The 121896-nt window shown below is 42.9% G+C and overlaps 1 protein-coding gene across 5 annotated transcripts; it reads left to right on the top strand.

Annotated features, from left to right (window-relative positions):
- Positions 1 to 5085: 5085 nt before the first annotated feature.
- LOC144600137 (SH3 domain and tetratricopeptide repeat-containing protein 2-like) lies at positions 5086 to 96364 on the top strand. 5 transcript variants are annotated; one of them, XM_078411582.1, is made up of 20 exons: positions 5086 to 5162; positions 5818 to 5882; positions 8352 to 8447; positions 9548 to 10227; positions 40597 to 40707; positions 42621 to 42719; positions 46147 to 46274; positions 47203 to 47308; positions 51212 to 51355; positions 65944 to 66136; positions 67054 to 67130; positions 68357 to 68552; positions 75180 to 75313; positions 80264 to 81940; positions 83228 to 83408; positions 84885 to 85035; positions 85792 to 85914; positions 90888 to 91038; positions 93592 to 93788; positions 96158 to 96364. In XM_078411582.1, the coding sequence occupies exons 4-20, from the start codon at positions 9921 to 9923 to the stop codon at positions 96359 to 96361; spliced, it is 4179 nt and encodes a 1392-aa protein (XP_078267708.1). In that variant the 5' UTR covers positions 5086 to 5162; positions 5818 to 5882; positions 8352 to 8447; positions 9548 to 9920; the 3' UTR covers positions 96362 to 96364. The 5 variants fall into 5 exon arrangements, with proteins under 5 accessions (XP_078267708.1, XP_078267711.1, XP_078267707.1 ...); XM_078411585.1 differs by lacking the exon at positions 8352 to 8447 and having other exon boundaries at positions 9908 to 10227; XM_078411581.1 differs by lacking the exon at positions 5086 to 5162 and having other exon boundaries at positions 5788 to 5882.
- Positions 96365 to 121896: the final 25532 nt, after the last annotated feature.

The following is a 121896-nucleotide window of genomic DNA, read 5'->3' as shown; positions in this document are numbered from 1 at the left end:
AGCACTACTAAAAATGCATGACAACAAGTTGTGGGATTTTCACAATATTCTTTGTACAACGATGCGCAGTTGTGCTCACCCCATTTCAGGAAAGATGTGGAGGTTTTGGAGACGGCACAGAATTTTTTTTCCCGAAATCCTGCCTGGATTAGAGAATATTAGGTGCTTGGAGAGGTTGGATAAATTTGAATTGTTTTTCAAGCATCAGAGGTTGAGGGTAGACCTGATAGAAGTATCTATCTATTTACTAAAACTCTCGTTTGTTTGTTTGTTTGTTCCTGAACTACAGCCAAAACGGTACACGGTAGCGCAACAATTTTGGGCCCACCTTACTTACCGTCATCCCTTTGGTGCTAATGGAAGAAGTTTCATTGAAATTAGCGTTATATTTTTAAATTTATTCACATTTTAAAGTTTAAAACTATTTCCTAAGGAGGGAGGGTGGGAAGGAGGGAGGGAGGGAGGGGGGAGGTGGGGGAGGGAGGAGGGAGGGGGGGATAAGGGGGGGATGAGAGGGATGGAGTGGGGGGGGGGGAGGGAGGGAGGGAGGAGGAGGGGAGATAAGGGGAGTTGAGGGGGATGGAGGGGGAGGAGGAGGGGAAGGGGAGAGGGGGAGGGGGGAGGGGAGGGGGTGGAGGGGGAGGGGATAGGGGAGGGGGAAGGGGAGAGGGAGGAGGAGGGTTGGGGGAGGGGGAGGGAGTGGAGGGAGGGAGGGGGGGGAAGGAGAGGGTGCTGCACCAATGCAGGAGAGGTTTGGGCCCAATGGGTCCACTTGGTCTAGTATCAAATAATGAGTGGCATAGAAAGGGTAAGACAGTCAGATCTTTTCTCCTTAAGCATAGAACATAGAACAGTTTAGCACAGTTTTGGCCCACAATGTTTGTACTCAACATGACTGAAGAAGGGTCTCAATCCCAAACGTCACCCATTCCTTCTATCCAGAGATGCTGCCTGTCCTGCTGAGTTACCTCAGCATTTTGTGTCTATCTATGATGTCATTTAAACTGATTTCATTTGCCTGTACATGATCCATATCCCTCTATTCCGTGCTCTTCCATGTATCTATGCAAAAGCCTCTTAAACACTACTATCATATCTGCTTCCACCACCACCCCTCGCGATGTGTTCCATCCCCCCACCACTCTGTGCAAAAAAAACTTGGCCTGCAGTTAAACATTCCCACTCTTACCTTATAGCTATGGAGTCTAGTGTTGGATATTTTCACCCTGGAAAAATGGTTCCGACTGTTTACCTTATCCATGTCTCTCATAATTTTAAACATTTCTATTAAGTCTCCCCATCAACCTCTGACATTCTTGAGAAAACAATCCAAGTTTATCTAACCTCTCTTTGCAGATGAAACCTTCTAATCCAGGCACCTTTTTGGTAAACCTTCTCTGCACCCGCTCCAAAGCCTTCACATCCTTCCACCAGGTGGCGCCAGCAAGTGGCTGCCTCGCCAACAGTCTGTCTGAACTTTCTTCTGCTTTTGTTATTTTAAATACGTGTTAAATAGTATGTTTTAGTGTTCCTTGGTTTGTTTTATGTGGGGGGAGGGGGGGGAGGGTCTGGGGGATTTTTTTTTTTTCAATCTCTTACCACGACGGAGATGCAATTTTTTTCCATATCGTATCTCCGTCCTCACTGTCCGTATCTCCGTCCTAACAGCGTGGAGAGGCGCGGCCTTTCGTGGAGCTAGCGATCCCTTTGCCGGGGATCGACTGTGGAGAGCTCCAACTGCGGGCCTGAGGACTTTAACATTGTGGAGCCCATGGTCCCTGGTTAGAGACCGATTCAGGAGCTCCAAGCTGCGGGAAGTTTCAACCGTCCCAAAGAGGGAGTTTCGATCACCCCCAACACGAGGGCATCAGATCACCAGCTGCGAGAGCTTTGATGGTCCCGACTGAGGACAACCCCAACCGCAAGAGAATAAAGAGGGAAAAGATTGGACTTTATTACCTTCCATCACAGTGAGGAATGTGGGGAGCCGCTGTGGTGGATGTTTATATTAACTTTTATTTTATGTGGCTGTATCTTGGTGCTTTTCTCTTAGTGTGGCTGTTTGGTAACTCAAATTTCACTGTACCTTAATTGGTACACGTGACAATAAACTGACCTTGAAATCTTGACCTTGAAACCCTAATGGGGCAACCAGAACCGCATGCAATACTCCAAATGCAACCCCAGCAATGAATGCAAGCATACCATACGCCTTCTTTACCGCCCGATCTATTTGTGCCGCCACCTTATGTGAGCTATGAACTTGAACTCCAGGATCCCTCTGCACATCATTGCTGTTAAGAGTCCTGCCATTAACAGTATACTCTTCCCTGACGTACAACCTCCCAAGATGCAACACCTCACATTTGCTCGGAATAAACATCACGGCCATTTCTCCACCCATTTCTGCAGCTGATCTATATCCCAGTTTCTTCTGATAGCCTTCCTCACTGTCTGCAATTTCCACCAGTTTTGGTGTTATCAGCAAAGTTACTCACCAACCCATCTACATCCATGCGGATGACACAAAGCTGGGTGGCAGTGTGAACTGTGAGGAGGATGCTATGAGGATGCAGGATGACTTGGACAGGTTGTGTGAATGGGCAGATGCATGGCAGATGCAGTTTAATGTGGATAAATGTGAGGTTATCCACTTTGTTGGAAAGAACAGGAAGGCAGATTATTATCTGAATAGGGAAGTACAACGAGATCTGGGTGTCTTTATTCATCAGTCACTTAAAGTTAGCAAGTAGGTACAGCAGGCAGTGAAGAAAGCTAATGGCATGTTGGCCTTTATGACAAGAGGAGTTGAGTATAGGAGCAAAGAGGTCATATCATATCATATCATATCATATATATACAGCCGGAAACAGGCCTTTTCGGCCCACCAAGTCCGTGCCGCCCAGCGATCCCCGTACATTAACACTATCCTACACCCACTAGGGACAATTTTTTTTTTTTAACATTTACCCAGCCAATTAACCTACATACCTGTACGTCTTTGGAGTGTGGGAGGAAACCGAAGATCTCGGAGAAAACCCACGCAGGTCACGGTCCTTCTGCATTTGTACAGGGCCCTAGTGAGACTGCACCTGGAGTACTGTGTGCAGTTGTGGTCTCCAAATTTCAGGAAGGATATTCTTGCAATTGAGGGTGTGCAGCGTAGGTTCACTAGGTTAATTCCCGGAATGGCGGGACTGTCGTATGTTGAAAGACTGGAACGACTAGGCTTGTATACACTGGAATTTAGAAGGAAGAGAGGGGATCTTATTGAAACATATAAGATTATTAAGGGATTGGACACGTTAGAGGCAGGAAACATGTTCCCAATGTTGGGGGAGTCCAGAACCAGGGGCCACAGTTTAAGAGTAAGGGGTAGGCCATTTAGAACGGAGATGAGGAAAAACTTTTTCAGTCAGAGAGTTTAAATCTGTGGAATTCTCTGCCTCAGAAGGCAGTGGAGGCCAATGTTCTGGATGCTTTCAAGAGAGAGCTAGATAGAGCTCTTAAAGATAGTGGAGTCAGGGGGCTATGGGGAGAGGGCAGGAACGGGGTACTGATTGTGAATGATCAGCCATGATCACATTGAGTGGCGGTGCTGGCTCGAAGGGCCGAATGGCCTCCTCCTGCACCTATTGTCTATTTATGTCCAAGTCATTTACATCAGTCAGGAGAGGGTGCAGAGGAGGCTTGCGGTTTACATTGGAGGGTTTCAGCTACAAGGAGAGGTTGGGTAAACTTGGATCGTTTTCTCTGGAACCCCAGAGCTTGTGTGGAGACTTGATAGAAGTATATAAAATGATAACAGGTGCGAGGGGAAGAATGTGAAGATGTGCCAGACAAGCTTTTTGAAAACAGAGAATGGTGGCCGCCTGGAATATGTTGCAAGGAGAGGTGGTGGATGCAGATATCATCGAGGCTTTAAAGAGACTTTTAGATGGCCGCTGGATATGCAAGGAATGGAGGGATAGGGACGTGCCTGATGAGGGGTCTCGACCCGAAACGTCACCTATTCCTTTACTCCAGAGATGCTGCCTGGTCCACTGAGTTACTCCAGCATTTTCTGTCTATCTTCGAAGGGTTTAGTTGAACCTGGCATCATGTTCTGCCGGGACATTGTGGGCCGAAGGGCCAGTTGCTGTGGCTGCATTGTTCTATGTTAACAAACCTAAAACGGCCAGAATTACTGCTGAGGGCACGACTAAAAACGCACGTCAACAAGTCGTGGGATTTTTCAGTGCCAAGGCCAGGGTGTGTTGAAACCTCAGTTATTCGTTCGATTACCTCCAAGTATCCGTGTGGCGACGTTGTGTTTTGCTGCCATTGCCATTGATTTCACAAAACCTGAGCCATTGCAAGCGACCAAATATTTGCCAAAGATATTGGTGTTGAACGGCCACTGGGATCAATCCCGGAGACAAGGCAGAGCAGGAGGCGACACTGCGCTACTGACCAGTGGAGCCACAGCTATCAGTAGTATAAGAAAATAACTGCAGATGCTGGTACAAATCGATTTATTCACAAAATGCTGGAGTAACTCAGCAGGTCAGGCAGCATCTCAGGAGAGAAGGAATGGGTGACGTTTCGGGTCGAGACCCTTCTTCAGTCTGAAGAAGGGTCTCAACCTCAAACGTCACCCATTCCTTCTCTCCTGAGATGCTGCCCGACCTGCTGAGTTACTCCAGCATTTTGTGAATAAATCGAGCCACAGCTGTCAGGCGGTTGTGGTTTCCAGCGGTTCCGTGTGGCCAGTCACATTAAAACATTATCCAGGATAAGAAACGCAGGAAGCGAAACCTACCACTCCTAATCAACGCTTCAAACGTGCTCAATACAGACAGCACCACATGCCCCAAATCCAGCCGTCTTTTAAGTAATGCCAGAGGGCAGGATGCGGAGGCTAGTGAAAGGGAGCATTTAAACTCAACTTTATTACAGAGAGAATTATTCACAAAGTGCTGGAGTAACTCAGCAGGTCGGGCAGCGTCTCGGGAGAGAAGGAATGGGTGACGTTTCGGGTCGAGACCCTTCTTCAGACTGAGAGAGGATTACAGAGAGGATACGCATGTTTCCTTTCACTGACAACTGTGCTGTGAAGTCTGTTCCTATTGCACTATCCGGCTGCACTACCAAGGCACAAGCCGGGGCAGTCCTAATCCAAGGTGAGATGACACGACTGCAGAGAGAGAGAGAGAGAGAGAGAGAGTGTCATTACGGCTCCTCGATGTGAACGAGGAAGAAGCTCAAATTGATGCATGTTTTGAGGACAGACTATAAAAGCTGTCCTGGAGTGCGTGCCTGTGCACTTGTCTTGCGGCGTGCTGGGGCATTGGAGGTTGGTGGTCGCCTTCCCCCAACCCCCCCCCCCCCCCCCACTGTTGTGGGCGAGATAGCGAAGGTCGTTGAGTGAAAGTTCCTCCGTCCATTGCAACCGGGATCTCCGAGTCTGCGGATCTGATTAAACAGGAAGTTTGCTCGGATCACTGAAGGCGAGTTTTACTCGTTTACCTGTCGCCTGGAACGGTTCCAGCATCGCCCCACGCTCGGTGTATCTGCGGCTTTCTTCCAGCCGTGAGACCAGGCGAATCTCGCTGCCTGCCGCAGCGCTCCCCAATTGTGTTCAGAAGGTCAGGCAGGCAGCGACGGGCTGTAGTGAGGACATTACTCATCGCTCTCACCAAACAAGCCTTGCAGTGATCAACTTCCAAGTAGACCATTGTTTTGCTTTACAACCGACTGACTTCAAATTGTTTGGCTATTGCTGCATTCACACAGACCACTGCAATATTAAAAACCCATTGTAAATCTTTTGAACAGGGACTGCCTTGCCCTTGGATCGGTTGACAGCTCATCTGACTGACTACGAGACCAAACTCCAACAGGTCGGTCCTCATTTTATTGCGAGATTTTATTCATTTAAAAAAATATATAAATCCGAGTAACGATGGACTCTTTCACAGATGAATTAATCCCAGGAATGTTACTGTCCCCGGGGAAGCGCTGGCTATATGGTGTCTTGCTCTGTTAACCAGTTCTCAGGTCTAGGGTGATTTCGGGTTTGGGGGTAATCACGAGGAGGGAAGCATCGTATCCCCCAGCCCAATTTTGTCTTCACCAAGTTGTACACAGTCACTGGATACAGGGCCGTTTTTACAGCATTATGGGCCCCCGGGCAAAGCAGTGTACTGGGGCCCCTACCGTTACTGTCCCCCACCCCCCCTTTCCCTACCAGCCCCCCCCCCCCCTGTCGTGCCGGCGAAAAGCACTTACCGAAAAGCACTTAGCGATGGACTTAGGGTGCTACATTGTTGCGAAAAGCACTTACAGATCGCTGTGAGAAGCACTTAGGGATGGAAAAGCAAAGCACTTAGGGAGCTAATTGTTGCGAAACAGATCGCTGTGAGAAGCACTTAGGGACCGAAAATGTTGCGAAAAAAGCACTTATTGAACCTACATTTTTAAAGTAGTATTTATTTATTGCAAGTCACTTAACATACACAGATCAGCATGGGGCCCCTATGCTCGTGGGGCCCCGGGCAAGTACCGATCAGGCCCATGCGTTAAGACGGCCCTGACTGGATAGCCACCAATAATGTTGTCCTCTCCCCCCCCCACACAGTGTTATTTTATGTGGGGGGGGGGTGTGGAGGAGGGGTGAAACAAAGAGGTTTTGTTTCTTCTGATTTATTGATATCTCATCTAGAACACGAGAGCAGAAAAAAGCTGCCAGGTGCCACCAACCTGCCCCACCATTCAGTATCATTATAAGTTATCTGTGTTGGCCCTTCTGTGGGCAGTTATACATATCCCTCAATTCCTTTATCTCTGAAATATTTATCAATCTCTACATTAAATATATTTGATGTTCTGGCCTCCACTGCCCTCTGGGGCAGAGATTTCCAGCCAGCCACTACATTTTCAAAGAAGACATTTTTCTGCACGTATGGTTTTCAATTGCACTCAACCTGCCTGACTCTATTATCATTCCCCATATCCGGCACGGCCCCCGATTGAGACCCTGATTCTACATTTGACTGCTGTCATTGTCTTCTACACTGCTCTTCATATCTTCACTGTCATCAGATTTCTGAAGGTGCCATCTTCAACAGATACTTTTAATAATGTATTTTTCCCTCATTTATTGTTTTACCTCCATTATAGTTAACAGGGAGCATGAAAATAAAATAAAAAACTCTGGAGATGTTGCAAATCTAATACTCAAACTGTTCAACATAATCTGTGAGAAGAGAAACAGAGTCAACACGTTAGGTCAAAGACCTTTTGTCAAAACTGGGGTCAGTTTGTCTGCTCCATTTCCTCCCCCTGCCTTCTCTCCTAGCCATAAGATATGAATGCATGATAATTTCCACCTCTCCTACCTCATCTCTCAACTTAAATGGCTTTTGAAACATCTTTTGAAATGTGAAAATCACTTATGAATTCAATGTTTAATATCTAGAACAGTAAATGCTGCTTATCAATATTACTGTCTATGCACATTCTCTTGCAAATCTAGTCTGTTGTGTACATAGTATGGTGGGACTGCAGTAAAACCTGAATATATTTCTGCATTCCCCATTTCTTTGATTTGTAGCATATTATCAATTGATTTACACTGTTCAAAAATGCAGAATTTGTGAATTTGCCAATTTATTTGAAATTTTGGGCTGTAGTATTTATTTTTAGACTGAGATAAAGCCTTATTCTGTGCTACAGATGATAATGGAATCTTTGTGTGTTCAGTTGAATTTCAGTTCTGTGGATGATTTGAAATTGGAAAGCCTTGATGTACACATGACTTAGAAACGTTCCAAAACCAATTTTATTTTAGCAGTTTCTATATTGGTCTGATGTCCTCAAATATGTGAACCTGAAACATTTGCAAGTTTTGTTTTCGTCTGTGTAATTTTGCTATGGGATTTCAAACAGCGGAATGCTTTCTAAAACACACTGATGGTGTATGTGTACAATCTAAATCAAGTTGGTTTTCCACTTCAATTTCAGTTGTAGTTTCTAATAATGTTAGTTATTTGTGCTAAAAGTGAACATTACGAATAAAATAGAAGTAATAACATTTGATATACTTTATAACTGAGTTAACTATTAATTTGCTATCAAGCTGAGTAACAGGGACATTTTCATTGATTTGAAGTGCCCTTGAGGAAAGTTTTGTTCAACTTCACCATCAACAATATTCATGCCATTTCTTCAATTCATCATTGGAAATGTTCTTATCGTTGAGCCATTTCAGTAAGTGAATTACAGTACTCCAAAGACAAACTACAGGTTTTCTTCCCATGTTCTACTACACTGCACAAATATAGAACTATAATCCTTGTGTTGCAATACAGGCACTGTTGAAAACCAAAACACGTCTTACTATAAGGCACATCAGCTGGAAAAGTTGCATTGAATAATGGGTGGATTTCTCCATTTCATTTACTGAGGTAAGCCACTTTGAATCTCAACAAAATCTTTTTCCTGGCGAGACATATTTTTAAAATAAATGTCGCTAGTTTTGAGTAAAACTACCTGTTGTGAGCAGATGTAATCTTACCACGTGGAAATGTTCTGCTCTTTCTCCACCCTTTCTACAAATAAACTAGAAATGAAACAAATCTGCATTGATGTACATGGAATTTTGACTTGACCTGTTTTTAATCGTGAAGTACAGTTTTTAAGCTGTGTGCGCCAGGGAGAGGAAAAGGGAGAAAAATAGCAACTTGGGATAAATTTGTCATTTCACTGGTGCCAACTGCAAATGCTACTTGGCAGTGTACAAGTGGAGTTTATGCCCAAGGGACGAAGGGAAACTTTTGACCACAATGAATAAACATATGAACTCGAGGTTTCTTATGAGTGGTCATATGATTCAATGCCTATAAGCATTCAAAGAAAAATAAAGTTATATTAGTTCGTAGCTTTATTTGGTTATTGGTTGTACTTCTGGGGGAAAATGCAAAACCTCAAATTGCAAAATACAGCACATATTTTGCAAGTAAAGTAGGTTTTGCACACTTGGATAAGGGTGCTTTATCAGGGAAACACTTTTGCATAACACATAAGAAAAAATAACTCTTCTCAATAAGCATTCAAGTAAATATTCTAAAGTGTGGAGCTTTTGGAACAAGAACGGTAAATCTGTGTTTGTTGTGAATGATTCCTTCCTTGCTTCCACACCCTCTGAACAAGAGATTTCTGTGGTAGGCGTCAGCTTTATTTTGTTTCCACAACTTCTCTGGGTATGGATCTGTCTTGAGGCGATTCATAATTTTGTTTGCCTTGTTTCTCCTACAAACTAGAGATAATGCTGAAGATATTCTTCCACCTTATCTCTGCAGCTATTTGCCTACTGGTGAAATATTTTAACCTTTGAACACAAAATAGCTACGAGGAAATAACTTTAAAATAAGACAGATTGCTATCTGTTTCTGAAGCAGAAAAATGAGAGTGAACCTGATATTTGGAGCTACCTACCCAGATCTGCCGCAAATAGTAAAGAGAAGCCCTCATGGTTGTTCTAATGTCATCTGTTTTTGTTTTGCAGAATTTCATTTTGTGATTGATTAACACTGGTTTCTGATGCAAATTGATGGAAAAGGATGCTTTTGACATGAAGTTAGAAGAACAAAGACTATTTTTGTACATATTGTACAGGATTCTAACAAAGTGACTGAGAACGGAAGTTTGAAGACTAACACATCAGGCTAAGAAATAACATTTGGAAAAGTTGACTTTCTCCTTTAAATATATCAAGAATCTAGCTGCCAGCTTCTGGCACAGGGACAAAGTTTCACTGAACATACAGATGACCTGTAATAAAATCCTCTTAAATCTTTATGGTCAAATAGCCGTATAAACACAGCATAGGGAGTAAACTAAGTTGTGTTTTTCTTTTGGTCTATAGTCACGATTTATAAATGGAGAAAATAGAAAGCCTGACACCTCATGGACTTGAAACTGCTGGTACTGCAATTATAAAACTGTGCAGTTTCCATGTTGTGGATTCAGCTGAAGAGGAAAAGGGAACAAAAGGCTGCAACAATAGTTTGGAACTGCGACCAGGAACTGCAAGATACACAGATCCGCTCAGTGACGGAATGCTAAACTGCAGCACACGACTGAACAGCTCCAAAGCAGAGGAGGAGAGCGAGTGTGAAGTTGGTAGCAGCAGACTTGCCAGGCATGAGGAAAGCAGCACCAGTCCAGCCACTGCTGTAAATATGGGTACGTGACCAAGTTTAATTCCATGAATCATTGCAAATAATAGCTAGAAATAATATTGCCTTGAAGGAAAAGTCAGTGATCAGGTAATGGTAAAATTGTTTTGACTCAACGTTTATTAATAAAATGTTGGCCTTCATAACGAGGGGATTTGAGTAAAGGGGTCCTTCTGCAGTTGTGCAGGGCCCTGGTGAGACCACGTCTGGAGTATTGTGTGCAGTTTTGGTCTCCTAATTTGAGGAAGGACATCCTTGCTATTGAGGCAGTGCAGCGTAGGTTCACGAGGTTAATCCCCGGGATAGCGGAACTGTCATATCAGGAAAGACTGGGCTTGTATTCACTGGAATTTAGAAGGATGAGAGGGGATCTTATAGAAATGTATAAAATTATAAAAGGACTGGACAAGCGAGATGCAGGAAAAATGTTCCCAATGTTGGGGGTGTCCAGAACCAAGGGCCACAGTCTAAGAATAATGGGGAGGCTATTTAAAACTGAGATGAGAAAAAACATTTTAACCTAGAGAGTTGTGAATTTGTGGAATTCTCTGCCACAGAAAGCAGTAGAGGCCAATTCACTGGATGAATTTAAAAGAGTTAGATAGAGCTCTAGGGGCTAGTGGAATCAAGGGATATGGGGAAAAGGCAGGAACAGGTTACTGAATGTGGATGATCAGTCATGATCACAATGAATGGCGGTGCTGGCTCGAAGGGCCAAATGGCCTCATTCTGCACCTATTTTCTATGTTGAAATGTAATGAGAGTACAGTGCAATGAGATTGATGTTAAGTATTGAGCATGAAAAGAAAATTGTATTTGTATAATAAGCATAAAAATGACTGTTGTTTTACCTAAACTACTAATATGTTGGGTTTATTTTTCCATTTTAATTAAATTTGGCAATATTTCTAATATTTTCTATTGTATTAGTGCGTTGGTTTCTAAATCACCTTTTCTTAAATTTTATTTTGAAAACAAAGACCATTTCATCTTTAAGTGTATTGTTGGTTATTAAAATATTGATTTAATATTAGAATTGAGTTTCTGAATTAGATAAATATGTTGTCAATGTGGTTATTTTTGTCTATAGCAGATCTTTTGCAGGGTGAATTCGGGAACGTGTTTTAAATCAGGAGCCTTGCTCAGAGAATGTAGGTCAGATAATCGCTGCTGAATGTGTCACTAATCTTGGCAGAATGAATGTAAGAGCATGGTAGACAGCCCTGTATTGCACCATGCAGGACATGTATAAGACTGCAAGATTTTAAACTCGTCCGGAGGCCAAGGAATTTGAGTGTTATAGGGTGCAAATGTAATAATAATAATAACAATAAATTTTATTTGTCATATGTAGGTTGGCACAGGGTCAACGGTACAATGAAATGTATTTGACAAGACAACGGGTCACCTCAGCAGTAATATTCCAAGGATAAATAAGATTTTAAAAAATGACATTAGTAAGGTAAAAAGACAATATTAAAAATAGGTAAAAAGACAATATTAAAAATAATCAAACATATATGATTTGAAATGTGTTTATGAGTTCAGAAGCCTGATGGTAGAAACTGTTCTTAAGTCTGGTGCTACACGCAGCCATACTCCTGTATCGTCTGCCTGACGGTAACAAGGAGAACAGCCTGCGTGCTGGGTGGCTGTGGTCCTTGATGATGCTGCGTGCCTTCCGCAGGCACTGCCGGTAGAAAATGTCCTGAATGGCCGGGAGACAGTTGCCAGTGATGTGCTGTGCTGCCTTCACCACTCTCTGCAGTGATTTGTGGCTGTGGGCTGAACAGTTCCCGTACCAGACTGTAATGCAGCCCGTCAGCAGGCTCTCGATGGTGCATCTGTAGAAGTTTGTGAGGATGCTGGCGATCATGCCAAACTTCCTCAGTCTTCTCAGGAAAAAGAGCCGCTGGTGGGCCTTCTTTGTTATTGTGTCCGTGTGCAGTGTCCAGGATAGGTCCTCAGTGATGTGCACACCGAGGAACTTAAAGCTGCTGACCCTTTCAACCTCAGCATCACCGATGTGGATGGGGAGGTGTCCACTCCCCCACTGTCTCCTGTAGTCCACGATCATCTCTTTAATTTTGCTGACATTGAGAGAGAGGTTATTTTCCTGGCACCAGCTGTTTAGTGCCTTTACCTCCTCTCTGTAGGCCGTCTCATTGTTGTCTGTGATGAGGCCCAAGATAGTCGTGTCGTCAGCAAACTTTAGGATGCTATTTGAGCTATGCTTAGCAGTACAGTCATGCGTGAACAGGGAGTACAGGAGAGGACTGAGCACACAGCCCTGTGGTGTGCCTGTGTTGAGGATCAGTGAGGAAGAGGTGTGGCTGCCAATTCTCACCTGGGGCCTGCCCATCAGGAAATTGAATATTCATCCGCAGATGGAGGTCTCCAGACCAAGATCAAGGAGCTTGGGGACGAGTTTTGAGGGAATAATAGTGTTGAATGCCGAGCTGTAGTCAATAAAGTGCATTCTCACATATGTATTTCCATTGTCCAGGTAGGTGAGCGCAGTATGTATGTGCGTATCCATAATCTCAGATTCACTTTTCAGAGGATCATTCCGGGAGCATGTGTCCTTGATTGCCTCTAAGCCTGATCCCAACTTGCACATGTCACTGCAACAAGACATTCAGTTTAGTTTAGTATAGAGATACAGTGCAGAAACAGGCTCCACTCTGCGGCGACTACACTATCCCCATACACTAGCACTATTCGACACATTAGGGACAATTTCCAAATTAACCTACAAACTTGTACGCCTTTGGGGTGCGGGAGGAAACCGGAGCACCCTGGGGAAAACCCATGGTGTCATGGCGAGAAAGTACAAACCAAACAAGCGCCCGTAGTCAGGATCAAACGCGGGTCCCTAGCACTGTAAGGCATCAACTCTACCATTGTGCCGCCCCAATTAAGAATATGATTGTTGGAGGATATTCTTCAATGCTCCATTATTTTCTGCACTCGCGTAGCAATCTCTCTATCAAATGTTGTGCAATTAGAATTGGAGATGCCAGGGGAAACACTTGATCCTCTGGAAGTGCTTTTATGTTGACTTCAATGCTCTTGTTGAGATTGAATCACATTGATTAGAAGATGGAAAACAATTTAGCCGTTGCTTAATTATTGATTAACAAAAAGGTAGAAACTCTGGGTTTTATTATTTGTATCATAACTCTTCCGACTATTGGAACTTGATATACCCCCGGTAAAATATTGCTATGGAACACAAGTTCCAAGAAACAAAGGGGCTGGATAAGTTCGAAACATCAACTACGGAAGTCGGTAGATGGGTAGCCATGCTAGTATGGCTAGCACTAACTGCACTAACATTAGATGTAGTTTTTTCCTTCTTTGTGCACAATACTAATTTCTTAATCTATTCTCTTTTTTTTTCTATTACAAACTATCATTATTATTTTCAGTTTGAACGGAGTTATAAATTGGAGCAAAGGAGATATATATGTGAGAGGCATTTAAGAGTCTTAAAATTCATCTATTCAGTGTTCGGGTGCGGGGTCGGGTCTGTTGAACTGAACCATGGGCTCTATTATAGACCCCCATAGACAAAAAAATGCAAGATTTAAAAATGAATACGGGGAACGAAGGAATAACGTTTTGCAGTTGGAACGTTAAAGGTATTAATGAACCAATTAAGAGAGGTAAAGTATTAGCACATTTAAAAGCAATTAAAGCTGACGTGATTTTCATCCAAGAAACACATTTAAAAAAAGATGCTGAGCATAGGCTGAAAGCTAAATGGATAGATAAAACATATCATTCTTCTTTTACACATAAATCAAGAGGCGTAGCAATATTATTTCGGAAAGGTACTTTATTCAAACATACATCAACTATAACCGATAAGGATGGCAGATACATTATTGTAATAGGAGAATTAAATGCACAAAAAATGATTTTTGTTAATGTATATGGACCAAACTTTGATAGTCCACTGTTCTTTAAGAAAATATTTAACTGCATTCCGGAAATGGCACAACATAATTTAGTAATTGGAGGAGATTTAAATTGTACTTTAGATTCCTATTTAGACAGATCAACAAGACAAAGGAAAACCAAATCACATTCCAGTGACTTATTAAATGCATATATGGACACTAGTAATATTAAAGATGTTTGGAGAGTGGAAAACCCAACTGGACGAGAATACTCATTTTATTCACCTGTACATAAAACCTATTCAAGAATAGATTATTTTTTGGTCGACGCTAAACTTATCTCACTTACTTATAATTCAAAATACCATAATATTATAATCTCAGATCATGCACCTTTAACATTCATGATTAAATTAAATGGAATGTCCGAGAAACAAGCATATTGGAGATTTAACCCACAAATTGTGAACGAAAAGTCATGCCAGGAATATATTATTAAACAGATTCAAATATTTTTTGAGGCAAATGACAACCCTGACACACCTATTTCTCTTATGTGGGAAACGTTTAAAGCGTATGTTCGAGGTACATTAATTTCTGCTCAAGCTTTTTACAATAAAGAGAACAGGATTAAGCAACAAACATTGGAAAGTGAAATCAAACAACTAGATATAGAAAATGCGAGAATGCCATCTACTCTAAAATATAATAAAATTGCGGTATTGAAATATAAATTAAATAAAATGTATTCAGAACAAGTAATAAAACTCTATCAAAAAACAAAACAATTACATTTTGAATTTGGAGACAAACCACAAAAACTATTAGCACGTCAGTTACGAAAAATGGAAGGGGAAAAAATAATTCATAAAATTAGAACAGAGACAGGAGAATTATTAAAAATGCCCAAGGACATAAATGATAGATTTCTCCAATATTATCAGAGCCTTTATTCAACTAAAACCGTAGCACAATCAGAAGGAATAGCAGACTTTAAAAAAAAATGTAATTTAAAAGGTTTAGATTCAAACGATAGAGAAGTATTAGAAAGGGAGATTACGACAAAGGATATTGAGGAGTCTATTGGTTCTTTAAAAAATGGTAAAGCAGTAGGACCAGATGGTTTAGGCTCCGAATTTTATAAAAAATTTTATGATTTGCTTAGCCCACGTTTACATAGACTGTATGAGTATATATATACTCAACAGAAACTTCCAGACACTCTAAATGAATCTATAATAACACTCATTCCTAAAGCTGATAAAGATCCGGAAGATCCGGGATCATACAGAGCAATTGCACTTTTAAATACAGATCAAAAAATTTTAACTAAAATACTAGCGTATAGATTAAGTACAGTGATGAATAAATTAATACACCCTGACCAAACAGGCTTCATTCAGAAACGATACTCATACTATAATCTAAGAAGATTATTTAATATTATATATTCCAAGAGAATTATTAATGAAGATCTAGCAATAATCTCACTTGATGCTGAAAAAGCATTTGATCAGGTTGAATGGTCTTATTTATTTTCGGTGATGGAAAATATGCAACTAGGGGAGAAATTCTGTACATGGATAAAACTGTTATATACAAATCCCACGGCCAGAATATTTACAAACCAAAGGTTGTCATCGAAATTTAGCCTATCTAGAGGTTGTAGACAAGGATGCCCGTTATCCCCATTATTATTTGCGCTTGCTATTGAGCCACTGGCAGAAAGAGTTAGGGGGCATCCGGAAATACATGGATATAACACAAAGGACACAGTGAATAAAATTTCTCTATACGCAGATGACGTATTAATTTACATCACAAAACCAGAAATTAGTATTCCAAACCTATTAAAGCTAATAACCCAATTTGGTTCATTTTCAGGATACAGAATAAATTGGAATAAAAGCGAAATTATGCCAATAAGGGAACATAATAAGCAGATAATACAACAATTTCCATTTAAAATAGTAAATGAAAAATTTAAATATTTAGGTATCTATGTAACTAAGATATATACATCATTATTTAAAGCAAATTTCCCCCCATTACTGAACAAACTACATAAGAATATTCAATATTGGAAAACACTCCCTATCTCAATGGTTGGCAAAATTAATGCCATAAAAATGATTTTTTTACCGCAAATATTATACCTTTTTCAGACAATTCCGATATATCTGACAAAAAACTTTTTTTAAAAATTGGACTCTATTGTTAATGATTTTATCTGGGATTATAAGAATCATAGGATAAACAAAAGACACTTGTGTAAATCAAAAATAAATGGAGGCCTGGCTTTACCCAATTTTTTGTTTTATTTCTGGGCAGTTAATATTAAAAATATGAATTTCTGGTTGGAAGAAATAGATCATCAACCAGACTGGTTAAAAATGGAAAAGGAAGATTGTTTACCTTTTGATATTGGTTCGATATTATTTGCTACGTCTAAATTAAACAAAAAAATTTATAGGGAAAACCCTATAATATTTAGTGCTACACGAATTTGGAAACAATTAAAAAAGACATTAAAATTAGATAATTTATCACTTTTTCTTCCAATTGTGAATAATCCTTTGTTTAAGCCTTCATGGGTAGACGGGGGTTTTACACAATGGAAGGATTATGGAATTAAAAATATGGGACAACTTTATAAGGAAGGCACCTTTCTGACATTTCAGGAGTTGCAACAGACTTATGGTCTTCGTGGAAATGATTATTTCAGATATCTTCAACTTAGAGATTATGTAAAATCGAACTCCCAAAATTTTCGAATTAGAAATTCAGAAATTCTTGATGAATGTTGGAACAAACATCCTAATACAGAAAAATTAATATCTTATATATATAATATCTTATTAGACAGTGACATTCCCTCCACGGACTTATACAGACAAAAATGGGAAAAAGAATTAAACCAAGTAATTACGAAAGATACTTGGGAAGAAAGTTTGCAACATATACATCAGTGTTCACTAAACGCCAGACATTCTCTAATACAATTTAAAGTAATACATAGGTTACACTATTCAAAAACAAAACTACATAAAATTTTCCAACATATCTCACCTAAATGTGATAAATGTCAACATTTAGAAGCTACATTATTTCATATGTTCGCAAACTGTATAAAAATTAAAAAATTCTGGGTAAATATTTTTAGCATAATATCTAAAGTAACCAGCACACAATTGGACCCAGATCCAAAATTAATTATACTCGGAATATTAGAATTAAATCAAACATTTAGAACAATACAAAGAAACTTTATGGATTATAGTTTAATAACGGGAAAAAAATTAATTCTAAAATTTTGGAAAGGCCCTACGGTCCCCACAATCAAAATGTGGATTATAGAAATGACGGAGACCTTAAACGTGGAAAGAATCAGATTTTCCCTGTTGGACAAACAGGAATTATTCATTGGAATATGGTCTCCTTTTATTGATTACTTAAAGGGTCAGAATGGTTCAGCACAGGAACCTGACTAGCACTCGGACTAAAGAATGGATGAAATGCTATACTTTGAAATGTATGTATATATCTCGAATGAAGTTTTTGTTATTTTAATAAACTTTTCCATTCTTCTTTAACTAACTTTTTCCTTATCTTTATAATTTGTTTTTGTTTTTGTTTTTATTTTGCTTCTCTCTCTTTTCTTTCTTTACTTCATCTATTTCTTTAGTTCTATCTAGTTTTAAAAAAAAGGGGGCAAAATGTATTGGAGACAATATAATAATAATTGACAATATTATCAATTTAAAAATGTATGACTGTAAAGATGTACCTATCTCCAATAAAAAATTTATCTCAAGAGAAAAAAAATAGGTTAATCAGAAGTTAACCATTCTTGCATCTGTTCTAATCCTTTAGATTGTTTTAGATCTCCTCTAACCTCCTCAATTGCATCTCGTGTTCCTGATGTGATCTCTTTTGCATCAGTGAGACCAAGTGTAGACTCGGTGATTATTTCGCCAAACACTTGAGTTTGATTCTCCAAGGCCTATTGGATATCTTGGTTGTGAACCATTTTAACTCCTCTTACCATTTGCATACAGACCTCTCTGTCATGGGTCTTCTGCATTGCCAGAATGAGGCCACACACAGGAACAGTACCACGTATTCTGCTTGGGTGGCTTTATAACCCAACAATATGAACATTTCATTCTCCAATTTGGACTTCTCTAAGTCAACTTGGACTCGCACCCATTTCTCTCCCCTCCATCCCCCGCCCTTCTCCTTCCACCTACATTCCTTCCTCTAACTTCACGATTCACAACACTTCTATCCTTATCTCACACCTTTTGCCTTTTCGTCTCGAGCTTTTGCCCAGCCATCTGCCTATCAAAATCCTCACTTACCTGTACCCATCTATCATTTGCCAGGTTTTATCCTGGTCCTTCTCTCTTCCAGCTTTCTTCCCCCATTCCCACTGCATTCAGTCTGAAGATCAGTTTTGACCCAAAATATCACCTATCGATTTTCACCGGAGATGCTGCTTGATCCGTTGAGTTACTCCAGCACTGTCTTTTTTTTAATTAATCCTTTACCCACTTAATATTATTACTTTTATTTTTTATTTTATATTGCCTCAAAAGTTGATGGGCTCAGTTTAGGATTTGGCACTGTAAGGTGGAGTGGTCATTTAGAGGCCTGGATCAACAACCCAGAGGTCTGTGTTCAGACTCCACCATGGGAGCATCTAAATTTAGTTAATGGCCTGGAATCCATACTTTAAAAATAATGCTAGATCCTTAGTAATGACCACTGAGTTTTATTTCTAAAAAAACCTCTCTGCCAAGTCCTTAAAAATTATTTCCATGTACAAGACCTTCCTCATATTTATAGGCTTTCTCTACTGTTGATCCAGGCAATGCCAATTTGTTTTGTGCGAAACACATCCATACTTTCTGGCCACTAGATTGAAACTATCCTGGGTTTACTCCCAAGGATCTGGGCTTAGACGTGAACTATTAATTAGAGTCATAGTATGGAAACAGGCCCTTCGTCCCAACTTGCCCACGCCAGCTAATATGTCCCAGCTACACTAGTCCCACCTGCCCACATTTGGTCCATATCCCTCCAAACCTGTCCTACCCATGTACCTGTCTAACTGTTTCTTAAACGTTGGGATAGTCCCTGCCTCAACTACCTCCTTTGGCAGCTTGTTCCATAAATCTACCACCCTGTGTGTGAAAAAATGACCACTCAGATTCCTATTAAATTTTTTCCTGGATATGGCCTGGAGAGAAGCCCAGACCCGTGGTGGCTCAATGATTCATGTTGCCATTCTGAGAGAAGTTAGCATCAGTCTCCCTCATGCTTTCCTGTGTCTGAGTTTGTTTCTAAACTGCCTCAGGTGTCAATGATATCGGATTAGGTATCAGGTACGGGAAGGCCCAGAGGCCTGTGTTCAAATCCCACCATTTAGGCATTTAAATTTAGTTCATTTAAAAAAAATGCTAGTTGGTAATCATGACCACAAGGGTTTGTTTAAAAAAAAACACTGGTCCATCCATTACATTCAGAAGAGGAAATATGATCGGTCTGACTCTAGTCCAGTGTGGTCAACTGTGAAATGGACTAGCAAGCTACTTAATTCAACAGTAACTGGGGATGGCCAATAATTGATGGCTTTCCCCCTGGCAAACATCCCCCCAACCCCCCCCACTCCCCATAAGGAATACAGCAAAGCCTTGTTATTACCGATCTCTATATAATGGATTTTGTTTTTTCTCTAGTTTAGTTTTGAGATACAGCGCGGAAACAGGCCCTTCAGTCCACCGAGTCCGCACCGACCAGCGATCCCCACACATTAACACAATCCTACTTACTAGGGACAATTTGCACTTATACCAAAGCAATTAACCTACAAACCTGTACGTCTTTGGAGTGTGGGAGGAAACCGAAGATCTCGGAGAAAACTCCACATGGTCACGGGGAGAATGTATACACTCTGTACAGAAAGCACCTGTAGTTGGGATTGAACTGCAAGCACTGTAAGACAGCAACTCTACCTCTGCATCACTTTTTATAGCAGATTGACCTACTGACTTTCACTGCCAGGTCAGGCTGCAGACCCTGGCCTACACTTCCTCTCTATCTGCTTCCAGGCCTGGCTGCCATGCTGGCCTGCACTGTCTCCCTGGCTGCTTCCAGGCCAGACCTCCTGCCACCAAACGCTGGCCCACGCAGCTCACTTGGACACTTTCAGGCAACGCCTACTGCTGCCACCGCTACCGCCGTCCCTTACCTGCACTCCTGTGGCTCGGGCTGTGACCAATGCTCTGCTGATCCTGGCCTCTCCTCCAACTGCTAGCAGGGCAAGGCCATCAACTTTCTAATTGAGAAAGATCTCGACTATAAATGCCACCAATTCATGTTCTATGTTCTCCAGAGATGCTGCCTGACCTAAGTTACTCCAGTACTGTCGTTTTGTGTGTCATTCTGCATCTGCAGATCCTTGTTTTTTACTATTGATATGATGATAATCCCGTACTCGATTATAGATGAGAACCGGCAATAACAGACACCACCCCACCCCACCCCACCCCCCCCCCTCACTCCCCTCCTCCGCATAACAAGGGTTATAAAACAAGGGTTTACAAGGCAAACCTGTGAAATGGTGATAAGTGCTTTATTTTAATTGTAAAGAAGCATGAGTCCTTCGGATAACCATTGAAATATTTCTCCCACAAAATATTGAAAGGAAAGAAGACAGCAAATAATGCAGCTTTGAATACTTGAGTTGTTGAAATACTTCAATGTTATGTAATGTTGCTATTTGCTGGCATTGATGATTGATCAGCTTGGGGGTGGAGTGTCATCATCTGCCAAGGCCTTTCAAGGCTGCCGTGGGTAGTTATAGTGCTCTGCAAGGCCTCCGCTATCTGCTGGGAACTGCCAAGGGACTGCTGGAAATGTACTGCTGGAAAGTGTATATTCTGGCATCATATTAATGAGCCAAGGTCCTCCCATTGCTCATTGTTGCTGTGTTGATATTGCCTCTAAATTGAACTCGTATCTCAGCATACCAAAAAAACGATTTTCCTTTTAACAGTGCCGATACTGATAACAAACAAAAGGTTATTAATCTGGCCTCCATTGCATTCTTTCCAGCTCTTCCGAAGGCAAGTGTGTATTTGCATTTTGGGGAAGGCACCAATATTTGCAAGGCATTCCATGCATTCCGAAGATAGATACAAAAAGCTGGAGTAACTCAGGCAGCATCTCTGGAGAGAAGGAATGGGTGACGTTTCGAGTCGAGACCCTTCTTCAGACATGCTTTTCTACTGCTATCGGTGGGGCAAATGGGGGGTTGAGGTAGAAGTAGGGGAAGGCTATGATTGTTAAGTGTGCATTTTCATAAATGCATTTGGGAGCAAAGAACTGGAAATTCAATCACATTGATAAAGCCATGTGCTGTTCAGGACCTTATGATTGCAACCTGGAAAGGGCCATGTGAGTAAAAATTGTTTTTTTTCTCTCTGGAGTCGAAAGTGATCGCAATTATTTCCAGATCCAGGAGGTTGGGATCACAGTTGATGTTGGATAGGAACAAATCAATGAGCTGATAATGTAAGCTGGGAAACAAAAGCTGCAAACAAATGTGAATGTCAAAGAGTACCATTTCAAAACATAACAAATCCATAATTAGTTTATACAACATGAGCATTAAATCTGTTTCCTAGTCTTCAGTTTTGATCTCGGAAAAAAAAGCTTTGTAAGCAGTATAAATACAAACATGAGACGGAGACGGAGTTTCTTCCCACAGGCCATCAGGACTGTCAACTTTTATAACCCCAGAGACTAAATTTTTGTCTACACTATAGTAACTTATTAACTTTATTTATATGCTGTAACTGTAATTCTTTTTTGTGCACAATCCGCAGGCATTGCCACTTTCATTTCACTGCACATCGTGTATGTGTATGTGACAAATAAATTTGACTTGACTTGACTTGACTTGAACATTAAATCATGAGGTATTAATTATTCCACGGGTAGAAATGTGGCATAAAGATTTTGATGTAAGTATATGTGACGTTCATAATTGTGCTTTCTCTAGGGGTGAAATGTTAAGACCATTGAAAATCCAAAGTGAAGTTCATGTATGTCAGTAAAACATTATGAATGGGTACAGAAAATAATCCAGCAGTCTAAAAGAAAGAAAGCCTTTCTATCCAGGGTAGTAGTTATGCAAAGTCCTGGTTAGACTTTATTGTATGGTTTTCAGTTCTGCTTACCAAGAAGTGACAAGGATATACAGTATTGACCTTGGAACAAGAGTAAGATACATCAGTCAGAATGATAACAGCACTCGAAGAGTCAAATTACAAAAAATAATAATCACACGTACTATATTTGTATATTTTGAATTTATGCTGTGTTGAAATGACTGAGATTTGAAAGAAATTAAAGGCAACTGAAAACTATTCATGTGGGTGAAAACTATTTTCACTGTTTGAGCAGTCCTAAATGAAAGGTCATACTCTAAAATTAGAGGTGAAGTTAGAAAAGACTTCCACAAGCAAAGCCTACTGGTAATTTGGAACACCATTTCAGAAATGGCAGTCAATGCTGGTTAATTGTTAGTTTTGAACCCAAGATTAACTGAGTTCTGTTAACTCAGGTGATGAAAAGATAAAGGGGAGCACCAAATACTTATCATTGGTTCACTGGTCAGTTCTTATCTTGCTGCAATATGCGAGTTTGAGCCTGACTTTCCCATTGTCTCTCTCTGAATGTGGAACAAAAAAATTCCCGACTAACCTTGATCAACCCTAACCCTAATGCAGTAGGTTATTTTGAAACAGTTTCTTCATGGAATGTTATCTCCCTTATTCAAGTTGAATTTATTATTATATGCATAAGTATCGTGAGCTACAGATAGAAAGAAAAATCTTGCAGCAGCATCACGGGCACATAGGCTCAACCATAAAAACAGATTATACGTAAAATACACATAAAATGTCTAAAAGACATGACAATGGCGCATAAACACAAGTAGGAGACAAAAACATGATTGTGGTAATGCAAGAGATGGTCTGTGGTATTCCATTGTCAAAGTAGGATTAGGGTTGTAGGGATAGATTGAAGAACATGATAGTTGTATGAAAGTAGCTGTTCTTGAACCTGGTGGTGAGTGTCTTCAGGCTTCTGTATATCCTGCCTGGCTTGTAGGGTTCCTTGATGATAGATGTTGCCTTTTTGAGGTAGCACCTTTTGTAGATGCTCTTGGTTGATATTATTTATTTATGTCTTGGTCAGCAATCCTTCCACTTCCCCATCTCTGATATTCTCCTCAAGTCATTCAGTATGGAGACAGGTCATTCAGTCCAATTTGTCCATGCTGACCAAGATGTCAATCCAAGATAGTCTAATTTACAGAGCTTTATTTGTCATTCGGTACCAAGGTACCGAACGAAATTACATAGCAGTCACACAAAAAAAAGAACACAAGACACATGACCCCAACACAGTGACTCCAAACACCCCTTCACTGTGATGGAGGCAACAAAACTTCCACTCTCTTCCCCACGCCCACGGACAGACAGCTCGTCCCCGACCGACCGGCACAGTCCCCGCAAGGGGATGGGAGTCCCTGCGGCCTCTATTTGGCCCAAATCCCACTAAACCTTTCCTACCCATGTACCTGTTTAAAGGTTTTTTCAACATTTGTAATTGTATCTGCCTGTACAGCTTCTTTCCATATATCCACCACCCTCTGTGTAGAAGAAGTTGCCCCTCAGGTCCCCTTTTAAATCTTTCTCCTTTGTATTTCAATTTATGTCTTCTACCCTGTGAAAAAGACTGTGACCATCCATGTTATCTATGCATGTCATGATTTCATGTATCTCAATACGGGTCCATCCCTCATCCTCCTATTGTCCAGGGGGAAAAAAATCCCAGCTTATCCAACCTCTTTATAATGCAGTCCCATAACATCCTTGTGAATATTTTCCACACTCTTTCCTGTTTAATGGCATCCTTCCTGTAGCTGGGTGGCCAGAACGGCATACAATTCTCCAAGTGTGGTCTCCGCAAACACATTGTACAATTGTAACATGAAGCGTCAACACCTGTATTCATTGCCATGACCAATGAAGGCAGTATATCAGACAAACAGGTGTCAAGGGTTATGGGGAGGAGGCAGGAAAATGGGATTAGGTCAGCCATGATTGAATGGAAGAGTAGACTTGAGCTGAATGGCCTAATTCTACTGCTATAACTTATCTTATTTACCTCCCATGTCGCTTGATAGACAGGCTGGTGAGACCATCCCCAACACCTCACTTCCTTTCCTCCTCATCCCAATGTCCCCCTGCCAATGAAGTTTAAAAGGTGTTGAGGAAGCCGTGAAATACATTTAGTGACTGTCATTCACTGGAGAAGAATCTGCTCATTACCACTGTGGTCAGCTCAAGTCTGTTCCAGGATACTGGCCACTGCTGAGAATGTATTAGGCCTAAGCTGTCTATGCTCTTTATGGTGTTGAAACTGAACTTGAGGAAACCTGGCCCTCCATTGATTACTGGCATGTTTTGCGTTTCCTGCTTCAGTGTCCATTACCTAAACAAATAGTGCATTTATCCATTTTAAAATCCATTTGGCTTTCCACGTAATTGATTTAGATCACTTTGAATCTTGTTAGTCTACTCAATTCTGATCACTTCATCAAATGGCTCAGTATCACGAGTAAATATTTCATATGGCTAATCATAATTCGCCACTACATCATTTAAATAGTTCACAAAGTGCAGTGATCTCTGTAGAGTAAACCAATAATCACAGTCTCTCAGACTAAAGCCTCCTGTTTGTTGTCAATTTACAACAAAAGACATCGACCTTCAATCCAGAAAGGTCATTTATTATTCGCTCATTGGGTTTTATTTGCCTTGAATGTTAATTGCTTTAAAAATGAGTATCTGGCAGAGATGTGGAATCTTTTTGGAAGCTTTATGTTTTCTTGTTTAGTTTCTTCAAATTTTGTTGACATACAGGGTGAGGGACACCTGACGTTTAAGCTGTAAACCAGATCCATTGACACATCTCTTAAAATAGGAATATAAGGGCGGCACAATAGTGTAGCAGTAGTAGAGACCCAGGTTTGATCGTGACCATGGGTGCTGTCTGTACAAAGTTTGTACTTTCTCCCTGTGAGCACGTGGGTTTTCTGCGGGTGTTCAGGTTTCCTCCCATATTCTAAAGACAAGTAGGTTTGTAGGTTAATTGGCTTCTGTAAATTGTCCCTCATGTGTAGGACACAAAACTAGGATAGCATAGAGCTAGTGTACGGGTGATTGATGGTCAGCATGGATTCAGTGGGCCAAAAGGCCTGTTTTCACAATGTATCTCTAAAAGAAAAACTAAGTCCATATAAATTTCTGATCTGCATTGTGGTTCTTTGGGAAAGTTGGTGTTTTATTACAATTCAGGATAATTTTGTGCTTTGGATTCATTTTCTAGTAGGATTGTCTGAAGTCTTTGATCCAGGCCAACGAAAGCAGGGATAAAACATTTGTTTGAATATTAATGACATTGCATAATCCCAGGCCAAGTCTTTTATTGCATTAAGACCAATAAAAGTAATATTAGCTTTTGCCAAATGAGGTACTGTTGAAACAGATTCCAAAATTAAATATTTTATCCTTTTACTTAAAATTGGAAAAAAGCCAGAAACAGAGTTGGAAAAAGGAAGTGTTTTGCAACAGCTTCTCAGTCCATCAGATATTGATTACACGAGCAGTCACAACAACTTTAATAGCGTCAGTAAAAGCTGTTCAACCTGTCGTAGCTGACTGCAATTTCATGTTAACTAGAGATAGACGCAATATGCTGGAGTGACTTAGCAGGACAGGCAACATCTCTGAATAGAACGAATGGGTGATGTTTTGGGTCGAGACCTTTCTTCAGACTGTTCTTTAATGGCATTCCTTCATGTTAACTAATATTGGAAAATTCACATGTTACCCCATCTCTTGGCTCAGAATCATTAGTTTTCTTCTTCTTGCGCATGGCATGCACAGCCTAAAGTTGTAGGTCAAGGGTAGACATCCAGGCCAGGGCAGCATCAGTTGCTGGGTGGATGGCCTAGATGCCACCAGGGAAAAGCCTCAGTGAGCAGTCATTCACGATGTGTGGGATGGTCTGGTCTGGATATCTGCAGTCGCAAGCAGGGCTGTCTGTCATCCCCACTTGTGCAGGTGATGGGTTGTTCTTGCATGGAGGGTGCAGATCCGGTTCAGGGTTAGCCATTGCTTGCGATGGAGGTCAAATCCCAGTGGTTTCACTGGGGTCTGTGATGACCTCTCTGGTGTTGGCATCTTTCCAGGCTCTGCGCCACTCAGTCTTGGGGTCAAAGTCATCAGTGCTTTTCACAAATCAAACATTTCTTAACACCACTGTCCTTGCAAACTACCACCCTATCTCCAACCTGCTTTCTTTTCTGAAGTCCTTGAACATTCTGATGCTTCCCATATCTGAGTCTAACCTTGTTGAGATTCTACATGTTTGAATTATGTTTGAATATTGTGTTTGCTGCAATGGTAAAATAGCATTTCCAGGGTTTGCAAATGACATTCTTTGGGAGTGTGACAAAAATAACCCATCCCTCATCATCTTCCAACCTGAAAATAGCCTCTAACATGGTTGACCATATCATCTTCCATTCCTTTACATTATCAGGTAGCTGGGTGAAGCCTTTGTCATGTTCCATTCTGCTCTGCTCACTTGGAGTATGAGAGTATTTCCCTTTTGTTCCCACACATGCCTTTGGTGCTCCCCAAAGAACTATCCTTGATATCTTATTTCTCAGCAAAGTACCATCTTTCAGTCACCATCATCAGAGATGACAGTAACTGTATTGTGATCACACTCCACTCTATCTCGTTGATTCTAATTCTTCCATTATCTCTAAATTGTTAAATAGTTTGTTCAACAGCTAACACTAAATAAGATGAAAGTTCTGTTTACTATATATTGTAAGGAGTTCCCATCACAAAATCTGTCTCCAGGCCAGGTCAGGCCAGCAAGTTTGTCCTTATTCCTGACAAATGACCAAGCTATTCCCAACCTTGATCCTGCGTTGAACTACTAACCATGTTCATGTGCTTTCTCTGAGAAAGGTTAGTGTTATTTGACCATCTTGCCTCTGCTCATCTACTGTTGAAGTTTCAGTTGTGTATTTTTATCTCTGGATTTGGTTGTTCCAAGTTTGGCTGATTTCTCATTTTCATGCTCCATTAACTTGATGTCATTCAAAACTGAAATGCCGATGTCCCAGCTTGGATCAATCCTGTACTCTCATTAACCCTCTACTCACTGACTCACATGGCCTTTTCCTAAGTTTTCATGATCTCACCCCTCCTACTTCTATCCTTTAGCACTTCAAGTCTCATGCACATTTCCACTTTTAATTGCTCCACCTTTGGTGGCCCAAATTCACTGATGGGAATTCTTGTCCCGAGAACTTTCTCTAAACCTTTCTGCCTCCACATCATTTTTCTTTCTTTCAGGCAAATCTGTAAATGTACACTGTAAACATTTGGCACAGTGGCAGTCGGTCTTCAACCATTTTGGATGTGGGCCAGCTGTTACAAATATGTCTGTTGTGTGGTGTGGAGCACAAGGATAACAAGATGACTGGGATAGAGAGTGGATATGGGTGTTCAGAGTGAGTTGGAGGTCCTAAGGAGATGGTTGTTTTTGGACATCAGTCACTCAACAATCCTTGTGCTGGGAGTTTAGACATTTGAGACCCCCCAGAGTCATGGATGGACATGTAGCTTTAAAAACCTGTTTGAGGGTGTATGGAATTTGGCTAGCCAGAGACCAAAAGTGGGGGTGTGAAATTGAGAGACCTTGAGAACCGGGCAGCAGGAAAGTTCAAGAATTGAGAAGTTTACGATGAGATAACTGGTGATCGGTGAGCCAGGGAATGGGACTTGGTCTGTTCAGGCATTTGGTCGCCCTGGCCTGGGATGACCAGGGAGGCGAGGTTGAAATGGTGTGTGCAGAAGGGGTATTACTTCCATGGGAGACGGAGGAAGAGTATCTGATTGACAATGGAAGTAGTGGACTTTCCCTTGATGGGATCCTTGTCTCTATGAAAATGTAATTACCCCAAGAATGGCTGATGATGGTCGTCAGAGGGCAATATATGCCGTGCTTAACCCCCTCCCCCCCTCCCCTCTCCGATAAAATGTTCTTAATGGAACAGTAATTGGATTTGAGACATTTGGTGCATATCTATTGTCAGAAATTGCATCGGAATACATGGGTGAATTCACCGTAAAATATGCTGAATTCCTTTGGGGTTTATTCCCCTACTAAAGATGTTTAATTTACAAATTGTTACTGTCTGTTATGTGTATTGTGAGGAAGTGAAAAGCACAATGTAGATCCTGGTCTTTCTTTGAATATAAAATGTAGAGGTTTTCAACATGCGTGAGATGGGGGGGGGAAGCAATTATTCCATGTGACCAGGCTGAGTTTGATGGTGTGAAATGTGAATGAGTCTGCAGGCTATGACTTGCATTTTGTATATTTGATAACGTGTGTGCATAGAGCTTAACTCCCAAAGCAGCTTCTTAATAAAATTTGCAAAATGAGTAGTAGTATTCTCTCATCTGAATTTAGAATGACAGGCAAAGATCATGCTGGCCAATATTAACTTGATGAACAGCAGAAGAAATGTTGCTGAGCAACAATATCCATTAAACTTGCTTAGAATGAAGAAAAGGGACAACAATGCATGGTTAAGAGCAAGATGATCAATGCTGGATGGAAATTAAATCTTTATGCAGCACAGAAACAAGCTCACAGTGCCACATTGTCCATGCTGACCAAGATGTCTATCTGGGCTGATCCCGTTTACCTGTGCATGGTCCATATCCCTCTGAACCTTCCCATACACCTTCCATGGCAGCTCATTCTATACACGTACCTCCTTCTGTGTGAAAAAGTTCCTCCAGTTTAAGTCTTTCCCTTTCTCGTAAATCTGTGCCCTCTAGTTTTAGATTCCTCTATCCCGGGATACAGACTGTGAACATCAAACTTATCTGCATCCTTCATGATTTTAAATATATGCTTTACGTAAAAATGTCCCAGAGTATCCAGCTTCTCCTTTTCTAGTCATATATTTGTGAATATATTTCCTGTGCCTTTTCAAGCTTGATGATAAACTGGCACCATAAACTCTTGATGACTCAATAATTAGCACAAAGGAAAGTCCAGGTGAGGGAATGTACGAGCATCAAGTATATGACCTGCTACAGCCTAGAAAGTGAGCTAGAGGTTGTATTGTACATGTTAATGTGTATATAATTTGGAACTAATGTGTGATTTTGTATCTTTCACTAGTTTTGTGGAGTGTTCTCTGCACAGTGCACAGTGCACAGTGGCACAGCTAGTAGAACCGATGCCTTTACCACCAGAGATCCGGGTTCAATCCTGATCTTGGGTGTTGTTGGTGTGGAGTATGCACGTTTGCTCTATAACTAAGTGGGTTTCGTTGAGGTGCTGTGGTTTCCTCCAACATCCCAAAAAGATGTGCTGTTTTTTAGGTTAATTGGCATTTGCGAATTACCCTGAGTGTAGAGAATGGATGGAAAAGTGAGTTCATGTAGAACTGGTGTGAGAGGGGCACTGATGGTCGGTGTGGACCCAGTGGACCGAAGGACCCGTTTCCATGCAGTATCTTTCAATCAATGGATCAATTTTACCCTTCAATTGTATAGAGCATGAAAAGCACTTGATACATGGTATTTTTTTTCAGCCAGTATTTCTAAATCTTGCCGAATTAATTGCTAAGGTATCACGACTAATCTTTTCTAGGAGCCGACAGGAACAGTGAAATGTGAGTGGAGATCTCCATGAGTTTCCTCATTCAGCGTTCTGAACGCAATCCATGATTGTGAAAAGTATGGTGATAGTGTTGCAACCTCTTATCTGAAATCATTGTGAAAAGCCCCAATAGCACATTCAAGGACTTGGATCTGGAAACATGTGATAGATAGAAACAATGATTGTAGGATCGGAAGAAATAATTTTTATAGTTGAAGATTTGTATGTTAAATCGGTTGACAACTGAAAATAAATCCTGAATGAATCGACTGGCAGCGACAACCATTTTGTAATTGGACAAGCTAAAGGAAATTGAAAAATAGCAACTAATCGAATGCGTAGGAAGCAACTGCAGATGCTAGTTTATAACGAAGATAGAGCCGAAATACTGGAGTAACTCAGCGGGTCAGGCAGCATCGCTGGCGAAAAAGAATAGGTGACATTTTGGTCAGAACCTTTATTCAGATCCTAATTTGATGCCTCTTACTGAGCAAGTGGTGTTCCCTTGAATGCGTGTGTGTCTGTGCATTCTCCATTCATAGCACAGACTCAAAATGCCACGTCATCACATTGCAAACAGTTCGCAGTGAATGGGGAGTGGGCTGGCGGAAAGAAGCCACATAATATTATCTAGTTAGAAAGAGTCATTTTATCTTGACATGGTGGTGGTCTTGTTTAATATTTTTATCTATGATGAGGTCAACCAATGTGCCTTGCATATCTTGACTACTCTATGAAGGGCAGCAAGGATAATGTGAGCACTGCCACAGAAAGGCACTGTGTGTGTGTTCTTCATCAGCTACAGTCGTCGGGCTGAGCCAATTGGATGAAATCTCTTTGCCTAAATCACAAAGAAAATAATCTTTAATTCACGGAATGACAATTCTCTCAGACAGGGTTCTAGTACTCTACTGATGCAAAGCTGCAATTTTCATTATAAAGATTTATCCACGTTGAAAATTGAAACGATTTTCATTTTCACTCTTGAATTGCAATTATGTGTTCAGAGTGCAAGTGCATTATGAAAGGTATTTGTTATTTTCGTAATCTTGGTCTGTTTCCCTGTGATAAGAAAGGAAATCCAGTGAGCATACCAGAACTGAAAAGTGAAAAATTAACTTTCATTTTGACCTTTTGAATAAATGAGGTGCAAAGTGTATTTAAAGAAGCATTGTAAATGATAAACTGACTGTAATTTCATTTAAATAGGCTGTTTCACAGTGAAAGATCATGGACATTCCTTTGGTTACTTCAGAAATGTACTTCAGGAAAGATTACAATAATCTTTGTTTATTGCTGTGAGTGTGATTTGCAATTGGTAAACGAGGTCACATAATCGCCATAACTTTGCTGCACCTTCTTTAACTTGCACAGGATTCTGCTGGGAATACAGTTTTGGAAGGGGTTAATTTGGCAAACCTTGATACATGAATATTTATTTGAAAATTTCCCAAATAAATCATGTGCTTCCATCAGGTCGCTAAAGCACATTGGCACGGCTATTTGTAGAGGAAACCTTGCATTGAATTGTGAACTAATCATCCTGTTACATCTTTGTGTAGCATCTCTGGGCTTTGTTTTAAGTGCTGTTTAGTCAGGCAAATAACAAATATATCACTGGTAATCCAGCATCCTTAATTGAAGGCAAACAGTACTTGTGTTACAAGTGAGTAGTATAACAGTGGATCAATAATCATAGTTCTTAAAGGTACATATTCAGTACATTGCTTTCATTTAAAAAAAAAGCCTCACTCCCATTTACTGCACCAATCATTTCCACATCTAATAAAGTATTCTATCTATTAACTTTTACAACCAGTAAAATTGTACAATTAACTGATTAGGTACCAAGGTACACCCACACTTCTTAGATTTGACAGGTTTAGGTTTATTTTTGCCACATGTACTGAGATACAATTAAAAGCTTTGGTTTGTATGCTATCTAATTAGATTAGTTAATACAATAAATACAATCGTCAAACTTGAGTACATTAGGTAGAGCAAAGGTGCGGAATATAGTTCTCCACATTGCAACACACCTGTTTCATAGGCAAAGTTCACCGTCCACAATGGGATAGAGATCTAAACATAACTAATCATAACTTTTGTAACTAAACATATGTTCCCTTGTGTTCTAATCAATCCCACGATCTATTATTTCTCATGATCATGCAGTCACAGCTGCAGCCAAATACTTTAGTTCACCAGCATCCATGAGCCTGAGACTTCTTGAAGCATCCCAAATGGGTGGGGCCTGCACACTCCAGAGCTGAAGTGGCTCTGAGGCCCTGATATCCCTCTGCATGACATTGGAAAAAAAAATCTGGTGCAGAGTTGGTGACTTACAGTGCTTGCAACGCCGGAGACCCGGCTTCGAACGCGACTACGGATGTTATCTGTACAGAGTTTTTATGTTCTCCCCGTGATCATGTGGGTTTTCTCCGAGATCTTTGGTTTCCTCCCACACTTCAAAGATGTACAAGTATGAAGGTTAATTGGCTTGGTGTATGTGTTAATTGTCCCTAGTATGTGCTGCATAGTGTTAATGTGTGGGGTGATCGCTGGTCTGCGCGGACACGATGGGTCAAAGGGCCTGTTTCCGCACTGTATCTCTAAACTAAACTAAACTAGAATGACTCTATCAGTCATTAACCAATGTTTGCTGGTGCATGATTTTGACTGGCACCCACAATGGTAACAGTTTAGTTTAGTGATACAGTATGGAAACAGGCCCTTCGGCCCACCGAGTTCACACCGACCAGCAATCACCCGGTACACTAGCACTATCCTACACTCTAGGGACAATTTAGACTTTTTAAACTATAGCCAATTAACCTACAAACCTGTGTAGGAAGGAACTGCAGATGCTGGTTTAAACTGAAGATAGACACAAAAAGTTGGAGTAGCTCAGTGGGTCAGGCAGCATCTCTGGAGAAAAGGAATAGGTGACATTTCAGGATGAGACCCTTCTTCAGAGCCTGCAAACCTGTGTTTTTGGAGTGTGGGAAGAAACCGGAGCACCCAGAGGAAACCCATGCGTTCACAGAGAAAACATACAAATTCCCTACAGACAGCACCCATAGTCAGGATAGAACATGGGTCTCTGGCACTGTAAGGCAGCACATCTACCGCTGTGCCACGATGTCACCCTAACTGGGCTCCTCCCTCTCCACTGACGATCCACTAGATAAAAGCTACAACTTTTAGACCTTTTAAAATCAAGCTGCTGGATTACAGTGCCTGGGCTGACAAACATGAGAATTCAAGCAATGCTGTGTGCAGAACAGCCACTGATGCTGAAATATTTGACATATTTCATTCAGGAATGCTGTTCTTATGGTCCAATCAGAAAACCAGTCCACAGAAATGTATGGTGACATGATCTTCGCCAGTATCTTTGGCTTCAACTGCATCAGTATCTGGTTACCATCGGCAAATATTTACTCCTTTAAAAAATGAGTAAATGCTGGATTAAATGTCCCTATAGCAGTCTTACGATGATCTCATAATAGATTTTATTATGTTCTGTAGCACCTGTAATGTCAATAAGTCATGAGTCTTTGGCCACACTGATATATTGTCTCATCTATATCCTCTCCTGGGATCATCTTACTCTCTCAGAAATGGTTCCACTCTTTCCATGGACAGAACACATGGCTGTGATGTCTTAAACTTCTTCAGTTCACCATTGTGTTCACCATCTGGCACCACTACAACCGAGAAACTCATTTGACAAACACATTTTCTTTTGCCTACTATTGATTACTGCCTTTCCTCAAGGAGCAGCATCCCAAACTTATTGCTAACAATGCTTCCACAGTCTCTTTTGTATTGCTGTTTTATAAGCCAAGTAATAAAGATAAAGTTTCTATCCAAATATTCTTTATTGATGATCAATACATCAGTGTACTGATGCCACTACACTGGTTGAGCGTAGTATTGTCAACCACTAACACTGAAATAAAGCCATACTACATGGTGCACATAGTTTCTAAAGATGCATGCATGCTCCATAGAGAGTTGCAACCATGCCATTACCTTTGTTAGTCCTAATATTCCTGTTCGATGCTGTACAATGGATACAGTTCAGCTGGTGAAAAGCTGCTGACCAACTGCAAGAGGATGGAGAAGGATTTTGTATAACTATACAGATACAGACTCTACATTTGACCATAACTTTTTGGCAAGGCAGCAGTGACTTGTGCTGGATGTTGATGGGTAACAATGAGATCATGGCAGAGTGGGAGTTGATAGAATGACAAATGTTGGGCCGAATAGATATCAAGAAGTTCATGCCCCAAGAGGCCATTATCACTTTCCCTAGGACATTGTTTCAGTCTTGCTATTGCACTGGAGAAGAAAATTGTTGATGTTCTGGTCTGGTCTGCAGTTCTGGTTGCCCCAATCAGGAAGGATGTGGAGGGGTTGGAAAGGGTGCAGAAGAGGTTTACCAGGATTAGAGGATGTCAGCTAAAAGGAGAGTTTGTACAGACTTGTTTTCTCTGGGATGCCAGAGGTTAAGGGAGACCTGGGAGAAGCATATAACATTGAGAGGCATGGATAAGGTAGACAGCCAGAATCTTTTTCCCAGGGTGGAAACATCGAAGACTAGAGGGCATCGCTTTAACGTGAAAGGGGCAATGTTTAAAGGGGATGCACAAGCAAGTGTTTTTACAAAGGAGGGTGGGTGCCTGGAATATGCTGCCGAGGGTGGTGGTGGCGGCAGATAAAATAGTGGTGTTTAAGAGGGTTTTGGATGGCCACATGGATATGCAGGGAATGGAGGGAAATGGATCATGTACATTCAGGTGAGATTAATTTATCTTGGTGTCGTGTTTGTCACAATCATTGTGGGCTGCAAGGCTTAATTATTCCTGTGCTGTACCATTGTACGTTTAAATACTGCACTTGTCACTCTGAATTTTGTTTTCCCCAAACATGATGAGATCTATTTAGATTTGCATTGCAAGCATCCCAGCATTGATAACTGTTTTTTTTTGTCAAATAGGGACAACAGCTATAATGATTAAATACTAACGGAGGTATCACAAAATGCTGGAGTAACTCAGCGGGTCAGGCAGCATCTCTGGAGAGAAAGAATGGGTGACGTTTTGGCTCGAGACCCTTGTCAGGGGGGGCGGGACAAAGAAAGGATGTAGTTGGAGACAGGAAGATAGAGGGAGAACTGGGAAGGGGGAGGGGAAGAGAGGGACAGAGGAGCTATCTAAAGTTAGAGAAGTCAATGTTCATACCGCTGTGGTGTAAGCTGCCTAACGGATACTGCACTGGGTTGAAGTTTAGGCTAGCTGAGAGGAGAAAGACAAGATCAGAGCTGTGAGGGGAGAGAGGAAAAGGTGAAAGAAGACTATGTTTACAGTAGCTCTCCTGTCACGATATCGGAGTTTGTCTGAAGGATTGCCTGGGCCCCTATGGATGAATATAGTCATAGAATCATAGTGATACAGTGTGGAAACAGGCCCTTTGGCCCAACATGTCTCAGCTACACTAGTCCCACCTGCCTGCGCTTGGTCCATATCTCTCCAAACCTGTCCAATCCATGTACCTGTCTAACTGTTTCTTAAACATTGGGATAATCCCAGCCTCAACTACATCTGACACTTGTTCCATACACCCACCACCCTTCGTGTGAAAAAGTTACCCCTCAATTTCCTATTAAATCTTTTCCCTTCACCTTGAACTCGATCCTCGATTCCCCTACTCTGGACAAGAGACTCTGGGCATCTACCCAATCTATTCGTCTCATGATTTTATTCATCTCTAAGATCACACCTCATCCTCTTGCGCTCCAAGGGATAGAGACCCAGCCTACCCAACCTCTCTCTATCGCTCACACTGTCTAGTCCTGGCAACATCCTCGTAAATCTTCTCTGATCCCTTTCAAGCTTCACAATATCTTTCCTACTATATATATCTCCTTGTAGGAAGGAACTGCAGATGCTGGTATAAATGAAGATAGACATAAAATGCTGGAGTAACTCAGTGGGACAGGCAGCATCCCTGGGGAGAAGGAAGGGTGACCTTTCAGGTTGAGACACTTCTTCAAACTGATGAATATATCTCTTCTGTTATTCACATTGCAGCATTGGAAATTGTCGGAATCTGCTTTCTCTCATGTTCTCCTATCAGAAAAAGTCCTGGAATACTTGGTAGTATCTGTTGCAGCCACATTACACATCCCCGTTAAAAAGCACAAACTGACTTCATTAGCACTTGTCCCCAGGTCAATGGCCTCCTGCTAAGCCACTCGACACCACAGTTAGCATTGACTGTGTGCAGCACACATGTAAATTAGCAGGCAGTATAAAGTTGGCAGGCTGCTGGTATTCGAGACAACAGACGGTGGTTAACTGCACTTCTCAGTCCCCATTCCTATTTTCAGAAGTTATCCCATTTAGCACACTCTACGTTTAAACGTTGAAGAAAATAATAAAACATTAATACCAATATATCAATTTTTAAAAGTCATAGAAGACTGCATAGAAGTTTTAGTGTACACGATAATAAGATTTGGCAGCTATATAAGCTCTTGGTAAGATCAATGCAGTTACTGTGTAGCTGTAATCACTGTTGTGCAATAAGCTGTGTTTGTGTAGTATCCAGTAGTTACAAGTTGCCTTCACCATTGCAAAGCTCAGAAACAAGTCAGTTAAATAAGCATTGCTTTAACAAGCTGCTTTGTTTTACAAGGGAGTGTGGTTTTGCTGCATAAAGTTTTGATAACCTTGTGCCATGTGGAGTGTTGCTCAAGTATCTGTAATTCATGAGTTTAAAATAATAAAGAATGGCAGTGAAATGGAAGTAAGTTACACTGAGATATCAATCCAATGACCTGCGGTAATCACGAGGTTGTCCTTGGTCACAAACTTTGGCAATGTTAAGGTAAGTGTGTCAGCGTAAACAGATGTAATTATAGACAGAGGAAGTTAATCCGTGCACAAGATGAGATAGTGTTGAGTCCTAGCAATAATTAACTCGTTTGTTCAGGTTTGATCCTGCTCCACATTGGTGTGTGAATCTGACTAACATGTAGAATCTTTGGCAGTCCTATTTGAACCTTGGACTAAATAGAAGGTTATTATTTTGATAATTTCAACCTTGGTTCGACAATGTTCTTGGTTGCATAAGTCGGAATCTGCTCAGAATGAACTGACATCAAAAACCTAGTTAATTCAGTCTCATGAATAAATGTTTGCTTTGTTGAAGTACTATGTATTGCTTTAATCACGATGGCATTGCACGCAAATGATATAACAATTCCTACCCAGATTAAGGCTTCCCATAGAAAGGTTTTTGAATGTACTTTAATTTATTTTTACAAAAGCCCGATTTTATTTTTTAAACAGAGGTTGTAAAAAGCTGCCTATTCTTTTCTCATTTCCCAAAAGGTTGGAAGTGGATTTTCAACTTGAATTATTATCATTCTTTTTTGGGAAGGTGCGTCAGTGTTGGTGTTGGGAAGGGAATTCCATCATCTTAACCTGGAAAAACTAAACTGGTCAAAATACATGCCCAAATTGAGTAGTTGGATGACCTGGAGGGAAATTCTGAGCACTTGCATCATTTTGTTTGAGACTCATCATCTGGCACTTATGTGGTTAAAGATATCCCACTTGGTTGGCAATGTATCCACTATAGTGATTAAAAAGGAATTGCAGATGCTGGTTTATACCAAAGATAGATACAAAATGCTGGAGCAACTCAGCAGGTCATTCTGGAGAAAATGTTTAGGTGATGTTTGAGGTCGAGACAAAGAGATTGAGAAAGGGGAGAGAGTTGTCAGAGATAGTCCAAGTGTATTTGAGGGCAGGATAGAAATTAGTGGTGAAGTTAATAAAGTCCAGGAGTTCTGCATGGATGCAGGAGGAAGCCCCGATGCAGTCATCTATGTAATGGAGAAAGAGTTGGGGGATGGGACCAATGTACACCCGGAAAAAGGACTGTTCGCCATAACCAACAAAAAGGTAGGCATTGCTGAGACCAATGCGTGTGTCTGTGGCTAAACCTTTAAATTGGAGAAAGTGAGAGCAGTCAAAAGAGAATTGTTGAGGGTGAGAACATGTTCCACTAGGTTCGTAGAAGGAAGTACGTTTGGCCTTTGTTCAAGAAAGAAACGAAGGGCCTTGTACCGTTCCTGGTGGGAAATGGAGATGTAGAGGGATTGAATGGCCATAGTGAATATGAGTGAATGGGGGCTTGGAAACTAAAAGTTATTATAAGGCGTGTGATGCGTCTTGGACGAGGGAGGGAAGGGATTGGACAAAGGTGGATCGGATAGAATCAAGTTACGTGGAAATGAGTTCAGTGGGACAGGAGCAGGCAGAAACAATGGGTCTGCCAGGGCAGTTCTGTTTGTGGATTTTGGAGAAGAGGTAGGAGCAAGCTGTGCAGGGCTGGGAAACAATAAGGTTGCAGGCTGGGGAGGGCAGACCACCAGAAGTGATGAAATTAGAGACAGTTGTGGAGATAATGGCCTAGGGTCTTCATCTGTGGGATGATGGTCATGGGGTAGGTATGAGGAGGGTCCAAGAGCTAGTACCTGGCCTCGGTATGGTAGAGGTCATCCAACCAGTTACAACGGCACCTTCCTCGTCCGCAGGTTTAATGACAGTGTCGGGATTCTTGGGAAGTGAGCGGAGGGCTGTGCATTCAGAGGGGGTGGGAGGAGGCTTGGGTGAGGTACTGTGGGGGGATGATGGGGGTTCAGAGAGGAGGGAGGTGTGAGGAATGGTGCACAGGTAAGGGGTTAGTGTGAGTAGTATGGTTTATAGAGAGGGTAGCGCAACAGGACCCAGTGCTACCATTACAGAGGTTCCCTGTTGGAAGGGGGAAGCAGTGGGGCCCAGGAGAGTCAGCAGGAGAATCACATTGTATGCACAATAGTAGTTTACTTATTCCACTAAAAGGATAATGCACTGCAGTCTGTACCATTAGTAAAATTGATATCAAGATTCCCTGTCAGCATAGGGGCTAGGGAATTGTCATTGATTTCATTGTACTGCAAGAATCCAACACTGAGTGAGATTCTTGAAATAGACCTCAAATAACAGACAGCAGCTTTGAAACATTACTCTTGGTAAATTCCAATATTGCTGCAAATTAAAGGGGTTTTATCCTTGCACAGTATAACCATTCTCTTCTTCAGTTCTTATATTTACTTTAGAATTTACTTTAGGGATACAGCATGGAAACAGGCCCATCGGCCCACTGAGTCCACGCCGACCAGCGATCACCCCATACACTAAGCTACACACACTAGTGTCAATTTTACAGCTTACCGAAGCCAATTAACCTTGCAAACCTGTATGCCTTAGGAGTGTGGCAGGAAACCGGAGCACCCAATGGAAACCCATGCAACTAGTCATAGGGAGGATGTACATACTCCATACAGACAGCACCTGCAGCCAGGATCGAACCCGGGTTATTGGTGCTGTGTGGCAGCAACTCTACCGTTGCGCCATTGTGTCACCCTTATCCTTTTTCTATATATATATATTTTTTTAATGTTGCAGGGAGGAGTAATTCATTCATATTCTTACCCAAGTTTAATCCACATCTCATTTTAAAATCCACCATAGTATATGCTCATGAGACATTTTGTTCTCTTAGCAGGTCAACTGTTCAGGTCTCTCAGATAGTACACAAGCTTTTGAATACCATGATCTGTTGTTTATTTTCATCCAATTCCTACTTTATTTTTGTTTCATTCAAGCTATTTATCCATTTCAACTTTCTAGATGCTTCACCAGACTTTCCTGCTGCTACATTCTTGTGCCTCTTGCCTAACCAAATTAGTTCAAAATCATCCCCCAGCATTAGTCAGCATGTCCCTTCCCACACCCATTCGTGAGGTACATCTCCGCTTATTTAAATACAACTCATTCTGCATATTGATTTTTTTTTCCTAAACTCAGAACTGATACAAATTTTATCCATTTTGGAAAAAATGCCTTTGAAGCCAACAAAGCAGTTTCCTTATACGAAACCACTGGGTTTCAGAGCTGTATTTACCTATATTACCTCTGTGACCTATGCCTCAGACATTGCTCAAGAATAATAAAAAATGCTGACAACTGGTGACTAGGCTGAGAAAAGTTATGGAGCTACTCATCAACTTGACAAACACAGGCTTTGTTCATTCTTGCCCCACAGCTGAAGATAACTCTCACAAGGGAATGATCTCTCAAGTAATTAATTTTAGGCTCCCAAATGAAGGTTGGCAAATTAGATGAGATAATAGAGGGCAGTATGTGAAATCATAGCTCAACAAATCTGTATCTTCAAGAGTATGGGAGAAAATGAATGGGGAATTCTTATTGTAATCTGAGCTTGAATTCCATCTTCAAACTTTCCAATAACTGTTATGCCAAGGACTTATCCAGCAGTTAAAATGAGCACGACAATGACACCACAGATACTGTTCCCACGTTAAAAGTGCAAACTATGTTTAGCGGCAATTGGTAAGCTGCTAGATGGAGAACCATGGCTACAATGCTCGTGCATTTGATTTCGTTTTTCGCCATTCTGTAACCAATTTCTTCTGTAGAATGTAAAATTTAGTTTCTGTTATAATAATCTTTTAATTTTGTTCATTTATTTTCTTTCAGAGAAAGAATCCCCTTTTGTATCTCTTAACTCTTTGGGTTACTGGTCTGATATGCAGAGCCAGTCTCTTGAAACAGACAGAGAATCTGCTCATGGAGATAAAATGGCTGAAGGTAAGAGTAGACAGCAATACTTTGCAAAACATAACTCTAATTGGTTGCTGAATACAGGCCCAACGTTCTGAACATCATATTGTAAAATTTATTTAAAAACAATTGTTATTAATTAATTTGCAAGGGTTTGACCATTTGGGATAATTGTGATTCCGAACATGTATTATCATTGAGACAAAAAAATTGTTAATACTGGTTTCTAAGATGAAACTACAGTATTAGTGGAAAGGAAGAAATTTGTTCTTGGTTACATGTGCTAAAAGCACAATATAACAAAGGGCAATCAAACGTTGGCATTGGAGGACAATGCCATGCCAAGCTCACCCCCTTCATGACACACTGGTCAATCTGAGCAGTACCTTCAGCAACAGACTAGTTCCATCATGATGCAGTATCGAACGCCACAGGAAATCCTTCTTCCCTGTGGCTGTCAAACTGTACAACTTCTCCCCTTTCTGTCGTGGGATCCACTGTCTCCCCTCCCCCCCCCCCCCTAAAACTTTGCACATCCCCAATCCTTTCCACTCGCCACTTTAATTTCACGTATTTTGTGTTTTATGACTGTTGGGAGATCAATTTCCCTCCTGGGATAAATAAAGTTATATCGTATCGTATCGTATGCTTTCCTGAATGTGGCTTAAGATGAATTTCTAGCCAGAAATGTGTCTATCACTGGATTTAGAGCTGTACATGGAAATCTGTGATCTTATTCCATCACTGCAAAGTCCTGTTAATTATTTTATTAGGTTCCAGCTATTGGAACATAAATAATGAATGGACTTGCTAAATGTTATTAATGAATTTTAAAATTTCCGATCATTAACTGTGCTTTGAAGGTGAAAGAGTATTGAAATTCAGCTGTGGCAGAATGACTGAACAATTTTCTGATTGGTACATCTACAATAACTGAGCAGAAATATTAGTGGCTAAATTAAGAATGTATTTCGTAAGGAGATGCCTCGTGTGTGTATCCCTGCCTGGCTCTTCCCGAACAAAAAACACGGGGACATTTGCTTTGGTTTTCTAATATCTGCCACTTGTTCCACTCAAATCCAACAAGTTGAAGAGGCTTGCCTGGGGGTCTTAGCATTAATATTTCTATATGTCCCTCTGACATTCAGTCAAGGAGATGAAATGTAAAGAGAGATTCTAAATGATCTAATTTGATACCAATACATACAAACAGTCCCTTTACACCAAAAATAAACTTGGTTGAGAAACCTAATCTGATTAATTTTGGTTCCATTTTGCTATGCTTTACATGAAGAAGATCCTTGGACAAATGGAATAGGTGGCGATGCAGTAGAGTTGCTGCGCCAGAGACCCAGGTTCGATCCTGTCTATGGATGGTCCATATGGAGTTTGTAGGTTTTTCCTGTGACCACGTGGGTTTTCTCCAGGTGCTCTGGTTACCTCCCACAATCCAAAGACATACAGGTTTACTGGTTAATTGACTTCAGTAAAATTGTAAATTATCCCTAGTGTTTAGGATAGTGTCAGTGTACGGAGTGATCTCTGGTCAGCAGGATTCGGTGGCTGAAGGGCCTGTTACCGTACTGTATCTCTAAAGTCTAAAGGAAAAGTTAATGTTAAATGTAATATGCTACTGGGAAAAATAGAAAATGTTGCAAATAAAGACATTTTAATTTGCTGATAAACTAATCAGATGATTGTGAAGCCCATATCCTCAAAAAGGCATTTTGTTCATGGCTCAATGTTGATATAACCATGTGTAGGAAATAACTGCAGATGCTGGTTTAAATCCAAGGTAGACACAAAATGCTGTGATGACTCAGTGGGACATGCAGCATCTCTGGAGAGAAGGAAACATACCTCCTTCATGGTTGAACATATTTGTGATGCTTGTAGTAACATAAAAAGTAGTGTACAGCAAACTAATATTTTTTTTCCAGGTAAATGGGAGCATCAGCCTGAATCACAGTCACTGAACCAGGGCACAGATTGTGAAGATCATTTGCTGGGATCCTCTGCGAAACAAGAATTTCCTAAAGGTACCACGAGCTATATAACTGAAAACATTTACACAATACAGCTCAATGTGTTTCGCAGTCTGTCAGAATCTCAAGTATTGTTAGAGATGTGTGCAACAAAATCTTATTCAGAAAGGCTTTGCTGTCAGAGCGGAGGAGATTCAGTGTAGCTAAGGGAAGAGAAAAGCTCCCGTGATTATGCAGAAGATATTCCTTCAATGACAGGTATTAGACTGGAAACATTCACATGGCAGCTTTTCACAAAGGAGACCTTCAGGCAGCATTGAAAACGCTGTGATAGCAACATTCAATTTTTTTCTTGGATCATATTCAAACTTGATAAGAAACTCTGTGCAGATTGGAGTCCAAAGGTTCCATAGCCATGCACTGATATTCATGGCAGGTATTATGCCTTCCAGACATAGGAATAAAACAGTCAGAGTCAGTTCCCCAGCCTCTTCAATAAATATGCATAAATCATACAGATCAGTGTTTTAGGTAAGGTGCATATCTTTCACTTTGTACTGTTCCTTCCGTGTTTTTGACAGTCAATTCTTGAAAAAAAGGGATGTCTTCCAACTGACAGTTTGGAGGCCAAAGTCACGACTTTTTTTCTTCTGTTTCAACTGCAAATTTCTAACATGAGTCTTTTACTCTGATCCTCTCCTCGGTAACTGAATGAGACTGAACCAGTCTGTTCACAACTTTTGTTCATGACCTCATGATGAACCACTGATCATGTATCCATATCTTTTGCATTCTTTCTGCAATATCTGCACAATTCAGTTTGTTTCTCATCCAGTGTTTTAATAGATCAGTATGGGAATAGGAAGAGGATTTAAAACGGTAAGCAACTGGGAGATCCAGTAGGCCTTGGTGGACTGAGCAAAAGTGTTAGGTGAAACGGTTGCCAAGTCTACACAGATGTTAAGGAGGCCTCATCGGAAACATCGAATGCAATCAATGAAGTTAGATGAGGTACCTGCTAAACTCTTTTCCACATGGGGCTGTGGATGGATGTGAGGGAGCAGGTACAGGAACAGGTGTTACATCTCCTGTAGTTGCAGGGGAAAATACCTGGGGATGGGGTGGTTTGGGTGGGATGGGATGATTGAACCATGGAGTTGTGAGGAAAGCAGAAAGGGGTGAGGATGGGAGAATGTAACTGGTTCGATCACGTTGGAGTGGTGAAAATGTCAGAGAATGATGTGTTTGACGTGGAGGCTGGTGAGGTGAAAAGTGGGGACCAGGGAAAATTCTTGTTCTATCTGGAGGGAGGGGGAGTGAGAGCAGAGCTACTGGACACAAGAGGCTTAGTTAGGTGTGGGATCCTTCTACAATAGCAGGGGGGAAAACCACATTTATTAAAGAAAGAGGACATCTTGGATGTCCAAGAATGGAAAACCTCATCTTGCCAATAAACAAGCGTAAACAGAGAAATTGAGAGTAGGGGATGGCATCTTTGCAAGAGGCAGTGGGAGGAAGTTTAGTCTAGTTAAGAGTGATACAGCTTGGAATCAGGCCCTTCAGCCCACTGAGTCCACGCCGACCAGCGATCACCCATATGCAAGTCCTATCCGACATACTGGGAACAATTTACAGAAGCCAATTAACCTATGTTTTTGGAATGTGGGAGGAAACGGGAGCAGCCAGAGAAAACTCAAACAGTCACAGGGAGAACGTACAAACTCTACACGGACAGCACCTATAGTCAGGATTGAACCAAGGACTCTGGTGCTGTAAGGAGGCAACTACTCCACTGCTGCATCATCGATCTGCCTGAACAACAGTGGGAGACAGTGGGTTTGTATTTGTGTATTGTGCCTTGATTGTGGGCTTCACAATTCTGACCTATTCTTATCTCACACCTTTTGTCCATTATAGATGTGATGGGAAAATCTCTGCCACATGTCCTGTAACCATTTTATGATTCTCTGGTGCCACAGTGTACAACACCCTCTAACTAAAAGCAGCCAGTTTAATTATGAAAACATCATGTGTCCAACCATGTAATTAAGCCAAATGCACTATTAATTAGTTGATGAAAATTCAATCAGCACTTCATGTTTTCTGATTACTTGTAAAGTTTTATTTCCTCCCTTCTTTCAATTTGCACTTACATCACCACTTAATGCGGAGAGATTTGATTCTTAACGGCTTAGGATTTGCTGTCAGCAGACTGATTTATTAAGATTCCCTGGCGAGAACAGTAGTCCGCAGCTGGCTTGTCGTGAGCTCTGTGTTGCCTTCTTCAAATTAATGGAATCATGAGATAGGGACAACAAGCTCTTCCCTTAAAAATGGAGACACAAGAAACTGCAGATGCTGGAATCGTTAACAAAACACAAAGTGCTGGAGGAACTCAGTGGATCAGGCAGCATTTGGGGAGGGAATGTACGGACAATATTTTGGTTGAGACCCTTTTGCAGCCTGATTGGAGTAGGGGAGGGAAACCTGTAAAATAAAATTGGGGGTGGGAGAAAGCCTGGCAATTAATAGATGGATACTGGTGAGGGGGGTTGATTGGTGGATGGGTGGAGTAAGCGACAAAAGCTGGGGATGAAAAGGAGACAAAAGGGAGTCAGATAAAGAGAGGGGAGGAGGAATTAAATGTAACGCCCGTTCCTCCGGCTTTACATTCCACTCTTATCCCCTTATCTTACACCCTTTTGTCTTCATTTCATTTCTAGCCCTTGGCCATTGCTGGGGTGGCACAGTGGCGCAGCAGTAGACTTGTTGCCTTACAGCGGCAGAGACCCGGGTGCTGTCTGTATGGAGTTTGTACGTTCTCCCCGTGACCACGTGGATTTTCCCAGGGGGCTCCGGTTTCCTTCCACACTCCAAAGACGTGCAGGATTGTAGGTTAATAGGCTTCTGTAAATCGTAAATTGTCCCCAGTGTGTAGGATAATGCTAGCGTACGGGGTAATCACTGGTTGGCACGGACTCGGTGGGCCAAAGGGCCCAACATCTCTAAAGCTCTAACATCTCTGAAGCTTCATCCATCTGCCAATCAATCCTCCCCTCCCCTGTATTCACCTACTACTTGCCAGGCTTTCTTCTACCCCCAACTCTCTTTTCTAACTTTCTTCCCCCCTCCCCACCCCCCCCCCCCCCACTTTTATCTCTCTGAATAAGGGTCCCTAACCTGTTGATGTTCCTTTACTGTTTTTTTAATTGCTTAAATACTTTTACTACAACTTTGATAGCTGGTCATGTTACATTCCCTGATATTTAAACTTCTCATTTCTAAATGGAAAATACAACTAAACGCATGCCAAAGATAGCGTACCAATTAGACAGCAAACGTACAAAAATATCTGAAAGAATATGGCTTCTCTTTGGCCAATTATGAGAAATGATTTAAAACACTAAGTTGTATTACACAAATAAATTTAGGCACCCCAGAGGAAATCATTTAACACTGGACTGATCTGTCTTTTTTCCAGATATGACATTATCATACAGTGTTACCAGTCAAAAATCGGGACTTGTCGATCATGAGCTTCAAAAGGCTACACGAAGGAGGCTGTGCATTCTGGAAAGTGAAACCAAAGATGTTGGTGCGCTTTTCAATGTAAGACACCTAATGTATAAAAAATATTGTTCATGGCTGCTGAGATAAAAAGAATATGTTTTCATTTTGGCATGAGAGTTGATTACAATGCATGTCTTGAAAGTGTTGTTCATGATATCGAAGAGGGGATATAAAATGGAGCCATTTAAGTAACATGTTTATTCTTACCACTACCAAAATATAGGAAAAAAAATCCAAGTGAGTAGCCTTTGTTGAATTCTATGAATTTAAGCAGATGAATTATATGCTATAACATCATGGAATTATTTGAAAGTGCCTGCTTTTGCCTTCCTCCCTCTCCTCCCCCATCCACCTTTCTTCCAGCTTTCTCAGCCCTACTGCAATTAATCTGAAGAAGGGTCCCCATCCGAAATGTCACCTATCAATGTCCTTCAGAGATGATGCCTGACCTGCTGAGTTGCTCCAGCACTTTGTGTTTTAATTTACATTGGAGGTCATGTTCTGATACAAGCATGTGCATATGGCTCAGTAAGCTTTTATTAGATGTATTTGCTGGGAGCCTGCGCCCTGCTTTTCCTTGATCCTAACATGCGACAATGTGGTGGGAAAACTCGGGCTGCTGCAGTATATACAGAGGTCTAGCATTTTCACATGGAATTTCATTTGGCTTAATGGCTAAAAACCGATCAGGACTTTGTGTGAATGATGGAATCAGAGGAATTTTAGAGATGTGACTCCTTGTTATTTTAAGGTGATCCATGATTTCTGAGGTGGATAGTGAAGTAGTTGTGTAACACATTGCATCATTTGGTATCTGCTGCATATAATTCATAGGATGTTTTGCTGTAGAAATACCACATAATTTCTCTCAGAAGGCAATGTAGAATTGCAGAGCTTGTGTTTAGAAATATCTCCTAATCCCTGCTAATTTATAAATTACCCTTTGGTGATGTTTTGAAATTTGCAGGAATTATCATCGCGGCTGATTTCAATTCACGCAGAGAAGGACCTCTTTGTTCTCACCTTTAAGACTGTTGAAGAAATCTGGAAATTTACAACTTATCTTTCCCTAGGTATGTGGTTGCTTATTATGTTTGTATACTTCAAAAGTATAGTTGTATGACATTGTAAGGCTTCATTTGGAGTATTGTGTTCAGTTTTTGGCACCACGTAATATGTTGTTAAGTTGGAAAGGGTGCAGAGAAGATTTATGAGGATTTTGTCAGGACTTGTGGGCCTAACTTATAGGGAGAAGTTGAGCAGGCTAGGACTCTATTCCTTAGAGCGCAGGAAGTTGAGGGGTGATCTTGAAGAGGTGTACAAAATCGTGAGAGGAATAAATTGGGTAGAGGCACAGAGTCTCTTGCCCAGAATAGGGGAATCGAGAACCAAAGGATATAGGTTTAGGGTGCGAAGGGAAACATTTATTAGGAACCTGGAGGGTACCTTTTTTCACACAAAGAGTGGCAGGTGTATGGAACATGCTGCCGGAGGAGGTAGTTAAGGCAGGCACTATCGTAACTTTTAAAAAACATTTGAACAGGTACATGGATAGGACGTGTTTAGAACGTTATGAGCCAACGCAGGCAAATGGGAGTGGTGCAGATTGGACATGTTGGCCAGTGTGGTCCAGTTGGGCCAAAAGGCCTGTTTCCACGCTGTAAGACTCTATGACTCTAGAAAGATTTTTTATGTGTGACTGCAGTAACATGAAATCTACATTTCTATTGTTCAAAGCATGTGCAACAAACCTCCCTTAATCCTTAGTAAATTACGCCTGTCATCAGTAAAAGAAAAATTAGCAAAGTAGAATCAAACAATTTGCCTCCAACCTGACTTATATAGTTTACATTAAAAAAAAACTTTAAATGGAGTAACAGTCTCACTTGTTGAACTGCACAAATATATTATTGAGTTGTAAAATTATCTTTACACGAATGTTGTTTTAATGCATCAAGAAGCCCATAATCAGTCTGTACTTTTGAAGGGGATTTTCATGTGTTGGTTGTGTTTTTATTTTAGCAGATGGTTAATGTTCCCCTTGAAGTCTTGCTGCAGATACAGAGAATCACACCTCTGTGATTTTTATTTGAGAGCTATCAAATATCTATTTTGGAAACTGAATCCAGATTTGTGTTACTCTTTGTTTCGCAAACACTGGACTGTTTATACATCTTGTGACTGGTATCAAAACCAACACTGCCTGACACTTTTGTAATTATAAAATTGGCACTGTGTTGGTTTTCCGTGCCACTGAGGAAGGCAAAGCTGATTCTGTGGAGAGGTGAAGTTAGTATTTTATATATTTTTTGTGGAGTGAGACATTAAACATTAAGCAAATCAACATTTTATTTCTTCATAGATACCACCTTTCTTATAATGCTTCCAACAGTTTATTTCTTTTTTAAACTTCAGAATTCCAATGTCCCTTGTATTTATTTTGTGATACTTAAAGGCAGCATGCAAGACAACAGATTTTATTATTTAAAGAACCTGGAAACTTTTCTATCAGGAAGCCAATGACCAACCTAAAAATTCCAGGAGATGATGTAATTATTTAGAAAAAGGGTGGTGGTGTTATTGCTAAAGGAAGGATTTTTTCCAGATACAAGACACTCGGACCACTCTTGTACAATAATTTGCTGTGTGAAAGCCAACAGAAAAGCCCTTTCAGCAGGATAGCCAATATTGGATAGACGTTTAACTTTTATAGTGCAGGATATATTTGAACAAGAAATTGATCATCCGGTGTCCCTCATGAGCTGCCTGAACTGCGAAATATTTCCAGCACTGGGACAGGAAACTTGCTGAATGTGATCAGTTGCTTGCCCTGCCATGAAATTGTGTCTTTGTTGTTCACTTGCAACCACGTGTAAACAAAACCAAGCACAGCCTTGCGGACCAAGCTGTCCTTGTAGCCATAGGGTCACATGCAGTGTAATCAGGTCATGCAGATGGGCGAAAAATGAATGTCCTCCACAAAATGCCACTGGACAAACAGCAAGACTACACCATGAGCTTTGTGGTATGTTAAAAGTAGTAAGGGAAAAGAAAACAATTAAATTATATAAGTTCATAAGTAACATTAACAGAATTAGGCTGTTCGGAACATCGGGTCTACACCGCCATTCAATCATAATAATAATAATAATAATAAGCATTTATTTTATATAGCGCTTTACCAGGTGCTCAAAGCGCTTTACAAAAACAGTCATAACATAAAAACAAACAGACAAACTATCCTGACGGAGAAGCGGCGAACAAACAGCGCCAGCGTCCTCTCACGTCAGGGTCTGGCAGTAGGCAACAAAAAGCACAGGACACACAGATACAATTTGAACACAAACAGCCATCAACAGTGATTGCTCCAGGCACACCCTCACTGTGATGGAAGGCAAAGAAAAGTCATTTTCTCCTCCTCATTCTTCTCCCGTGACGCCACGAGGCGATCGAGGCTCCCAACTTTTGAAGCCCCCACCGGGCGATGGAAAGTCCCAGGGCCGAGCCGAGCCGAGCAGGCCAATGAAAGTCCTGAGCCCACCGGGCGATGGAAAGTGCCGTGGCCAGGCCACGCAGGGTGATGAAGGGCCTGCGGGCGGGTCGATCGTACCTCGCGCTCCGGGGCGGTCGAAGCTGCTACGGCTGGAGCTCCCGAAAGCCGGTCGCCAGCCAGGGACCTGCGAACTCCCGATGTTGCGGTCTCATGGCTTATATATCCTTCCCTCTCAGCCCCAGTCCCACAACGACTGACACCCGTACTAATCAAGAATCCGTCAATCTCCGCATTAAAAATATCCTTTGACTTAAAATAAGGTATTGACTTAATTAAAAAAATTGCCCTAATTGTTGATATAAAAACATTGTTCGATAGAGCTCTAGGGGCTACTGGAATCAAGGGATATGGGGAATGCAGGCACAAGTTACTGATTGTGGATGATCAGCCAATGAATGGCAGTGCTGGCTAGAAGGGCCAAATGGCCTCCTCCTGCACCTATTTTCTATGTTTCTATGTTTCTATTATTACAAACACTGATAATTATAGAAAAATATAACATTCCTGCCCTCTGCCCGATAGCTACAAGGAATAGATTTGAAAATACTGTAACCAGGCTAAGGGGAATTCCAGAGAACCTCTAGCAAAGAAAGGAGTCACTGATGGATTGCAGATAATAAGTTTGAGACTTTCACATTTGTGCACTGGTTTGCAACTTTGCTACATTGTGATGGCAAAACTAAGGGAAAAATGGCTGTGAAGTGCAATATTTTGTAACCACGTGCTTGATACTTAAAAACAATCAACTTGTTTTATTCATAGAGCAACGTAAACCTTAATATGCCGACAGTTTGACCATCCCTGCATATAGGGAGGTTAAAAAAAGGATCTACGTTTATGTTTATTGTCCAGTGATCCCCACAGATAGTGTGCATTTGCTGTGGAATTGACCTTACCATGGTGCTATTGGTATTGGATTTGGTATTGGTTTATTATTGTCACTTGTGTACTGAGATACAGTGAAAAACATTGTTTGCATGCTATCCAGTCTAATCATACTATCCATGAGCGCAATCAACCCATACACACTGGTACAACAGGAAGTGCAAAGAGAAAAATATCAGAATGCAGAATACAGTGTTTCAGTGTTAGAACACTATAGTTACAGAATGAGTGCAGATAAAAAAAAGTGCAAGAGCCCCAATAAGGTAGGTTGAGAGATCGGGATTACAACCTGAGATATGCATGGAAACAGCGGGGAAGAATCTGGTTGTCTGTGCTTTCAAGCTTTTGTGTCTTCTGCTTGATGGAACAGGGGAATAGTGGGAATGATTGGGGTGTAAATGGTCCTTGATCATTTAACTGTTTTTCTCAGACGTTCTTGGCTGACATACATGTTTAGTTGATAAGGCTTGCCAGAATCATTTAGCAAAAATGTTAATCGTGTAATCCCATTGTTACTAAAATCAATGTGTTTATCCAGGATTTGTCGGTCGCTGTTTGGAAAACTTGTTGTTAGACCAACATTTCTGGTTGAATGTCTCACTTGTGGAAGATGTGAAGATTCAGGTTAAAGTAAACGAAGTACATTTGTCACTGATGTATTTGGATCTTCTGTTACAGGAAGGTAAGACAATGAATGTTGGATGTATGGAACCAGAATTTAGCACTACATGGGGAAAAATGGAAGCTAACAGGGTCAAATAAATTACAATACAGAATTTATTTTGTCTTATCTCTAAATCCACATTCCCAATTTCTGGAAAATAGTTAGTCAAAGGATTTTCTGCTGAATGCCATCTTCAAAATAGGAAATTTTATTTGGAAACAAAGTGCATTCTTGGAAATGTAGTCATTGCTTCCTTATCTGATAACTGTATAATCCCAAAAATGGGTGACTTTAATCCGCATATAGATTGGGCCAACCAAATTCGTAGCAGCGCTGAGGAGGAGGATTTCCTGGAATGTATACGGGATGGTTTTTTTAATCAATATGTAGAAGAACCGACTAGCAGACAGGCCATCCTAGACTGGGTATTGTGCAATGAGGAACGATTAGTTAGCGATTTATTGTGCAAAGCCCCTCTGGCAACATTGACCATAATATGGTGGAATTCTGCATTAGGATGGATAGTGACATGGTTAATTCAGAGACGAGGGTCCTGAACTTAAAGAAAGGGGACTTTGAAGGTTTGAGACTGGAATTGTCAGGAGAGACTGGCAAATTATATTTAAAGGGTTAACGGTGGAGATGCAATGGCAAAGATTTAAAGACCGCATGGAAGAACTCCAAAAAATGTTCATCCCCGTCTGGCAAAAAAATAAAACTGGGAATGCGGCTCCACCGTGGATAACGAGGGAAATCAAGGATAGTGTTAAATCCAAGGAAAAGGTATATGAATTGGCCAGAGGAAGCAACAACCCGGAAGTGGGAGACATTTAGAACTCAACAGGGGAGGCTAAAGGGATTAATTATGAGGGGGGGGGGGGGGAAGAGCATGAAAGACGGCTTGTGGGGAATATAAAAACTGACTGTAAAAGTTTCTTTGGATATATAAAAAGGAAAAGATTAGTGAAGATAAATGTAGGTCCCTTACAATCAGAGACAGGTGGATTTATAATGGGAAACAATGAAATGGCAGAACAGTTGAATGAGTACTTGGTTCTGTCTTCACTAAGGAAGACACAAACAATCTCCCAGAGATACTAGGGGACCGAGGATCTAGTGGGAGGAAGGAACTGCAGGGAATCCACAGTGTGAGCTGCGATCTGGTTGCTATGAGGCTGCAGGGTGACTTGGATAGGTTGGGTGAGTGGGCTGATGCATGGCAGATGCAGTGTAATGTGGATAAATGTGGATAAATGTGAGGTTATCCACTGTGATGGCAAGAACAGGAAAGCAGATTATTATCTGAATTGGTGTCAGGTTAGGAAAAAGGGAGGTGCAACGAGACCTGGGTGTGCTTGTACACCAGTCACTGAAAATAAGCATGCAGGTACAGCAGGCAGTGAAGAAAGCTAATGGCATGTTGGCCTTCATTGCGAGAGGATTTGAGTTTAGGAGTAAGGAGGTCCTACTGCAGTTGTACAGGGCCCTGGTGAGACCGCACCTGGAGTATTGTGTGCAATTTTGGTCTCCTAATTTGAGGAAGGACTTTATTGCTATTGAGGGAGTGCAGCGTAGGTTCACCAAGTTAATTCCCAGGATGGTGGGACTGACATATGATGAAAGAATGGGTCGACTGGGCTTGTATTCACTGGAATTTAGAATGATGAGAGGGGATCTTACGGAAACATATAAAATTCTTAAAGGATTGGACAGGGTAGATGCAGGAAAAATGTTCCTGATGTTGGGGGAGTCTAGAACCAGGGGTCACTAAGAATAAGGGGTAGGTCATTTAGGACTGAGATGAGGAAAAACCTCTTCACCCAGAGAGTTGTGAATCTGTGGAATTCTATGCCACAGAAGGCAGTGGAGGCCAATTCACTGGATGTTTTCAAGAGAAAGTTATACCTAGCTCTTAGGGCTAAAGGAATCAAGGGATCTGGGGAAAAAGCAGGAGGAGGGTACTGATTTTAGATGATCAGCCGTGATCATATTGAATGGTCCAAATGGCTCGAAGGGCCAAATGGCCTACTCTTGCACCTATTTTTCTGTGTTTCTATGTTTCTATGTTTTCTATGTATCAAAGACTGAAGTGAATTAAATGGTATGACTAACTATATACTGCATATATGAAGTAGCACTAGAAGCAATTATGTTGCAGCAGTTCTGTGATGATACTTAGTTTTGTAAAAGGAGCAGTTGGCTTGGGAACAAATTGATCGGAAATTTGCGAAGACTGTATTGACATTGACTTGTATGAATTTTATGTAATGAATCATCCCCAGCCATTTCACAGAAGCATTAATAGTCAATATTTGATTCTAAGACACACAGAATATAAAGACAGCTTTAAAAAAAAAAGTTTGGTCAGTGGGGTAGGAATTAAGGAGTGTCCTAAAGAATGCAGAGAATTTGAAAAATAATTTCAGAGCATGGGCCTTGGCAGCTGAAGGCATTGTTGCTACAAGTGAAGTCAAATTGGCTTCTGCGTGCATCATGCGTGCAGTTATGTTGAGGTACAAGTACAATCAGAATCTTGTATCCAGCAGCATCACAAGCACATAGATTCGGACAACGCATGAAACATATGTTATATGTTAAGTTGTACATGACAGCGATAAGAAGAAAAATGACAGTGCAACAAATCCATAGTAGTACGAGGTGATCCTTAGTGTTCCACTATCAGGGTAGGATTAGGGTTGCACGGATATATTTGAGAACGTGATAGTTGTAGTAAAGTAATTGTTCCCAAACTTGGTGATGTGGGACTTTAGGCTTACGTACCTCCTGCTTAATGGTGGCAGCGAGGCTAGAGCATGGCCCAGAGGGAGGTGATTCTTGATGATAGATGTCACCTTCTTGAGGCAGCACCTCTTTTAGGTGCTTTAAATTGCGGAGAGGGCAAAAGTACCCTTGTGCATTCCTGTGACTTGGATTTGCTGTATCAGGCCATGATGAAACCAGTCAGGATACATTCCAACGTACATTTCTAGAAGTTTGTTCCGAGTACTTTCTTTAAACTTGTAAGAAAGTAGAAGCACTGGCGCACATCTATCATCAAAAATCCCCACTATGACTTCTTCTCACTGCCACCAATGGGCAGGAGGTGCAGAAGCCTGAAGTCCTGCAACTACTTTTCTACACCATCAGGTCTTGAACCAACCTGCACAACCCTAATTCTATCCCAACATTTTGCGCTACGAAGGACTCTGTTTCTAATTTTTTTTGGTTGCACTTATGTATTTTTTTTCAAGTTTTTCACTGCCTTGTATAATATCTGTTTTGTGTGTTGTCTGTGTCTATGTGCCTGTGAGGCTTGTTTGTGATTGTGGCTTTTTACTGGGTCAAGGAATGCTCAATGAAATGCAATACAGTTTGCTTGCAAGTTCCATCAATATGAAGAAATGTTTCCTTTGAGAACCTCTGTGATGCCATGGACTGCATTATGTGGATTTGTTTACTGTGGAGCTTGTAGGAACTCCACCTGGTGCTATAATCACTACACCCTACGCATGTCTGGATATGCACAAGCAAAATTAAGTGACCAACAGTGGCTGACTATTTCACTGGCATTTAATTTTCATAACTAACATTGATGTGGGATTTATGGTGTCCCTTTTACTTAGTCTATCAGCAGAAGCCGACCACTGCCTTTGAAAATACTTTGGCTGAGCAATTCATTACATGGTTGGCACAGTTTTCAATTTTAGAGTTTATCATAAAATCCTATCAAATTAATAGTTTGCCAATAAATCCTGAGAGGCTGGCCAGAAGGTACAGAAATTCAATAGGATGATATTCTGCTCTTGTAGACCAAATGGTTTGTCAGGGGATGACTCAAAATGGGGTCCTGTCCTTGGGTCTGCATTGTGCAACTTAGGGCAAAAGTCCAAAAATTACAATAGCTGCTTTCCCTTGAGATGCTGGACTGAATTGTTTGATTGCATCAATGTTGGTAAAAAAAAAACCCCAATTGAAATGATGTACATGAATAGTTTGTTTTTAATCAAGCAAATTCTTTGCAAATGGAATTATTTTACACGTACAGCAATGAGGGAGGCGGGATACCCTAGAGCTATCTTTGGGGAAGTGAGAAGAAGGATTGTCTGATGTTGCATTATGCTGATGCCATCTTTAAGTCATTGTGTTCATTGTTGAGAGGTTACCAGACCTAACTGAAAGAGCTTGACTGCCCTTTTCCCACCCTACGATTGGGGAATGGTGTGAACATCGTGGATTGCCACTGGGCATTGTCCATTGTCCGGGGCTTGTGTGGAGAATTTACTGCCTCCATCTGTGTTGGTATCAGAATGGTTTGTTCCTTTGTTTTTGATGAGGCTTTGCAAAGGTTGAGTTATTTCATCTCCGAAGAGGTTTACTGCTGAAGATTGCAAGAACAAAGTCAAATATATTAAAACCTGTTTATAGAAAATTTAGATATTTGTTGACTGAAAGTAAAGATATTCAGAATATATAACAAGCATCATGCAGTGTTCCCAAGTTAATCAGAAGTAATTTTATTCTTATCTTTAAAGTAAACGTAAATTACCCTTGTGTAGTGTTTGCCAAAACTTAATATGGTGTAGCAATTGATCCTTAGTTGCATGTGCAAAAATGCAATTGCATCCTGTGTGAATTGTCCTCTACTCCAAGGAATTGAATTTTAGAATGTGGGAGATATAACTTAAATTTAAGAAGCATAAAATCCAGCAGCAAATTGAAGGTGGGAGCTGCTGGTTCTTGCAGATAACTTTTGATGGCACACTTTATGGGATGAAGGAAAAGGAGTTCCCTCTTCATCCACCCACCCACCCCCTCCCTCCCACTCCATACTTCAAGTAAAATGAGTACCTCTCTTCCTACCTCCCTCTTTCCTGCCTCAGTCACAAAAGAATCCATGTAAACAGCAGTCTTTCACAAACCCCATTTCTACTGGATTATTATTTCCTTCCTCCCTGAATGAGTCCCAATCTCCTTCGTCTCCTTTCTGATTGTTACTCATCTCTGTCCTTCCAATAAGCTACTTTATTGTGCATTTGGCACATGTGACAGAGGAAGAAAATCCCCCTCAATGTATTTCTTTTTATTTGTTTATTCCAAGAAACTTTAAATGGTATCATCAGGACTTCATTCGCTTGATGTTTTTAGGAACATCAGATAAATCTCAAGTGTGAAAGCACAGTGGGAACCATGGCCAATGATGGGACACAAAAAGCCCAACAAGTGTAATGGCTGGACCTTAATGTCATTCCTTTCTTTTATTGCTCTTCTGGCTGTGAACCAAATCAACATGCTGAAGTGCTGGCAAGGGTCCATCAGCCTGTACTCATTAATAAGAGGTTCTGGTATTTGGGGTAAAGCATTCTTAGAGTGGTGCATCATGGATGAAAGAAAGTGACCGATAACAGAGGTGGGCCGGGGCTGAGGGGAAAGTGGGGGAAGGTTAGATTGCCAGGGTGTAAGATTGTGGTTCAGGGGCAGGGAATGGTGATCTGTTGGAAGTGGCTTTATTTTATGAGGAGACTGATGATTAGGGGGAGACATTAATCGGTAGATGTTAAAACTGATATTTTCTGGAGCCAGCTCCCACCTTTACTTTACTGCCAGGTTTGCTGTCTCCTCAGAAACTCTGCTGGCAACTTAAGTCTAAAGTTTATTGATTTCCCTTCTTTGCAGATGAGTTATTTGCATGACAGATTATCTGCCACCTTAAAATGAGCCAGGTTGCACCAGGATGCCGATAAGCTCTGCATTTTTGTGTTTTGAACCTTTCTCCCCAGCTCCAAACAATAATGTTGTGACAGAGTCATATCAATTCTCATCTCAGTTAACAAGCCTTTTAAGATGCTTCAAATGCTGAATTTTGACAGTTTGATTTTATGTGAGTACATGCCAGGTTACTGATGGTTGCTCCAGTGGGCCTCTTATTGATGAGAGCCGATGGGAAATTAAAGGTATCTGGCTTGAATTTCCCTCACTAATGGTCTTTGTATGTGATGTTGCTTGCCAGAGTGTCTGATCAGAAAATCTAACCTCATTTTATGAAAGTTATTCTGTCCGCTCCTTAACCATGTGCATACTTAATTTATTGTTTTCCAATTTACTGTTGAGTAAATATACGACCAATTTTTTTGCATCTAAATCCCTGAAGCAAACCTGTACTCGATTCTGTGGTGACCCCATTCTGACCGCTGAGACAAATGTCTTCACAAGTGCACAAGGCAACAGGAGCAGGAGTAGGCCACTTGGCCAGTTAAGCCTGCCCTACCATTCAATATGATTATCGCTGATCCATGCTGGCCTCAAGTCCTCTTCTCTGCCAGATCCCCATTGCTTGAAGTACCTCAACTAGACTTCGTAGTAGACTTGGGAGGAATTGTGTATTTGACGTGTACCCACCCTCTTAATTACCGCTCAGATTGGGACAATACACAAAGAAAATCTCACAGAGTAGTGTTTTCCCAAACAAGTCAGTTTATTCAAGGCCTTAACAGTATGTACTGGAAAATACTCTGAGGGTACCCAAAGGATTTTGTTGATTCGCAGCACTTACAGCTTTTTTTATAGTCTGTAAAGGAACATTGGCTTCTCAACAGTCTCTGGGACCTTGCCTGTGGTGAGAGAAGTTCCAAAGAACTTTGTCAAGGCCGGTGTCATCTCTTCTTTTGCTTTTCTTAATGACCTGGGATTAATCCCATCATGCCATGGAGATTTATCCACCTTAACATCCTTCAAGAGCCCCAACAGACATCCTCTTTGATCTCAAACTTCCTTTGCATATTAGTAATCTCCCCACTGATCTCACTGTCCTCTGTGTCCTTCTCCTTTGTGAATACAGATACAAAGTAGTCATTTAGTATCTTGCCCACATCCTCAGACTTCAAGCATAAATTCCCTCCTTCATTCCCAGAAGGTCCTATCTTCTCACTGGTTACGCTCTTGTTTTTAATGTATGTATAAAACAAAACTCCGGGATTATCTTTAAACCGACTTGCTAAAGACATTTAATGGCTCCCTTTTTGCTCTTCTAATCATCTGGTTGTATTCTTTCTTACTTGCTTTATGTTCCTCTAAGGCTCTGCCCTGTTTCATCTTAAGGCTTATACTGTATATGCATCCTTTTTCATTTTGACCAAGTTTACAACCTCTCTCCAGCTGTTGGTGTGACATCAACCATCTTGCCTTTTCCTCCCCTCACCCGCCCCACTCTCATCCCCTCTGAACACACAGCACTCTGCTCACTTTGTAACATTCCCAACACACCGACAAGAGAGGTGCTGTTATTGTCTGGCGGGCTGACCTCTACCGTGCCAAGGCCAGGTGCCAGCTCTTGGACACCACCTCATACCTAGCACTTGACCATGACCCCACAAATGAATACCAGGCCAAAGGGTCTGAAGAAGGGTCTCAACCTCAAATGTCACAAATGTCACAAAACATATCCATGTTCTCTAGAGATGCAGCCTGACCTGCTTGGTTACCCCAGCACTTTATGTTCTTTTGTGTATTTACCAGTATGTGCAGTCCCTTATTTCAACTTTACAACCTCTTTTGTGAACCATAGTTTCCTTATCTTGCCATCCTTATCCCTTCTCCTTACTGGAATATCCAGTCCTAAACCTTGATCAACTGGCTTTTAAATGCCACCCATGCATCGGATGCAGACTTGCCTAGCGACATCTGCTCCCAATTTACTCTCCCTAGCTCCTGCCTGACAAAGTTGTAATCTGCCGATCACCAATTACGACCTACCTCCCAAGGTCCAGAGTTCTCCCAATTCAAAGTAATCTTAAAACCTATGGAGTTGGGACTGCTATCCCCAAAATGCTTTTCCATTGAAACACCATTCATCTGTCCAGGGTTGTTTCCTAATACATGGTCCAATAAGGTCCTCTTTCAAATTGGACTGTCCACGTACTGTTTTAGGAAACCCTCTGGGATATATTTAACAAATCTTGCCCCCTCTAAGCCTTTGGCACTCAGTAAGTCTCAGTCTATATTGAGAGAATTAAAGTCACCCACTATGACAACCTTATTGCTTCTGCATCTTTCTGTAGGTTGTCTACATATTCCTATAAACCTTTACTAAAATGTACCTGTCCAAATGTCTTGTAAATATTTTACTGCGGTCCCATATAGTCAGCAGGCCACTAGTGTGGGCCAAGTTTTCATTAAAGCTCTGGAACATCGGAGATTGATGGGAGACTTGATAAAGCATGTATAATTATGAGAGGCATAGATAGAGTAGACAGTCAAAACTTTTACCCATGGTGCAAATGGCCAACACCAGTAGGCATAGCTATAAGGTGAGTGGGGGAAAGTTTAATAGAGATGTTCAGGGCAAGTTTTTTATACAGAGAGTAGAGGGGGCCTGGAACGCATTGGCAGGGGTAGTGATGCAGGCGGATACGATAGTGGTGTTAAAGATTCTTTTAGACAGGCACATGGAAGTACAGGGAATAGAGGGATATGGATCATGTACAGGCAGAAGAGTTCAATTTACCTTGGCATCATGTTCGGCACCAATATTGTGGGCCAAAGGTTCTATGTAAGATGGAAATCCATCCTGAGCAAGTTCCAGGTTGGCACTACAAACCTGTGCAGGGTAGATCCCCATAAAACTTCTACCAAAAGAGTTCACCTTGACACCAACCCACCACCACCTCCATCACCTTTTGGAGAGACAAAATGCTGGAGTAACTCAGCGGCACAGGCAGCATCTCTGCAGAGAAGGAATGGGTGCTATTTCGGGTCGAGACCATTCTTCAGACTGATCTCGATTTTGATTTAAACCAGCATTTGCAGTTCTTTCCTACGCCCTTTTATCTCTTGTTTGATTCCACCTACCCACAACTGACCTCCCCATCTGCTGACACCATTCATTTCCATGGCTTCTTTCCAGCCTGTTTGCAACCATTGATTATCAATCTCCATCTGCTCTCTGATTCTTTCTGCACTGACGCATGGGCGTATGTTATCTGCAGCTGGTCTAGTCTGTGTCTACATTTGATTTATTTTTGCACATTGCACCAGTCTATGCAAGGCTGTTATAATAGTCACCAAATTTTCCAGCGATGGATCTATTCATTGACCTGCTTCCCATTGATTCTTTACTCGGCCTTTTGTGGGCAAAACTATTCCCGCGTACTCACAACAGATATTTACGTTCGGGTTGTTAATTGGTTGATGTCCTCTGTTCTGTCTAATGGAGGAAACAAAAATCTCAGTAAAATTGGCTCACAACTTGGTAATTGCCCTTCAGATTAAGAATAAGGGGTAGGCCATTTAGAACGAAGATGAGGAAAAATGTTTTCATTCAGAGAGTTGTAAATCTGTGGAATTCTCTGCCTCAGAAGGCAGTGGAGGCTAATTCTCAGGATGCATTCAAGAGAGAGTTCGATAGAGCTCTTAATGATCTCTATGGGGAGAGGGCAGGAACGGGGTACTGATTGTGAATGATCAGCCATGATCACATTGAATGGCTCGAAGGGGCGAATGGCCTACTCCTGCACCTATTGTCCATTGTCTATTGTCTATTTCCTGCATGTCCATTGCTTCACAATTTCAGCATGAGTCGTTGTGGCTGGTGAGTTCTAGTGACTGTACAGTTAAGGTTTAACTGGGAAAAGGCAGCGCTTAAAAACAAAATCAAATTCCAGAGAAAAGAGGAAGGGGATAGAAGTACAGATAGGGTGAGGGGAGAAATTGCATGATACAAAGTATTGTTGGTCGTGTAAGCCGACAGGAGGTGGTGGAGGCTAGTGAATAATAAAGGATTGTGTGTTTATTTGTACATAATTATTAGGAGTTAGACCAGCCGTTCCCTCATTGAATGGTTGAATAGGCTTGATGATAAATATACGTTCTCTTTGTTTGTATCTAGCCAACGTTTCTAATGCCGCTCCACAGTACACAGTATAGCAGCTCGGTGATTCTACTTTATCTGAAGTGTTTAGTTTGTTTCACTGCTACTTTATATCCACTGTGGATGCTTCTTTTGTCTTTCTTAAGATCCTCCACCTATCTGTATCATTTCAGATTTCAAATCTTTCCTCCAGGTCAGAGGACCAAATGATACTGTCCCCTCCAGGTCAGAGGACCAAATGATACTGTCCCCTCCTTTCTGTGGCAATTTCTCAGCTTCTGCAACTCTCGGTTGCTTTAACTTCTGTATGAAACCATTCAAGTTAATGTTAGTGTTGTCTACAACTTATGACTTGCTAGGACACATTTTGCAAGGCCCTAGTTCTGCATTCCATTCGAGTTACTAACAATGAGGCCAAATCTTGGAACTCGATTGTTCACGTACTTTCCCCACTGTAGGAGAGCAGGAATTTTCTGTTCCACATGGGTCCCATATATTTTTTACATGGTAATTGATATTACTGACCTAGAGTAATATAAAAAAATATTATTGACCTAGAAATTAGATTGCACAATATTGTTTATTTCAGTGCTACACGATTGAAAACATGCTTGCTTACCACAGAGTGAAAACCATTGACAACCATTTCTGGCTTGCTTCACATGATTCTGCACATTTGGCCAGACATCTCCCTGCATAAGACATGCATTAATGTTCTGTTGCAATTTGCATGTCAACTGCAAATCAAATAAGTTGCTTTATTTTGGGAATTTACTAGAGACATTGGATCAAGTTGTTGCAGAACCTTTAGTTACTTCCAGGCAACCGGGTTTGAACACAATGCATGACTGACATTCTCCTATTCCTCAAAGGTAATTCTTAACTTGTCTATTATTCACTTCCACCCCTCCACCCCACTCCACTCCATGATCTCCCAGTTAACCTGGGTACTGATTCAAATCCCCTCATCCACACATTGCATCCTCCATCTTCTGATTCCAAAGTGCTAACTGCATTAACCCAGTGATCAATCCCGTGAAACCCTAAGAGGATGCCAAAATCTGGAGCCACTCATCTCACCCTCATTCCTTATCATTCGTCCAATCCCCAACAATGGTCCTAATCGTCGCCCACCCACTTCTCTAAACCTTCCCTGATCCTGTCCCAGTCCTTGCTGACACATTTTGTTCAAAAAAATTGGTAAAACAGCAGCACACTTAAGTAACTTTCTCAGCACTCTTTTCATTGTATCCCAGCTGTAACTAGGTACCAGCCAACGTTTAGTATCTGGGCATCCCTAGCAAGGCCAGCATTTAATGCCCATCCTTAAATTCACTTCTGCTAAATGGACTCGACTGTGCTTTTGGATAGAGAATACTAGGGTTTAGGCTTGGAGATGATAAAGATCAGTGCGGTATGTGACATGGAATGGAACATTAATTTGCTGGTGTTCCTTTGTACCAGCTGCCAATGTCCATCATGGTGGTAGAGGTTGTTGCTTTCAGAGATGATCTATTGCAGGTTATTGAAAGAGGCAAGACAGGAGATTGCAGGGGCCTTGACAAAGATTCTGTCTCTTCTTGAGCCATAGGCAAGGTCCGGGAGGAATGCAGTGTAACCAATATTGTTCCTTTATTTAAGAAGTAGATATAATTCAGCACAAGAGAGACTGGTGATTCTATTATCAGTGGTAGGGAAGCTATTAGATTGGATTCTTCGGGATAGGTTTACTTGCAGTCAGCAAGGCTTTGCCTGCAACAGGTCATGTCTTAGGAACGATGGAGTTTTCTGAGGTGACAAAGGTGATCAATAAGGATAGGGCCATCGATGTTATCCCTGAATTTTAGTTAGGCATTTGATAAAACCCTCAAGGTAGGCTGCTCCAGAAGATTAAGATGCAAGGGATCCACGCTGAATTGGACATTTGGATTCAGAACTAGCTTGCTCATAGAAGACGGAGAGTTGTGGTGGAAGGGTGTTATTCTGGCTAGAGGTCAAGTGATGGGCGGTGAAGTCCGCTGACAAGTATGCAGTAGGATATAGATCAGCTATAGAAATGAGCAGAGAAATGGCAGATGGAAATTAATCTGGCCCAGTGTGAGATGTTGCACTTTGGTAAATTGAATGTAAGGGAAAAGTATACAGTTAATGGCAAGACCCTTAACAAAGTGATCTTGTAGTCCTAATCTATAGCTCCATGAAAGTGGCAACGCAAGTGGATGGAGTGGCAGAGAAGACATATGGTATGCTTGCCTTCATTATTGGGGGTATGAGTATGGATCAGGAAGTCATGTTACAGTTTTATCAGACTTTAGTTGGGCTGCATTTGGAGTATTGCGTACACTTATGGTCACCCCACTGCAGGAAAGATGTTGAGGCTTTGGAGAGGGAGCAGAAGAGGTTTACCAGAAAGTTTCCTGGAGGGTTTTAGCTATCAGGGGAGGCTGGACAAACTTGGATTGTTTTCTCTGGAATGTCAGAAGCTGAGGGGAGACCTGATCAAAGTATATAACATTATGAGGGACATCGCTAGGGTAGACAGTCAGAACTTTTTCCCCTGAGAGGAAATGTCAAAGACTTAAAAGCTTAGGTTTCAGGTGAGACGGGCAACATTTAAGGGAAATGAGTGGGGTAGTTTTTTGTTGAAGCTACACATCCCATAATTTTAAGCTATTTTCAATAAGTAATTTGGCTGCTGCTATTTATTCCCACAAACTATGCTTATCTATATTTATCAAGTCAGCAGAGTGATTGCGGTAAAAGAACATCTGGTCTTCTGGCGCTGGGACTGAACTATAGCATAATCATTGAGCTGGTTGCTCCAGATTACCTGATTGTACTTTGATATTTGATATTTAATCTGATGAGCAAAGGCACTCCGTGAGCATTAGTTCACTGGAGCCATTATGTGAGATGGGCTGCTTCCTTTGACTTTATTTGATTATTCTAAATTAAGGTATCAATTTGGCCAGATTTTATCTTTGTATTAGTACATTCTGTTTCATGTTGATGAACATTGGATTTTGCAAATGGCGGCAAATTCAATCCAATCCCAACAATTATTGATCCGTGCAACACAAGACAATACCATTGCCTCACCCAGCATGGGTGCATTCCACAGTCAATGTATTACAATATCCAAGTGTTACCAGAGAATGAGCAACCACTTGAACAATGGGCTCACAGTCAACAGTGCAAACAACAAATTTGTGCTGGCAGTAGGCCAGTTCACCCGTCAATTGCCAAACCATCATTCTGTTGACAGATAGCATGTCCTTCTGTTCTGTTCAAGGCGATTCAATTTCTTTAACAAAAGCGGGGTCATATTAAGGTAGAGTAACAAAATCGGTAGATCGGCCCTCCCCACCTTATCAACACTTCGACCTTGAATAGTGAGGAAGTGAGCACTTCTAACACTTTCAGAGGGTGGCCAAATTAATTGTCATTCGACAACACATCTACACAGACTAAATTGTGCTTTGAAGCAGAAGCTCGGGCTAATTTCATTTAGCTCTTTAACATATTCCCACAGATAGAATTATTTGTCATATTGTACAGTTAGGTCATTTAGTATCAGCTAACTATTCTGCTCTGTTTTCAAAATACAATTTGATTAAAGTTGATGGAACTATATTTTGAAAGAGGTATACAACCAAGTACTACCACCGTACTGTAAAAGTGATGGTGCATCAATCATACAATGGATGCACCATCAATTCAGCGCAGGTGAAGGATGAAAGGAAAATAAGTTATGAATTTAAATAAGCAGTGGTTAGGTGGCACTATGTAAGAGATGGAAATTATGCCAATAGTTTTAGGATTTGCTACCCTTTGGAGTTTAGGGTTTGCTTCATATAATATGAAATTACTTTTTTTTACATTGATTTAAACAATGTTCACTTTTTATCAAAATGTAAAATGTACAGACAAGTGACAGATGAAATTTTAGACTGTGAAGTGTGAAATAATGCATACTGGTAAAAAATTAAATGAGACAAGGCAATACAGGCTCCATGCCACGTTTCTAAACAGTGTGTAGGAATAGAAGGCTCAGGCACGTGTGCGCATGTATTTGAAAGTAGCATTATTAATTGAGAGAGCGATTAATAAAGCATGTGGGATTGTAAACTTCAATAGCAGAGGCCCAAAAGTACAAAAGTAGAGTAGTTGTACTGAACCTTTCATAAAATTTGGGTTAAATCACAAATGGAATATTGCATCCAATTTTGGGTAGCACATTTTAAGAAGGGTGGGATTGTTCCAGAGTGCAGAAGAGAGAGGAGATGCTGCTATGCTTCCAGGAATGAAGAGTTGCAGCTACAAAGTTAGCCTGATTAATTTGACGTTGAGCAGATATGATAGAGGTGTACATGATCATGACAGGTTTAAGTAGAGCAAGCAAAGTGAAATAGCTTCCCTTAGTGAATGGTTCCATTTATCAGTTTCAACGTGATGGGCAAAAGAAACAAAAGTGATGTGAGAAAAATTTGTATTTTACACTGTGAATATGTGATGTGAATTCGTAACCTGTAGAGTGGTTGAATTAATCCTGACTTCCAAATAAGGAATGAATAGGTAAATAAGGGAGAATAACTTGTAGGACTAAGGGGAAGGGTTGGGACTGAATAGAGCGGTTTACAAAAGATGGCACAGGCTCTTTGGGCTGAATAGCCTCCTACTGTGCCGAAACAATTCGATGTTTATTAAAAGACAGTTCAAAACTATTATTTATTTCTGCATCAAGGTCACTTTTTCACCAGAGCCTTAGCCAACATTCCAAAGAGTGAGGAACAAGATATGAACATCTGCAAGGACGATATCATCATGGTTAAAGATGTTGGGAATGACTCCAAGTGGGAAGCAACCACACTTTTGACAAATGAAAAGGGCCTCATTCCTGTTTCTGCTCCACAGGCTCTTCTCTACCCGTTTTACCAGTAAGGCAAAATAAAACTCTCCTATTTGTACTGTTTTCATAAAAAGCCAATTTTCTGATGTTATGAAATAAATTTAGAGAAATTAATACAGTGCTAAGCATGAATTTAATAACTAGGACGAATATTCCTAGAGCTCCTCCTGAGTTCTAGGGATTGTGCACCTCGAATTGGGAAATTTCCATATAAATCATTGCCTAAGTCATCTTTTGTATTGATGCCAAAATGTAACCCTTGTTTATTTAACTACAGTAACTACCATGCAGAAGGATCGTATTACTTGCCATGCTGTGTCCAATCCCTCCTCTTCCATCTTTCTTTTCCCCCCTACAAACAGTCTGAAGAAGGGTCCCGACTCGAAACATCACCTATCCATGTTCTCCAGAGATGCTGCCTGACCTGCTGAGTTACTCCAGCACTTTGTGGGTTTTTTTTGTAAACCAGCATTTGCAGTTCCTTATTTCAACATGCAGAAGGAGATGTTCAGCTTATCGGGTCCAGGCTGGCAACAGAGCAGTCCCATTCCCCATCTCATTCTTTGGCTGTACCCCTGCAACCTCTTGCTCACACACCCTTGGTAAAGAATATGCATGCTCCATAGAGATAACATCCAATGTTAGAACAGAACCTAAATCCCCAGATTTGGGATTCTTTTTGCTTCATAAAATGCTTTCTACGTTCCTTTTCAACAAATATTACAGATTTGCCAGGAATTCATGAAAGCGTAAAGCAACCATTTGGCAATATTGTAAAATCTGTTTCAAAATCACGGCCAAAATAGAAAACCATATTTTGCAAAGATCAGAACATAATTATTTGAAAATGCTTCTGTTGTTTTATTGTTGCATTTATTCACATGACAAATATTTTATCACTTATGAGTTGCTGATTAGTTAGAGTACAGTTTAATTTTATCACAGATGGTTCTTGAAGACGAGAGGAGGGAACTTTAGTGGCAATGAGGAATATAAACAACATCACTTCCCCCATTCAATTGGTAAGTAATTCTCGTAGTTTAAATGTTCTTTAATTATTCCAATGGGTAAGCTTGGGGATAATTTGAGAGGAAAGTATTTTGCATACAGAGTTATTGATATCTGATACTTACCGCCAGAGGATATCCCGTAGATCACTAAAGTGATGCAGAAAATATTTCTTAAACTGGAAAGATTACAGAAAAGATTTACAAGGATGTTGTCAGGACCTGAGGGATTGAGTTGTAAGGAGAGGATGGATAGACTGGGAGTTTATTCCTTGGAGCACAGGACACTGACGGGTGATCTTATCAAGGTGCATAAATTCATGAGTGCATAGATGGGCTGAATGCTCAGAGTCTTTCTCCCAGGAATCAAGAACCAGAGGGCATAGGTTTGAATTGAGAAGGTAAAGATTTAATAAGAATTTGAAGTCAAATTTGTCACACAATGGGCTTTTGTTTTGTATTGATGTTGTTTTTATGTCGTTGAGGTGATCAAGGCATTGAGTAGGGCAAGATTAGTACCTTTAGCAGCCATGTGTGACACGAGTTGGACTGAGGCCCCAGAAATTTGTTTAATTACAGAATTTCAACTTTCTTTGCAGGCCAGGAAAAGCAGACCTGCACTTTCACCTAATTTTAAATCTTCCTTACACAAGGCAAAAACTACCCTTCCTGCCATGCGGATGGTCATTTTATTCCCAGTCATCCATGGACCACACCATCCCACTTCCACTTGCCTGCTCAGTTTTACATTCGTCAGAGGGATTGATCAGTGCCTCATCAGCAAGGCCCAGCATCCAAAATCGGTAACAGGTCAGAGCCTGATTTAGACCACATGCTGATCATACATGCATTTAATGTTATATCATTTAATATTATGACTATGGCTGCTGTCTGCAAGGAGTTTCTCTCTGTGACTGCATGAGTTTTCTCCTTTTTCCTCCCGCATTCCAAAGACGTGCAGGTTTGTAGGTAATAGTACATTATCCCTGGTGTGTAGGATAGAACTAGTGTATGGGTGATTATTGATTGGCGCAGGTCCGGTAGGCCAAAAGGCTTGCTTCCACTCTGTCTCTCTAAACTAAAATAAACTACTTAGATTGGGTATCTAGGTTGGCATAAACAAGTTTGGCCGAAAGGCCTGTTTCCATGCTGTATGGCTCCGACTCTATTGAAAGTGAATTACAGAGCTTCCATCATTATTCATACAACTTACTACTTACAGATAACTTCTGCGTTTTTAGGTACTGGTACCTGTGTCGCAACCGTAGATTACAAAGAGGGTGAGGTGGATGAATTGTGCTTCAGTGAAGGAGAAACGATTCAGATAATTGGCTTCCTTCTTTCTAACCTGCAGTGGTTTTTGGGGAAGTCTTTATCCACTGGAATAACTGGGTTTGTACCAGTAAAGCACGTGCAGCCAGACCAGTTCAAAACACTGTGAGTAAAGTCAGTCATTTAATGGATTTGTATTCCAAAATGATTGCATGATTGATTTAAATGTCTCAGTATATCCTTACATGATTAGATTTCAATTTCTATTTGGTATTACTTTCAGGAGGTTTCTAATGGAGGTTAAACTATGATGAAGACACTATATAAATGGGAAATGTTTTTTATGAATGCAATGCATTCTGAACATCGGACAGAAAATAAATAGCGACAAGTTTGTGATGTGCACAATCTGGTGTATAAGGGCATCTTCTGCACTTTATCCTGTTTCCATGAGAAATTTAAAATCTGCAGCAGATTAAAATTGGCACCCGATTCAAGAAATCAAACAAGTGACATAGTTCTTCACTTTGCGGCATTGCTGCTGAATGCTTCACTAAAGCACTTTATTTACAATTGCTGCTCTTTGCAGGCATCTGTATGGCAGCTCCCTTTACAGAATACCTTTATTGTCATTCGAACCGAACGAAAATCATTTGATCTAGGTCAAGCACAGACCATGTTGCTGTGCTGTCCTCTCCATAAATGGAATTTAATGCAGAGAAATGTGAGGTGTTGTATTTTGGGAAGTCTAACATGGGCAGATCCTATATAGTGAATGGTAGGGCTCTGGATAGTATTATAGAGCAGAGGAACCTAGGAGTACAGGTGCATGGTTCCTTGAAGGTGGAGTCGCAGGTAGATCAAGTGGTCAAAAATGCTTTTGGCACTTTGGTCATCATCAGTCAGAGTATTGTGTAGAGAAGTTGGGAGGTCATGTTGCAGTTGTATAAGATGTTGGTGAGCACGCATTTAGAGTATTGTGTTCAGTTTTGGCCACCATTTTATAGGAAAGATGATGTCAAGCTGGAAATGGTACAGAGAAGATTTACGAGGATGTTGCCAGAACTAGAGTGTGTGAGCTATAGGGAGAGGTTGAGTAGGCTGGGACTCTATTCCTTGGAGCACAGGAGGATGGGGGGTGATCTTATAGTGTATAAGACCATGAGAGGAATAGATCAGGTAGATGCACAGAGTCTCTTGCCCAGAGTAGGTGAATCAAGGACCAGAGGAAGTAGGTTTAAGGTGAAGGGGACAAGATTTAATAGGAATCTGAGCCTTCATAACGAGAGGATTTTAGTATAGGAGTAAAGAGGTTCTTCTGCAGTTGTATAGAGCCCTGGTAAGACCATATCTGGAGTATTGTGTACAGTTTTGGTCTCCTAATTGGAGGAAGGACATCCTTGTAATTGAGGCAATGCAGCGTAGGTTCACGAGATTGATCCCTGGGATGGTGGGACTGTCATATCAGGAAAGATTGAAAAGACTAGGCTTGAGTTTAGAAGGATGAGAGGGGATCTTATAGAGACATATAAAATTATAAAAGGACTGGACAAGCTAGATGCAGGAAAAATGTTCCCAATGTTGGGGGAGTCCAGAACCAGGGGCCACAGTCTTAGAATAAAGGGGAGGCCATTTAAAACTGAGGTGAGAAGGAACTTTTTCACCCAAAGAGTTGAATTTGTGGAATTCTCTGCCACAAAAGGCAGTGGAGGCCAAATCATTGGATGGATTTAAGAGAGAGTTAGATAGCTCCAGGGGCTAGTGGAATTAAGGGATATGGGGAGAAGGTAGACACGGGTTATTGATTGTGGATAATCAGCCATGATCACAATGAATGGCGGTGCTGGCTCGAAGGACCGAATGGCCTCCTCCTGCACCCATTTTCTATGTTTCTATGTCTATGTTTGTATGAGCTTTACCTTTTTCACACAAAGTGTGGTGGGTGTATGGAACAAGCTGCCAGAAGAGATAGTTAAGGCAGGGACATTTAAGAAACAGTTAAACTGATTCATGGATAACACAGGTTTGGAGGGATATGGTCCAAATGTGGGCAGGTGGGATTAGTGGAGCTGGGACATGTTGGCCGGTGTGGGCAAGTTGGGCCAAAGGGCCTGTTTCCACGCTGTATCACTCTATGACTCTGTGACTCTATTCAACATGGTAGTATTGCCAGTCATCCCATTCGCTTTTCTATAAGAAAAGCTCGGCTCTCAACTCAAATGTTTACCGGCAAATAATTAAATCTCTGACAAACAATTTATTACTTGGAACAATTCATCAACTAATGGGCCAGATAGTCAAACTTGCTGCTTGTCAGCGTTGCATGCAGGAGCCAAGCACCTTGTCTGCTGCCAGCCAATCGTAATTACAGGGCTAGTACAGTAGACCCCAAAAAGCTAAGTGAATATCAAGCAGCAACATAAGAAGCAGAAGTAGGACCAAGCACCTCAGTTCCTCATACGTGTTCCACCATTCAGTAATATCATGGGTGATTTTATACCTCAGTGCCATTTTGTTGCACTTGTCCCAATATCTTTTGATTCCCAAAAAATCTAAAAATCTTTAAATCTATTCATTCAATATAGTGAGCGAACAAGCCTTAGGGAGAGAACTCTTGGGTAGAGAAGTACCAAGACTGATGTCTTTCTGGATGAATACAATTCTGGGTGAAGGAGATGTGACGGCCAGTGGAGGAGATGAACAATGGCCGTCAAATGCTGTTTTTGCTTGTGAATGGTTTCACATTTTAGGATAAAGATTTTAGGGTGGCACAGTGGTGCAGTGATAGAATTGCTGCCTTACAATGCCGAAGACTGGGCTTCAATCCTGACTGCTTGTGCTGTCTGTACAGAGTTTGTCCATTCTCCCTGTGACCATGCGGACTCCATGGGCCAAAGGACCTGTTTCCATGCTGTATCTCAAAATAAATAAATGACTTTGTGGCGCTATTATGATGTTTGAAGAAGGCCCAATTCTACTGGATGGACACAAAAAGCTGAGGTAACTCAGCAGGACAGGCAGCATCTCTGGAGAGAAGGAATGGGCACATTTCAGGTCTTCAGAACCTTCTTGAGACTGGTTATGGATAAGGGAAATGAGAGATATAGGAGATGATGTAGAGAGATAAAGAACAATGAATGAAAGAAATGCAAAAAAGTAACAATGATAAAGGAAATAGGCCATTATTTGCTGTTTGGTAAAAACGAGAAGCTAGTGCGACTTGGGTGGGGGAGGGATAGAGAGGAGGGAAAGCTGGGGCTTCCTGAAGTTCGAGAAATCAATATTCATACCACTGGGCTGTAAGCTGCCCAAGCAAAATATGAGATTTTGTTCCTCCAATTTGCGTTTAGCCTCACTCTGACAGTGGAGGAGACCTAGGACAGAAAGGTCTGTGTAGGATTTGGAAGGAGAATTAAAGTGTTTCGCAACCAGGAGATCAAGTAGGTTCAGGCGGACTGAGCGGAGTTGTTCAGTGAAACGATTGCCCAGTCTACGTTTGGTCTCGCCGATGTATGAGAGTCCACATCTTGAACAATGGATACACTAGATGAGGTTGGTCGAGGTGTACGTGAACCTCTGCCTAACCTGAAAGGACTGTCGGGGTTTCTGGACAGAGTCGAGGGAGGAGGTATAGGGACAGGTGTTGCTTTTTCTGGGGTGGCAGGGGAAGGTACCTGAAGAGGGTACTTGAAGTGGTTTGGGTGGGGAGGGATGAGTTAACCAGGGAGTTGCCACACTTGCCACATTTGCCACAGTTTCCCATCTGCACCCCTTTATACCTTCCGCAGAAACCGTTCCCTCCACAACTCCCTGGTTAACTCAAATAGGAGTTGATATGAATATCTGTGACGTGCATTTACATCAGCTAATCAGATTTTATCCCACTTTAGCATCAAACCACAATCTGAAACATCCATTATTTCAAATTTTGTATAAAGATATCTCTTGGAAGATTTTAAGTATCTTCGATGGAAGATTGGATAGGGGGAGTAGGGATTAGTAACAACTCTGATTTTCAGTTTCTTTGCCAAAATAATTCAACTGAGGATTTTAAAGGATTCTTTAAAGGATTTAAACATTCTTAATTCTTTTGTGTCAAACAGTTCACTATTACTCCCATGCATAGATGCACTGTTCAAAGAACAGTGAACTGTTTGACACTGTACTGGTTGTTGAAATTGGGTGTGTTCACCAGAGCAAGGGCAAGGAGCTTCTCTTGGGCTGCTGAACTCAATGGGGAGGTTCACGTCACAGCAATGGACTTGCAGCTTCGATGTCTGATGAACAGCAAATTGATGCATTCGGTTCAGTTTACTTTATTGTCACGTGTACCGAGGTATAGTGAACAGCTTCTGTGGCTAGCATACAAATCGCCATCTGGATTGGGCGCCATCTTGGAAGCATTGATGCTTGATGATGCTTGCAGCCATGATGCTTGCTTCCTCCTTCCACTGAGTCACCATTCTTCTGAAGTGAGATTGGGTTAACGTGTGATTCACGTTTGTTGGCTCTGGGTCTGCACTCGCTAGAATTTAGAAAGATGAGGGGGACCTCATTGAAACTTGCGGAATAGTGAAATACCTGGATAGAGAGGATGTGAAGAGGATGTTTCCACTTGTGGGAGAGTCTAAGACCAGAGGGCACAGCATCAGGACATGCTTTTAGAAAGGAGATGAAGAGGAATTCCTTTAATCGGAGGGTGGTGAATCTGTGGAATTCATTGCCAAGTGTGGAGGCCAAGTCATTGGGTATTTTTAAGGCAGAGATTGACAAGTTCTTGATTAGTAAGGGTGTCAAAGGCTATGGGGAGAAGATTGTAGAATGGGTTCAGAAGCAAAGATAGGCCGGCCATGATTGAATGACAGAGTAGACTTGATGGACCGAGTGGCCTAAATCGGCACCTATGATTTATGAACGTATGAACTTTTAAAAGCTGGTGACAGACTGTTGTGCATCAGACAATGTGTTAATCCCCACCTGAGGGAGAGAATAGATCTGCAGTTATTCAAATGCAGTGTGATCAAATACACTTTGAGCTTGAGCTGCTTTAGTCTTGGGATGGATACCAGAAAATGCCAACGGCTAAAGATAAAAAGTACAGTTTGATAATTAGTAGTTTTACTTGACTTGTATTTGGTACATGAAGAAATATTCTAAATGCTATTAAATTCTGTGAAGCATTATCTCTGTTGCAGATCTGCGACTCATCTGATGATGGTACTGTCTGCCATTATAAGATTACATGACTTAATCTCTTTCTCTGCTATCGGCCTCTGTCAGTAAAACTGCAAATTCTGGAAACTAAAACAAAAAATAGAAAATGTGAGTAACTCAGCAGACCAGGCAATATCTGTGGAGAGAAACATTAAGTTATAATTTTGGGTCAAAGATCCTTCGTTGGAACTAAGACAAAGAGGAAAACAAGCCACTTTTCTTTGTACAGATTTTGCCTGACTGGCATTGTTTTGTTTGAGTTTCCGACCCCTTGTCATCTCATCTATGTCCAGGATAAGACAGTTCTCAGGAGTAAATCTGGACCTATCAGATGGAGTTCAAGTGAACTCCATCCCCTACTCTCAATCTTACCAAGTCTCAATCTACGCTCACAGTCTTAGAATAAAGGGAAGGACATTTAGACTGAGCTAAGAAATGTATTAACACAGGGTATGGTGAATCTTTCTAGTTATCTATCCCAGGGAACTGTAGTGTTCAGTTGCTGAGTGTTTAAATTGCTGAGCCTGGTATATCTGCAAGAATCCAGAGAAATATTAGGATCATGTAAGGAAGTGGAATTGATAGACAAGTTGTTTTAAGATGCTTTATGGCATTGTCTTGCAGCCTTGACTCTCATCTGGCTGGCTAGCAGAGGAAGTGGCCTCAGACCCCTGATCCCTTGGGATTCCAGAATCCGTTTTAAGGTCCAAACATTTTACTAATGCTAAAGGGTGTCTCATTGTAGATTGCTGGCTCCAAGCAAGTGCACTAGCCAGCTATCAGGTATGTAAAGTGAGAGGAAGTAATGTTCACTGAAAAGGGGAAAAAAAGTTGCTGTAGCTGAGATTATTGTTGTGGAGCCTGAACGAGAATTTTAACATTTAGCTTTTTTGTTCCCTTTCTCTTGGGGAGAAGGCAGGAACGGGGTACTGATTGAGAGTGATCAGCCATGATCGCATTGAATGGCGGTGCTGGTTCGAAGGGCTGAATGGCCTACTCCTGCACCTATTGTCTATTGTCTATTGTCTATTCCCTGGAAGGACATTCATATGCACTCTCCCCTTTAGGCTGGTAAATGGCATTGAGGTCATAGCTGCATCATAAAACGTTGATTTAATAGCATGCTTTGATTTAGGGTCATAATGTGAAAAGTTCCCATTGAAATATTAAGAGGACGGAAATGAAATTAGTAGACTAACCATTTCATTTTCATCTTCAGTATCATTTATTTCCTCCCAAGGATCAATTAAAAAATTTATTTGCATTCCACTGTGATAAAAGGTGAAACATTTGTGTACGCTGACGGACAAGTATTAAAGATTGACAAGGTATCAGCTATGCTGAATGACAAGGTATTAAAAATGTCCATCTTCCATTTGTGCCTCTTCCATTTGCCAAGAATACATTTTTCAAGTTAAGGCATGTGTTATGATTTCACACGTAGAAATATTTTCATTTTAAATGCTAGGTTTTTCCTCCTTTTTAATTTGAAGGAAGATTTGGTACTAAAGCTCATTGTTTTGTGGAAACAAATTAGTGAATGTTAGACATACTTAATATTTAATTTTTAATTCACAGGGAAAGCCATCTTTTATTCTTAAGCGATGAAGAAAAGTCTTCTTTGAACATGTTCAGAAAACCTGATGAAAAGCATTGTATCAATCTCCTGAACAAACTCTCCCAAACTGATGTCGACACTGTTTATCGATTAGGTGTGTTTTCTTCATTATTTTTTTAGATGAACATTCAATTATTAATCCATTTCTCTCTATTTCCAGATGTGTGATTTATTTTGTAACAGGACACTCTTGGCTTTTATACCCCTGTGGGGCATGGGGGAAAAAAGGCAGTGTGTTTTGAGATTGGAACATCTAGAAGAACAGGTATCAGAAATGGCCTGAAGAACTGAACCTTCAGGAGTGAGCTAAGTGTTGTTCCTAATCACATGCAGACATGCTCAAGACTTTTTGGAAGGGAAACCTGTCTCACAGAGATGAATTGTATAAGAGTAAGTCTTTGGATATAGTGACTGAATCACCATTGAGAAGGTTGGAGGGAGGGTTGTTATTAGGATCATCACATGAATAAAGGTTCTTAATGGCTGTGCTGGCTGGCCTTGAGAGAGGTCTTGATGAATAGCGGATCACAGAATGAAGTTCCAATAAGACATGGCTTACTAGGTTGTCTTTGGGCTTGAAGGAAACCTCTTGCTTTTCTTAATCCTATGGATTCAACTCTAGATAGTTCCACCAGGGGGCGCCGCACGATGGCTGCCTCGCCTACAGTCTGTCTGTCCTATTCACTCTTTTTGTTATTTTTTGAAGGTTTTAAAAGTTTGTGTAAATGTTTTATGTGGGGGGTGGGGGAGGGGGTCGGGGGAAACTTTTTTTCAATCTCTTACCTTGCCGGAGATGCGATTGTTTTCCGGATCGTATCTCTAGTCGCTCTGCGGCCTAACATCACGGAGCTGGAGGTCTTGCCTGGGACTGACCGCGGGGGCGTGGACTTATCATCTGAGCCTGCGATCCCTTGCCTGGGATCAACGCTCCAATGCAGCCAATGAACTTTAACATCAGGAGCTCGCAGTCTCAGGTTGAGACCAGTCGGGAGCTCCAAAAGCTGCACGAGGTTCGACTGGTCCCGACCCGAGGTAGATCACCGGCGTGGGGGAGCTGAGACCCCCCCCTACCCCCAATGAAGAAGCTTGATCGCCCCGACGAGGAAGGCTCACCGCCGGCTAGGGGTGTCAAGATCATCCCGTCAACGGAAGGTTAGAGCCCCCGACCGCTGGAGGACAAAGAAGGCAGAGATTGAACTTTTATTCACCTTCTATCACAGTGAGGAATGTGGAGGAGTCACTGTGGTGGATGTTCATGTTAAAATGTATTTTGTGTGTCCTGTTGCTTTTTATTGTTATGACTGTATGGCAAATGAAGTTCCTCGTATGTTGCAAAACATACTTGGCTAATAAAGTTTTATTGTGATTGTGATTGTGATTGATTATATTGGCTACATTGTCTTTCCTAAGGTGCAAGAAACTTGCTTTGCTGTAGTAAAAAAAACTGCTTCCTGTTAGCCCCCATTCCAAGGGAGTGGATGAATTTGAGACAGATTCAGTTTCTATTTCAGGGTTTCCATTTCAGTATATGTGGTTTTTCGGTGCTATGACTCAGTCCACCAAGTGTAAATGGAGTCCACGACTCTTCGGGTGCAAAACAATTGTGCTTAAAGTTCTACCTCACAAGTTACACACAAAATCAAAGCTGACCGCAGGATGAAATACAGAAGACACAATGAGTAGCCAGCTAGATTTCGTGTAAAGAGAAAATTGGTTAATGTTTCGTTTAATTAACAAGACTATCAAAAAACATTAAACAGTCATGCTTTAATTTATGGAGAAGTTGGGGGGGGGGGGGGGGTCCAAAGGGACAGGCTGTGATAGGTTGGAGGCCAAGCGAAACTGACGGAACCCCATGATCCCACAGACAAGCACCAGGCCTTCATCTCAAACACCATTTCTGATTTCATCACATCTGGCTGTCTGCCTTCCACAGCCTCCAACCTTATTGTTTCCCAGGCCCGCACAGCCCGGTTTTACCTTCTCCCCAAAATCCACAAACACAACTGCCCTGGCAGACCCATTGTTTCTGTCTGCTCCTGTCCCACTGAAATGATTTCCACACAGCTTGACTCCATCTTATCCCCCCCGGTCCAATCTCTCTCGACCTATGTCCAAGATACCTCACATGCCCTTCGTCTCTTTAATGACTTCCGCTTTCCGAGCCCCCACTCCCTCATCTTTGCTATGGACGTTCAGTCACTCCACACATCCATCCCCCACCAGGAGGGCCTTAAAGCCCTCCATTTCTTCTTTGACTGCAGAACCATCCAATTTCCTTCTAAAAGCACTTTACATCGCCCAGCGGAGTTGGTCCTCACCCTCAAAAACTTCTCCTTTGACTCCTCCCACTTCCTCCAAGTTCAAGGCGTAGCTATGGGCACCCCCATGTTGCCCCAGCTGTGCCTGCCTCTTTGTAGCAATCCCTGTTCCAGGCGTACACTGGCCCTATCCCCGAACTCTATCTCCGTTACATTGATGACTGCATCGGTGCTACCTCCTGCACCCATGCAAAACTCATAGACTTCATCTACTTCACCACCAATTTTTACCCTGCACTCAAATTTATTTGGACCATCTCTGACACCTCCCTCCCCTTTCTTGACCTCGCAGTCTCCATCACAGGAAATAGACTATTGACTGACGTCTATTACAAACACACTGATTCCCACAACTATCTTGACTACACTTCTTCCCACCCTGCCTCCTTCAAAGACTCTATCCCTACTCCCAATTCCTCGGTCTATGCCACATCTGCGCCCAAGATGAGGTCTTCCATACTAGGACATCCAAGATGTCCTCATTCTTTAGGGAACGGGGGTTTCCCTCTCCCATCATAGATGAGGCCATCACTCGTGTCTCCTTGGAAACCCACAGCTTCGCCCTTTCTCCTCCTCCCCCTAATCGCAACGGAGACAGAGTCCCCCTAGTCCTTAACTTTCACCCATCAGCTGTCGCATACAACAAATAATCCTCCCAAATTTCCGCCACCTCCAACAGGATTCCACCATTAACCACATTTTTCCATCTCCACCCCTTTCTGCCTTCAGCAAAGACTGTTCCCTCTTCAACTCCCTGGTTAACTCATCCCTTCCAACCCGAACCGCCTCCTCCCAAAGTTCCTTCCCCTGCAACCACAGAAGATGCAACACCTGTCTCTATATTTCCTCTCTCGACTCTGCCCAGGGACCTCAACTGTCCTTTCAGGTTAGGCAGAGGTTCACTTACACCTCCTCCAACCTCATCTACTGTATCCGTTGTCAAGATATGGACTCTTATACATTGACGAGATCAAACGCAGACTGGGCGATCGTTTCACGGAATACCTTCGCTCAGCCCACCTAAACCTACCTGATCTCCTGGTTGCTGGACACTTTAATTCTCCTTCCCATTCCGACACAGACCTTTCTGTCCTAGGTCTCCTCCATTGTCAGAGTGAGACTAAACAGCATTTCATATTTCACTTGGGCAGCTTATAGCCCAGTGGTATGAATTTTTATTTCTCTCATTTCAGGTAGCCCCGTCATTCCCTCTCTTTCTATCCCTCCCCCACCTAAGTCACACTAGCTTCTCATTTTCACCCTACAAACAGCTTACAATGGCCCGTTTCCTTTATCATCGTTACTTTTTTGCATATCTTTCATTCATTGTTCTTTATCTCTTCACATCACCGTCTATATCTCTTGTTTCCCTTATCCCTATCCAGTCTGAAGAAGGTTCTCAACCCGAAACGTCACCCATTCCTTCTCTCCAGAGATGCTGTCTGTTCCGCTGAGTTACTCCAGCTTTTTGTGGCTATCTCCGGTTTAAACCAGCATCTGCAGTTCCTTCTTACATGGAACAAATAGTAAAGTCATTCTTAAAAACCATCAACCAGAATAAACCATGTACTGTTTATTTTTCCAAAGGTCTTTAAACATACTTTTCATGAAGCCTTGTACTTAATCCATCGGTGTATATGACCCACTGTATGCATTTAGCTCTTGGGATCTTCAGAGTTGGGGAATTCACAAGGAAAGTGCCTAGTGTCCTCCACTTCCAGAAGTGGATAAACGTGGTGTTTTTAACCAACCCCATGGTTAGAGATGTGGGGTAAACTGGCAATTGTTTGTACAGTGATGTTGAGCTCCCAGCAGATTCCAAATGGACAGCACAGATTTGTCAGCTCTCCACCTGCTAAGCTGCTGCGACATTAATGCAGTCTCATGAAAATGAATGGGAAGAAACACCTGCTGGAAGTAGGCAATTTTATAAGATTTTAGTTAAGTTAAAGTGTATTTGCTTTAAGTACATGGGTTAAAAAAAAATCCTGGTGTTATTAAATGTTTGGGAATGTCAAACACATTCACATTTAGCATCTGGTGCAGCTCTCCAGTGCTCAACACCATTCTCCCTGTGTGGCTAGCAATAATGCAATAAAAGGCTATCATCATGCTGGGCTGTAGCACACTGATGATATTAGCCTCTCAGCAGAGTTTCATTCATGGGACAATACTATGAGAAATGGCATAGATCAAATGCAGTAGAGCCAGGGGTCTCAGACAGCACAATATCTGCCTCGAAGTCGATGCTAAACTTGGTGAGTACAAAAATAAGCGCAGCCTTCTTTTTAAAAAGAAATGTTCTGAATTAACTGTGAAATATGTTGTTTGTGTAACTTAAGGCTAACTACTTTGTCAATGATTTGCGTGGACAATTTCCAGAATTTAAAAGTTATTGAAGATTCCCTCCATGTTGGAATATTACTTAATTCAATGAATGGATGCATTCTAATGATTACATTTGACAAACAATATAAATAAACTTAAAAATTATTGTTGGCAATGTTAGGCGATGATTCGTACAATGATGTTAGGCAACATTTGTACAACCTTTCTCCAGTGAATATTTTATTGCAGACGTTTTTCCAATTTATTTTGGCTGTGACCACATGCATTGCGAGTTCTATAACAACATCAAGAGCCATTTCTGTTCTTGCATGTTTTAATTAATTTGTATATATTTCTGAAGAATTTACCCTTTGCTGTTCTTCATATTTTCACAGGGGACTTACTTCCTTTCACATATGACCAGCACCAACTGTCTAAGCAAGATGGACTTGCTCCTGACAACAACATTCCTGATGTGAACCCTTCAAAATACAAGGAAATAGAACAAATTGTTCCAGAAAAGGATCAACCTAATCATCCGATATTTTATATAGGCCTTAGTCTCGAAGAGATGAATGATCCCGAAGTATTTGACCCTTTACTATTATTTCTAAACCAGAAGGAATACATTCCACATTTCAGACATTTCTATGACTTGAACTTTTCTTTCTTAGGCTCCATCTTGTATGGAATAACTGAAGAGAAAGAAGTTTTGCAGTACTTGGAAATGGCAAGGGAGATGGCCAAAATGTATGACAAACATTGGGCATACTGCCGAATCTGTTTCCTATTGGGAAGACTCTGTGCTAAAAGACTCAGATTCTCACAGGCCAGAATATACTTTGAAGAAGCAATGTCTCTGGTACAAGGGACATTTTCCGACCTCTATCTGTTGACTGCTTTATATGTGAACTTGGCATCGGTGTACTTGAAGCTAAAAATGAAAGTGAAATCTCACACCCTTGTGGAAAAGGCTGCAACTCTCCTTCTGTGCATCCCGTCCCATGTCTTCAGTTCAGAGAATGAGCTGGAGATACTTAACATTCTCCTCAAAAAAGCAATGATTGTCAATGATTATCACCTGGAGGCACGTAGTTGTTTTCTAATCGCAAAACTCTTTTTAGAAAGTGGAAAGTCTGAAGAGACACTATTCTTTGCTGAACATTTGCAGTTTCTTTCAAATAGTTTCAGTTCACAAAACAACATAGTCCCAATAGATGTGCATTTGATTTTAAGTTACATCTACAACAAAAAGTGCTTACCACAGCTTGCACTGGCAGCTTTAAGATTTTCTCAACCTGGCTCAAGTAGCACGTTGTTTGGTTCTTTGCAGAAGGCAGATTTTGTTATTGAAACAATTGCAAAGTTTAACTCACAAGAAATTTGTACGGGTGAAATCCCTTCACAGGCTGCATTTTACCTTCAAGAGGCTTTAGATCTCTCACCTAGAATTGGCAACATTGACATCCTGAGGGATTTGAACTTTGCGTTGGCTAATTTATTTCAGCAACATAAGGTGTATGAAAGGGCAATTAATTACATGAAAAAGTCTGCAGAAGTAGCAAGCTGCATCAGTGATGGAGGAGCTTACAAAGCCTATCTTTCTCTTGCATGGTTATATGTTCTAAACAATCAGCCTATCTTGGCATCAGAAATATTGAATTCGCTTTTGGAATCGACGCTTGAAACACACAACCCTATACAACAGGGAATTGTTCACAACATGCTGGCACTCTCTCTAAGAAAGAACACCAGGCTAAAAGAAGCAATGGAAAACTGCTATTGTGCAATAGTAACTGCAGAAGAAAGTGGCATAAAATGTAACCAAGCCATTGCTCATGCTAACTTTGGGTCTCTGACTCTGTGTTGTAAAGTACTTGCACTGCCTGGACGCTACCTCAGGAAATCGTTAAATCTGTATTTACAAATGCAAGACTACTGCTTGGAAGTGGGTTATGTGCAAGTTCTCCTGAGTTTGGGACAATACTACATAGACAGGGGCATGAGAAACGAAGGGAGACTGCATTATGAGCTAGCACTTCTTACTGCCATGAAAACCAATAATGTTCATTGTAAGTTTATCACAAATAATTTGGGACTTCGTACCATGCCACAGACTTGCGAATGTGATGTTTACACTTTTGTTATTACAAGTCAAATATATTTGCCAGAAAATTAAGGTGGACGGGAATTGGGTATGGTGGATTGTTGCTTTTGCATGCCTTGGAAAAAACAAACCAGAAAATAGTTAAATACGACTTAGAATATCTTTTATACTTTTAAGTACTAAAGGGGCCAACAGATATCAGATAGGAATGTGCGCTTGAGGGGCAAGATCATCTTATTAAATGGTTGAAACAACTAGCGGGTGGTCATCTCCCGTCTCTCTTTCTTAACTTTTCAATACTCTTCAAGAAAATAATTAAAACAAAACAAAAGGTCTAAGCAACTGAACTAATCTACGTTGATAGAGGGTCATTTTCACGGGCTTCGCTCGATTCTAAGCACATTACAGTCAGACAGGTATTCTGAGGTGCAGTCACTGGCGAAAGAATAACAAATGAGTAAAAAATAAACAAGCAGACTGAAAAAAAAAAGTATAATGGATAACAGTGAGAATAGAATAAACCAAAAATAAAATGAACAGAAAAAGAAATGAGCAGAAGACTGATTGATTCACAAGTATCATTAAAAATACAGTTTAAGAATAAAGGGGTAGGCCATTTGGAACGGAGATGAGGAAAAACTTTTTCAGTCAGAGAGTTGTAAATCTGTGGAATTCACTGCCTCAGAAGGCAGTGGAGGCCAAGTCTCTGAATGCATTCAAGAGAGAGCTAGATAGAGCTCTTTAGGAAGAGGAGTCAGGGGGTATGGGGAGAAGGCAGGAACGGGGTACTGATTGAGAATGATCAGCCATGATCACATTGAATGGTGGTGCTGGCTCGAAGGGCCGAAGGGCCGAATGGCCTACTCCTGCACCTATTGTCTATTGTCAATTGTCTATTGTCTAAATGTACAGGAGCAAATTCAGAAAATTAGATTCCAACATCTCTAGAAACTTTTGTTAGAATGCCCAAACATCTGCTTCTGTACCATTTGTCAAAAATAACTTTGCCAGCTTATGATATGGGTGATCTTTCTATTTATCTGGTTGCTTTGAACCACAACAGCTCTTAATGTGTCGATGAGAGGCTCCCTATGACAGGGAATATTGCTGTTATGTAAAGCTTCAACTTATATGATTTTTCCCCCTACAATGTTGAGTTCTAATTTTCTTGTCATGTTTCCCCAGAGCAATGCCCACAATTACTCTTTAAGCTTCCTTCCCTGTTTTCATTTGAATATATATTTTTACCTAGACCAAATCCAGGCCATGGAACAACTCTGCAGATTCTGTGGAAAGGTTTTACATGATAAAATGCAATGCATTACATATTATGAGCACTGGTTGGTACTCACTCAGAGGTTAAAGGACAAAGAACAGGAGATGAAAATGTTGACTATTCTAAGTCATCTTTGCTTTACATTTAACACACAAAGGTAAGTGAAATGATTTGGAAGTCTACTACATGAATACCAAATTGACTAAAGCATTTCATCACAATTTAGTAATCCAGAGACAGCCCACATGATTACGCTGTTTATATTTTCATTATAAATACTTATTTAACTGTTCTGTTCATTGAAGGTTTAATATGATAACAACACTCACCATCTGTAGTGAAAGAAACAGTGCTAATGCATCAGACTGATGAAAATGCATATTCAAGGAGTCTTTTAATTTGGTATGAATATAAAATACTTCATTTAGTAATACATTACTACATTACAGATAATGAACCAGATTTGTTCACAGGCAAATTGGTCATGGGCTATATTGCAGCTACTTGGATGAAGTAGACTTCTTGCTCAGTAGAGTGCAGGCCTGAGGCCTGTTTGTACTATTCAGGGAGTCCACTGGTGCAACACCATTGCCTGCAGTTTTCCCAGCTTTCTAGCCTGGCAACTTGCCTAGTTGAATCTAGTTGCCCAGGTTCAACTTGCCTGTGCCTGGTTGAACCTGCCACAAGTACAGCAGTCCCGTTTGAAGCGAATATGATGTATTTGGCTGTAAGAGACAGGCAAGATGTTTAAGTAGACACTAGAGACTGCAAATGCTGGCATCATGAGCAAAGAATAGACTGCTGGAGGAACTCAGCAGGCCAGGCAGCATCTTTGGAGGGAAATGGACAGAAAACGTTTCTGGTTGGGATCTAAAGAAGGATCCTGACATGGAACATGTTGGAAGGAACTGCAGAATCTAGTTTAAACTGAAGATAGACCCAAAAAGCTGGAGTAACTCAGTGGGTCAGACAGCATCTTCAGAAGGGTCTCGACCCGAAATGTCACCTATTCCTTTTCTTCAGAGATGCTCTCTGACCCGCTGAGTTACTCCAGCTTTTTGTGTCCTGACTTGAAATGTTGTCTGTCTGTTTCCATCCACAGAAGTTACCGTTGAGCTCCTCTAGCACTCTTTTTTTGTGCTTATGAGGTTTTTGTAACTGCATGAGTGTGTGCGTGAATGAGGGCAAAAGAGGGCACGCGTGAGAGTAGGCGAGAGCGCGCACGCGTGCGTTGTGAGGGAGAGTGTAAGTGAGTGAGAGAATATATAAATAATTTTAGGCCTTTTATTTGTTTGTGCCTTGTAGGTCCCAAGAGACATTGAAAGTTGGTGATTGTCAACGACATTTATAAACATTAAATAACTGCTGGTTTTTATAACTGCTGAGCATGTGGCTGGAGGCCTGAGAGAGCAGCTGGCTACTAAGACTGAGTGAAGCCTTTTGCTCTGTATGCAATAATTAGGAACTAGTCGCCTGCAGAGGGCTAGACCCAGCACCGTGCAAGAGCAAACAGCATGTTGCAGTGGCAGTAGAAGGAAGACCTGTCTCATTATATCTTGATTTATCAAGCATTTTGTACATCCTTCTTAAGTAATAGTTGAAATGTTGGAAGTAAAAGAATTTCAATTGTTAGTTCCTACAGGTTATCTCTAAGCTACACCAAACAGAACCTGAAGAACTTTATTGATCTGGGAATGCACAGCAAGGAGGCAGAAGCCTGGTTGATGGCCGGCAAAACATATTACATGATGGAAAAAGATGAACTGGTCGAACTATACCTACAGGTACCAGTTGCTTTGAGTTGAAAATATTAGCATGTAAATCGAATCAGCCACACCGACAACAAAATTGCACCCCTATCCCCCATCAAGGCCATCTCACAATCTTGAAGAAACTGCCTTGTTAAAATCTGAGAGTCAAGTTGCAATACAGGCACCTGTTGTAGCTCCACATTTGAAGGCTGCCAGTGAGTTATATACATTCAGTGGTTGAACGGGGAGAAAGGGCTTTGATGGGGCAATAGTGTCTGCTGCACCCACAAAAAGTCTAAGACAGCTTTTGCAAGTTTCCTTAAGGCACAGTTTCTCAATAATTGGCTGGTGTGCAGATTGTAGGATTCCCAAATTCCATATACAGCCAAAAGAAACTGGCACTTTAGAAACTTTTCTGTTGAAATGGGGCAGGTGGTTTAATAGTACAGAAAGTATAGAAAGTCGCCCAACATGATGGCGTGGACATTGTACCCCATTAACACCGGGCAAAGACCTTTAAATTTGAGGATTTCTCCTCTTAAGGAATGGACCAGATTTGCGACACATGCATTTGCTGCCCCAAGTCTTGAATTTAGCTGCTATTTTTTTCTAATGTTATGAACCAATGTTACGAACAATGTTATGTAAGTTCTGTCCAAAAGAAATACATCCCCATCCACAATTTCTTTTGATTATTCTATTAAGTTATTCTAGTAGATCTGAACAATTCCTGTTTCAAAACTTGCAACATTTGATTTGTATTTTTGATGAAACTTGTGAATCAATCAGGCTGCTGTGCAGACAGCTGAGAGAATGGAGAACATGCACTTTACCATGACGATAAACGAAGCAGCCGGTGATGTATTTTACAACGGACACAAAGAACGAGAGAAAGCAGTATCATTTTATAGGGTAAGTGGTTGAAAAATATAACTGAATATCATAAAAGTAAATATTGTGTTTACCGTTCACTCCAGCTTTACATTTCGCTCCTCCATCCTTATCTGACAGTCTTTTATTTCCTTTTCACCTCTAGCCTTTGTCACTTGCTCCACCCATCTGGCAATCAGCAACCCCTCCACCTGTACCCATCTATGACTGGCCAGGCTTTGCATCACCCATGCCTCTCTTTCCCCCCGACTCCATCGGTCCGAACCCAAAATGTCACGTACACAAGCAGCATCTGTGGAGAGAAATGGACGATCAATTTTTCGGGTTGAAATCTTTAATCTATGCTGAAGGAGTAGGGGAAAATTAGCAGACGGTACCACACTAGAGAGGGGAATGGAGCAAGAACCGGCAAGCAATAGGTGGATACTAGCTCCCTCTTACCCTTCTATTCTCTTTTTCATAAACTTGCCTTGTGCAACTCCTTTAAAATTTCCTCTTCTCGCCTTGAACCTATGTACTTTGGTATTTGACATTTCCACCCTGGGATAAAGACTCTATCTACCTTATCAATGCCTCCCATAATTATATGTATGTCTATCAGGTCTTCCTAAGCCTCTGACAAAGTCCAGAGAAAACAATCCAAGTTTGTCCAACCTCTCCTTTATAGCTAATACATGCAACATCTTGGTGAACCTCCTCTGCATCCTCTCCAAAGCCTTCACATTCTTCCTCCAGTGTAATGACCAGAACTGCACACAATAGTCCAACTGTGGCCGAACCAAAATTTGTTACAGATGGTATATGACATTCCAACTTTTTATATTCAAGACTCTAACTGATGAAGGCAAGCATGCTATATACCACCTTTACTACTCTATCCACGTGCTCCCACTATCTGGGAGCAATTGACTTGCATCCCAAGATCTATTCTCCAAAGGGCACTACCACTAAAGATCAAGGCTGTCTTCAACAAGAAAGTTTTACTGCCTACCCCTGATATTCAATGGGATTATTATCAAAGTACCCTCCATCGTTAAATATCCTGATGGTCATCACCGAGCACAAATTCAACCAGACTTGCTACGTAAATGCTAAGACAAGCACAGGTCAGAGGCTAGTTATCCTTCTGCATGGTTCACCTCGTGACAGTCCAACGCATACAAGACACATGTTGAGAACATACAGAATTTTCTCCTCTTTCTTAGATAAGTGCAGCTCCAACAACATTCAAGAAGCTCAACACTACATAGAATGTATATTATTAATTGATTGGCATCTGATCGACTACGCTAAACACTCATTTCCTCCACCACCAATGCACTGTGGTTACATGGTGTACCCTTTACAGAATGCAAAGCAGATATTGCCCAGATTACTTCCACAGCACTGCCCAAACCCACAAACTATCTACCACCAAGAAAGAGGGCTTAGGACAAACTAATGCCACCACTTGAATGCTCCCCTTCAAGTTGCATATCATTCTGACTTGGAAAGATATCATTATTCCTTCATTTTTGCTGGGCTAGATCTTGGAACTCTCTTCCCAACAATATTGCGAATCGCCTTCTCAAAGACAATTATGCTTGGGCGGTCAGTACTGCCCTTGTCTCTGATGCTAGAATCCAAAACTATATAATAACAAAGCCCAATTTTTTTAACATAGCTTTGTTTGGACTATTGGAATGCTTTGGGGGAAATTGCTGTTGATTATTGTACAATGACGAGGCTTGAAAGAATCAGATTTTGAAGATATGCAACACTTAAACTTGGAAAGGGCTATTTGGCTATGACATTTAGACATGAGAAGTTCCACTAGTAAACGGGTGGGAAATGTCTGTAGAAAATCCTTGCAGTATCTATGAAGCTTCAAAAGTTTATTTACAGTTAGAAGCAGTAAGATGAGAGACAATCATGTCTGATTGAAGCAAGTGAAGGTATTACAGAGCTATCAATCTACACTAAACACATCACGATATGAAACTAAAGATTTAATGCTGTTCTTAAAAAGTAGCAGTACGTGAAATGTACCTGTACTTCCAATACTGTTATTTTTATCACTTTTGAGAAGCTGTCTTCAGCCATGAAAGAGTGATGGTATCAAAATTAATGTGAGGAGAGAAATGCTGGACAGAACACTTATCTGCAGCAAATCTGAGAAGAAAAGCTGTTTGAGGAGATCTTATGAGTCGTGGTGCTGGCCAGGAATGAAGAACGCATTATGCATGAAAATGTCATGTGTGTGAATCTTGGCAGGGCCACCGAAGAGACCTGTACTTGAACATGAGGTGTGTCTGATGGATCTTAACAAAGGTAGCAGTAGAACTCCTCACGATTGATGTAAAAACTCATCTGGTGACAATGGATTATTTCCCAACTTCCTATAAAAATCTTATCTTGATTCAACAACATCTGCAACAATAATTCAGAAGCTGAAGTTTCAGTTTGTCAGATGCCAGATTACAGATGAAGTTACAATGGACAATGTGCAGTTAACTGAAAATCCATTCATGCAACAACATTACTACGCCATCCAAGGGTAAGATGGAGGATAGTGTAAAACAGGTATGTCGCTTCCAGTAGAAGTGGGATCTCTACTTCTGTCTCTTGATTGAAATCCACCAACGTCAACATTCATATCTTATCCAGCTCAGAGACTGAAACAATATTTGCAAAATTGCATATGGTATGAAAATTTGAGAGTGTGGAAGAACTCACTTTCTTACGTGAAGATATCGAGGTGGAGGTCACCCATAACCAGGTGACATGATTGGAATTCCACCATAGCATCAACAAGATAGATGATAGAAAGATGTGATGATCATATAATTGTTACTGATCACGTTTTGTGTGGTGAGGAAGAGTGAGGAATAGGTATTATGAAAGGGATAGGTATTGTGAGGAAGAATACTGAGAAAAGGTATATTGGTAAAAGTATAGGCATAATAGATATACTGAGGAATCAGTATTATGAAGACTGAGGAATAGATATTACGAAGGAGACTAAAAAATGTTTTGGAGACTGAAATTGCACAGAAAATGCTCTGCAACCCTTGCTGCAGAACAATGAAACCATTGCCCATTCAGGCCTCAGTGAAAATCAGCGACTAATGACCAAACTGTGAGAACTGCTTACCATCATGCAACCTTTGGGCTTGAATATGAATCATTGCTTATCCAAGTGGAAAGATGTTGAAATATTCTGTTGGCAGAACTTGCATGAACATGAATAAATATAAATTTATTTGGGTTTAATGGAACAGCAGGAGACTGGCCTTTCTGTTGCAATCAATGTTGAAATGTAAACAATAAAAAGATGAGACATAGCACCATCTAGTGCTCTCTGATGGAAGTTCATCATGTTTAGAACTGCAGTACGACACATCAGAGGATGGTACCACAATGGAGGACGACATTACAGCAGAGTTATGACAGTTTCAGAAATAATCCTATAATACAAATAATCAGGATCCCAAAGGATGTGGCAAGCACAATTTAATTTAAAAAACATTCACTAAGGCAGATACAAAAAGCTACAGATGCTGGTTTACAAAAATTATAGCAATTGCTGGAGTAACTCAATGTGTCAGGTTGCATCTCCTTTCCCCTGACTTTAACCTGAAGAAGGGTCTCGACCCGAAACCTCACCCATTCCTTCTCTCCGGACATGCTGCCTGTCCCGTTGAGATACTCCTATCTCCAGAAGACAAGGATAGGTGACATTCTGGGTCAGGACCCTTCTTCAGACTGAGTTCTGTGATGTCTACTCGCTTAGGTAACATAACACTCACCCCCAGAATCATCTCAAACCACTGCCTCTTGCATTAATTAGAGTCAAAGAATTGTACAGCACAGAAATTATCTACTTAACCCATCATGTACATACTGACCTTTTCACCTATTGAAACTAATTGTATTTGCCCGTCTGTATCTTTCCATTCTGTGCCCAGTCATGTGCTGGTCTAAATTTCTTAAACAATAGTGAAACATAGTAGATATCACGCAATGAAATGTCCTCTGGTATGTTTTTTTCCATCCTGGGAACACCGTTCTGCCTGCCTATCCTATCTGCTTCTCATCATTTTATATCCTTCTATCACGTCTCCCTGCAACCTCCAACCACAGAAAACAATCCAGGTCTGTCCAACCTCTCTCTGTAGCTAATATTCCCTAATCCAGGCATCATTCTGGTAATCCCCCTCTGTGAATCGAGAGACTATCTTGCATGGAACCAGTATTCAATCATAAGCCCAAGGAATAACATTGCAACTTTCAACAAAACACATTTCAGCCTTCCAGATTTGCTTGACATTTTGACATTTACACTTAATCAATGGCTTTTTACTTCTTACTTTTAGCATTCAAACCTTCCCTTCTGATAAATTTTAAATAATTACATCGTATTTTATTTATATCTCTTCCTTCTGTACTTTTTGTTATTTACTGAAGCTTTTATCACTGTTTCCCCCACTTTTATCATCTCTTTTGTTATTTAGCCTCCTCAGCCTTCCACCCTATCACAAGCCTCCCTTTGTGTTCACCTCAAAGCATGTTTTATCTCTAACTGATGAAATGTTAAACCTGTTCCTCACAGATGCTGCCTGATTCACAAAGTATTTACAGTATTTTCTGCTTTATTTCGGTTCCCCACCTATCCTGGGCAATAAGGTTCCTTTAGTCAATAAAAGACAAAACACTTGAAATAGTTACCAGTTGTGCAATCTTGTACTTTGCAAACGTACTTCCATATTTACCTTGATAATAAGTCACTGCATTTTGAAATAATTGATTTTTAAAAGAGCCTCGCTATAATTTTCTGAAAGAAGTGATATTATGCTATTAATTTGGAATTTTGTTGCTTCATTCTTTAATTTTTTTGGGTTCCTTTGTTAATATGATCTGAGTAAATGTGTTTTCTGAGTAAACAAGCAGTGCTAAATAGGCTGGTGCAAGTGTATATCTAAAGGTTTGTCATGAATCTCCGAATTATTCCACAGGATGGGGCTGTACCTTTGGCAAGGATGAAGAAAGACCTTGATGTAGAGCTCAGACTCTTTAACAAACTGACTGAACTTAGCATTTCTTTAAACCATCTTGAGCAAGCTCTAGATTATGCAAAGACAGCTGTAAGACTCAGTGTAAACACTGGTGAGTCATTTCTCTTATATTGTGAATAAGAATAATTTTATTCTGAGAATTTTAATGCCTCAATTATATTTAATGAATAGAAAATTGTACTACCTTGTGATTCATAAATTTAATATTAAGAGTACGTCGTTAGGAGTGTGGCCTAATGCAATACTGAGAAACTTCCAAGTGGAACTGTCAGTCAAATAAACTTTAGAATTTAGACAGCATGGAAACGGGCCCTTCAGCCCACCGAGTCCATACCAACCAACAATCGCCCAGTACACGAGCACCATTCTACACTCTCGGGGCAAGTTAAAATTTCACCGAAGCTAATTAACATACGTCTTTGGAGTGTGGGAATAAACCAGAGCACCCGGAGAAAACCCACGTGCTCACAGGGAGAACGTACAAAATCTGTACAGATAGCACTCACAGTCAGGATCAAACCCAGGTCTTTGGCGCTGTAAGGCAGCAACACCAGAGCTGCACCACTGTACCGCCCAAACCTTGGGGATAAGAAGTAATGAGAGTCAAAGTTATTAGTGTACAGTGGGGAACCCTTTGTGATGGTGCCCAGAAGGTATAGCAGCATCTTCGAGCAAATTGTGTAAGCATCAAAAAAACAGTATTCTGGAATTAATGAAAATGGTCGCCAATGACTCCCTTTGTCATGAAGGCAGGAAAAGGCACATTAGTACGATATAACAGTAATAGTGATCAAAGCTATGTTTGTGATACACCTGCACTAGTACGAAATTTTACATGAATTCTATTGGTAAGGAATTAAAATTACTTTCGCCCTTGCAAAATATGTGCCGAGAAATTCTAGGGCAATCTAATGCGTGTACTATTGGCACCATAGCATGGTGTTTTCACACTTTAATTTTTTGGGAGCATAATTTGAAAAAACAATGTTCCTCCTGAGGGTTTCAAGACCTTCTTTCCATTTCTGATATGTCCTGTTCTATAACCTTCCTAATTTTGGCTCAAGCAACCCAATATCATTCAATGCTGCCAATGAGCACATTTAGACTTTACTTTTAGACTTTAGAGATACAGCGTGGAAACGGGCCCTTCAGTCCGTGCCGACCGGCGTTCAGCCCGTACAGAGACTATTTTTACCAAAGCCAATTAACCTACAAACCTGTCCATCTTTGTAGTGTGGGAGGAAACCGGAGCACCCAAAGAAAAACCGCGTGGTCACAAGAAGAATGTACAAACTCGGTACAGACAGCACCCTCAGTCATGATCGTACCCAGGTCTCTGGTGCTGTAAGGACGCAACTCTTTCGCTGTGCATGTATAAAGAAAAAAACAATTATTCAAAATCTACAGAATTATTTTTGCTGTGATCACTATATAAATACATAACTACCTTTTGCACTGCTATTTGGCTCCACTGGGTTACTTGTGTAATTGAGATTATATACATTTTATTACACATCATTATAATGTGCATTTGCTGGCAAGAACGACCTCTGTTTGGATTTCAATTTACCTATTAATGCTTGTATCGTAAAGGTTAATCTTAAAAAACTCAAGGCAAAATGTTGATGGCCGTGCATCTAGACATGGGAAATAGCAACACGAAATTGTCTTACAAATAGCACTCATGCAAACCATAGAATAACTAATGAATATGTAAAGAGCCAGGTTTTAGCATATATTACTCAAATGATCGATGAAGGCAGATCTCTGGTTACTGAATAAAATCTTGAGTTCGACCTTGAATACGTTTTCAATGAAAGCAAGAATTGTGCTGCTGTGGATCACTGAACAAACAGCTCGTGGGATTTCATTGAAGAAGTTAGAAGAAACATTTATATTGTTTTTTATATTATGTTTACCAATAAAACAACGTCAAATCCTGCAAAGGATAAGGAAGTACACTTGGGTCTTACAATTGAGGCAAACATAATTTGAAAAGTTAGGACCATTGAAGTCCAATTTCCCACCCCCACTGTCTTTCCAAACTGGCTGCAGGATCTTTGCTTTTCATAAAATAAAATGTAAAATCAAGTAAAATAATTGCCGTTATTAGAAGGTTCAAATTTATAGAAAGATGACTAGCACATCCTGCCAATATATTATACAATCAGAAGGAGGCAAGAAGGAAGTTTGCAATCTATGCCAAGATAAGAAGAGCTCCTAAAGCTCACGTAAACATAAATGACTGCCAAATTGGATTAAATTTGTGAAATCAGTGGATTCATTCAAGTTTCCAAATCACAGATCTTGTGTGTTTAACTGCATACAAAAGCAAAACTACTGAGACTTGCTATAACTTTGGCAATGCATAGGGCATTGGGAGTAAAAATACTGCCACTGACAACAATATGCAAAGACCCAGCATTTAAGGGGAAAACATTATTTTAGGAAAGAAGGTAATTACATTCCAAGAAATGACTCCAGCGGGGGAAACTAGCATAAACACTTTGAGCCAAATCGCTTCCTATTGCCTGAATTTTCTATTTTTTAAACTATGTTTCTATAAAGTTATAAATATGAATTAAGCAATAACTGCTTTTCCTGACATGGCTATTTCAACAACTTTTTTTTGCAATATCATTAGGAGACCAACTAAAGGAACGTGTTGCTTTTTATCGACTAGCCACGGTGTACTATTTGTTTCAGCAGTATGAGATGGCTGAAAACTACTACCTGAAGGCTCTGTCCCTGAGTTCTCACATATTTCTGTTTGCAAAGGAAGCAAAGTACTATGTGAAAATTTATTTCAGACTGGGTGATATTACACTTCACAAATTCAAGGTGGGAAAGCATTTCTCTATTAATTGGAATTTTTGCACATTTTTCAAATCGCATTATGCATTTGATCCGCTCATCAAGAACATGGACCTTATGTGGGTGAATAGGATTAGTACAGCTGGTAAACAGCTTAGACATGGCGGACTGAAGGTACTACTTTAGTGCTGCATGACTCTAAGATTCCCGTAACATGCACAGGGGTCTAATCAAAACATTCATAAACGTCTCCAAGTTTTGTCATTGTTCTGAAAGAAGATCCATTGGTGGGGTAGAAGATATGACAAAAGAAGTTCTGCCGCAAATCTTTTCACTTCGTTGGTTATGAGCCTGATGATTTGCTGATTCATTGAATTATACAGCACGGAAACAGGTTCTTCAGCCGACCAAGGTGCTTTCCTGAACTAATCCCATTTTCCTGTATTTGGCCTATATGCCAGTAAATCTCACACATGAACCTATCCAAATACCTCCTTGTGGACCTTCCAAAGTAAAAGCATTACATTGGTGAGATCAAGTGATGACTGATTTAGAGATCACCTGTGCTCCATCTGCAAAGCCCACCCTGAGCTACCAGTTGCATGTCATTTCAACTTCCCTTTCCATCCTCCATCAACCTGGCCATTCTTCGCTGACTCCACAGTTAGGATAAGGCCCAAAGCAAACCAGAGGAACCTCCTGCCTGTTTCCCACCTACCCTTTCCTCCAATCCTTTCCTGGTCCTCTCATATATTGTGCCATTTCCCAAACCCCTCCTGCCCTCTACCTCCCATTTTCATCCCTCCTCCTTCTGTTTCCAACCATTACTTCACATGTATTTCACTTGCAGGCTTATACCTCCCTCCCCCACCTGCATCTGCTCTATCTGCAATTCACTTCTCCCCTAATGGTGCCTGATTTCACCTTCCTTACTGATCAGATTTCAGCACTGGTAGCCTTTGTGTTTCTTCTTATCATTTTCCAGCAGCTATCTGCATCTTCATCCTCCACTCACTTAGCTCCATCTGCCTTCTTTATTTCTCTTTATTCTGAGCCTCCCATCAATTACTTGCTTTTGCCTTCCAACTCCACCCCTCCCCCTCCACCTCCCTACCTGGCTCCATTACCCCTCCCCAATCACCTCTCACTTCAGTTTCACCGCACTCCTTCCCTTTATACTGGCTCATTTCCATTCGTAGTCCTGATGCAGGCTTTCAATCAAAATATTGACTATTTCTTTTCTTCGATACATGGTGCTTAACTTGCAGAGTTCCTTCAGCAGCTTGCTTGTTGCTCCAGATTCCAACATTTGCAGTCTCTCGTGTGGTACTATAAGCAGGTTGCTATGCATAATTAAGCAAAATAGGTAACTTTTTCAAGAATTGAATATGTGTGACCAGGTTAGTATGGTTGACATGTGCACTTCCAAAAATGACTTTTGAAGTACTATATTAGTAGACATCGAAGGTATCACAAAATGCTGGACTAACTCAGCAGGTCAGGCAGCATCTCGGAGAGAGGGAATGGGTGACGTTTCGGGTCGAGACCCTTCTTCAGACAGATGCCAGGGGGCAGGACAAAGAAAGGATATAGGTGGAGACAGGAAGACAATGGGAGAACTGGGAAGGGGGAGGGGAAGAGAGGGACAGAGGAACTATCTAAAGCTCCCCTCCCCCTTCCCAGTTCTCCCACTGTCTTCCTGTCTCCACCAATATCCTTTCTTTGTCCCGCCCCCTTGACATCAGTCTGAAGAAGGGTCTCGACCCGAAATGTTACCCATTCCCTCTCTCCGAGATGCTGCCTGACCTGCTGAGTTACTCCAGCATTTTGTGATACCTTCGATTTGTACCAACGTCTGCAGTTATTTTCCTAGTAGACATAATTCAAAGAGTGTCCATAATGAAAAGGCCTAACAACTGCAAGGGTGCAAAGTTGGCTAAAAATGCTGTGCCAGCTCTCGAAACAGAAGGCGAGAAACGAGGGGACAAAATGGCCATTTTAGCCACAATCACCTCAATGAATTGGATGGGAAATATTTAGATGGAAAGCAAAAAACAGCGCTCGAGGAACTCAGCTGGCCAAGCAGCATCTGTGGAGGACACATGGACACATGACGTTTTGGGTTGGGACCCTCTGATCCATGGTTGGTGGAAAAAATATACTTGAAAAAAAAGAATTATCGTTTTAATTTATTAGAAATGAAATGCCTGTCTAACGCATACTAAAAGATGAGCAGAAGGTGCCAGTCTGGCATGTTAAAGTAATGATTCCCCTTTGGCATTTATTTAATGTTGTATTTTAAGACTGGTTTTTGAAGTAACAGTGGTAAATAAAAGAATTTTGAATCTTTGCTTTATTTATTACTCTACTGAAAACTTATTTTCCTTTTCTTTTAGGACCCTTACGATGCTGCTGGCTATTTCCAAATGGCTTTTGCTGCAGCTATTGAACTAGGAAGCAAGGAAGATTTGTTTAATATTTGTACTAAACTTGCCAACATTTACAAGAACTACATTGTGAATGAAGATCTATGTTCTCAATTTGTCGAGAAGGCAAAGCTACTAAGCACTAAGCTACACAAAAACAAGCAGAGCACATGACCAAACTAATGTGAAGTTACTGAAAATGTAAAGTGAACTCTAATGCCATATCACAACCACAAAAAAATGTAAAGCAAATTTCTTAACATTGCTTGTTCAAGTACATTTATCTTTTATGTTCAAGAACTAAGGTGAAACTGAAAACCTGTACGAAGGGCAACTACAAAGTTGAAATGAACAATTTAGTAACCAGAGATGCTAATTGGATTCTATGAGCTTGTGGTTTAAGGAACTGGACCATAGACTTTCAAAGTAGTGAAGAATTTAGTTTACAGTTTCTTGTGGATGTGTCACAATGATTCACATTTTGTTTTACTGCAGTTACCATGTTGAATAAGATAGAAACATCTGGGAGCAACAAAACATGCATCGTCTAAGTTCATGGTGATAATAAAATTGAATTTAAATTGTTTTCCAATATTTAAGCTGTGAGACAACTGGAATAGATCAGTATAATATATTACATTAGAAGCTGGAACATTTCCAGTTATTGTCTAGATCGTGACATCCTTAATTCATCCTAAGTTTTATATATTTAAATTATTCTGAATACTATGGATTCTCATGATTACAAATGTATCTGTTCATGAATGTGAATATAAATGTCTGTTTAGCTCTAGTTCGCTCTGAACTGGAGTTAATTGAATTGGTTCTAGTAAACCATTAGCGAACACTAGTAGTATTTTTTTATAATGCATGTGAAATTTAACAGCTTCCTTGTATAAAAATATGACGAGCTTTGTGTACATTATGTTAAATCACAAACTTTAAATATATGCCATTTCTAAAATATAATCTGAACTTACACAATCCCCATACCTCATTTCTGGCAAGGTGCTGTTTTATCTGCCTTTTACCTTCTGCTTTTCTGCTCTGAAAAATTCCCAAACGATTACTTTTGGAAAGTTTTATAAACTGAACTGAAACAAATTATCATCTTGCATTTTGTAGCACCTACTAAACATTCAAAGCATTCCTTGAAATTGATCATCTTTTAAGTACCTCAATTTTTATATACTACCTAAGAGTATGGGCTGAGCAGGCAAAATGGTGGTCTTACTCAGAGTGCATTGTATAAAAGTATTATATGCTATTAATGATGAACAAATGAAATTAAGGAGCCTGGAAATTCCCCAAATTATGAAACATGTCACCTAATTACTGGTTAAGAATTATGTTGTCAGCTATGTTGTCAAAATGTAGAATGATTTGAATATGATTACATCAGTAAATCATATTCCTAATGTCCTTTCTTAGTCTCTACAGAACATTCTGAGATCAAAGGCTTCCATTAGTCAGACATTATGCTCTATTATAAATGGCAGGAGAGCTGTAAGCAAAAATGTCAGGCATAGAATGCTGTCTTTCTACAATAGGGTTTATTACAATAAATTATGAAGATTTTGACATGCTAACATTTTAACATAATTCCTGTTATGCTACTTATTTTGCTTTTTAACCTGCACTTGTACCCCTTGAAAATGCACAGTTTCTCATCAACTTCATATGACATTTAGAAATTTGAGTACATTGTGGCGGCTCCCAAGGGTCGGGCCATACTACTACCGACCCCTCGGCACGGGAATGGACCAGTCCTGGGAGGCGGTCCTGGACGCAGGTATATAAGGGCAAGGTTTGGGCGCCAAGCCATTCCGGCAGACTAGACCCGTCTGAGACCCACGAACCAATAAATATACCTTCCCAAAATACCTGGCTCCTTGCCTTTATCAACACGCTACATTGGTGACCTCGACGGTCCATTCATTAGGATGGACAAGAAAACAGAAGCCGACCGCCCGTCCGGCTCGCAGGCCGACCAGGCCCCAGCTGTCGACGCGGTAGGCATCAAGCTCCCGACCTTCTGGACCACCCGGGCTCGCATTTGGTTTTACCAGGCGGAGGCCCAGTTCCAGCTGAAGGGCATCACAGTGGATAACACCCGGTTTTTCCACCTGGTGGGAGCCCTTGACCAGGACGCGGCCGAAGAGGTAACGGAGTTCCTCCAGGACCCACCGGCCGACGGTAAATATGAAGCCCTTAAGGAGCTGCTGCTCCAAACCTACGGGCTAACCCGAATGGAGCGGGCCGAAAGGCTCCTCCACATGCCAGGCCTCGGTGACCGGCGCCCATCTAGCCTCCTGAAGGAGATGGTCGCGCTGCTCGACGGGCACAGACCGTGCCTGATGTTCGAGTATACATACCTGCACCTGCTGCCGGCCGACATTCGCCTGCAGCTCACCGACGTCTCCTTTGAAGACACCCGGGCCCTCGGCAGGCGCGCGGACGCGCTGTGGGCGGCGCGCCGTGATGACGTCAGTGCGCTAAACGTCACTCGAGAAGCGCCCGATTTTCTCCGGTCGGGCGGGGGAGCTGTGGAAGGAGTGACAGCTATGCCCCGGAGGCCTGCGAGATCGCCCCCGGTGGCCATTGCGGGTCGTGCACCTGCAGTCCCACATCAGCAGGCTCCAGCCAGCACCAGCAAGAGGTACTGGTGTTATTACCACCAGCGCTGGGGTGCGGCAGCCCGACAATGCCGCCAGCCGTGCACATTTCCGGGAAACGCCGGGGCCGGCTACCAATAGTCCCTGCGGTGGCCGGCCAGATTCACCGCCTCTTCGCCTGGGATCGGCGCTCCGGGAGCCGCTTCCTCGTGGATACCGGGGCGGAGCTGAGCGTCCTGCCCCCTTCGCCGCTGGACATTCGTTCTGGGAAGCGGGGGCCCATCCTCACCGCGGCAAATGGGAGCATTATCCAGACATATGGCGTCCGCACGGTCCACATCGTTTTCGGCGCCAGTCATTTTACGTGGCTGTTTACGATCGCCGACGTCTCCCAGCCGTTGCTCGGGGCCGACTTTCTGCGGGCTCATTCTCTCCTCGTGGACGTCAGGCAGCAGCGCTTGGTCCACTCCGCCACGATGGAGCCCATCGCGTTGCGGCTGAATGACCCCATTGTACGCCCGCTGTCGTCCGTGGACTCCCATTTCGCTCGGGTGCTGGCGGACTTTCCGGATATTATGGCCCCGCAATTCCGGTCATCGACCCCCAAGCATGGGGTGTACCATTACATCACGACTACCGGCCCACCCCTCCACGCACGAGCACGCCGACTCCCGCCTGAGAAACTACGCCTGGCACGACAGGAGTTCCGTACGATGGAGTCCTTGGGGATCGTCCGCCCTTCCAACAGCCCATGGGCATCTCCACTCCACATGGTCCCCAAGGCAAACGGGGGCTGGAGGCCTTGCGGGGATTATCGGCGGCTGAACGTCGCTACCGCCGAGGACCGATACCCCGTGCCCCACATCCAGGACTTCAACGCCCATTTGGCTGGGGCCACGATATTTTCAAAGGTGGATCTGGTGCGAGGTTACAACCAGATCCCGGTCCACCCGGAGGATGTACCCAAGACGGCAATCATCACGCCGTTCGGACTCTACGAGTTCGTACGGATGCCGTTCGGCCTCAAGAACGCCGCGCAGTCATTCCAACGATTAATGAACGGCGTTTGTCGCGGGTTGGATTTCCTGTTCGTCTACCTCGACGACATCTTGGTAGCCAGCCGCTCGCGGCAGGAGCACTGTGCCCACCTCCGGCAGCTTTTCCAGCGGCTCAGCGAACACGGGTTGGCCATAAACCTCGCCAAGTGCCGCTTTGGCGTGGCCACAATCGACTTTCTCGGCCACCGTGTGTCCTCGCAAGGAGCGGTTCCCCTGCCGGACAAAGTAGACGCCATCCGCCGGTTTCCCCGTCCGTCCTCGGTGCGTGGCCTGCAGGAGTTCGTCGGCATGGTGGCATTTTATCACCGGTTCCTGCCATCCGCGGCCCACATCATGCGGCCGCTATATGAGCTGCTGGCGGGCAAGCGTAAGACCGTCGTGTGGACCGACGAGGCCGTAACAGCCTTTGACGGCGCGAAGGAGGCCCTGGCTCGGGCTGTGCTGCTTGTTCACCCACGGGAGGATGCCCCGACAGCCCTTACGGTGGACGCCTCAGAGTTGGCCGTTGGTGGCGTACTGGAGCAACTCACGGACGGGGGTTGGCGCCCCTTGGCCTTCTTCAGCCGGCACCTCGACAACGCCCAGAAGAAGTACAGCGCTTTCGACCGCGAGCTCCTCGCCCTGTACCTGGCCGTTCGTCACTTCCGCTATTTTCTGGAGGGCCGCCCGTTCACCGCTTACACGGACCACAAGCCGCTCACTTTCGCCCTGGCAAAGGTCTCCGACCCATGGTCCGCCCGACAGCAGCGCCAGTTGGCCTACATTTCAGAATTTACCACCTCCATCCGCTTTATCGAGGGGAAGGAAAACCGGGTGGCCGACGCATTGTCTCGCCCCGCCATCAATGCCGTGTTAGAAGTGGCACCCGGCATTGATTATTCTGCCCTGGCGGAGGCCCAACTAACGGACGGGGAGATGCCCGCCTACCGGACTGCCATCTCTGGCCTCCGCCTTGAGGATGTTCCCCTCGGCCCCGGAGCGACGACGATACTTTGCGATGTGTCGGCAGGTCAGCCGCGCCCCATCGTCCCGGCCGCGTGGCGCAGGAGGGTTTTCGACGTGGTCCACGGGCTGGCTCACCCATCCATCCGGACAACGATCTCGTTGGTAGCTGCGCGGTTCATGTGGCATGGTCTGCGCAAGCAGGTTGGCCAATGGGCCCGCACCTGCATTCCGTGCCAGACGTCTAAAATTCAACGCCACGTCCGGGCGCCACTCCAAGGGATCGGTCTACCCTGCCGCCGTTTCGACCACCTGCACGTGGACATTGTGGGCCCGCTCCCGCCGTCCCGGGGCATCACCCACCTCTTCACGGTGGTGGACCGCTTCACGCGGTGGCCGGAGGCCATACCACTGGCTGATACGTCGACAGCCACATGCGCTCGTGCGTTGGCCGCGCACTGGATTGCTCGCTTTGGTGTGCCGGTGGTCATCTCATCGGACCGGGGGCCACAGTTCACCTCCGAGCTGTGGTCGGCCATGGCCCACCTGTTGGGCGTGCGGCTGCACCACACCACGGCCTATCACCCGCAGGCAAACGGCTTGGTGGAGAGGTTCCACCGGCAGCTGAAGGCAGCGCTGAAGGCGCGACTCGCCGGCCCCGACTGGATGGACGAGCTACCATGGGTTTTGCTGGGCATCCGGACTGCCCCCAAGGAAGACCTGGCTTCATCCTCAGCGGAGCTCGTCTACGGGTCTCCGCTCACGGTGCCCGGGGAGTTCGTGCCCTCATTGCCGGGGCGAGAGGAACCACCCTCATCCACCCTACATCGCCTCCGAGAGCGAGTTGGAAAGCTCGCACCCGTGCCGACGTCCCGCCATGGGACATTCCGCCCTTACGTGCCATCGGCCCTCCAGGACTGCGCCTTTGTGTTCCTGCGCCGTGACGCCCACCAGGCGCCACTCCAGAGGCCGTATGAAGGCCCGTACCGGGTGCTGGAGCACGGGCAGACCACCTTTGTTTTGGACATGGGGGGCCGGCCGGAGGCCGTGTCAATTGACCGCCTGAAGCCGGCCCACTTAGACATCGACCAACCGGTGCGGGTGGCCCGGCCTCGCCCACGAGGTCGCCCCCCTTTGCGGGTCCCACCGCCTGTCTCTCCAACTGTGCCTCCGCCGGCCCCTCTGTCGACCGATTACCGTACGCGGTCCGGTCGGGTTGTGCGACCACCAGTGCGTTTCGTGCCTCCGGATCTGGGGGGGGGTACTGTGGCGGCTCCCAAGGGTCGGGCCATACTACTACCGACCCCTCGGCACGGGAATGGACCAGTCCTGGGAGGCGGTCCTGGACGCAGGTATATAAGGGCAAGGTTTGGGCGCCAAGCCATTCCGGCAGACTAGACCCGTCTGAGACCCACGAACCAATAAATATACCTTCCCAAAATACCTGGCTCCTTGCCTTTATCAACACGCTACAACATAAAATGAAAGTACAATTTGCAGAGATGGAAATGGTACAAATGATGATCTCTGTAGCATTTTATATTGTTTTAGGATATGGGAAGATAATTTGAATGTATCTAAGCCTAACTATAATGTGAAGGTATTTTTATATTAAAAGATTTTATTTAACAAAAATAAACCTCTGTTCATATTTTTGTATTAAGGTTTCAAAAGTTTCAAAGGTCTTTTATTGTCACATGTACCAATTAAGGTACAGTGATATGCGAATTGCCATACAGCCATACGAAAAAAACCCCAATAAGACACACAACTACATAAAAGTTAACATAAACATCCACCATAGCGGATTCCTCACATTCCTCACTGATGGAAGGCAAAAAAGTCCAATCTTTTTCCTTTTTATTCTCCTGCGGTTGGGGCAGTCGAACCATCCGTTGGGGCGATCAAAGCTCCCGCAAGCCGGCAGTCGAAGCCCCCACGTTGGGGCAGTCGAAGCCCCCACGTTGGGGCGCTCGAAGCTCCTGCAGATTGGAGTTCCCGAAGTCTGCCTCTGACCAGACACCACGAGCTCCATGATGTTAAGTCTGCAAGCACCCATGGTTGGAGCTCCATGGTCGATCCTTGGCAAAGTGATCGCGCGGGCTCCCCGATGTTAAAGTCCCGTAAGCTCCCCGCGGTGGAGCTCACAATCAGTCTCCAGCAAAGCCCACCAACTCCTCGATGTTAGGCTGCAGTGCCACATAAAACAAGCTAAAGATCACTAAAAACATACCTTTAACACATACTATTAAAACACAAAGAAGGAAGGGACAGACAGACTGTTGGCGAGGCAGCCATTGCTGGCGCCACCAGCAATTATAAATTATAAAATTATAAAATGGACTAAAACATATTTAAGTATTATTTTAATTGAATGCACTTTTAACTTGGCAGAATATAATGTTAGTATATTTCCATAATGTCCAACACAGTTTAAAATACTAAGTGTAAATTAATAAAATAAATAATATTCTCAGATACTTTGGACTTGCTTCCATCCCTGATTTATAAGAAATATTTATTTTAGTTATATGACGACTACATTTTCAGACCAACATGTCTATAGCCTCTCAACAAAGCAGACCGTTGGGTTGTAGTGAGACACCAGAAACGAAACAATGCATATCCCAAAACTGTCTGAATCATTTTACAATTCTGGCAACTATCCCATAATATTAATGGGATCTCTCTGCAATCTTAAATTCTGCAATGCAATTTAATGCACAATCAACAGCATCATTGGATTGTTTAGGGTGAATGGATAACTCTGTATTACTGTCCAGTAGAGGCAGTATTGTACCTTGCTGATATTGTAACTTGGCGGCCTAAGTATGTACGAGCTAACTTTCTAGTCGGGATGTATACATCCTATTAGCTCCACTCGGAGGTGTTTATAAAGGGTTCTTAATACATATCAAGGTGTTACATGCATATATGTTCATTTAGCTTTAGTTCTTTATTATCGCCTACATTGTAAATTATGTTTCAGCAATTAAATCTTTATAACTCAAGGGGTGGCACAGTGGCATAGTGGTGGAGCTGCTGCCTTACAGCTCTAGAGAACCCAGTTCAATCCTGACTACCGTTGATGTTCAAGGTTAATTGGCATTAGTCAAATTGTAAAATGTCCCTAATGTGTAGAATATTGTTAGTGTACGGGATGATCGCTGGTCAGCGTGGGCTCAGAAGACCGAAGGGCCTTTTTCTGCTCTGTATCTCCAAAGATTAAAGTCGTCACAGTCAATTGCTCTGCATCATCAGTTCTATGCTCCAGACTGCTCCAGTTAATCTGCTACTGTTATGTACCCTATGCACTATGCCTGTGGCTGTACTTACCATATGTGGCTCTGTAGCAATAATTCAACATGATGAATTCCTCCCATTTCTGACTTCTAATAATCTTTTTATTTTTTATACATTTAGATGCTTTTACGGTACACTTTTATGTTCTTTAAAAGTTTTATTCTCATCACTCTTGCTCTCTTAATCAGTTTCACTGACCTATTCTGCAAAGCAGCAGAAGACTTTGGGCTGAAGTTCTGGAGTGCTGGAGTGTGGTGCCACAATCTTTGTTGTATCTAATGTGCTCATCTATCTCTTGTTAGCGTGTGAATCAACTGGATGAATTTCATTCTGGGTCCTCCATCCATTTGACATAAATGGCGTGATGTTAGCTGGTGAACAAGGCATAAATGATATCACCTGCATTATGTTCACATCCTGCATAAGGTTCACAGGCAACAGAGGCCAAAACTATCAAAATATTCTTCATTTAGGCATTCATTTCCACTTGGGCTATTGCCTTGTATCCTGAGGAGTAAATCTTACTCAATATGTTTTACTCCTTTATTTCATCCAGTGATTGCTTTACACCCACCCGCTGTCTCTGCCCCTCCATCCGGCCCTCCACCATGAAGTATCTCATTGGCATCAGTGTAGCCAATCCCCACCACAATGTTTCACCTGGTCTCTCTCAGCTCTACTTTCAAACCTGGTCCCAATCTCCCCATCTTTTAACCAGCAGTCCATTCAGATCTTGCCTCTCATTATCTTCTCCCTCAATCATCTTGTCTTGCCTTTCCCCACCCACTACTTTTCCACCTGATCTACTATTCACAATAGAAGACTATGTCCTTGCCAAAAGAGCTCAAGATGCCTCCTCTCCCATCAGTGCCTCCTCAATACATAAAGCACACCATGAACAATTTATAGCCCAAATATTTTTTTGTGAACTTTGTTGAATGGTTGTGAACTCCTTTTAGCCACTAGAGGGTGATAAAATAACACTCTATCTTCACATAACCTAACACAAATGGTACAGTGTTATCATGGGGGGGGGGGGGGTTGGACTCAGTAGAGGCTTCTTAAAGTATTCTAATGATTTCCTTATACACTGAATACCCCATTGTAAATAAACAAAGTAAATAAACTGCTCATACAAACAATCAGTATGCAAAGCTGATTTTATCTCAGTGTGATCACTTTGGAACGCAATGTTCCAGCTAAAATCTTCTCTTGAACACACATGTGTAACACAACAGGAAATATTCTTCATGAGTGCTATCTAAGAGATCATCAATTATAGTCTGACAAGTTGATATCTTTAGCTATTTCTACAATTTGGTGTTTTCCAGTGTTGGTTCAATTTCCACAAATCTCTGTGGAGTATATCATATATCATATATCATATATATACAGCGCGGAAACAGGCCTTTTCGGCCCACCAAGTCCGCACCGCCCAGCGATCCCCGCACATTAACACTATCCTACACCCACTAGGGCCAATTTTTAATTTTTTTTTTTTTTACATTTACCCAGCCAATTAACCTACATACCTGTACGTCTTTGGAGTAATGTTGAACATGGTGAAAGATTTTCTAAGACCTACCACTTCTGCAAAATGTACTTTGTCCCGGATTAAATAGGTAGATAGGAAATTCCGTGCAACACAGGATAACTGGCAGAATGAGCAAAGGCTTTCAGAAAAGTACATTGACTCTGTCAAGTGTTTTGTAACGAGCCTTTTTCCCAATTTCAGACCATCTGCTCCACTGTTTTTTCCCCCTCTTACTTGAAAACAGTTTTACTACCTTCTGATCTCTTCAAATTTTTTTAGATTTTAAGAAAATGTTAGGAGATTGTGGTGCCTCATCTGCCTACTCTGCACCCATCCCCTTTGGAACTTCAGGATGTAGGTCTTCAGGTATAAAGCATTTATTTCCTTTTCTCCACAGTAACTTCTCTGGCACTTTCTCATCAGTAACTATACTGTTACGGTTCATATTTTATTAAAGTCTTGTGTTTCCAGAATGTCTGCTACATTTGTTATGTTTACCAGTCTGAAAAAAGATCTAAATTAATTGTCATATATCAGTTAGTTTCTATTCCACATTAAATTTTACCTTTTTCCTTTTAGAGAAACATTTACTTTAATTATTCCTTTTTATTATTACTTTTACTGTTATTATTCTCTTATTTATAATCATTGAAGGTATTATCTTTCTTTTACATTATTTTACTCTCATATTCTAAATCTTTATAAACTTCTTTTGTTCACTTTTGCTAGTTTTTGAAACTCTCCCACATCTTGGGCAACACTGTTGACATCTTCTTGTGAATAGAGATCAAAACATAAAGTGCTTGGGAGGGTGCCGCTCCTAAACGTCACCTATCCATTCCTTCCACAGATGCTGCCTGACCCATTGAGTTGCTGCAGCACTTTGTGTTTCGCTTGAGATTCCAACACCACCATCGATGTCCCTTTCCACCTGTATTCCTTCTTCTGACTTGGTATTTGCATCTCTTCTACCCTTTACTCCTTATCTCACACTTTTTCTCTTTTCATCTCTGGCCTTTATCCAACCATCTGCCAATCAAACCTCACTCTCGCCTTTATCCATCTATCACTTGCCAGACTTTGTCCTGTCCCCATCTCTCTTCCAGCTTTCTAGCCCCGACAACAATCCGTGTGAGGAAAGCTCCTGATCTGAAATGCTCTCTATCCATGTTCTCCAAAGATGCTTCCCGACCCACTGAGTTACTCCAACACATTAATGCTGCAGCCAAGAAAGCACACTAACATTGCCTCTACTTCCTCAGAAGATTCAGGAAACTCATCATGTTTCCAATGACTTTTGCCGATTTCTATAGATGCATGATGGAAAGCATCCTGTCTCGATACATGAAAACTTGGTTTCGCAATAATCCAAACTGAGGAAATTCAGAAAAAAGTATGATTACATTTTGATACATTTATTTTCTCATAGGTGAAATATATATATATTTTAAACAGTAATTTTGTTGACCAAATGCTGGTAGATTTTTTTGTAGGCCCTTCCCACTAAAGAAGTATATACTTGTCAGTTACAACAAACATTTGCACATCACATCACAAAATGTAATTATACTTTTTTTCTGAATTTCCTCAGTACTTGCAAAGCCAACAGGCATCTGAAGTAAAGATCATTAATCAGCTTTCCTTCCCTATTAGTTCCCATCCTATCTTTCTCTAATCAGCCAAATGTAATCATGACAAACTTTGCTTGCTTTCCTCCCATTAACATCAGTAGACACAGGAAATTTACACATGTCAAGAGAAGCTATCTTACTATTTCCATTAAAGTCAATTACTAATGTCAAGACATTAAAAAAGTTAAATACGTTTTTAAATAATGAAAATGAAAGATACATGAAAACACAAATAACAATTAAAATCATTAAAATTGAGTAAAATAATAAGGATTTATCCACTTTCATTATGCCAGAGACCTGACAACATAAAGCTGAAGGCTTGGCTGCAAAATGCTTCCTCGCCCTCCCTTGAGCACTAGTACTCTATTCCTCAGCTCAAGGGTTATTACAGTGGAAGGTCAGATACACCAACAACTAGTCTGCAGGTCATCTTGAGCTTCTATATTTAGTGTTTATGTGGATGTCCAAGATGTAGCAGGCACAGAACAGCTGATAGCTGATAGCTCCGTACAGAGCTGTTGGTTGATTAAGTGCTGCAGCAATTTCAGACATGCCTTGTCAGTGCTTTCCTTTCTCACTCTGACACTTTAGTACTCACACCTAGTTGGGTAAAACAAAATAGTCCTTGCAGAGAAATAATTTCATTAGAGTAGAGCTTCAAAGGAAGTCTCACTTCCATGGTTGCATAACTGAGGTCGAGAGAAGTGACATTTCTGATGATCACTTGCATCACAGTTTTCTTGGAAATCTCTCTTGGGTAAATGACTAGTTGCAATAGTGTATTATGATGACGAAAATGCACAGATGAATTGCTCATCCAGATGTTTATCACAGCTTTTACTGCCAGAGGCCAAGTGTAGTTAGTTGCACAGCTATCACCTGTTCTCCATTTATTTTATCCACCACATACAGCAGGCAAAGTTCTTGAAACATGAATATGTAGTTCAAATTATATCTAAAATATTCACTTATCTATTCTCCCTGTGGGTCATACGAAGTAATGTCACAGATTTACATGCACCCCAATGTGACCTCTTTTAATTCTCCAATTCTACCTTTAATTCTATCCACAAAACAATACAGTTTTTCCTCTTCTAGTTCTCATCCAAATCTTTTTTACAGCCGTCATTTGAATTTCAGGTAGCAAATTTCCAGATCATAACAACTCTCTGTGAAAAAGCTTTTCTTCAGGTGTGTTTTAACTCTTTTGTCAATTGTCCTACATCAGTGTCTGCTGGTTCTTGTTCCACCTGCCAAAGGGAACAATGTTCATTGACACTGCCTTGACCCTTTGTGATTTTAGGCACAACTAAAAATTATTTATTCAATTCGTGGAAATATTTATAAGGTCCAATACCCAAATGTTAATTAAATTGCATTTTAAAATTGTCCTGCCACACCAAAGGATTGCACCTGTGTACACCTAGGTTCCTCTGTCCCTACACCACTTTAGATAATATAATATCTTCTTTCTACCAAAATGTATCCCCTAGACCTCCCTGCTATTTCAGCTGTCATATCTCCACTCATTTCACTTTCCTAACTCTATCCCTTGGAGCCTATCACTATTTTCATTATTAATGTCCAAGTTTTGTCACATTTACAAATTCTAACATTGTTCCCTCTGCACCCAAATCCAGGCCATTAAAATGATTCAAGAAATGCAGCAGAGCAAGTTCACTAAACGATAGCATCTTTTTGCTTCTGTTTCAGGTTTATTTTTATCCTTATTGAGTTAGCTGATCTCCATCTTGGTTAAACCAGATTTCTAACTCAAGTTGCCACTCAGCAATCCCATTTGATGTCAGAAATCCTGATATCTGCCAGCTGGAGGGCAGAATTGGGTTAAATTTAATTCTCTGACATCTATTTGATGACCTTGTGATCTAAGTTCACAACGTGCACAATGAGCATAATAATTTGTAAATTAAAAGACACCAAGTTCCTACATGCAGTGAAATTTAAAAAAAATTAAAGAAGAAAGTGTTTACAGATTTGCAATAAAATTTGCAGAAGAATTACATTCCCCACTACTATTTTTACTTTTATCTTTAATTTTCTATTGAGTTAAATTGAATATCAATACCATCAGTTTTAAGTAGTAGAAAGGGGAGAGGTGGATAGAAGGAGGAATGCTTGTGACAGGATAAGGAACACAATTATCATAGCAGCAATTAATATAAAGATCAGTAATGGAGAATGAAAGAGACAGGCAACTGGATGCACAGGATCACATTTGCAGACCAAGCAAAGTATTCTCCTATCAGAATCAGAATTACCTTTATTGTCATCCAAAAAAAACAAGTCTTTTGGACGAGATTTCATCACCCACAGTCCAACAATAAGAGCAATAAAAAAAGCAATTACACACACAATCACAAACCAACACAAAACAAAAAAAGAAACATCCATCACAGTGACACTCCAGCATACAGTGTTGCCAGATCAAACCTGAACAGAGGTATTAAAAGGGCCCATGGACACCCACAGGCAACGGGTGGAAGACCACTTCACCACTTCAACACCACGGACACCAGAAGCATGTGGCAGGGTGTCAGGGACATCACTGACTACAAAAGCAGCCCTGCCTACCCCCACAGCGATATGACACTGACCAACGAGCTAAACACCTTTTTTGCCCGCTTCGAAACTGGCAACACCACCTTGAGTGGAAGAACCCCAGCCGAGGCGGAGGGACTGGTCTTGCAACTGAGCACACAGGAGGTACAATGCGCTCTGCAAAGGGTCAACCCACGCAAAGCTGCAGGCCCGGATGGAGTTCAAGGAAGGGTACTGAAGGACTGTGCTGAACAGCTGGCTGAGGTATTCACCAGGATCTTTAACCTGTCACTATCTCTGACTACGGTTCCCAAGTGCCTGAAGTCGGCTATCATAGTGCCGGTGCCGAAAAAAGCAAAGATCACCAACCTGAACGACTACCGTCCGGTTGCCCTAACGCCGATAGTCATGAAGTGCTTTGAGAGGCTGGTCCTCTCACACATCAAATCCAGCATCCCTGACTCACTGGACCCACATCATTTTGCATACAGGGCAAATAGATCCACAGAGGACGCCATCTCTCTGGCTCTTCACACTGTCCTGACTCGATGTGCAGCACTTTGGTCAACGTGGGTTGTTTTTAAATGTGCTATACAAATAAAATTGACTTGACTTGACTTGACCTGGAGAGACAGGGCACGTACGTGATGATGCTATTCATTGACTATTGCTCTGCCTTCAACACGGTCATCCCCACCAAGCTCAGGTGTGGTGCTACGGAGCTCTGTCTCAATCACTCGAACGAGTGAGCTCTAAACATCTTTTGGAATTCGGAGGAGGTACAGCGGTACTCTAAACATCTTTGGGTATCGCTGCGACGCTACAGAAATCTTTTTAAAAGGTTTCTGTGTGTTTTGGGGCTGCGAGCGGTGTTATCAATTGACTGCTCAGCTCCCACTACTGAGGCTGGCAACCTGCCAGGAAACTGTGGCGCACAAAAAGGGGGAGAAAAACCTGTCTGGACTGATACACCTGCGTCCAGAACAACCCCCCCCCCCCACACTGCCTCGTCGCTACTGACCGGACGGGTCTGGTTTTCGTGCGGTGTGGGAGTTTTTCTACACCCTCGACCTTCTTCTGTGGCCTTGAGACCTGGAGCTGAAGGAGCCTCCTCTCTATCAGAGATAGGCTTCCAACAATAACAGACTGCAGGTGAATCCCTTTCGTTGCTGCAGGAGCAGCGAAGACCAGCGGGGATTGCTTGAGAAAGTCTGCAGCTCACCAGGGAATGCAGGAGAGCCGAGATACCCAGGCCAAGAGGCCGTGACGCAGCAGTTTCTAGTGGGAGCCGCCATTATTGACGTTCGAGGCAACACCACTCGCCTCCCTCCCTTGAACTGTTCTACACTTGTTTGTGTGTTTGGACTTGGCCCCGTGCCTTTTGGATTGTCTTTGTCTTTGTGTATCAGTGTTTTTGTTTCACTGTAGTGCCTGATACCATGCAGGGTCAGCGTTCTGGGGGATCGGGGCCTTCGGGGAGTTATGCTAAGGCGGCTGCTTCAGCTGCTTCGGCTGCTCCTCTGGGGGCCCGGTTCCCCATGAGGAACCTACCCTTTGAACATGGGGTCAGGTGCTACTTGCCCCCCCAAATGAACCTGGAGGACTGCGCGGCTGCTGTGGCAGCGGCAGCCAAGCCTGTAGGCATTGTGTATGTGGGAAAAATGTTTGGGAAGGGCGTGTTCTTTCTGGAGTCCGTTGAGGGGGTGAACGCGACTGTATGTAAAGGGGTCACAGTGGGTGGACTTTTCCTACAGGTCGAGCCCCTGGGGTCCACCGCGCAGCGGGTGGTCCTATCCAACGTCCCGCCTTGCATCAAGAACGAGGCCCTCCTTCCCCACCTTCATACCCTGGGGAAGATCCTCACCGACATCACCCCAATACCCATGGGGTTCCGCAGGAAGGACTTGCAGCACGTTCTCTCCCTCCGGCGCCAGTTGACAATGTTGCTGGACCGGGAGGAGGTGGTCGACGGGCGCTTCTGTGTCCAGCAGGATGGGCGAGACTTCACCATCTTCTGGACATCGGACCGCCCGAGGTGCCACGCCTGCAAGGAAGTGGGGCATATTCGGAGGAATTGCCCCAAATCCCGGGCGGAGGCCTCCGCCTCCGGTGCCACTAACCCCCCTCCCCCCCCCACTCCCACTCCCCCTGTAGTTGAGCCAGGGAACCCTGGGGATGGGGAGGGTCAAAAGAAGGGGAGCAAGGTGACGAAGAAGATAAGGCACCTGGGGAACAAACCCCCCGGGGATAAGACTTTGCCACCCATCCCGTCACCTCCCGTTAGGGAGTCCGCAAGCCCCATAATCCAGCCAGGGGCGGAGGGGATTGGGCGGGAGGAGGGGGAGCCGCAGACTAGGGTTGCTCAGGTGACCCCAGAGTCTGTGAGCTCCTCCCCTTCGAAAAAAAGAAGGAGGAATCTCTCCAGGGAGGAGCAGAAGGGGGACATAGGGGAATCTTCCAGTGGGGTGGGGAGTGCTGTGGTGGAGGATGACTCCTGCCCTCTGGTTCAGGCCCCGGTTCCATGCTCTGAAGGGGTTTCTGGGGAGGGTGGTGATGGGGACCACTCGGGTGTAATGGAGCAGGGAGAGATTCCTGTTGGGGAGGGAATCCCAATTCATGCACCCGAGGAAGCCCAGGAGCAACCCACCCAGGACGAGGTGCAGAACACGCCTGCGGAGTTAGGGATAGTAGGGGGGGAGGGGGAAGGGGAAACCAGCCCTTCTCTCCCGCAGGACCTGTCTCCAGAGGGACTCCCTGAGTCTGGGGCACCAGAGTCCACTCTGGGCCCAACTGGTGGAGGGATAGACCCCACTGTCAATGGTCTTGACTGCCCAGGTACACCCGAGGAAGGCCCCTCTGCCACTGGCCCCACGGTGGGGACTGAGGTGGAGGTGAGACCAGAGGGTGGGGAAGAGGCAACCGCTGCACAGGGTGGGGCGGGAGTCTCAAGCACAGAAGGTGTGTCCAAGGATGGGAACGGTGACTCCATCTGCAGTGGGGGGGTGGAAGAGGACTCCTCGGGCAATGAGTCAATGGATGTTCTCGCTGCCCCCGACGCCACTCCTCTCATTCCAGTGGAGGAGATCCGCGAGTTCATCGCGGCCACCGAAGGAGCCCAACATCGGCCCAAACTGGCCTCCCTCCGGTGGCCGAACTTACAAGGGGTCACCAGCTCCCTGAACCTCATCCTCAGAAGGAAGGGGAGGGGAAAGGGAGGGACGGGGGTGAAGGGAGGGACGGGGGTGAAGGGAGGGACGGGGGTGAAGGGAGGGATGGGGGTGAAGGGGAACGACCGGCGTCAGCTCAGGTCTTTCTTGGACGACCTGGAAAAGGACGCCGAGGCCCAGAGCAGCGTCGTTCCTGCTGAGGGTAGAGGGACCAGTAGAGCGTCCCTTGTTGCCAAGATCCGGAAGGTGAAACGCACTGCCAATCCATCTAGGGTCCGTAGCGGCAAAGGCGACTCTGCTGTCAGTGACCAGGGGACTGGTGAGGGGATCTAGTGTACTCCTGACATGGCGATCACCATAGCCAGTTATAACATCAATGGCAGCAGGGGGCCTCTCCGCAGGTTTAACCATCTCTCAACCCTGAGGGATGGGAAATATGCGGTGAGCTTCCTGCAGGAAACCCACATCATCCCAGGAGACGAGTCCACCTGGCTCCTGGAGTGGAGTGGTGAGGTCTTCATGAGCCACCTCAGCTCCATTTCCAGTGGGGTGGCCATTTTGCTGGCCCCGAATTTCCGGCCAGAAATCCTAAAGGTCCAGGAATTGGTGCCAGGCCGCTTGCTTCACCTGGCCGTGCGCCTGGATGGCGTGCCGTTGCATTTTGTCAACGTGTACGCCCCCAAGCCCGCCGTGTTGCAGACGTGCCTGTTCCGGGAGGTGTCTACCCTTTTGAGCTCCATCGACCCTGGCGACTGCGTGATCCTCGGGGGAGATTTCAACTGTACCCTCGAGGAAGGAGACCGTTCCGGTATCCAGCGCGGCCAGGAGTCGGTGAAGAAGTTGAAGGAGCTCGTGGGCTCCTTTGACTTGGTAGACACCTGGAGGAACCTCCACCCCGACTCCAGTGCCTTCTCCAGGAGGTCAGAGGGGGGTGGTTCTCGCATTGACCGCCTGTACATTTCTCGGGCGTACGTCTCCCACGTCTCGGCGGCCTCCATGCGGCCGATGCCTTGCTCGGACCACCACCTGGTGTGGGCGGAGTTTACCCCGCTGCGCACGAGGGGAGGGTCCGCGTACTGGCACTTTAACAACCGGCTGCTGGAGGATCGCCGCTTCCGGGACTCGTTTGTGAGGTTCTGGACCACTTGGAAGGGGAAGAGGGGAGGATTTCACTCCCTGCGGCTATGGTGGGACGTGGGCAAGGCCCACATCCGGCGTTTCTGTCAGGAGTACACTAGGGGGTCTACCAAGAGACGCGATTCCAAGGTCAGACAGCTCGGGAGTGAGCTACTCGATTTGGATTCGCGTCTAAGTCAGACCGGTGGGGACCCGACCCTCTGGAGGGAATACCAGGAGAAGAAGGACGCGCTGAAGGAGCTGCAGTTACAGCAATCCCGAGGCGCGTATGTGAGGTCGCGGATCCAAATGCTCCACGATTTGGACCGCGGTTCACCCTTCTTCTACTCGCTGGAGAAGTGGCGGGGAGTCCGTCAGCATTTAGTGGAGCTGCTCGCTGACGATGACTCCCCCGTCACCGAACCAGAAGACATCAACGCGGCGGTTCGTTCCTTTTATGGGACCTTGTTTTCACCGGATAGCTCCGGCGTGGACGAGTGCAGTGATCTGTGGGAAGGTCTAACCACGGTCGGCCCGGAGGGTGCCGAGCGCCTGGACGCCCCCCTGACACTAGACGAACTGACCGCGGCCCTCCATCAGATTCAAAGGGGCAAATCCCCTGGCCTGGACGGCCTGACAGCAGAGTTCCTCCGCACTTTCTGGGGGACCCTGGGGGAGGACTACACCATGGTCCTGAGGGAGAGCCTGGCGACCGGGGAGATGCCCCTGTCTTGGCGGAGGGCTGTAGTGGTCCTTCTGCCCAAGAAGGGTGATCTCCGCCTACTAAAGAACTGGCGCCCGGTCTCCCTCCTCTGTACCGATTACAAGGTCTTTGCTAAGGCAATGGCCAACCGTCTGGGCCCAGTGCTGGCCCAAGTTATCCACCCTGACCAGTCTTACACAGTCCCGGGCCGGTCCATCCAGGACAATATCCATCTGGTCCGGGACCTGGTCTACCTGGCTCAGGAGACCGGTGTACCCACTGCCTTTCTCTCCCTTGACCAGGAGAAGGCTTTCGACAGGGTGGATCACGAGTATCTGGTGAGGACTCTGCAGGCGTTTGGGTTCGGACCGCACTTTGTGGCCCGGATCCGACTTCTATACACCACTGCGGAGTGCCTCGTCAAGGTCAACGGATCCTTGACGGCCCCCATTCCCTTCCGCAGAGGAGTACGTCAGGGCTGCCCCATGTCAGGCCAACTGTACGCCATCTGCGTGGAGCCATTCCTTAGTCTGCTTCGGAGGAGGTTGACGGGCATGGTTCTACGCGAGCCAGATATGGAGGTGGTCCTCTCGGTCTATGCCGATGACGTGCTCCTCGTGGTCACTGACCCCGCTGATCTGCAGAGGATGCGCGAGTGCCAACGAGTCTTCTCGGCCGCCTCCTCTGCAAGGATCAATTGGGGGAAATGTTCTGGACTCTTGGTGGGTCCATGGCAGGTGGACTCCCTCCCTGAGGAGATGCGGTTTTTCACGTGGAGCACCACGCGCCTCCTTTACTTGGGAGTCTACCTGAGTCCCGTCGCGGAGACCTGGCTGGCGAACTGGCAGGAGCTGGAGTTGAAAGTCGTCGCCCGGCTGGGGCGCTGGTCAGGTCTCCTCAGGGTGCTTTCCTACCGGGGCAGGGTGTTGGTCATTAACCAACTCGTGGCTTCCCTGCTCTGGTACAGATTGACCACATTGGTCCCATCAGCCACTTTTGCTGGGATCATCCAGAAGAAGTTGGTGGACTTCTTCTGGGGCAACGGAAAGCACTGGGTCTCTGCAGCAGTCCTGAGTCTCCCGATTGAGGAGGGCGGGCAGTCGCTGGTGTGCATCCGTACCCAGTTGGCGGCTCTCCGCCTCAGGACTCTGCAGAGATACCTGTACTCGGAGCGTCCTCCCAGGTGGCACGTGCTGGCGACGCACTTTTTCCAACGGGGCCGCTGCCTTCAAGCAGGTACGCGGATCCCGATGGTGGGCGTCAGCCGTGCTATCCTGCTGGGAATGCCCGGCTTCTACCGGGACTTGCTGAGAGTCTGGAACCTGGTTGCTGTCGGCTGGGCCCCCCCTCCGCTGACGGAGGGCGGCGGCCCAGGCTTGAGAGCAGCCGGCCCTTGTCCTGCCCCGCTGGGTGTCGGAGAGGCTCAAATGTGTGGAGTACCTGCGGCTGAGCAAACCCCCGCTCAGCCGGAAGTACTCGTCGGACCGAGGCAACGTAATCCTTCCCGGGAGCCGGTCCCACACAACATGAGCCGCATTTCCTCGACACCCTTCATCTCCCACCGAGACGCAGGGAGGCGTGTCCTGTACGGGCTCCTCCTCCACACCCTGCACTTCCTGGCCCTGGTCCACCGTCCGGACACTAAGTGGCGGTCGGTGTTGCCTTCCGGTAGCGAGGTGACCCCGCGGTGGGGGTCCCTCTACGCAGGGATTCTGCCCCTCTCCATCGGGGACCTGGGGTGGAAGATATTGCACCGAGGAGTCCCCTGCAACCTGTTCCTCGCGCGGTTCACAGACTCGCCAGCCGCCTGCCACTTTTGCGGGTTGGAAGAGTCTGTGTACCACGTGTACATGCAATGTGTGAGGTTGCAGCCCCTGTTCCAATACCTAAAGGGGCTGCTCCTTGCTTTTTGGCTGCATTTTTCACCCACCATCCTCATCTTTGGACACCCTGTGCGTAGGGGAGAGTGTAGGGCCGAAGATGTCCTTGTTGGGTTGCTCCTGGGCCAGGCCAAGCTGGCCATCCGCGACTCACGGCGCCAGGCGGAAGAGGGCTCTGCCCGAGCCAGCTGCCTGCCCCTTTTCCGGGGTTACGTCCGTGCCAGGGTGGTGTTGGAAAGGGACTACGCGCTGTCCACGGGCACCCTGGAGGATTTCCGGGACCGCTGGGCACCGCGGGGGATTGGATGTATCCTGGATGGGGATTGCAATATAATTGTATAATAGTTTCAATAGGTATATTTGTTTGTATAATACTCTGGTGGTGGGTTCTGTTTTGGTTTTATTGTATTGTATATATTATTTTAATATTTGAATAAATATTTTTGATTAAAAAAAAAATTTAAAAAAAAAAAAAAAGAAAAAAAAAAAAGCTCATCACCAAACTCCACCGGCTAGGCCTCAGCTCGTCATTATGCGACTGGATCCTGGACTTCCTGCTGGAGCGACCACAGGCAGTGAGAATGGGCCCGCACCTGTCCTCCACTATCACCCTGAGTACCGGCACATCACAGGGCTGTGTTCTGAGCCCCATGCTCTACTCCCTCTTCACACACGACTGTGTTCCTGCATTCGACACCAACACCATTGTCAAGTTTGCAGACGACACAACGGTCATCGGGCTTATCACCAACGGTGATGAAACAAAATACAGAGCGGAGGTGCAGAACCTGGCGGACTGGTGCTCTGATAACAACCTGTCCCTAAATACCACCAAGACCAAGGAGCTGATCATCAACTTCCGTAGGTCACACAATGGGGAATATGCCCCGATCTTTATCAACGGGGACAGTGTGGAGAGAGTGTCTAGCTTCAAGTTTCTGGGCACTCACATTTTGGAGGACCTAACATGGTCCAATAACACTGCTGCACTTGTCAAGAAGGCACAGCAACGACTGTTCTACCTAAGACTCTTCACACCCCTGCAACAGTCTGTTCGAACTCCTTCCATCGGGCAGACGATACAAGGCCTTCTACGCCCGCACCTCCAGACTCACGAACAGCTTCATCCCCAGGGCCATAGCTGCTATGAACCGGTCCTGCTGAGCCGGATGGTCACATCGCACAGTGATCCGGCACAGATCTACTTGCACTTTATTCTGTCTTAAAACTGTTACAATTTGTTTCGTTGGGTTGTTGTTGTTTAAATTAATTAAATTATTGCATCGTATGGGAGGCGCATTCCCAATCTCGTTGTACCCCTGTACAATGACAATAACGATATATTGTATTGTATTGTATTGTGAGTCTCCTCCAGTCACCTCCTCACTGTGATGGAAGGCCAGAATGTCTTTTCTCTTCCCTGCCGTCTTCTCCTGCGATCGGGCTGTTGAAGTTGCCACGTTCCAGGCCACGCCGGACGGTGAAAGGTCCGCAGCGGGCCGACCCAAACCCCGTGATTCAGAGCGGGCGAAGACGCTGCCGCTGTACGTCGGAGCGGTTGTGGCTCGTGACATTGAAGCCCCTGCCGGGCGGAGAAAATCCCGCGGCCTATTTCAGGCCACGTCAGACGGTGAAAGGTCCACGGCGGGCCGACCCAAGCCCCGCGATTCGGGGCGGGCGAAGACGCTGCCGCTGCCGGAGTTCCCGATGTCGGCCCCCACCCAGGGGGCTGTGAGCTTCCGACGTCCACGCGTCCCGCGCCGAAGCCTCCGAAGGCGAGTCGCAGCCGATCCCGCAGCCTCCGAAGGCAGCCAGCTCTGCAGATGGTAAGTCCGGTCCACGGGCTCTGTGAACCAGAGCCCAGGTGGTCCCAGGTGGAGGCCGCCAGCTCCAGGTGTTTGGCCGATGGTAGGCCGCAGCGGGAACGGAGACACGACCCAGAAAACAAAGGTCAGGTCTCCGTTCGGAAGAGACAATTTTACAGTCACCCCCCCACACATAGTACACAACCACAAAAAACACTACATAACATCTAAACACTACAATTAAGACAGAAAACAACAACAAAAACACAAAGACAAACGGACCGCAGGTAAGCCACAGCTGCTACGGCAGCGCCGCCATTTTGCAAGATAAAATCTTATTTTATCTTGGTTCATTCATTCATCATGGGCGATTCCAGTTCCTGTTGCCTATCCTCTTAGTTCTCTGTTCCACCCTCAATCTGATCTCTCTCTCACACAGGCTTGCTACACTGTGCCAAAAATGTTCAATGGAAGCTTGGTGAATAGCAACTCATCTTCCAGCAGAGCCTTTTGCAGCACACGGGACTCAATTTGAATTTAATAATTTCAGATGGACATTCTCTCTTTTTCTCTCCACAGTTGTGGCTCCCTTTTTGTTTCAATTTGTTTCTCTTTTCCAATTCTATCTCTAAATGTTGGTTTTTAAGGTAATTGTTACCTTGACAATTACAGTCTGCACCCTACGGTAGACATTACCATCTGGTCTCCACATCCCCTCTCTGCAACTTCAAACAAGCTTGTTTTCTCACTTTTCCACTTCTGATGTGTGCTTGACACAAAAAGTCATCTCCCTTTTTGTCTGCCAGGATGCCATTTGGTCTGCTCAATGCTTCCAGCATTAGCTGTTACTGTTTCAAATTTTTAGTATGGATAGTTTTAGCTCCATGTGCTTGTCGAAATGCTTCATCAGTGGAATAAGCATTTCTAATTCCGCCAAAGATAGACGCAAAATCCTGGAGTAACTCTAATGGGGCAGGCAGCTTCTTTGGAGTATATAGTGTGATATCATGAGAGGTAGAGTCATAGAGGGGAGATACATTTCCTCCCGGTGGATGCAACAAGGACTACAAACCATCATGGCTGCCAGCAAAAGACTACAAAACCCATAGTCAGCAGGGCTGCCTGCCCCGCTGACACTGATTGCTGCTGACACTGATTGCTGCTGACACTGATTGCTGCTGACACTGATTGCTGCTGACACTGATTGCTGCTGACACTGATTGCTGCTGACACTGATTGCTGCTGACACTGATTGCTGCAGATACTGATTGCTGCTGACACTGATTGCTGCCCAGCTGAACCAGATGAGCTGATTGCCTCAGTAAGAGAGCTAAAAGGGAGAGAAGCAGTGTTTGAGTTATATTTTGTAAGAAGGCAGCAAGCTACAGTTTTGATTTAACTACCTGTTTTGGTTTTGTGTACCTGTCTGCAAACAATTAAGTTTACCTGTTTTTGGAAAAGACTAAATATATGGAATTTAAGTTTGAAAACAAGAACTTTTCTGTCTTCATTTCCGGCACCCACACCTCCCAACCTTCAAGAGAAAAGCTCCCGACCTCTCAAGACATCACAATAGACTGGTGTGTTTCGGATTAGGACTGCAGAATGTCGGGTCTGATGAAGGCTCCTGACCCAAAAAGTCACTTATCCATTTTGTCCAGAGATGCTGCCTGACGCACTGAGTTACTCCAGCGCTTTCTGTCTATTTTTGGTATAAACCAGCAACCGCAGTTCATTTTATTATATTTATTCCAATTCTGCGACCTTTTTCAGCCGGCATGTTATGGATATCTCCATGCTCTAGATGAAAACAACTTCCATCTACCAAATGCTTTAAAATGTTATTGATCTCCTTGCCAAGGGAAATTGGTTCCTTCCAACAGTTATCTATGTAGATAGACACAAAAACTGGAGAACTCAGCAGGACCTCTGGAGAGAACAGCAGGCAGCATCTCTGGAGAGAACGAATGGGTGATGTTTGTTCAGACTGGTTAGGGATAAGGGAAATGAGAGATATAGATGGTGATGTGAAAATAAAGAACAATGAATGAAAGGTACACAAAAAAGTAATGATGATAAAGGAACCAGGCTGTTGGTAGGGTGACTATGAGAAGCTAGTGCGACTTAGGTTGGGGAGGATAGAGAGAGGGGGAATGCCGGGTCTACCTGGAGTGAGAGAAATCAATATTCATACCACTGGGCTGTAAGCTGCCCAAGCGAAATATGTGATGCTGTTCCTCCAATTTGCATTTAGCCTCATTCTGACAATGGAGGAGATCAAGGACAGAAAGGTCTGTGTAGGAATGGGAAGGAGAATTAAAGTGCCCAGCAACCGGGAGATCAGGTTGGTTCACGTGGGCTGAGCGAAGGTGTGCCGCGAAACGATCGCCCAGTCTGTGTTTGGTCTCACCGATGTATGAGTCCACATCTTGAACAAAGGATACAGTAGAATGAGGTTGGAGGAGATGCAAGTAAACCTCTGCCTAACCTGAAAGGACTGTCGGGGTCCCTGGACAAAGTCGAGGGAGGAGGTATAGCGACAGGTGTTGCACCTTCTGCGGTTGCTGGGGAAGGTACCTGGGGAGGGGGTGGTTTGGGTGGGAAGAGATGGGTTAACCAGGGAGTTGCGGAGGAATAGTCTCTGCGGAAGGAAATGGGAAAATGTGGCTAGTGGTGGGATCCCGTTGGAGGTGGTGGAAATTTTGGAGGATTATGTGTTTTATGCGACGGCTGATGGGGTGGAAGTTAAAGACTGGAGGGACTCTGTATCAGTTGCGACTAGGGGGAGGGGGAGCAAGGGCAGAGCTGCGGGGTACTGAGGAGACACTAGTGAGGGCCTCATCTATGATGGGAGAGGGGAACCCCCGTTCCCTAAAGAATTAGGACGTCTCAGATGTTCTAGTATGGAACACCTCATCTTGGGCGCAGATGCGGTGTAGACGGAGGAATTGGGAGTAGGGGGATATTCTTTGCAGGAAGCAAGGTGGGAAGAAGTGTAGTCAAGATAGTTGTGGGAGTCAGTGGGTTTGTAATAGATGTCAGTCAATCTATGTAGAATTTCACCAATTGCAAAAGGAAACAGGTTCCATCTAGCAGTTATCTTATTTCATACATTAATTAATTCTGCGCACAGCCTCCACAGTTCATACACTTGGCATAGCCACACTTCTTTCATGGCTAAAAATCTAACCGAGCGATATTTACCTTCCATGAAAGTGTTTTGTCATTCCTCCATAGAATGATTTTCTCTCTGATGCGTAAGTAAAATAAAACATACACACTTGGTGTGTAATTTTAGAATAGGATTGTTTTTCAAATTATATTTATAAGAAATGCAAATGCTCTGACTCATTTAAAGCATTTCCAGAAGAACAATTTCAATGTTCTCTGGAT

The sequence above is a fragment of the Rhinoraja longicauda genome, chromosome 14 (genome assembly GCF_053455715.1).
Source record: "Rhinoraja longicauda isolate Sanriku21f chromosome 14, sRhiLon1.1, whole genome shotgun sequence".
NCBI classification, from domain to species: domain Eukaryota; kingdom Metazoa; phylum Chordata; class Chondrichthyes; order Rajiformes; family Arhynchobatidae; genus Rhinoraja; species Rhinoraja longicauda.
Note: the sequence above shows the minus strand (reverse complement) of the source record. Positions and strands in the feature narration are given on the sequence as shown.

Bases quoted from the DNA above. Each gene is read 5' to 3' on its own strand.
- LOC144600137 (XM_078411585.1), top strand. From the start codon at position 9,921: ATGGAGAAAATAGAAAGCCTGACACCTCATGGACTTGAAACTGCTGGT. The intron at 40,708-42,620 runs GTAAGAGTAGAC...TTTTTTTTCCAG, and splicing joins TGGAGATAAAATGGCTGAAG to GTAAATGGGAGCATCAGCCT. The intron at 67,131-68,356 runs GTAAGTAATTCT...CTGCGTTTTTAG, and splicing joins TCACTTCCCCCATTCAATTG to GTACTGGTACCTGTGTCGCA.